This window comes from Barbus barbus (assembly GCF_936440315.1).
Source record: "Barbus barbus genome assembly, chromosome: 19".
Taxonomy (NCBI): domain Eukaryota; kingdom Metazoa; phylum Chordata; class Actinopteri; order Cypriniformes; family Cyprinidae; genus Barbus; species Barbus barbus.
This window is the reverse complement of record NC_136747.1, coordinates 16,478,255-16,614,067: the sequence shown is the minus strand read 5'-3', so window position 1 is coordinate 16,614,067 and position 135,813 is coordinate 16,478,255. Positions and strand designations below refer to the sequence as shown.

Sequence of the window (135,813 nt, the reverse complement as noted above, 5' to 3'; positions counted from 1 at the left end):
AGAGCGCGCGCGCGCGACGCTAGCGTTAGCACGCTCTGCTAACCGCACTCATGCGCGACCCCGTGCAGCTACTGGGGCTAGCATTTACCTGAATGAACAACTTTTAACAACTTCTTTACTAACACCGATGCGCTGCTTCCAGAGAGAAGAAGGGAGACTCTTACCTCGTGCACAGTTTGCATGTGTGCAAGATATTATGCAAATTTACAATGCGTTATTTCCTTTAATTCTTCGCGGGCTTTGCCATGAAAACAATGATCTCTTTTCTGCAGATGTTTTTCTCTCTAAGCTCGCGGTGGTAGGCGAAACATTTAAAAACGTCACTTCCAGGAGCGTTTCCCTGCACACTGATTGGTTGCGATATTTGTGAGAAAGGTCGTGATTATTCATGATTTAATAAAAAAAGCAAATAAAATAGTTAATGTTCATGTTAGCGAAGAGTCATTGTTACGTTGCAAGCATATAATGATATTAAAAGGTGCCTGGAGTATCACTTCCAATAATAAACAATAATGTTATAATGTCGTTTTATCGAAGCTAATTACAGTTTACAGTATGTATTATCATTACGCATTATGTTTTCACATTTGTCGTGCTATCTGCTGCAATGATTTGCTTGTTTTTATAACGGCAGCGTTTATCTGCACTAAACATGCACATCCACTAGCTTAGCCGGCTAAATAGTGTAGGCTAACAGACTGCAGAGTTAACGACACAAACTCATCGAAAGGAAAACGTTGACTTTTTAAAGTCAATGTTTGCTAGTCTGAGGAATGCATTATTGACATAAGATATTAAATGGTTCTATATAATTATTCCTCGAATGAAACACCGACTCTTTCATATTAAAACGAGTGTTTCTCCAACAACACCAACACCATTTTGTGATTGTTATAAAACGAATTGGTGTTTTGTTCAGTTATTGTTATAACGCTTATAAGCAGTAAACAAGCCCCTCGTGTTTTATAGAGTCGTTCAGTTTATACTCTTAAAACCAAGAACAGAATGTGGATTTCAGAGCAATGGCATCCCCTCGAGATTTTCCTGTTTTCTTCCCCATTTCTGCTGTGTTTTAAAAGCATGTGACAATTTGTTAGCGCTTTGTTTTAAAATAAAGCACCTTCAAAAGCCTATATTTTATGTTCACAAAGTTAATTATGGGCATCTATGGTTCCATGGATCTATGGTTCGTTTATCATCCATGGAACCTTTCTATTGCACAAAAGGTTCTTTAGTGGAAAAGGGTTCTTTAGAAATTAAAATGATCTACACATGAAGAAAAATGGTTTTAAGTTTGGTTCACTAAAGGTTTTTTTGGGGAACCCAAACTAGTTTTTGTGGCAACTTGGCAAAAAAAACAACAAAAAAAAAACATTTTGGAACTTTTATTTTTAAGACCAAGTGTAGAAAAAAATGACTCTTGCACTAATTTAAACCACAGGCCATTTTTTGCACATAAATCAACACTTAAAACCCATAGGAAAACTCAAAGGAAAAGAACAGCCTATTTTGCAATAGTCATTGGATAAACTGCAACCTTTTTTAGCCTGGGACTCGATAAAAAAAAAAAAAAAAAAAAAAGTAGGTCATATTCAAGCGCATGTGTCTTGTTTACAGACTTGTATGGTTATAACAATAGATTAAGATGTAATAAGAAAGTACATTTTAAAATGTACCCTGACTTATTCCTTTTTGTCTAATTTGTCATAGTCAAACATTCCCATGTTTCCGATCTTGCCAGCTATAATAAAATCATCAAAATAGTGCCAAAACAATGAATAAGGCCATAGGACCCATACATACATAGGACCCCAAAAACCTTTTATAGCTTAAAGGATCAGGAGCTGTTTTCAAATACCCTAGACTGCACAAATAAACTAAATCTTAAATCCAAAACACTTTTTTTTGGCATCTAACAAAAATCTGTTACAGTTTTCTGTTTTAAAAGCAGAAATTGTTTAGATCACTGTTTTTGTTATTCACATTTCTGTCTGAGCATAAGCCATGGAAAAACATGATCTTGACTTAATCTTCTTATAAAACCTTAACCCAGGCTTAAATGCAGGGTGCTTAGATGTGTTAGCCGGCACTGAGCTTGACGGTGGCCGTGCAGATTTTTGTAAGCGAAGAAAAGAGTTACTGTACGACAGAAAATAAAATGAAAGCAGAGCTGACAGCACATCACAGCAGATGACATGTATCTCTCTATTCATGTAACTCAACTGTGGGAGGAACTGAAGTCAAATCGTCTTACCAAATATGGCACAGTAACTGCTGCCACAGCTATTAGTAAGTTATGTAATGTCATTTCCTCTCATTCTAACTGTTGGTGGGCTAAACTAACATTTCAGTTGGTTATAAACTAATATAGTTTCCTCCATATATTGTAGAATATAATAATACAGAGCTATTGTGCTGAATGTACAATGTTGTGGCTCAGAAGGTATTTAACGTAGGGATTTGGTTCATTTTTTGAGGAATCTAATATAATTCAGAAGCTGTGTGATCTTTTTTTTTTCCACCACACAGTAATATCAAATCCACATTTATATATATAGTTGGATATTTGTTGGATTTGCAGGGTTGCAGCAAATTTACAGCAATACATTTAAAAATACATTTTTAAAAAATTAAAAACATTGTATTAAGGACCTTATGGATTTGATAAGGGCAGTAAGCTAACTCTTCAACAGTGCTTCCAAGCCAGATCTACAGTACTCAGCATTTGAAGTGGATCAAAAAAGTTCATCAAAGTTGTCCTAAGACAAGAACTCATTTTGGTTTTAGGACAACTTTGACGGAAGGTTTTGATCCACTTCAAATGTTGATTAGTGTAAACCAAAAGCACTTTTTCATATTTTCAGAATCTGTGTAGACCACATTTAACATGGAATTCCCTTTGACTTGAATGAAAAAATGTGGCTTATAATAGATCTTCAAAAACAGGTTTGGTTTTGCTGAGAAAAGTGATTGCAGGTGGAGTTTGCCGCTGTCGTGTGCGACTGGATGGGAAGACAGTCATCATTACTGGTGCCAACACTGGCATTGGAAAAGAGACAGCACGTGACTTGGCCATGAGAGGTAAAAACACTGTTGAAATGTTTTGTCATTTTATCCTGACACAACCACTGAAAAGTCTAGATTTTGAAGGATTTTAGGGACTTAAGGTGCACTTTGCATCATAGAGTAATGGACAATAGCATCTGTTTTTTTTTAGGGGCTCGGGTTGTGATGGCTTGTCGAGATTTTTCAAAAGCAGAAAAGGCTGCGGCAGATATTCGCAGATCTACAGGAAATGGCAACATAGTAGTTCGGCACTTAAACCTCTCATCTCTGCTCTTCGTGCGGGAGTTTGTGCATGAATACACTGTCAGTGAGGATCGACTGGATATACTTATCAACAATGCTGGTGGGACCTTTGACCTCATTACTAGTTAGGCAACAAATCACATTGTGCTTTAACCTGTATTCTTACTTTACTGCACATTTTGTGTGAACCTTTAGGAGTGATGATGTGCCCTAAAAGCCTTACAGAGGATGGCTATGAAACCCAGTTTGCTGTCAATCATTTGGGCCATTTCCTCCTGACTGTTCTGCTCCTGGACATGCTGAAGAAGTCTAGTCCTAGTCGAATTATTAACGTATCCAGTATTGCTCACAAAGGAGGTAAAACCCACCCATAAACATCTTAGCTTCACATTTTTTAGTTGCGAGGCTATACATAAAACTTTTGTTGTACATGTGATAAACAAAATATACCAGAAAATATCCATGTTTAATCTAGTGTATATCAGGAATGTTCGTAGAAATGATAAAATCACTGACGATACTGTTAAGACAGCAATTATTTTAACAGTCATGGCTGATCACCAATACATGTCTGATATTAAAATTCTATATTTGTCTAAATAAATAAAACAATACAACCCAGTAATTTTAAATACTAAATTTAGTGAATTTTAATACTTAAAAAGGGAATTTATGCATCACAAAATTTTAATGTACATGTGAAAATTGTATAATGTTGAGATCTGCTAAATGTTACAATATTATTAATTCATTTCATATCCATGCAACATATTTTAGTCCGATGACCTTTCTTGTAGTAAGATCCACTTTGATGACCTTACAGGCAGAGCAAACTTGCCAACCTGTTGTTTGCTCGAGAATTAGCACGGAGGATTAAAGGTTTGTGCACTCATCCCCATTACATCAGTCACATTCAAACATAGAACATTCTTTAAAAACTGTTTTACAACTGAATATTGCATTATTCCTGCTCTGTTTTAAATCAGGGTCTGGTGTAACAGTGTATTCTCTTCACCCTGGAGTAATCCACACTGAACTGGGACGTTACGTGCAGCACCCTCTGCTCAGTGCTCTGTTGTCTTTTCCTGCTCTCTTACTGATGAAAACCCCCAGTCAAGGCGCTCAGACTTCTATTTACTGTGCGGTTGCTGAGGGGCTGGAGTCTCACAGTGGCTGCTATTTCAGGTGAGCTGTTAATATTAATATTCATAAACTTTCACAATGATGGGTTTGTATTTAAATTTGTCTAAATATTGAAGCTTTTCTAATATGTTTATTCTTGACACTGAATGACAATAAGTTTACAGTGATTGTAATAAGTTTACAATCTGTTTACAGTGATTGTAAGCTGAAGGAACCAGCCCCTGAAGGTAAAGATGATCTTGCTGCCCTCCGATTGTGGGAATTAAGTGCAAAACTTGTTAGCTATGATAAAGAGAACTGATAACACTCCACTAAACTCAATTCCTAATACCACATGCCTATATAGGAATGCTTTGTATGCAGCTATCAACACTCAGATCATCTTTTCATTCTTTGTTGATTTTTTTTTAAATGTAAAACTTTATTAAATTGAATTTATGATTATTGATGATTAGTGGTTTAATCAACTAATCATCAATAATCATAAATTCAATAATAATAATAATAAATAAAAAATGCAGTGGATGCTTGTAAAATCTGTGAGTGTTGTGATGTCTGATTTGTGACCGATTTGATTTGTGACGGAATCATTCTCCTGTGTCGAATCTTTCAAATAAATTAGTTTACGAATCCGACTGAATTGATCCAACAATGAAGGACTCACTGAAGGAATATTTGAATGCTAGTAATGTAAAAAGTATTTCTTTTGATGATTAATAGTTTTTAAAAAATTTAATTGTGTTATTGTAACTTTAAAACTTAAAATTTTAAAAACTTCAGTAGCTGCTATGAAAATACTGTAAGAGAGTGTGATTACGATGTCCAATTCGTGACCGAATCGTTCTTCTAGAATATTTCAAAAGAATCGTTTCATGAATCCAACTGAATTGGTCCGAGCACTGACTCACTGAACCAGCATTAATAAAATATAATATTAATAATATTTGTTTGTTTTATTTGACAAAATTTAAAACATAATATAAAAAATTGCAAAAAGACTAATTCATACACATTTCAAAACTGTCGAGGATACAATACACAAAAAAGCCATTGGCTTATTTCCATTGTGGTCCTTGGTATATGAAAAAATGGACAAACAAATCATAAATGGAGTCCAATCAACATCAAATTCAGAAACTCATCACACAAACTTCAAAACATCAATGATAAAACATTGGTCTGTGTATATATTTTTCTCTCTCTCAAAGCCGTGAGTCCCATTGACTGCAATTATATGATTGACAGACTGCAACGGTTTGAGTTAAAAATCTTTGTTTGTGTTCTACTGAAGAAACCTACATCTTGGATGCCCTTGCGGTAAGCAGATAAACATCAAATTTTCATTTTTGGGTGAACTGTCCCTTTAAGACAAATGGTAACGAGCTGTTCAATTCATTTAGCTGATTCAATTATTTTAGTGTTATATATTTTCTGCTGCTCATTTCAAAGCATATTTTGACAAATCTACGTGCACGTTTAACATGTTGACCTCCAGTGTGAGGTAGTTGTTTATTTTTATTCAGTTCGCACATTTTGGAGTTGTGAAAAAAAAATCTAAAAATGTATTTCTGGTTCAAACATATACCTGAAAAGGTAGAATTTTGATATGTTGTAAATATTTGTTGTAAATCTTAATGGTCACAGTTATGTGATTTTGAAATATGTTGTGGCAAAGCAAATAAAATACAAAAACTGTATTTTTTCTGAAAAAGGTTTTTGTTTTATCTTCCCAGAAAAGTAATCATTTTGATATATGTTGTGGAAAAGCAAATAAACAGAACAAAATTTGCTATTTAGCAAAAAAAATATATATATAAAATGTATTTTTTTCAATTGAGAAATAAACACCCAATGTAACATGAAAAATTTATCATAAACGCCCAATGCGTCATATATATAACATTACAGATCTTTCACAAGGAGGGGTTGTATTTCAAAAACAACTGCAGAAACATGTTATAAGTGGTCCATTTGGTTTGTTGTATATGCCAACATAATTTTCCTATAAGGAGAAATTGGTCCGGGTTCTTATGGGTTAAATCTACTGTTTTACACCTATTTTCAAAGTAAGACTTGATCCATTTACAGACTTTTTAAAAGCAGAATACTATAACCGACTATATCAAAAGCTTTTTGCAAATCTAACAGCACCATCCCACTTAACTTCCCTTTATCCATTTCTTTCCTTAGCTCAATTCTTGCACCGCTCTTGTTTAACCTGTATATGCTCCCACTAAGTCAGATAATGAGGAAGAACCAAATTGCCTATCACAGCTATGCTGATGATACCCAGATTTACCTAGCCTTATCTCCAAATGACTACAGCCCCATTGACTCCCTCTGCCAATGCATTGATGAAATTAACAGTTGGATGTGCCAGAACTTTCTTCAGTTAAACAAGGAGAAAACTGAAATCATTGCATTTGGAAACAAAGATGAAGTTTTCAAGGTGAATGCATACCTTGACTCTAGGGGTCAAACAACTAAAAACCAAGTCAGAAATCTTGGGGTGATTCTAGAGACAGACCTTTGTTTCAGTGGTCATGTCAAAGCAGTAACTAAATCAGCATACTATCATCTCAAAAACATTGCAAGAATTAGATGTTTTGTTTCCAGTCAAGACTTGGAGAAACTTGTTCATGCCTTTATCACCAGCAGGGTGGATTACTGTAATGGTCTCCTCACCGGCCTTCCCAAGAAGACCATTAGACAACTGCAGCTCATCCAGAACGCTGCTGCCAGGATTCTGACTAGAACCAGAAAATCTGAGCATATCACACCAGTCCTCAGGTCCTTACACTGGCTTCCAGTTACATTTAGGATTGATTTTAAAGTACTTTTACTCGTTTATAAGTCACTCAATGGCCTAGGACCTAAATATATTGCTGATATGCTCACTGAATATAAACCGAACAGACCACTCAGATCATTAGGATCGAGTCAGTTAGAAATACCAAGGGTTCACACAAAACAAGGGGAGTCTGCTTTTAGCTATTATGCGGCCCGCAGTTGGAACCAGCTTCCAGAAGAGATCAGATGTGCTAAAACATTAGCCACATTTAAATCAAGACTCAAAACTCATCTGTTTAACTGTGCATTTGTTGAATGAGCACTGTGCTATATGTCCGAACTGACTGCAATAAATTTTAGGTATACTCATTTTCTTTAAATTTATTTTAAATCATTTTCTATATCATTTTAAAATTCCTTGTTTTTATTATTTTTATTTCCATGTTTTTATTGATTTTAATGTCTATTTCACTTTCTTTTATGTAAAAGCACTTTGAATTACCACTGTGTATGAAATGTGCTATATAAATAAACTTGCCTTGCCTTGCCTTGCCTAGGCTATAACCTGTTAAATATAAAATTGCTATAATAATAATAAAATTATTTAAAAAATGACCCGCATTAAGCTGGTAATGAACTTGTTTTAGAATTTCTTTTGATTATCAATAAAAGTTGATATTGTAACGTCAAGTAACCACGCTATAAAACACAGAAACGAATAATTAAACCGTAGAAACTGGTTAAATACGAGATTACGCTCCTCTGGATGAGAAACCCTCCCTCGCCCTCACCAATATGGCGTTTATTTACACCGTTTTACGCAGCAGCCTTGAATTATGGGATATTTTTATGCTCTACGAGCTGTTACCAGATCAGTTGAACTAGCTGCACTATAAAATAGTTTGCTAACCGCCAATAAGCTGAAGGAAGAAGAAGAAGTTGAACTAGTTAATTGAACCTGCAGGAGCGGCAGAATCAGACGTGGAGCGAACGCTTGCGTAAACCGGAAGTAGTAGGAAGCACAGTGAGTTGTCTCCCATTGTCAACAGTGTTTTGTAGGCTGGAGTTTACTGATGAAAAGAGCGCTTTATCGTTCGTTAAACAACTTTGAAACGAACTGATCATTTGACCCATTCTCACTGACAATTAGAACATAAATACAACGACAAAATGAACGTGACTCTTGCTGTCAAGCAGTACATTTCCAAAATGATAGAGAGCAGCGGTCCCGGGATGAAGGTGCTGCTGATGGACAAGGAGACGGTAAGTGAATTCAAACTAGAAGACAGTTATATGCTTTTAAAGTTAAGAAACCGTAGATGTGCTTAAGCCACTGATAGTCTAGTATTATGTGCAGTGTATGGATTTTGCCATGTCATGTGTCCAAATCATGCAGCTCAATTGAACTCATTTGTTTATGATGCTTCAAAACTTCTATTCAGCACTCTACTCTGTGATCTGCCACCAGTAACAGTTATCAAAATGTTACTTTCTTGTTCTCTTTTCCTTTGCTTGTTAATAGACCAGTATCGTAAGTGTGGTCTACACTCAGTCTGAGATCCTGCAGAAAGAAGTCTACCTTTTTGAACGCATTGACTCACAAAACCGAGACAACATGAAGCACCTTAAGGCAATCTGCTTTCTTCGGCCAACCAAGGTGAGCTGCTATCAGTTTTATCTTTTTTTATAGAATATATAGATTTAGACGGATTATTGAAATTCAGGATTATTGAAGTTATTTATTCATACATGAACGTCTCTGGTTTAAGGAGAATGTAGTGCACCTGATTCAAGAGCTTCGCCGGCCCAAGTATAGTGTTTACTTCATCTGTGAGTGCCAGCAATATTTCAGAAGACACACTGCATCAGTTTACCTTCATATGAGTTTGCATATGTGTTAATAAGGGTGGTCAAAAGATGCACATTTGACCAACTTATGGACTTATTTTGTGCAGATTTCAGTAACGTGATCAGTAAGAGTGAAATAAAGGCTTTGGCTGAGGCAGATGAACAGGAAGTAGTTGCAGAAGTGCAGGTGGGTGAAGTCTTTTTCATAATTAATATTAAAATATTTATTCAAAATAATTCATAATTTTTACCTACATGTCTGTCTGTCTATCTGTCTATCTGTCTGTCTGTCTGTCTGTCTGTCTAAAAAATTAAAATCAGTGTTCACATAATGTTGTCAAACTTTATAAAGTTAATTTATTGTCAACCAATTAGATTTTGTGTTTTTCTAGGAGTTCTATGGAGATTTCATTGCTGTGAACCCTCATCTCTTCTCCCTCAACCTTCAAGGAGTATCCAGGGTAAGAGAAAATGTAGGCTTTTGTCAGATTTGAGGATCCTTAACTATTTTTATAGAAAATTTAGAGCTTGCCTTTTGTTGCTTTGTGTGGTTTAACCTGCGTATGAAACATTAAGGCAACTTGAAATATCAGTTTCAAAGTCATATAAATTTGAATTCAAATTTTAAAAGTCTGGTGGCACACTGACTATAATAGCTTCTGGAATAGCTTCTGTTTCTTTCCCATGCTCCCCCCCCCCAAAAAAACCCTCTCTCCTCAGAGTGTGTGAGCTTGGTGTGCAGGTGCAAAATCCTGTGAAAATCGCTCATCAGTTGCTTTATGGCAGCAGCCAATGCAGGTGTACACCAAGCAGTGTCGGCCCAGATCTGGCCCACATGGATTTCACGCAGGCTGGATCTGGGCCAACACTATGTTGTAAAAAAATGCACAAAACCACGTAAAACTTTAGGTAGTTGCTTATATATGTATTTTGTTGTTATGAATTAAAGGTATGTTACGATACTGAACAGAAAACCGGTGGAGATCATTTACGTTAAATCACAAGATCTTATAAATTGATAGTGCTGCTTTGAATTATTTTTTCTTTATTTTACAGGTATCTGATACTAATTTTTTTCTGTTTTAGGCTCATTTTAATTTTTTCTGGGCATGTTTGTAGGGTCGCAGTTGGGAGCCCAGTGTACTGCCTCGTGTCACTCAGGGTTTGACATCAGTGTTGCTGGCCCTGAAGAAATGCCCCATGATCCGCTACCAGCTCTCTTCTGACATGTCCAAAAGGCTGGCAGAGAGTGTCAAAGTAAGGTTTTAATTTGTAATTATATCACAGACCTGTAATGTTCATTATTAGTAATTTGATTTAATCTAAAGGTGTCATTTATTGATTAAAATGTATGAACGTATGATCTGTTTGTGTTTTCCACAGCAAATCATTACTAAGGAGTATGAACTGTTTGACTTCCGAAAAACAGAAGTGTCTCCTCTTCTCCTGATTTTAGACAGAAGTGATGATGCGATTACTCCCCTTCTTAATCAGGCAAGAAGCAATGTCCCTTAGTAATGTGACATGCGAGTCTCATATTACAGAAAAAGATCTGCATGCAGAATTTTAGACTTGACCACCAGAGGGAGATGGAGGCCATGGTTTTATTCTGGATTATATTAGAAAACTGCAAAAACAGTGTGTTTTAGTGTTGGACATTAATAGCATGCTTTTTATTCTTATTCTCTACTGTGAGATATACAGGAGACAGTGTGTTCTGCTTGCTTTTGCTGAAACGGTTGTCTTACTGCAGCAATTTAAATGTTACATAATGATATTGCTGATATTGCAGCAAATTCTACATGTGCATGCGTTTGCTTCCTGTAGTGGACGTATCAGGCCATGGTTCATGAGCTACTAGGCCTCAATAACAACCGCATAGACCTGTCAAGAGTGCCTGGAATCAGTAAGGAACTACGGGAGGTGGTCTTGTCTGCAGAAAATGATGAGTTTTATGCAAATGTGAGTAGCTTATCATTGCTAGTTAGATTCCATTAAAGAGTAATACATCCTGCAATTATGTACTAATTAGATTTTATTTCTGAAGAAATGCCCTTAAGTAACTATAAGCTCATGTAATGTACTGTATAAATACATAATGAGGTCTAACATGAAAAAAAAAAGGTTTTGAAAAATTTAAAACAAAGAAACTCCACGTTGTTTTTTTTCTTTCTTTCTCTTAATAAGAACTTGTACCTGAATTTTGGTGAGATTGGAACGAACATCAAGAACCTGATGGAGGATTTCCAGAAGAAAAAGCCCAAGGACAAACAAAAATTAGAGTCCGTATCTGACATGAAGGTGAGTGGACCACTTCTTTAAAGCCAGTTCATATCGTTCATTGTAACACATCTTATATGAGGAGTGAACCATGAAGACACCTGATCCAGAACTTTTATTATTGCATTAACCAGTTCTGTATTTAATCACCATTTTCTGACCCTTTTGTAGGCATTTGTGGATAATTACCCACAGTTTAAGAAAATGTCAGGCACTGTCTCAAAACACGTAACTGTGGTTGGGGAGCTGTCTCGCCTGGTCAGTGAAAGACAGCTGATGGAGGTGTCCGAGGTGGAGCAGGACCTGGCCTGCCAGAATGACCACTCCAGTGCACAACAGGTCAGAGTGCAGACACTGATAATAATATGTAATGTTTCTTGAGCAGTAGATCAACCTATTAGAATGATTTCTGAAAGATCATGTGAAAATTCTGTTTTGCAGTCATTAAGTTTTTAAATTACATTTAATTCAATTTGGAAATATTTAAAACAGAAAAAAATTGTTTAATTGTAATAATATTTCATAATATTACTGATCAAATATTTTTGATCAAATAAATAAGTCTTACCAACCCCAAGCTTTTGAATGATAGTGAATGTCTATCCACAATGTTCCTTGTGATTGCCTAAAATATGTTAAGATGAGATCTTTCACCGTTGTTAAACATAAACTCGTTCCTCTTTCTGCAGAACGTGAGGCGGCTGTTGCAGAACCCTCGGCTTTCTGAAGTTGATGCTGTGCGACTGGTGATGCTGTACGCGCTTCGCTATGAGAAACACAGCAGCAGTATTCTGCCCAGCCTTATGGAGGAGCTCAACCGCAAAGGGGTGTCAGAAAGACACCGCAAGGTGAGAGCCATCAGATCTGTCTTGTAGCACAATGACAGATCCAGATGATTCTGAAGCAAAGTCATTTTATTAGTAAAAATGAAAGTGAGCTAAACGTTGCCTACATCTGTGCTGCAGATGGTACAAGCCGTGGTGGAATATGGTGGCAAACGAGTTAGAGGAAGTGACCTCATCACTCCTACAGATGCTGTGGCCATTACCAAACAATTTTTCAAAGGTCTTAAGGTAGATCATCTGTTTACCAATGTGTTTTCTTAACATGTCATATTGGCATAGTCACATACTCAGAACTTGTTTATGTGTTTGAATAGGGAGTTGAGAATATGTACACACAGCATCAGCCACTACTACATGACACGCTGGATCAGCTGATCAAGGGTCGTTTGAAGGACAGCCAGTTCCCCTACCTCGGGCCAAGTTCTCTTAGAGACAGGTGACATGGATAAATAAATAGACTGGCATGCACACTCATGCATTAATGATATATGGCCACACTTATAGACGTTTATTGTGAGCGTTTTGATGTTGCTTTAAAGGTGAAATGTATAATTTCTATAATATTGGAATGAATGTTTTCAGACATCCTACCAGTTAAATTAGTTTTGAATAGTCTGTTTAATGTACAATACAGAAACTTTTTGCTTGGATTGAAAAACATGGACTGCAGTTATATAAATGCACTTCTTCACACTCTTGTCTCGACCCTTCAGACCTCAAGACATTATTGTTTTTATAATTGGCGGGGCCACTTACGAGGAGGCATTGGCTGTTTACAACCTGAACCGCACAATGCCGGGGGTACGGATCGTACTCGGGGGCACAGCCATTCACAACACTAAGAGGTCAGTGTCTTAAAATGCTCTCGACGTGGTCGTCTCTTTTCACCATCTCACCTCTATCCATTTGCCCTCTGGCACACAAGCCTTTATGCCTTATTCAAGAAGGATCCCGGTTACAGAGTGACATCCACCCTAGAATGGCATATGTAAAGAACATACAATTGTGGTACTCGTATGACTGAATCATTCTTATTCTGAAGGAGGTTTCACTGATATTCTAGAATATTTGGATTCCTGTTTATTAGCGGTCTCATTTTATTGGATATTGGATTACTTATTTTATATATATATATATATATATATATATATATATATATATATATTTTACGTACACACTACTACTCAATTTTGGGGTCAGCAAGATTTACATTTTTTTTGTTGAAAGAAATGAATGCTTTTGTTAACGAGGATACAGTAAATTAATCAAAAGTGACAGTAAAGAGATTTATGCAATATATATTCTCAGTATTTTCAACCACATAAAATTTAGTTTAAGCTAGATTTATTCATAAAGCTTCAATTTATTTCCACCTAATTTAACCAGAACTGTGGCTATTGTAAGCTGTAGCCATTAGGTACAGTTAACCCGCTTAACTCTTTATAAACTTCCTGAAACAAAATATGTAATTTTAATGTATATGTGGATAAGCATTTTGTTTCCTTTTTTTTTTTTTACTTCTCCTGTAAAGGTAATATGTAACTATTCATGATGTTGTGTCGATGTATTCTGTTAACCACAGTAGGTTGTTTATACCTGACTCTGTCAAATACAGTGCTGACCATACTCAAGCATTCTGACCCAAATATGTTCCCTTTCTTACACAGCTTTCTGGAGGAAGTGATGCTTTCAGTAGGTTCAGGTGGTGACAGAACACTAGGCGGGGGCCGTCAGCTCAGCCGACGCTGAGCTTTTTATCATCACTCATATTAATGTGTGCTTACAGTCCCAGCGCTGTCTGTCCTCTGAACCCTGAGCTGAGCACATTCTTCTTCTTTTTCTCTCTCCTGACATTCCTTTAAAACGTTTCCGATAGTTTTAAGTAAGAAAATGGCAACACTGCACAATAAGCTTCAATTTGTTTACATTAATGGACAATGAATAACAATTTGACCAGCATTTATTAATCTAGGTTAATGTTAATTATAAATAATATAATATACCAACTTTGTTAAAAATCTATCAATATATGTGGAAATTTGCGCAAGTATTTAGAAAAAATTAACATAGATCGAGTACTGTATTATTATTGTTCATTGTTTGTTCACGAGACCTAATGTGTTAACTAATGTAAATGATTTGAAATGTATTGTAAAGTGTTATCAAAAAATATATGCTAGCATACCTGTTGATGATGATGTGTGAAACACTGTAAGTGTGCATAACTTTTATGATCATATGTAAATAATGTTTCAGATGCCCCGAAAGTGTTCACAATGACAGCGGTTTTATTTATTTGCTCTGTGTTGCTGCATTGGACAAATGACTACTGTATGTTTCAGTAAAAAAGAAAATGTATATATATCATATAAACATAAATGTGTGTGTATATATAAAATGTAAAATTATTGAATCAAAAATGCCCAACAAGGCTACAAAAATCATTAAATCAGTTTGTTTTCGCATCCTTATCCTGCTAAATTAAATAACATGCTGCAAATATGCAGACATTAATAAATTGTTGTCTGCTTATTAATTAGCTAGAGCTTATTAATTTAAACAGTGCACAATTACTGAAATATTAATGTCTATCAAAGTCTTTAAAGAACTAATATGGCTTTAGTTTATATATTTTTTTTTTTATGGCAGTTCTTGGAAGACAAATGGAGAAACATCATCTTTGAAGAGTGTAAATCAGCTAACATTAAAGCCTTGTATAAAACACCTTTGTTTTTACATCATAGTGTTTTTTTTCATACATTCTACTAATTTATTTTTGCCTTAGTACATAACTTGAAAAAATAGACAACATAATTTGACAATATTTTATCATGCTCTTCAATAAATTTTAAATTTATCCAGTATCTTCAGACCAACACATTTTTATAGGTTTCGTTATCACCAAAGCCTCAGTTCACAGGCTGTAACACCTCACAGATGATTTACTGACGGAATTGTATCAAGTAGACTGAGTTAAGCCCTGACCTCAAGGTCATTACTTTAACCTCCAGAGTCCCCCCCCCCCCCCCCCCCCCCCCCGTACATGTTTAGTTTGCTCCACTATAACTCCCCTTCCTCCCTCCTAAATCACATCCATTAATCCCCACCATCAGCTAGAGTACCAGCAGACCTGAACGACTTAATGGCTTTACAGCATCAAGCACACAATTCTCTGTGTATGGATAAAAAAGGTTAACAGTTGCTTATGAGTCAGTAAAAGGCCCGGTAGATTTCCAGCCAGATTATATCACGCATATTTGTACCAAAATACACATAAATACCGTGGAACAAAAAAATCAGTTTTGAGATTATTTACAGATTTGTGTAAACTATCCCAGGCTAATGTAGAACGCTTTGTCAACCCAAGGGAAACATTTCTTGTTCTGTTTTAGAATAATGTGGTCAATTTAAGAAGGCGAAGAAGCTTAGAGCAGTGTGATTAGTTTGTTCTTCTGAATGTGTGAAGGTTTCTCAGAGCTTGTAGAAGAGAATATACTAGGAAATCGCCCATATGTGCTTGAGTTACATAAGTTTATGTATCTGTGCTCTCATTTAGTGCTTATCAATTATTTTTAACTTTTGCCACAGCTGGTGCACATTTCTTTTTAGGTTTACTGAAACAAAAAGCTGTTGCACGAGTGTTTAATAAAGAACTTGTCACTTTTATTTGAGTGAATATCTCTCAAGGTAATATATTTCTTTATAGATGCTTTGACTTTGTGATAACATGCCCCAGTAGTATATTTCCACACTATGGGGTAGGTTGTCACAATAGAACCTGGCTTTATTGTACAAGCAAAATTTAAATAGGTAATCAGTTATGCAGGATGATGCCTGAAACATCAAAAATTAAGTAACTGTCATTTTTGTAAACTTGCCCTGCCTTATATATTTGCCTCAGTATGCCAGTGTTGTTCCATTGTGTTCAATTGTTATCCAACAGTTATTACAAAAATATGATTTTGACATTTCAGTTTGCAGGATAAAATATGGAGACATCTAAATATCCAAACGTGTAGCATATCATATCATATAAATATCATAAACGTATGGGCAACTTAAGTTATTCAGTTGTAGCTTTATATCTGCTAGATATCACATTATAAAACATATCAAACAAGGCCTATATTCATTTACACATATAAATAAACTATTATATTACTGAAAATTACCATATTCTTTGCTATACGCCGATTTGCATTGTGTTTAGACTAATGAGGGGCAAAAGAAAGCCATTGAGGCTCAATATGCAGCGTGGCATCACATCGACAGCTGTGCTCGTTCAATAGATGGAGCAGTCGAGCTCTATAAACGGGAAAATCCGTTCGGTGAGAAGCACAGCAGCAGCTCAGGGACTCACCCAAGCCAATGGAGAGCCTGTGCCCGCGGTTTGCAAATATCAGTGTAGAGACTGGCAGTCAATCAGCACTGAGAGCCAGCACCTCATCCCATCTTTAGCACCTGCACGCGGCAAATTCTCAGGAAAAGATAAACAAAAGCATCTCTGTTTCTTCTAGAAAGCGGGACAGATCGCGGGATATAATTCGGGAAAAATACATTTTGCGAACAGCATGAAGAAAAGCCATTTGGTAAAAAGGGTGAGAATTTCATACACCGAGTCTATGATGTGAAAATATTGATTTTGAATGCTCATAATTTAATAGTTTAATTGAACAGTGACTGAGTGTAATACAGCGCAAGTATCTGTACTATGTTTAAATTAATTTAACAATGACTCCTTTGTTATGAATCGCCGAATGAGACCGTATGTTATGCTGTAGTCACTCGTGTAATCTTTTATTTTATTTAACATAATATTAAATTAGCCACACCCTTAATTGACCAACTCATTGAAAATCATTTTGGGATTTTTTTCCACTAAATAACAGAAAATTTGACTTTTATTAGGGTGCAATATATCAGGTCATAATAACATTTATTTCTTTAATTCAGCTAGTATTATTTTTTTTGTTCCCAGTATTTTTCATTATTAGTAAGTAATCCAATACCGACTACTAACCTATATTTGTAAATTTACTTTCAGTATCCTGCTTATAGGCTACCAATAGTGAGTCCAATTTAATTAGATATGGGAACTAATAGCCTATTTCTTAGTTGTAGTAGCTCAGTAGTTAATAGTGGACTATCTATTCCATCTCATTAGATAATATTACCTATTCATATGACACTAATATGCATTCCAGTTGTTGCAAGTGACATTTTTCACTAGTCACAAGAGTTTTTTTTTACTTGCCATATGACAGCAATTTGTTCTGTTAAAATCTATTACTAGTGAAACATTTTATATGTACTAATATCTAATAAATTGCTACTGAAAAACTGGATCTAGTAACTAGTAAAAGTGCTTGGAATCTGACAGAGAGACATACTGGGACTTACTGGTTAAAATACTAGTGAAAAAGATGCCAGTCACTATTGGAACAATTACTAGTAGTTAAAAAAAAGTACTAATCACAGATACTCAATAAATGTTATGATGGCTTAGCGCACAGTGCAGTGCGACGGAGATCTGTTTGAACTTGAATGCTATTATGTAAGACTGGCGACACACTAACCCGGGCCATTGTTGACACACTCAGGGTCTTCAGGATGCCAACCAGTCATCATCCCAACCAGATAAAGTAGGCTGGATCCGCAGGTTCAGTGGTAAAGGAATATTTAGGGAAATATGGCGAAACCGCTTTGTGATGCTTAAAGGAGATCATCTGTACATCTTTGAAAAAGAGGTGAGTTATTAAGATTTTAATGATTTCATGCTCAAAATGATCAACCAAAACAATGCAGGACATGTCAAATTTGCCAAAGGATACCATGTCAACTACTATATAGTGATTGTGTAGTGAGTTATATATGTTAATAATTATCATTATAATTATAAACAATAATTATGTTTGCCAAAATCTCCTGCCATTGACATAAAAGACATACTTTTGCAACATCAAAGTAATCCCTTTGACAAGCTATAATTTTCTACAATGAACAGGAATATTAATGCAACTATAAAAATTATCTTTAGTTTTTATTGTTTTTATACATAGTATATTAGGTGATATTTGGTTAAGCTTAAAATCAAGATCATTACCATACTTACCATACCATTCTTTCTTTTTGTTAATCTGTTTTTAGAAATTAACTTAAAGTAAGAAATAATTAAAGGAAGAAGAGCAAAATCCATACTTTAAAAAGACATTGATTTACATGTGGAATCAAGTGAACACAAAAAATGCAGGTGGTGTCACAGTGAAGAAGAATGTTTTCTATTTATAGTGGTAAATTATTTAAACATGGACTTTACAGAGACAAACCACACAAACATAAACTGGTCCTGCTGACACTGATGCAGCTGGCACCTTGAGTGCAGTGTTATGGGTTTATAGATCTTAAATATAAAGCATTAAGGGAAAATTAAAGTTCAAATGTTTTAATGTATTTTAATATATGAGTATATCACTAATTAATTTGATAAATGATTAGAGGAATAGCCCCCCCCCCCCCCCCCCCCCCCCTCAAAGCATAAATAAATACGTAAATGTTAGATGTGGATGAGTTTGATTTTTCATTGGAACAGAGAAATTTAACATTAAATTGCTTGCTCACCAATGAATGGGTGCCGTCAGAATGAGAGTCCAAACATCTGATAAAAAAAATCACAATAATCCACACAATTCCAGTCCATAAATTAATGTCTTATCTGTGCACATTTCTCTACCAATTAAAATGAGAAAACTATTTTATGGATAGTTGGAAGCAACCATCTAAACCCAAAATGTTAAAAACTTGAATTTGTTTCTACCAAACAGAGGTTTTCACTTCACAAGATGTTAAGTGATGGACTGGAGTAATTGTGGATTATTATGATGTTTTTATCAGCTGTTTGGACTCTCATTTTGACGGCACCCATTCACGGCAGAGGATCCATAGGTGAGCAAGTGATGTAATGATACATTTCTCCAAATCTGTTCCAATGAACAAACTAATTCTTGGAGTATATTTCAAATGTTCATTTTTGGGTGAATTATGTCTTTAATTTTATTTTGATATACATTCTATGATCATAGCAATTGAGCCTTAAATCTCTCATTCTGTCATCATACTGTCAACATTTGAATTCCCAAAATATTTTGATTTGGCATCCATGACATCATAATTTCACAAGATACCTCAGTTATTAAGTGAAATTAAAGTTGTAAAAGGAGCCACAGATCAGATTATTAGCATTCTGTGTACCTACTTCCAGCCCTGTGAATTCTTCCACTGGTCAGGCAAGCAAGGTTATTTTTATAATATCAGAACACAATGTCGGCAGGTTGCATCAGTCTGAGTATGTGCGCTACAGGTCTGTCCTCTGGTGATCGCTGCCTTTAGGCTGTGTACTGTTTGCCATGGTTGTCTATAGTACTGATAACGCTATGCACCGCTGCACTTGACATTCCTTCAGTGCTCAAGGTAGACCTGTTCTTGCCAGAATGATGTCACTTGACATAACTCTTCAATTGATCTCACTCATATAGCATAGTGAAGCACATCTCATGCAACAGGAGTCGTAAAGGCTGCGATCTTTCCTGACTCCCAAGTGAATCATTTGAAGCTTATACATGTAGACAGCTGAGCATCTATAACTGTGTTCAAAGTGCTTCTTTTCAAGCTCTCTCTATATATCTGGTGTAAATAATTGATGCACAAGTCTAGTATTATTCACTGTATTCAGGCTGATCAGTCATGGCTGTGAGTGCATCGTGTGCAAATGGATCATATGTAAACATGTACTGAGGATTTACCCATAAACAGTGTAGAGTCACAGAAATCTGTAAATGTGTCAATATGGCACAAAACATCATATATTCAAGATACTGCAGTGCTCAACAATTAGGATTTGTTTGTACTGTGGGAGAGCCCTATGAAATCCATTTTAGTTGTTCCCAAATTCCATTTTTTTCATTTAAATTTTTCTGGATTCTAGACTCTATTCGTTAAATTAAATTTTATTAATCAAATCTCTAATTAATTGAAATAATGACTTATTTACTAATTAATTGAAACTTACACAATTTCACCGCAATTTATTACAATTTTAACAAAAATTACATTTTTAAAGCCCTATGAAATTCTCAATTTCTCAAATTCAGTTTTATTTTCACCAAATTCTGTGTTTTCCATTAATTTTCTGAATTCCATTTTAATAGTTTCATTAAATTATAATAATTAACAGCATATCTAATTAACTGATTTTATTAAAAAATATATATTTATTATTATTTTATCTATTTAGTTTTTTAAATACGGTGTTGTGTATTTACATTTTTCTGCTAAATAAATTCTGGTAAATATATTTTCTGGTAAATATTCCTTAAAAAATAAAGTTTTAATTATTTTATTAGTAGTAGTAATACTATCATTACATTAGTTCAGAAAATTTATAGCATTAACATGTTTTTTATCAACATATTTTTACATCAGAAAATTGAAAATCATTTACATGGTGAGGTATTTGTTCTTGTTATGTGTGTGTGTATGTTCACATGCTGCCTGAAACAACAAGCAGCATGTGAACCTGTGCTTGTGTCATGGATTTTGTGTCAGTGCCTGTACCAAAGATCCCTGAAGGTTCTGGAAGTTGCTTACAGATATTCAGTTGAATTCAATTTCCGGTTCATTATAGGAGCAACAAATCTTCACAATTGAATCATTTGCTCACTTGAAGCATGTGTAGAGGGATGGTTGTAATTTTCATGGAAGTGTAGTAGCTTGTTTCTGTCACTGCCTGTAGGCCTTCATCAGTTATCATGGAAACTATACAGCGGTGCCCTTGTTTTTCTCATTAAAGTGACATAAATGGTTTTAAGAGTTGAGAAGGCAGTTGCATATCCCTCATTCACACAGCTGCTGTTTTTTAAATGACGTTGTTATTTACATTAAAAGATTCCAGACCCAGCTGCACTGGGGATGCTCTGAATCCAGTGTCACATCATCATAAGAAACCCATGTAAACAAACCACATACAACATTTAAATTAAGGGTTGCTGCAATGTATGGCCTGTTAGTGGCACAAATAAGAAACAGGTAAGCTTTTTAAGTTTACCATGAACAGGAATATTAATAGTAGGGGTGTGCGATATGACGATTTTTGATCGTGGACGATAAAAATGTCTCCACGATCTGCTTTTTAAGAAATATCGTAGTATCGCGCTACCGCGCACATTGTCAAATACAGTTCTGGCGCCGCGGTCTCTATATACTGTACAACACGACATACAGCAGTAGAGTTACTCAGACAGGACACTGCACTTATTCGCGATCGCAAAAGTACATTATTTGCACACAAGCCTTGCTGGTTAAATGTTTAATTCGCGCGCTGGTCTGACGTGCGCTTGTTCTGAGCGCATACACCTGAAGCACGCGCACTAAAACGCCTGTCTAACAGCGCCTGATTACTCAACTAAGTTATATTTTGCGCTAATACTGTCAAAACACACAAGGTTTACATACAGACTGAGTTGGTTATCTCTAAAATGAAAGTAAATAGTTAAGAGAGAAACGGATGCGTGCCTGTATATTAGATGCGTGCAGCTCTTAAAGGGACAGGACACTAAACGTGCTGTCGACTGTCATTAAAGGGATAGTTCACCCTAAAATTTAATTTCTGTCATTATTTACTCAGTGGAAAACCAAACAGTTGCTGGTCTACATTGACTTTGATAGTAGGAAAGAAAAATCCTATGGAAGTCACTGAGGACCAGCAACTGTTTGGTTTTCCACCTTCTTCAAAATAGCATTTATAAATGTTCAGCACAAGAAAGAAACTCATTCCGGTTTAAAACAACTTTTGAGTAAATGATGATATAAAAATACAACATTATGACAGAATTGACAGACAGATGACAGAATATTAATTTGTGGGGGAACTATTCATTTAACGTTAACAAAACAACAAAACGCAAAAGAGAAAAATCACTCACTATTCTTGACTGAAAAACTTTAATACAGTTGCTTTAGGAATCAGTCTATCTAGTGTTTTATTTTTATATTTGTTCATTCAATTTCATTGAATGCTCTGCTAAATACACCTATTGTACCTGAAAATAAAGCACTGTTTGTTTTATTTGTATATTATGTGTATTTGTAATGTGTATCTTTGTTCTTATTTTTTAATAAGAAAAATAAAATAATGACAAAGATTTTTTATCTTCACCCACTTTGGCCTAAATATCTGCCATGCATCTTTGTCTTTCTAGTTTGGCTGTAATGCTCAGACAACTTGTAAAACTAAAATAGTAAAACTAACAAAGAATCGTGATAAAAATCGTGAATCGTGATATTTCTATAAAAAATCGTGATATGATATTTTTCCCATATCGCCCACCCCTAATTAATAGAACTCTAAAAATTGTCTTTAGTTTTTATTGTTTTTATACATAGTATATTAGGTGATATTTGGTTAAGATTTAAATCAAGATCATTACCATACCATTCTTTCTTTTTGTTAATCTGTTTTTGTTATGTGTGTGTGTATGTATTTGTATATTTCATGTATATTATCATTTACTCACTCTATACAGTATATAGGCCTTTATAAAATAGTATGTGCATATTATTATATATCTACAATTAAGTATGTTATTGTTAAATTAATAAGATTTTATATGTATATATATATATATACACACACACACACACATACATATACATTTATTAGATATAAGATTTTACCTTTCTTTTATATGAAATAAATAAGGTGTCACTCAGTCTAATCATCTGTGTTAATTCTGATATTTGAACACTCGCTCACATCCATTTGGCAGGACAAATACTTTCAGGTTTACTTATGGGGTTTATTTTAATTATGTCTATTTTAGGAAAATTGGTTGACCTCAAAATAATGCAGTCAACCAGATTACAGAACGCTCTAAACACGTGATTCGAGGGGATTCTGCAAATCTATTTCCACCTTTAATTCCTGCCTGGTCGTAGAAGTAAAACTAGGCAAGTAATTGCAGTGTTCACTTCATGTTTACTACACTGTAATCTCTTTACAACCTGAAACAGTCATATGGTTGCATGTCTTAGTAAAATACCAGTTCACAATGCCTCGAAAACCATACCTCTTCTGAAATCCTTGTGAATTTCAGGAAAAAAGCATCAAGAGAATGTAATATTCATGGGAGTACTCTTTGCGTTTTAGTCCTTATATCTAGTAGTTGATGGAGTTACCTCCGTCAAAATGAAGATGGTCGGTTAGTGGGTTATTTTTGGAGGTGGTTAATCCAGAGATCAGGATGGCCCCCTGCCGGGAACGTGCTGTGCCAACAGTGGGGGAGTGAAATATTGATGTGGTGAAGAGAGGCCAGGCTCTTTTCCTCCAGGGGTCTTTTGCCCCATATTAGCATCACTAGTACGCTCGTTCTCAGAGTGTGCGCTCACTCACATTTAAATGTGTGACCCCAGGAGGCCATCTGGAGGCATACAGTTACACAGATTACCTTTGGCCATATGTGCCAGGGAGGATGCTACCTACATTTCACTCTTTATTGTAAAACCGGTGGTTTTCTAAACACAACCACATTTAAAGCAGAATATGATATTGCAGTCATATTAACTAGAGATGTTATAATCAGGCCGGTTTGCTTGTGCCTGCTCTATGATCACAGATCACTTTGATCTTTGTACTTTAATCTCAAGCTCACTGACACCAGATTCCTTTGTTGCGTATTTCCGTTGGTATGGTGAATGCTTGGTAACCATGCAGAACTCTGACCCAAAATGTCTGTTTATCTTTTTTTGGTCCGTGTGACATCACATAGTGCATGTTAATACCTCTAGCATTGAGTTTTTGAGTTAGTCTCAGCAGAAACTCGTGACCCTCATTGTGTCTCTGTGGGATTTAAACTCCCACCGTGAGTGTTTCCTTCCTCGGGTTCAGTGAAATGTACCACTTTTTCACCACAGTCAGCTATAATGAGGACTGACCTTTCTTAAAATGAGGCATTTACACAGATGGGTCACTGGTTGAATAATTAGAGGAGGAGCTGGACTAACTTAAAACCGTTTGGAGCATCTGTCTTGATTTCTGGTGAAAAATATGTATATATCTGTCACGTGTCGGTTTCCTTTTAGTTCTGTTTTGCCCTTATTTGGTTTTTCCTGTCATTAGTTTAATCACTGTTCTTTCAGTTCACATGTGTGATATTAATTATCTTGGTTCCTCGTTTGGTTGGTCCCTTTAAAAGTCCTGAGTTCTCCCCTAGTCTTTGTCTGAGCTTAATGTTGTTTAATGGTGTTAGTGTGTTGAAGCTGATTAAAAAGATTTCTGTTTCATTATTCCTTCGTCCACAACCACACAGACCGTAACAATAGTCTATTTGTACTATTTGGCATGAAAAGAGAATATATTCTGAGTTATATGTGTCTGAGGTTTGTGCTGTTCTTGAGGTTTCATTGAGTAAGCATCATAAGAAAAATAATGTACTCACACCTAAATAATTTTCAAATAATAAATTCACATTGGATGATATAATGTGATACACATTCAGAAGTTGTGGTCAGTGAGATTTTTCCAAAAGAAACAAATAATATTGTTCTATGTATTATTCAGATAATCTTAAAGGGATAGTTCACCCAAAAATAAAGATTCTATCATTAATTACTCACCCTCATGCCGTTCCAAACCCATAAGACCTTCGTTCATCTTTGGAACACAAATTAAGATATTTTGATGAAATCCAACAGCTTTCTGACTCTGCAGACAGCAATGGAACTACCACGTTCAAGGCCTAGAAACGTAGTAAGGACATTATTAAAATAGTTCATGTAACATCAGTGATTCAACCTTAATGTTATGAAGCTATGAGACCTTTTTGTTTGCAAAGAAAACAAAAATAAAGAGATTATTCAACAATTTCTTCTCTTCCGTATCAGTCTTTAACACGTGTTCCCGGGAGTACCATGACTCAATTATCATTTTTGAGTGAACTATCCCTTTAAATGAGGGTGCAGATGTTTTGTTACTTTATGAAAAATAAATGTTTATTGGGATTTGTGATTTAGTGTTCTGTCAGCATGGATTGAGCCTTTAATGATCTCACAGCAGTGTTCTGTTGAACATTAATTATTGCTGTCCTTGGAGCTAAAATCAATATGTCCCACCATGATTCACTGTTGTCTGACAGTTGGCCTGGGAAAGCACTGCTGATCATTTCAATTAATGATAACAATTGTTTCTAGCTTCAGGCCTGGTGATGGCCTGTGTCTGTGTGCTGATGCTGCTGTTCTTGTGTCCAGATGAAGAATGATGGGAAGACTCATGAAGTGTTTGACCTGGCACAGTATGAGCGCTCGGAGGAACTGCGAAAGGCCAAGAGCCATAGCAAGAAGAACCACAGTAAATTTACTCTGCTTCGCCGCCAACACCCTGGAAACAAGGTAAGAACAAAACATGATGTTTTGGTTCAAAAATTAGGGTATAATTCAATTTGTGAGGTCTGGTTTTAACCAGTTTCTTAATTTATTGCACAGTAAAAAAAGAGAAGAAGAACTGTGTCAGTCAACATCAAAGTACTTTTTGATGAAATTTTAAAAGAGATCATATCCTGCATAACTTCAAAAACATGAAGATTTTGCAATGAGCAACTGATTCCTTAGTGAAAAGATCAAGGAAAATTAGTTTGTATTTGTTTTTTCCAAAGACCCTAAAAATGTATGTTTGGAAATTCAAAATAACATCATCATTTATTTTAAAATCTTTGGTAGTTCATATTTTAATATATTTTTTACTCCATTAGAGCCCCAATCTTGTATTTCTGGCCGTCAGTCCAGAGGAGAAGGAATCTTGGATCAATGTTTTAAATAATGCTATTACCAGAGCTAAGAATCGTGTGCTGGATGAGGTGAGTACAGACATGTCAAATATTCTTTATTTATTCCTTGCTGTTTAATGATCATCTTCTCACCTATGTTTTAGCTTTCCCACTCCTGCAGTCTCTTCCCACACTCTTTCCTCTCATTAGTCAGCCTTTTTCTGTATATATTTCTTTCTCTTTTATATTCTAGTGCTAACCCTCTTCCACTTCTTGTTCGATTTTTCTGTCTTCCTGCCATTATTTGTGTTTTGAACTTTTAGGATACTAGAAATGAAATTATTTTACAAAAGCAATAAATGTGGAAAAAAATTACCTACTTTTTTTGACATACCCATGAAAACATTTTGGCTAAGCACTGTTAAACCATCAATATTATTATATTTAATTATATATTATTATATTATATATTGTTATTACATGACTGTGTGAAATATTATTATATTAAAATATATGTAATTGATACAATACATTAGATATAATTTTTTTCTCTATTATATATATATATATATATATATATATATATATAGGGGTCAGTAATTTTTAAATGTTTTACTAAATGTAAAATTAATTTCCTCATTAAGAAATTAACTTTTTATTCAGAAAGGATGTATTAAACTGATCAAGACTTACAGTAAAGACTTTTACATTTTTTACAAAAAAAATATATATTTCAAATAAATGCTGTCCTTTTGAACTTTCTATTTATCAAAGAATAATTTTTAACATTGATAATAAGAAGAAATGTTTCTTGAGCACCAAATTAGCATATATAGAATGATTTCTCATGGATCGTCTGGCACTGAGAACTGGAGTAATGGCTGCTGAAAATTCAGCTTTGCATCACAGGAATAAATTACATTTTAAAATATATTAAAATAGAATTAAAAAAAGTAGAATAATATTTCACAGTATTACTTTTTATTTTTTTTATTTTTTGTCAAATGCAGCCTTGAGCATAAGAGACTTCTTTTCAAAGTCTTCTTTATTGCTCTAGCCACAATAATTAAAATGAGTTTTCTAATGATCTTCTCTAATGATGAAAATGATCTAATAGAAACTCATAACAACAACTTTATGTGTAGGAAAGGATTTTACACAGTCTTGTTTTCACTTGTAAAATTACTGCATTTCATATAGAAACCCACTTGTGTGAATTTAACATCATCTGCATATAGAACCTTCTATTTATAAATCTGCAAATTCATTTTCACACCTACAACTGCTGGATAAAACTGAGATGAAATTGAGACTAATTAAGACTTGATGTCATATAGGCCTTTTGTGTTGTGTAAATTAGAAACCATATAAAGCTGCTGAAAATGACTATGTTAATATAGTAAAAATGATCTCAGCTCCAGTTTTGTTTTGTTTTTCTTTGCAGGTCACAATTGAGGAGGAGAGTCTTCTGGTTCACCCTACACGCGATCGGGCCAAGATCCCACTTGGGCGCCGTTTGCCCACGCGGGGTCATCTCATGGCTGTGGTGGGTGGCATTCTTGTTTAGACTTTGATTCAGATGACTGTTGTTGTTTGTCTGTTAATACTGTTGTGTGCCGGTGGAAATGTAATGACTACATGGCACTAGGTGGTTGTTTGGAGCAGTAGTGATGAAACTTATATGCAGCTATTTATAACTAGACTGCATAACAGATAGTCCAGAAAACTTTACTGAAACCTAACTATTTAAATGTATTTTACACATAATATGAATGTTTACCTTTCAGTTGTATCTCTTTGACTAGGATTCTGTTATTTAATTTATCTGTCGTTTTGCATCTAAATTGTCAAAATGCTTTTAATGACCCCCAATAAAAGTTTTGGGGTTAGTAAGATTTATTTATTTATTTAAGAAATTAGTTTTCTTTATTAGTTGTCTATTTCTGCAAGGGTGCATTAATCTGATCAAAACATACAGTAAAGACTTCATTTCTATTTTAGAGATGTTTTATTTCAAATAAACAGCCCTGAACTTTTTATTAATCAAAGCATCCTTTTTTTAATGTACTCCACTGTTCAAAAGTTTGGGGTAAATAAGGTGTTTTAAAATAATTCATACTTTTATTCACCAGAGACCAAAGATGCATTAAACTGATTTAAAATGCCAGTAAAGACTTGTTTTTAATATTGCAAATAAATTCTGTTCTTCAGATTTTTCTATTCATCAAAGAATGCTGACAAAAATGCACCATGCGTTCCACAAAAATATTAAGAAGCACAACTGTTTTCAACATTGATAAAAATATTAATTGTTTCTTAAGCACCAAATCCTCAATGATTTTTGAAGGATCATGTAACACTGAAGACTGCTGAGAATTCAGCTTTGGCATCACAGGAATACATTTCATTTTAAAATATATTAAAGTAGAGAACAGTTCTTTTAAATTGTAATATTATTTAATAACATTGCCATTTACTGTATTTTTGATCAAATAAATCCAGCCTTGCTGACTTATAAAAAACATGTAAAACATCTTACTGACCCCAAACCTACATGTACATACATTTGGTTTAATATTTTTAAAATGAATCTTAAATCAGGCATATCTGCTAGAAAAACAAATAAAAGCGAGTGCCTCTTTAATAGAAAAAAATTGTGTTTCATGCTTTCTTGTTTTAGGCCTCGGCCTCCTCTGATGGAATGCTGACACTGGATTTGGTAAATGAGGAGGATGCTGGTTTGCTGGATGCTGATTGGGATGGGTGGTTGAAGGACCATCAGGTCAGCCTGGATAAACTGGCTCCTGGCCGTCGACGTGCTGGCACTGATGCTTCCAGGCCGCCGGCCTCCATTACAGATGGCAAGGTGAAAACCAGCAGCTTGCCACGCAGGAGCGAGTTCTCCTGGAGCCATGAAAACCAGCCTCACACACCTCAAAACGAGAAGAAGTTAGCTCAGGGCCGTAACCGATGTGCTTCCATGGATGACGCTCTGTCCCGAGGAGAGAGAAAACCAAACAGGAAGAATGGGGTCCAGGCAACACTGGCCCAGAGTCCCACGGGCCACCTGCAGGAACTAATCAGCCAGCGGCTGCAGAGGACTCAAGAGCTGCTAGCGGAAATTCAGGAACAGGAACCCCATTGGGGAAGGATGGGATCTTATCCCTACTTAAGAGGCATTGACTCCCCCCGTCTCCGCCACCTCAAGGGCTCTGATTCACCGCAATCCAAGGGCTCAAGCTCACATAGTTCACGCCACAGCAAAGGCACAGACTCACCCTCAGTGAGGTTGAAAGATTCACCTGGTTCCAAAGGGAAAGAATCGCCACATGTGAAGTCAAAGGACTCGCCCCATTTTAAGTCATCCAAATCCCCTCATTCTAAGAGCGCACTTCGTTCAAAGAGCATCGACTCACCCGATTCAAAAGCATCAAGTTCACCCCATACGAAATGCATCGATCTGACCCACATTAAAGGTTCAGACTCGCCTCTGTCCACTGGCTCAAACTCGCCCCATATGAAGTCTACAGACCCCACTTTTTTTCGGATCTCTTACTCGCCCCATTTCAGAAGCATGAAGGGTGCTGATTCTCCTCTCAGTGAAGCTTTGGACTGGGACAGCAGGAGGGCAGCTGCTGAGCGGCTCTTACAAGAGGCCATTTCCTCCTGGCGAGAAGCTAGAGAGGTTCTGGCTGAGGTAAAGGAGCTACAAGCCAGACAGCAGCGGGCAGAGCACAGTAAAACTGGAACACCCACAACACCCTCACAGAATCGCAAGCAAAAAAGCCCCTGACCAAATCTTTAGTCGGTAGTGCTTTCCAAGACTTGTGAGCCTTTACAATGAATGCAAGGAAGGAGAACAATAGATGGAACTTTCCGTCTTGCCCACATCACAAACCAGTGTTCTGTCTTTTGTTTATATATTAACTGTTGTTCCTCTAACACCTCAACCCTTTGTCTTTGCACTTTGAACAATTGTATTTTTACTTGTGACTCTTTCAAGGCTGTACTACTTCTTTTGGTGTTGGTAATGTGTAATGCTACTCATGAGTAAACTGGTATATGGTTCTCTCTTTGCAAAAACAGCTCAGGTGAAAAAAAACTGATGGGAAGGTTAAGCTTTGTGTGGAAACAAATGTTTCAGGTAAAAGTTAGCAATGGTCTTAGACACAAATGCATTTTAGCAAGTCTATACTCCCCAATATCAAGTGGATCGATTATAATAAGCATTTAAGAATATTTGTATATTTCCCCCCAAATTACTAAAGATGCACACATTTAAAAAATAAAATGTTTTTTCTTGTTACTGAAGTTTTTATTTAACAGAGTTTGAGTAACTCAAGCAGTCTTGTTGATAGGAGTGGAAGATCCTAGCTCTTGATTCGTGATTCAATAATGTTTTTGATTCGATTCCGATTCATTTGGTCAATTTTGCTTACGAATTCTTAGATATATATGTCTTCAACGTACTCATATTCACAGCTCAAGTACAATATGATTTCTTTTGTCATGGCGCTGAATATTATAAGCTATATTTTGTTGAATTAGTTATACACAGAATTGGGAGTTATACAAAACATCAGTACTATTGGAACACCGCATGTCCAATCAAATTAGGGTTAACAGGAACTATCTGTTCCATATACCATGCTTTTATTCAACAATACTAATGTGACAGAATTAGATTATTAATTAGACACAATTAGTCAAGACAGTTTTTTTTTTTTGTCACACAAATGTATCCATATGCCTTAGAAACAGGCTTTGCTAGGCGAATCTAGCCGGATACTACTCTTACACTTGAATTGCATCATTCTGAGATTCATTTTTCATAAGGCAGGTTGACCCCCTCATTTTAGAGGCTTGCTGTTGTTTTGAATAATTACTGTACTGAATTCCATCAAAGAATACCTATGAATGGGATACATTGTGATTTGAAGAAGCTGCTTATTAACATCTTTTGTTCGTCTGGATGAATAGTAATTATGAGGTCATAATTACAGGCCTGATCATCAGTTACTGATATGAGCTCAAATCAGGTGAGTGGGTGAACAGAGTCAACAAATGCCCTTGTGCTCAGTCAGCGCACTGTTTTGAGCCATCTAATAGAACTTACAGTCTATAATTGTAACAGAAATTAAAGTGTTTATTAGGAAACACAAGTACCCATTAGATTATGGCTGTTCTGAAAGCCCAGAGTTTTAGCCATATTAGATGACAAAATGAGCATAAATCATAGACCACTAAATTAATTATGACTGTAATCTAGGCCACAGCTATCCAAAGCAGGCTTGACTTCAGCATGCCAGGTTTAACATGAAAAGCTTATTCACATCACTAAATGTATGGCTAATTAAATTTGGTTTAATGCCAAGCGAGGTCGTGGCGTACAGCTTTTAACCTCATTGCTCTACCACCCACCTCTCATGTGCTCTTTAACATTAAAGACAACATGAGTACTATAACAGTGACAGATTCTGATAATATGACAAAACTAAAACACATTTAAACTAAAAAAAAAAAAAGTTCTCATCTTTATTCACTGCCCTGAAAAAAGCCCTCCTGTGAACTAAATGTAGATAGATAGATTTGTGTGCATACACTGTATATACTGTATATATATATATATATATAGAGAGAGAGAGAGAGAGAGATTAAATATATTTATTTTAAAACATTTTAAAATGTAATTTATTTAGCAACAAAGCATTAAATTGATCAAAAGTGAAACTAAAGACGTTTATAATGTTACAAAATATTTCAATTTAAAATGCATCAGTTTCCACAAAAATATAAAGCAGCAAAAACAGAGTTCAGCAGTGATACTAAGAACAATTATTGATAACAGCCCAAATAATACTTAATAACTGAGCACCAAATCAGCATATTAGAATGATTTCTGAATAATAATGTGATACTGAAGACTGGAGTAATGGCCGCTGAAAATTCAACTTTGCCATCACAGGAGTTAATTACATTTTAAAACACTTATTTTAAATTTTAATATTATATTACTGTTTTTACTTTATTTTGGATTGAATAAATATAACCTTGGTGAGAATTTTTTTTTTTTTAATACATTAAAATATTTTAATTATTTCAAACAATTGACAGATATTGTTTATTATATTATATTATATAGAAAATGTATGCAGCACATCCTTTAGCACATCTGTTCAGTGATGCACTTAATGCATTCAGATGCATTCAGTCTGAGTAACAGCCATGTGTACACTATACATGTTAGTATTCATAGTGTACTCATGTGAAACATCACTGACACACTTTAGGGTATGATACAAAACTGAGTCATCCTCTTGGCCCAGTTCCAGTCCACGAAGAATCCAGTTCATTGTGTGGAGCTTTAAAGTCTTATCATCAAAATCTGTGGTATGGCCGGATGCAAAATGTTGTTGTTATATATGGAAACTAATGGTTTAAATAACTCCCAGGCCTACTCACTTACTCATAATAGCCTGCAAACATTTCTATAATGCATTTAGTATTCTCAATTTCATATTGCAATATTATATATCCATGTTATCATGCACTATATGAATTTGCGTAATTTAAAACAATACAAATGTTTGCCTCATTACAATTAAATGGCAAATCTGATCGATGAGCACTACTTGAAACACATTATCTAATGTGTGTGAACTGATTCTGTTGCATGACTAGAATAAATGATTTATGTCCCACTCCCCTCTGTTTCTCACTTCTAACAATTCTTAATAACATCTGGGGCCTGTGAATATCAGCACTACAGTTCCTCACAAAAAAAGCTGTGTAGATTTGTAATCAAAAAGAGATTATGTAGCATCCAACATGGTATACATTTGAAGGGCTGCTTTGCTTTCACATGTATTTTTTATGGGGCTCATGTTAACATTCCTGGAGAAGGAAGCATTCTGAAGGGTTATTTTGTATGCAGGGCTTGAACTCGAGCGGATGAGCGACACCTGATTCACACAGAGGCAACCGATTCATCTGGGCCAATGAGAGCGTGTATGTAAGTGTGAGTGGAGGGGGGGGGGGGTTGCTTTGTGACTCATTAGCCTTGCAGCATCTGGTTTTGGTGAGCTTCTACTGATTCAATAGATTACTAGAGACATCCCAGAGACGTCATTATTTGGTTTGAAGCCTGAAGCTAAATTGTATAGCCTTACTCACCCTAAAATTGTATTTCTGCATAGGAGAAAGGCTTAGAAAGAATGGCTGTTGAATGTGACCTATATTCACAAATAGATCAGACAGTGCCAACACCGCGTGGGATTCATATGATTTGTGCCTTGTGCATTTGTTTATAAGTAAGATGTATGCTCAATTAATCAAATCAAACCAGTTTACTTCAGTAAGGTGACTCTCACTGAATTCTGGTTCATTTTCATATATTTAGGTATTAATAGTTTTTTCCAGATAACAATACATTAGAGCATTAGCATTAGAGGGTTTCAGTGCAGTGGGTTTGTGAGTTGATGAAAAGGTAATAATAATTTCTGTCAAATCAAATGAAAATAAATAAATCGGGCCGCACGTTAATTTCTATCTGATTCACTGTATTCCGTGTCCCAGAGTGGCTCAGTTCACAGAAAATGCAGTAAGCTCCATCTCGTCTTATACGCTAAGTTTGGGAATGCAACGTGTGTTAGATTTCTTTATTTACACATTTAATTTGCATTATTTCCAACATTTTGTGGACAAACGTTTCCTGTTTTACAAGTTTGAGGATTTGAAATATAAACAAAAAAATTTGGAAAACAAATATGGAAATTTTGGGAAATTTTGAAAAAGAATTCAAATATAATCAAATTTTATTTTATTCTAATCATAAAATATTCATGGTTTATTGTACAGTGCAACTGTAATTTATAAAAGTTTTTCTATTGGTTTGAGTCCAATGGAAAGTTTAACTGCAAAAACAAAACACTTATTAATAAAAGATGAAATACTTTATTTATTTACTGGTGTGTCATGTCACTATTAAACGACATCAGGAACCATGAACTTTGAATAGCTTTCCAAGCTACAAGATATATTTTAAAGTAATTAAAACAGCCATTAAAGATACTTAAAGGGATCATGAACTGCCTTTGTTTTTTATTTTGTACTGTTCTCTGAGGTCCAAATATATTATTAAGATTTTTACATCAAAAAACATAATTTAGAAGTAATAGGCTATTCTCTGCCCTGTTTTTAACCCCCCTCATCATAATGCTCTGTTTGAATGGTAAGATGGATTATAGACTCAAAAGTAAACATCCATTGCTCTGATTGGCTAACAGCTGTTTATGTTTGACAGCCTACATCCTTCATAGATGGATACTGCTGTGATTTTGGTTAAAAATGCATAAATACTCAATACATATCAAATGATCTGTAATAACAGACAAAGCAATAGTGACCACATAATAAAAACAGTTACTCACACTTGTGTGTTGCCACATTACTGTTGGATCTAATATATACGGCACAGCATCATCTTTTAGTTTCAATCTTTCTGAAAATGTCTGCTTCAAACTGTGCCTAGTTTGTAAACGAATCCACAGTAAAATGAAATGAAAAAAGGACCAAGACCTTACTGATGCATTTTATAGTTTGGTTTCTGCGTTGGTTTTTCATCATTTACCTACTACATGTGCGAACCGGTGGGCGGGGCTAAACAGTAATGTAGAAGCAGGCATTGATCTTCTGTGGAGGCGGTGTTTAGCCACGCTATGATGTCATAAAGTGGCACATTTTGGAAGACTGGCTTCAATATAAGCTGTTTTTTGACTAATGACAAAGTTTTAAGTTCTGAAACTTGAATGTTTTTATAGAACAATGAGTTCTCATACAGTGGTGGAGGCAGAAAGTTGTTGGTGGGTGGGCGGACCTGAATAATGTATGGTGTGAAAGTCTCGAAAGCCTGTAAAGAGGGATCCCTTTATAATAATTCACAAGAGACAAAATTGTTGCAGCAAATCCTTTAAATTTTAAGGAATTCAGAACAGAGCAACATAAAAATCAGAAAATATAAGCAGCTATACAATTATAGGGCAAAGTTTTACACATAGCCTATGCTATTATAATTTGTGTTTTATTTTTTAATTGTATAGAATTATAAAATAAAACGTAAATTATTGGGCCTGTTTTAGGCTTTTCTTTATTTTTATATTTTAGCGATCCATCAATTATGGTGAAGAAAAAACTTACTTGCCATCTCCTCATTGGACGTGCATCTTTACAGATTACACAATGAAAGAGTTTTGATTTTAGTTATTTTGTTTTAAAGTAGTAATTTAAAGCTTTCTATTAGATATATATTTTTTTATCATGTCAGTGAGGCAATTCGCTATTTTCAGTTCATTGTAAAGCACTCCTAGACCAAGACGGCAGAAAGTGCACCCTGTTTTCCTATTTATTTTATAAAATCACAACGTTTTGTTAATATTGTGAGCGCACACAAATAAAAGTAGACCCTTTACAGTTCCGAATGATGTATTACTCTTACCTTTATGAGCAAGAATGACGGCGTTGGCTATTTTGATGATTTTTATGTTTCCACTGTTAGAAAAACATGCAAGTGATAGCACTAGCGCCTCCATAACTTTATAAAAAAAACGAAACAAAATACAATCACTCAAACCCCCCCCCCAAAAAGACTCTGCGTACCCTTGGAAGAAATCCTGCAGGCGCCACTGATGAGAAGATTCGCGAGCGTGCATTCACCAATATGCTATTATTTTGCAGTTTGTACATTCCAGAAAATCCCTTGCTCGCAAATATTTTAATGCAAATACTGCATAACCATACTACGGCGGGCCAGACTAAAAACTACCCGTATAGGCCTAACCTTACCTTTAATGACTGATGTCTGTTCTAAACATGTCAAGTCGCCTGGGTTTTTAATCGAATATGATAATAATTTCGTCGTAATCCAGATGTTCTGTTAGTAGCCTATAGATTGCTGTTTTATTATAAACATTAAATGGAGCTGCTAGTTAGAATCCGGGCAGCACTACCGGCTAGTGATGGGTCGTTCTTGAACGATTCGTTCATTTTGAACGAATCTTTAATGTGACTCGGGAAGAGCGAGTCGTCTCGGGGAGTGATTCGTTCAGTCGCGCATGCGCATTGCACAGCATTCTCGGGTTTGAGTCGTTCGTTCATCACGTAACAGGCCGGCGCATAGAACGTAACATAGTTGTAGTGCAATGTTACAGAAGATTAACTGATTACCATTATTATTATTATTATTATATAGGCTAGTTTTAATGAAACACAACAAACATAAATCATATTTAAAGTAATTAAATTAAAAACTATAAACGTTAAAATTGTATTCTAAAAAATATGTAGCCTATTTCCATCGATCTGACTGGGTGGGCAAGCTGTCAGGCCCACCCACCCCTGCTCATATATCAAAAGATCAAAGGAATTTCTCAGTTCATGACACTTAAACGTGCAGTATGTTTTATAAACACAAAATACATAAAATGTCATTTTAATTGGACTTTTTCAACACTAAATATAATGGGTCTGATTCACTAGAATGAATCAGACTTTTCACCGCTATTACAAATGAGAGAAAGACAAAGAACAGGTGAGCACATTTCATTATTCCGTCAACTATTCGGTATTAAATGAAAATGCATGTTATAGGTCTTATTGTGAATGATTTTTTAAATATATATTTGACCTCATTGTTTTTGCTTTAAATGTCATAGTTGTATCAAATTGCCATAACTAAATCAAAAATCATAACCGGATCCTCCAGTCAAAATGACAGAGTTCTCTCTGGTGACGTATGCAGGACTTCAGTATTTAGTCCACTAAAACCCCACCCCTTTAGGTCAAGAGGTGTGTTTTCATCTCAAAATCCAATCAACAGCTGATGGATACCAAGGCAAGTCCCCGCCCTAAAACCATCTGTCGATACGTCCTTTTAAACCGTGTTGTTAGGAAGATAGCTTATTGCAACATTTGCACTTCTTTGAATACACCTGAATTTATGTTAAGCTACCAAAAGCGTTGCTGCTTTTAGTTCCTTACTGCCCAACACAAAGCGATTTAAAAACTATGACTAATGTCACAAGCACAGGCATGTGCTAGTAACTCCTTGCAGATTACCATTCTGCTAAAAATACACGTCTCGGTCACCGGTTTGATTTCCAGTTCCAAATTACATCTCTGTTTCCACCTTTCAACAATAACATTGCTTCCTCCTTTTGAGAGAAGATTTTCCCCCGTGTGAGTGTTGTGCGGATGCTAGCGACAGAGCTAAAAATACATGCAGTTTTACTAATATCACATGATAAAACACAAGCACGCTCTACAGCGCTCTGGGAGGGCAAAGGCCTAAACCTAATGTGTCATTTCTTTCGGACCAGCGCACAGTGCATATGGCCACTTATACAAATAACATGACAACAGAGAGCTTTTAGACAGATGCTGGGCTTTGCATATTTAAAGAATGAGCCACCAGGCCACATATAAACACTTGGACAATCAACTCTGAGGGGTTAACGCAAAACTACTACTACCACGATACTACTGGTTTATGTAGAACAGTCTTGATATAAAATAGTTTGTTTAACATGCATTTTAAATTTTCAGTTTCCAGTTTTTGCATTAATGAACAACCAGACCTATCTGTACTTTTGTGCTGTACATCCTCTTTAATAAATCATTTCCTCTTAAACACTTCCTTCAACCTTTTTTTTTTTTTACCAGATAAAACATAAAGGGGATTCAGCCATAATTGCAGGTTGTGCTTCCGTCCTGATCCTTTGAACCCTGGGCTAATAACAGCTGGTGCTGTGTGCCCTCTCATGTTTAATTCATGAAGCACACTGTAAGGATGATTATAGCTTTGTAAAATGAATAAAGACCCTAAATTACTGATTACTGGTAGTTCAGTATCTCCATATACGCTCTGTTTCTCTCAGTGCAGTGATGTCTATGACCTCCATTCAGTGTAGAGTGCTGGCAGTTTGCGAAATCAATGAAAATAACTTCAAACCCATGATTTTGATGAAATAATGATTGATCGCTCAAAGGTTAAACAAACTACATGGCGTTATGTGAAGTCTACAAATGCTCTGTGGGGTTTGATAGAGTAACAGCTGTTTATTGTCACCTGCATTCTTCTGGAAATTCTGGGCCAAAGCAGTATTTCATGACAAAATCAGTTTTAGTCACATTTAGGTATAAACACGCTCATCAAAAATATTCACCTGGCCAAACATCCAGATTTTAATTCCTGTTTATTGCTGGTGGCTGCTGCACAGACGAACAGCTGCATGAAGTAAAAAGATAAAAAAATATCAAATCATAATTGTTACAAAATCAATGTCTGCCTCAGATTTCAGATCATACAGTGCGTTTCATTCAAAATATGCAATAAATTTACTTATCAAAGTACATATCACCTCAGAGTGATTCAGACTTCTACATACAAAATGTATACAAACCAAAAATAACTATGCAGTGATAAAATTTAATCATTCACATTTGAAAATTGAAAAAAAAAGAGATTTTGAATGTGTGTCACTATCAATTATATTTATACTAAATACAACAAAACAGCTCAACTGACCGAGTCAAAAGCATTGTACAGGAACTTGAATGACAATTTTGTATGTTCATTTATAATTTTATATGTTCGAATGATAATAAATAGGACTTTCCAACACTAATTATTAAAGAGAGGACCTTTTAGGATGAACAGATTCACAAGAAAGAATCAGAATTTTCAATGCTACAAATGTGAAAAGGAGGAGAAAAATGTTTCCATTTTGGTTATTTTCTAAATGCATCTTTTATATCTTGTTATGAATGATTAATTCATGTATTTTTATGTATGTTCATTTTCCAAAAAAAAAAAAGATTTTGACCTTAATTTGATTTTTTACTCAAAATGTCATAATTAGATTTTTCTCTGAAAATAATGGACTTCTGTCTGTTATTCAAATCAAAGTCTGCCTCAGATTACAGATTATACAATGGTTTTACCATCAATGTACTTCTCAAAGTAAGATTAGAGTGCTTTGTTGTGTGTATAGTGTATCTGCGTGCCACTTGTGTTTTATTCATTTACCTCGGGCCTCTTGGGGATTTTGTGGTTTTATTAAATATCTGATGTAAGGCACATAAAAGCATTGTTAATATAAAATTTTCCCCTGGGAGCAATGGAGATGTTGTGTCATATAACAAAAGCTAAATCATAACTGCAACTCATCATAACTGCTCATCAGATCTTGGCCATTCACTGCATTGACTCCTTTTAAGGCTTACATAGACTCGGGCTTCCTGATTGGATGCTACAGCTCATCAGCTGCTGTGGGGGTTGAGGCAGCATGCACATGGATGAGCTGTAGGGTGTGTGTGTGTGTTTGTAGATTCATCTAAGCTGTAATGTACATGAACACTGCTGAAACATTCTGTGATAGAGTACTCTTTTGGTGTGGTGTCTGTAATACACTGTACATCACAAACAGACTCTGCATTCAGACAAAATATCACTGTCCTCTGTGCAAAAGAAGATTCAAAGATGCTGTGAACGGACTTGTTTATCGTCACGCATAGTCAAAAACTATGATGACAGGGATATATTAACATAATTAAAGTTTCTTAAAACCTCCTGAATTATTGGTATATGATCATAATGTGGGTATGATTATATGCCCAAGACAAAACATGCATTACTTGTAAATGAGCTCCCTCTACTGGTCTGAAGGCCATGTTACAGTGACAGAATTAGAAACAAGTTATTTATTTATTTTTTATTTTGGATGCCAGTTCAGGATAATAAAGATAATTCTGTGAACACATGTTGACACTTAGTGTGGTATGTTGTCATACTATATGGGGTAAGTTTCAACAAAAATTGAAACAAATAAGTTGTATTATGTATAACATTTAAAGTGTGTGGTTGCTTGGCCAAACCTGATATTTATTAAAAATACTCTTGTTCCAAAAACACATTTGTGAGAAAAACAAACAAACCGTTTAACAGTTTTTAGGTGTAAACTGAATGTTTGCATGGATCTTGAAAGTCTTAAAAGACTTTAAAAAGATCAGATGATAAAGTTATGGAATGCAACAATAAAAGAAGATGAGAAAATAATATGAAAAATAAACACCTCTGTGAATGGTATGAACTCTTAAATGATAAATAAAGGTACAAGGGTGTTTTAAACTAAACTATTTTTGATGGTAATAAAAAATGTTGTAAAAGTATGATGTGAGACAGGCTTGATTGTTGGCAGCTATAGAAGGGTGGGCTGGCATATATACTGTCTTTCTTTCTTTTTAAACTGGTCTATATAGTCTATTCTCTCCCTTTACATTTCGAGCACAGACCAGTCAATATACAAAGGCTGCAAACACTCTTTTTTCCAAAAAGAGAAAATGAAAGCAATAAAGGAGACAAATAAATATATTTCAAGTGTATTGTAAAGTAATGCATTTAGTCTATTTTTGTATTTTTATAGGCTAAATGACTGTCTTAACCACAATCTATAAACACATTTGTCAAAGCCAATCTTCAGCACTTTCTCAGACATTCTCAACATACAGCTTGTCTCAGATCTCTTAATGCACAAATAAATAAATAAAAAATTTATGTTGTCTCTGCCTAAGTTCTGATTGGGCAAGACAGATATTTATGCCTGTCTATAGCTGGCCCCCCACATACATAAAGGCCACAATCTTGATGTGGTGTCCATACTGACAGCTATAAAAGTTCATGTTACATTCTGATCTCAAATTAAACAGTATTTTATTTTCTATGGAGTCAGTGAAATAAAAGTTCTTTGCGTTTACTGATTATATGGATTTAAATTAACTTAGAAATTAATTATAAATGCTGTGATAATCCTGTCAAAGTAGTTAGTATTGTTCAAATTCAATAGCCTTTTTTTTTGTTTTAACATTTCCTACTAATTATCACCTAGTGAAACACTCTCACTTATCAAATCTTTGAATAATTAATGTGCATCACAGTGACTCCACCCTCCCACTGTTGCAGCTGTTTCTCTATTGGCTGGATGGTGATTGCTTTACTCCTGATTAATTAATGACACTTTTGGTAACTCTGTCTGTTGATCACATGCAAAACCCCTTTCCACTATGCTCTGTTGCTTAAAGTTTGTGTAACTCATTAATAAGAAATGATCCAAGTAGGAGGCTTTGCAGACGGCAGTGCAGTATAAAATTAAAGTTTGCAGGCCTGTAGAGCTCAAGCTAAAGAAAAACCCTACTTACACTAAGTCAGTTAAGTTCAAAATTCAAAGTCTTATACAAAATTAAACCACAAGAACATTATGGTGAAAGGTTTTTCCTTTATTTTCCACATCAAACTTACACCAGGTTGCATTCATGGTAAGGGTTTTTATAAATCTTTCCAATTTATCTAAAAAAAAAAAAATGATTTTTGTGAAAAAATGAAATTTTTATCAGAAGACATTTTTCTATCATCAAATCTGGAGACATTAAAAAACCGTGCTTCTTCACCCATGTTTGAGGCTTCCAGACAGTTCATGGTCTCAGTTTGAGAAAATCCCAAATTGTGTAATCAAATTACAGAACTCTTTAGCAGACAAAAGGTCCATCTTTGAACAACATCCCATGTCATTTTAATAATCTAAAGGACAATTCACTCATTCATTACAACTAACTCAAATTGAGCTCATAATTGGACAAAGGAGCTTGCAAACTTAAAAGAAACAGAAAAAACCCCTAAACAACCCATTAAAACAAAACATCAAAATCCAACGAAACTAAAATCCTTTTAGAGAGAGGTTTACAGCACATAAAACCCCAAATACAACACTCGCACAACAACCAAGTACTTGAAATTTAAACGGGTGACCTGTGTGTATGCAAGTCCTTTGACATGTGCTTTGTATTAAAACAACTGACCAAACAGATTAGTTAAAAAAAGGAAAATAAAACACAACCTGTTGAAACAGATACTATATACATATTGCCATACGAACATTAGATTAAAGGTATTACTCTGTAAAATACCTCAACAAAAGGTAGAAACTAACCTGTTTCCACAGCAAGACAAAAGGTAGAAAGGTACTCAAGGGTACTGTTTAATCCAACAAAGCTGTTAAACCTGAACATCTTGAGAAATTTCCAGCAATGGCATTTCTCTTAAAATTGAACCAATCTCGATTTTAACGTCTAAGATGACTTTTGCATAAAACGTGAAAAAGGGCGAACTGCTCATAAGTTACACAAGATTGCTCTCTTTATTAAAAAACTACTTTGAGATTAAAACTGAAATTTTATTTTGCCAACCTACAGCTTGACTCCCCATCTTTGCTCAATTTACATCACATTTACATACATCACGCTTTAAAATTCACGAGATCACATACCATCTGGTCTGTCTACGCGAGACTGATCTACAAGAAAAGATGAATCAAGTGGAGACCATCCCATATAAAGAGTGTGACAAGATCCTTGGCAGCGATTGGTTGATCCAGGAACAAAGGAGTTGACTGTTGGAGATGATTGGCTTGCTGCTCCGTGTTGGGCTGAGAACGAGACCTGGAGAGGTAGATGAGGAGCAGGCAACGCTCTGCCTCCTCAGAGGTCTTGGGGAGCAGGAGTTTGTGGATTTGGACAAACGTACGCTGCAGTCTTCTCTCAGTGGTGAAATCCTGGTGCTGTCTTGAATGGGCTGTTGAACAGCTTATTTACAATCAGGAAATCTCAAATCTCATGCCCTTGCCCACCCCCTGATGATACTGATTTACGCGTGGGGAATAAACTTGGAATGGCTATAAATGAATTATCAATAAACCCCTTTTATATAGTGTAATATATAATGTATTTATAAAAGAAAACACTTAGCCTCTACAGTGATTTATCTATGGTTTTACAAAGAAAAAAAACAATCTGCAAGATCACGGTCTTTTTCAGGGTTGATCTACACCTTGGACACTGTTTCCAAGAAGTCGAACAAAGGGTTAGTCGTCGTCCTCATCGTCATCTTCGCCCTCATCTTCTGCGTCCCTCTTTCGCTTCGCTCCTCGAACTTCAGCCTCCTCTTCTACACAAAGCACAGTCATTAAAAAAAAAAAAAAAGTTCAACATAAAAGTGACAAGTTCATAATGTTAGGTTGCATGACTAATTCTTACCCTCTCCTTCCTCCTCCTCTTCCTCTTCTACATAGTCGCCATCATCATCTTCATCCTGTTACAGAAGGAACCTGTCGTTATCCAGCTGTGACATTTTGGAAAACTGGTTGTGAATGTTAAAAACAGGTGGAAGATACATCACCTGAATGTCCTCTTTCATTAGATAGGACAGTCCAACTTCTCCACCCTCTGAGCCTTCCTCATCCTCCTCCTCCTCCTCTTCCTCGTATTCTCCCAGCTGCCCTGCTCCTTCCTCTCCATCTTCATCATCATCTGCATAAAAGTAGTAGAAATAATGAATTGATGTAACATACTTATGTCATTTACTTTGCACCATATGTATGTTTCTTTTTTTTTTTTTTTTTTACAATTATCCACGTATCCATTGGATGAGGATCATAACTATGTGCACCAAAAAGGACTTGCCCGCATAAACAATCTTAATTCATGGTTCTTACCATCATCATCAACCTCAGAGTCTGGAGCTTCATTGTCTTCTGCATCAAAGCCGTCCAGGTATGTGACCTGAGGCAGCAGTTCAAAGATGCTTTCCCTGTAGTCCTCCAATGTAGTGATCTCACAGTTGAACAGATCCAAACTTTTCAGGTTCTTTAGGTTTTGCTGAGGGAAGAGCATGAGGTCAATCAAGGTTGAAAAAATTACTCTTAGGATAATGACCATCTGACTTTGCATTAACTGTACCTTCACTTCTTAAAAAAATAAATATTCAGAAATATGTTGTGGTGTCAGTGTAAATGTATCAGTGTTTTTACCAGGGCTTCTAGTGCGCCGAGTTCTTTGATCTTGTTGCCACTCAAATTAAGGTAAGTCAGGTTGGCGCATTTCTCTGCAAGTGTCTCCAGTGACCCTAAGATGTTATTATCACTCAGCTCCAACTGTAATAAAGAGAGAATGGCTCTTAAAATAAACTTAACATATACTGGAAAGGCTGAAACATATACTAACAGGATAAACAAAACAAAAAAAAACCCAAACAATTAAAGCAATGAATGTTCTAAGAAACCAATTTGAGCTGTTACAGCATAATAACACAAGTACTGAGTAATACTAATCGACATTAATGTATATATATACCCATTTATATGCTTATAAGACAATTTACAACTACACTTATTCAACAAGGATATTTTTCAACGTCACACTTCTTAAGTTTTCTTTGGGCATTCTCCATCCATTTTTGTGCACTTTAATAATACAACGTGTTTACATTAATATGTAAACTGTGTTACGGTATCCGTTTTCTGCATGGTTAGAACATTAAACTTAAAACACAACAGATCTTCTTGTTAAGAGCACTTTGCCTGGTGTGTACCGAACTGAATGCTTGATCTCTTGACTGACCTTCCTCAATTTTGGCAGTGTGGGGAGTTTGGCCATGGAGGTGAGACCCACGTTGACCATGCTGAGGAACTCCAGTTCCTTAAACTCATCTGTCAGGCCTTCAATCTCACCGTCACTTGAGCGGCAATTATCTACCACCAGCTCTGCTACCTGCAAGAGAGAGATAAACATAGTTAGGACACTGGTAAACAAAGAATCGTACTATGGGCATGATTTACCACAAGGCTAAAATTGCAACATCTGACAACTGCTGATGTAAGTGATAGTAGTCAGTCCAGTAGCCCATTAAATGATAAGCTTTTTTACTTTTCTTTTCTTTTTCAATTTCTGAAATTTTGAGATTTGTTACACACTTGAGGTGAAGGGTTTCACTTTATGCTCTACTAGTGGCATCAAACGGTACTGCAACAATAATGGCTACGTTTACATGGACAACAATAATCCGATTTGAACACGATTAACCCTTGTGCGACCTTATGGACATTTTTGTCCATTTCAGTTTTGTTTTTTGTTATAAGTGTGCCTGTGTTAATGCCAACTGCATAAATTTTGGCTCAGGTGTTTATTTTTATTGGAATTAATATTTCACCCTCATTTCCTTCAAAAAATCAATTTTACCCTCCGTACAAAAAATACTCACACTCAGGACCTTTGAAAAAATGTCCCCATTGAAACCCATTAAAACTGCTATTTTTAATCGCAGTGCCGTTTAACTGTAAAATTATGCAATTTTTGTTAATAGGCTTTCATTCTGTTGGCAAGGCTTCAAAATGAATTTTTTTTACTATTTTTTACCAGATGGTTCCATTTTTTCAGGTTTGGTCTATAAAGCAAATACTTGCTTTATTCCTGTTTTCTGCTTCTGCGTATTATTGAGCCAATTGGATAAATAATGCAGCTATAATTGTGTGGGTGTGTTGGTATAGATGTCAGAGTGTGGTTTCTATGAGTGTCATAAAAAAAAAAATTGTGTGTGTGTTCTTGTAAAAATTGAGAGAGAAACTCTACTGCAAATCCCAAATCCAAGCACTGTGTGCACCAGCGGAGTTTTGCTGGCATCTAATGGGGAAAATTTGGTACTGCGCCCAAACAAAATTTTACTGAAAGCTCTTTTTTTGAGATATCAACCTCAAATTTGGATTTATGGCTTTGATTTTCTAGCAGGTTTAGAGTTCAACATATTTCATACATAAAATATTCATAAAATATTGTTCATAAATCATTTTCATAAACTTAAACCTGTATAACTTTTTTTTGTTTCACTTTTTAAACTTTTTTTACTTCAACAATAATCTGCCATGGGTCTTCTTTAAAATGAGACCACACTTAAGTCTCTGCTCCCAAGCTTCCAATTTTTATGACATGGACATTTTTGTCCACTATGGACCTAAGTGTAACTTTTTTTATTGATGCACAAGGGTTAAGACAATACTCTGATTAAGAATCTACCATGTAAACAGAGATTTCTGAATACCTTAATCCGGCTAAAGTCATATTTGAAGTAAACAAATCAAATTAAGAAGTGGAGTATTAATATTTTTCGCCGCATTTTGCAAAAGGTACACACACAGCAGTGGTCAACCGTTTGACAGCAAACAAAAGAGCATGGCTTCAACAACGCAGCCATCTGTTTGCATGTATAGCATGACAAATAATTAACTGCACTTGAAGCTTTCGTAAAATTAAAAAATGAAGCACCCACAATGGCACCATAACGAAGACGAACTGTGTGTTTATAGATGTAATTTGGAGGGGACGTGTGCCATTAATCGGTCTATGTACTATAACATGTAAAACGGGGACACGAACGGAATATCCCTTACCTTAATCGCAATATTGTCTTCTTTAGAATAAGGTAAATAATAGATTACTGATGTCCATGTAAACGTAGTCAATGAGTGTTTTCAAACAGGTTTCTTTGCTATTGGTCTGTAAAATATATAGCCCCGGCTCTTTGCTATGTTGGACTGCTGAAACCAACAATACTTTAGGAGCCCCACGGTATTTACACTTTTCGGGGAAAGCATAAAATGTCTTTAAAATAATTTTATGAAAAATATTATTTAGGGATAAGACAAAAAAATAGTAGAATTTATCTTTAAGGGTATTGTAAACAACATTGATGTATATCTGCCTAAAAGAATGAAACAATTAAGTTTAAACACTTAAAAAATATTTACAATAAAAGAAAACAGCGTTTATGGTCATTGAGTAACATGTTGGTCTTCTTATGACGCACGCGCGCACACAGTAGTGTACTGCAGCCCTAAAATTTAAATATTCAATAACTTGTTGCCCTTGTGTAAAGATACGACATTTTTCAGCACGTGATGTGTGTGTAATGTAGCCTGATGCTTCCACTTCGGATTTCTATCTATCTATATATCTATATATATATATATAGTTCTTGTACTGGTGACGCAAGTTACAGCCGAGTTAAAAGCCACGTCCGCTCCGTCGGAGTATTAACTCAAGCTCGTGTAAAAGATCCCATTCATTCAAAAGAAGCGTGCTTCTCTACTTCGGTTCAGCCAAGCCTACAATGATCTACTAAAATCTGAGGAAGGGGGGGGCTCGCCCCTTCACCATCTGCCACATTCCTTCAATTAATAAAACAGTGACGGATATGCTTCATAAAGCCGAAAGCATATTGTTTAACGTTGGTGATAACGTAAGCACGGAGGGAAATAGCAACTTGTTTTTTAAAACGGTTCCCGCATCCGTCCAGCAGCTATTTCTGGCTCTACGCGTCACAGCACGTAAACACAGTGAATCAGAAATCGCTCGACTCGATGAATAAAAACACGGTAAAAGCCACAAAACACCGTCATTTGCGCCTTAACTATTGATGCAACAAAAAATGCCTTCCACTCCCCGCCCGTCGAGGCGAGCATCCTCACCGCACACACCGCGAGGCGCTGCGGAAGCAGCTTAACTATAACGTTACTGTTTGACCCGACATTAGCTCCATATGTGCTTGTGCTCTTAAATGGCTTTGAGGGCCTGAGGAGGTCCCTGAATGTCTAATGTCGAAGAGTTGGAGAGTAAGATGTCCGCCTGTGGAAGAAACTGCTCGTTTTAATCTAATGTTAGAGAAGCCATCGTGAGGTAACGTTACGCATCGGTGAAGCTTGCCCACAATAAACTTTTTATACGAGATGATGTTTTCGCTCGGTGCTTTGCATATATGGACGGTCAGACTCTAAAATCGTATTACAATAGCCTACTGATGTTTTGTTTCAGTTTCTACTATTTCTCTTTGGAAGCGAGAATATTGTTGTTTCGGGGGACTATAATACCGGATTGGACGTCACTTGTTGAGTAATACAAATTATTTCTGAACCATCAAAACAAAAATCGGTCTTAAAAATTGAGGTGCATTATTTTGAGGTTCTAGTTGGGACGCCCACAACGACCAGTCTAATGCAATGGCGAAGGAGACCATGTAACGAGTTCACAAAAGACTCACTAAGAGTTTTGCGCGCACACATAACAATTATATTGACTACTTGTTTTAAAATATTGGTGTATAGATCTATATATGCATTGTGTGATGCATTCATTCATGACTAAAACGTGTATTCGCATCGTTTTAAGCGCCCATGTGGTGCTGTGGAGTGCACGGGCAGTTCCTGACCTGCAGGATAGACGGACTGCGATCATTTCGCGTTCCGTAAAAAAATAATAATTAATTAAAGCTCTCACCTCCGCTGGAGTTCTGTTCCTCAGCTCTAAACTGATCCTCTTCTTCATCTCCATTTTGTTGATGATCGCTGCTCTCTACCGTTTAAAGAAAAAAAAATTCAGAAACTCCGGAGCACGGACCAACGGCTCGGCTATCTTCAATGGCTGCCGTTCTCTAACTGATCCTCCATGATACCTCGCACCCAACCCCCTTCCTGAGGTTCCGCCCCACTGCGCTCTCATTGGATCGTTGTTATTTATGAAAGCGTGATTGGTGGATCGGCCTGTCAACGTAATCGGTCTTTGTAGACAGTCGTGATTGGTTGGAAATACGCGCGCAGTAGATTTTAGACGGGTCGGTCAGAACGTCAGTATGAAGCTTTCAAACTGTAACTCCGCCCACTCTTTGTTCTCATTGGCGCCTGGAAGCGATGTCCTTTAATACTCCAGTAAACCAAATCAATTTGGAGTCCAGGTTAAAATTATGTATTTTAAAGTCTAAAGTGAACACTAACATATTAGAGAAGAAAGTAAATAATTAAAAATATTTTTATCTTGGCATATGCACACATTTTCTTTACAAACAAATAAAACGCTGTGCATTGTTTTAAACAAGTGATCTCATAATACTCTTAAACACTGAGAATCTTCCATGCAATAATTACACAAAATGGCTGACCATAAACCCAGACAGTCATGGTGGCTTAAAAGCTGCGCCATCTGTCCCATGTAATGTGCTGCTGATCGCTTCTCCACAGACTCTACGAGGCCCAGCAGTGAGTACCAGCAGGCCATTGTTATTTTAAACCAATAAAAATTCATGATCCAAATTTTCTTCAAAAATGTCTACATTCTTTTTAAAAGATCTTACAAACGACTGTCCCCACCTTAGACGGAAATAAGCCTTGATGTAAAATGAATGCTTTCAGCAATGTGCATTAGTGCAATACACCAAGGTGACCACCAGGGCTTCATGGCACACTGACCCTGAAATGGAATGGACACCACAATAGATCTCCTAAGCTGATTTATCCAGGCTGCCAGAGAAGAAGTGAATAATCTTTTGCATAAAACAGTCATTAGGATAGACTACATGTTTGTTTGTGAATGTCACAAGTGATAAGTATATCTTAAACAATATCAGAAATTTACTTTTTTTAATTATTAGGGTTATTTTCTAAGCAAATTAGTTTTTTAGGGGCTTTTTTTTTAACTCTGTGAGGGCATATTTTTCTAAATATGTAAAACACTGCATTTTGATAATATATAAAGCATTCATTATTGCCTTTAAATACTTAATACCTGGGGGTATTGTTTCCCCTGAGCCCTGGTCAATATGTCATTCTGCCCCCAAATGCTAATTTACCAAGCAGATGAAACCCCTAATGTATCAGGTTGGTAGATAAGCTGTGATATAACATCCTGTGATTAAGATATTCCTTTGTTGTTGTTTCTGTATGCAAACAGTAGACAGCTCATAGGAAGCCCCAATATTGAGATGCTGGGTTGAAGCACATGTAGACAGACAGGAAACAGGAAATGCTCTAGCAAAGTGGAAACAGATTAAATGCAGCTCAGAATGACACAAATCAACACTTGATTTCTATTTCAATCATATTTGTTTATTAAAAGTATATTTTAGTTTATATTATATCAAACTAACGTTTATATTATTTTAGACAGAACTTGACAAGTAAACGTTTTATCATGCATGAGAACTCCGACAGGAGGCGAATGGGGTAAATGCTGAAAAAACAATGCCATCACTAGATGGCAGACAGTGCAAGGACACGGCAAAAAACCAGCTAAGACTGGTTAGGACTGCTTGTGTACCTTGTGGTCTTATTGAAAGCTGCCGCTAGATGGAGCACTAGAGCTTTGCACGGACGTGTGTTTAAATATACATATACATCACTTCAAATCATACTTTACATTTTAACATGTTAATAAATCGTTTTTACATAAGCACTTCAACCTCTTTAAGAAGTTGGACAGTTGTAAGATTTGACTTGTGTTGCACCAAGTTAACTAATGACGGGTAAAATTCATTGTGCTTGAACCCTGCAACTTCTCTTGCTTGACCTTGATTGAGGGCCATTGTCACATCTTCTCAATGTTTCCTGCAACCTTTTGTCCTCCGGCTGCATGGTGGCCTGCTGAGGGGGTAGACAGATGGGGGAGAGGGTTTCGGGTTCAGGCAAGAATAATGGGAGACACACTAGTGTATTCTCATGCAAAGAACACAATGGGCCAATGGCAATCAGGCAGCCCTGAGAATCCCTAACAAGTGTTTAATACTGGAGTGATTGAGAGAAATACACCACCAAGCACAAAAGAGACCCAAGAGGCTCAAGACAGACATTTTAGACTACAAGTGTGGGGAGTATTTAGAGCAATTAGTCAGTCGTTAAAATAGAGAACATTACATTCTGCACTTCCTGTCTCGTGAATGTCTTGAAGAATTCAAACATGCAGATTAGAGTAAATAGTGTAGTAGGCTAAACTGTATTATTAGAAGCAGTGTTACTTGAACAAGTCACAGAGTTGCCCTAACAAAGCTAGCAAAGCAATAATATGAAGTTCTGGACTTGGTTAAAAATAACAAAAAGGATGTGAGAGACATTTAATTGGATCCAGGTGTAGCTGCCAGCCCACATGAACAAGGTCAAGTGTGCGTGGGTTTGTGGGATTTGAAGCTGTTGGCTGTGGCGGTTTTGGATATGGATACTAAACCCTGGGAAAATGCTGCCTTATTTAGGACAACCTTGTGTAAATCACAAGCACAGATGAAAAAAGTGACAAAAAGTACAGTTATAATGAAAATAGAAACTGCAAAGTGCTGTTAGCACGACTAATAAAGTGCTTAGATGAACTGTAAAAATGCACTTTGAGAGCACTGGATAGCCGAGATTTTGTAAGAGGCAATAAAAGCTTGAGTAATGTCTTAGGCAATGGGTTGTATTGGTAAACAAGATGACATTATTACGTTATTTTCAGACATGAAAAGCAAGCCTGTAATATTTTTTGTAAGCTGCTGGATTCAATACTGTTCATTCATCATATACAGCCAAAGAGGAAGACTTATTTCATGTGGCTGTGCAAGTCTTTTATGCTTTGTGAATGAACATATTACATTAAGCGAGGGACTGTGATCACACATAAGCAGCATCTGTACTAAAGCCTGTTTCTAAAACACTGCATTAACAAAGGTTTTTTTTGTGCATAGGTCTCAGTACATCACACCCTGCTGTATAACATGTGAAGGCACATGAGGGTGTGTTTGTGAGTGTGTCAGGGAGCATGCTCCATGTGTCAAGGGAGGTTTCCAATATAATTTGAATTATGCCAAAAAGGGTGTATAGTGAAATGCCTGACACTTGGTCTGTTTTTTGTTCTCGAGAGCTAAATTTAAAGAACTTACTATTTGTGACATTTTGAAATAATGGAAAGTGTTGGGGACTAACTAGTCTCGTGTAGCCAGACCTTCAGACTGACAGCAGAAGTTTAGCCAACATTCTGTGGGCGTGACGTCTGAGGCTGAGACTAGGGACTAACTAATTAACTGATTAAACTGCATTTTCAGTATGTCAGATTATTTTGAAACAGAGTAGATTTTCTGCCATCAAGATGTTTTTTCCAATGATTAGCGGTGCAGAACAACCAAACAGCATTGCTTTTTATATACAAAATGGTGAGCAAGTATTCAAACACTCTCGCCTTGCTTGCTTTCATATGCTGTGTTTGAAAGTCTGATTCATTTTAATAAAGTAGCTCATCTTAAATGGCCCGCTCTCTCACATGAAGTGTTGGAAAGGCAGATTAATTTGTGAACTGGTTCATTCATATGTCAGAATATTTAATCCATCACTGTGCCTATATGATGCAAACAGTTATGAAGAAGTGTTTTTGTTTTTGTGTGTGTGTGTGTGTTCATTGTATAGTGAATAATTATCACTTAGCTTATCTGAGATGATTTGTTCATTCATTTATTCATTCAAAAAACCTACATTGATTTGTGTCATTACTACTTCTTTGATTAAATATTACGGTAATTAGTTATAAAAAAAAAAAAAAAACTTGGCCAATTTAGGTAGCTTCAATGTTAGCTACTTTTTGTTAGTAACATGTAGTGTGACAAACAATAGAGATCCTGACATTTGTTTAATCCATTTTTATTAGCTTGCATTACAAGTTTCAAAGTGGCTTCCTTCACACTGGTCTCCATGAAAATTCTGTCCACACTTGCATCTTTGTCTTATTCAAAGACGTTTGAATGCCCTATGGTCATATGGATGAGTCACATCAGACGATGCAATCATCTTCCAGAAAATTCCCAATGCTGTTTAATAAGTCATCTTTCATTTGCTATAATTGCCTTGAAGCCCCCAGCACAGAAACCATGAGACAGAGCAGCTGTGAACAGATACAGGCTTTTTATCATTGACCGTCCAGTTAAAAATGAAGAACTCGAGAGATGAACTGAGATATGTGTGAAGAAGATAAATTGACTTTAAAATGAATGAGGCCAGTTTACGCCCAGATTCATTCTCCCCTTCCCCCTTTCCTGTTTCTTTTCCGTAATTTACTGCTCTCCAAGTCCACAAACACCTCTTAAAAACTTCCCACCATGAGCAAAAGCAATAGGAAAAAATGAAGACATCATCAGTGGACACACAATAGACCTAATTTAGCTGGAGCTCCTTTACTCTGGGAGTGTGATGTTAAGGTCACTTACAAATCTATCCAAGAGAATACCAGGCTCTGTTTTTTTAGGCTTCTCGTGATGGCCATTCTGACCATAATCCATGGCTGATTTACAAAGGAAAAAGGACATGAACCTGAACACTGTACAAGGTCAAGGACAGAGGTCCTCAACTCCTCCTGTGGGGACAAGAAGAATTCTGACTTGGGACTAAGCTTTTAACCATTCCTGAAATACATGAGAACCTATAAATCATTCTCAATCAGTGCATTTTTAATCCCTAGTAAGAACAAAAGAAACTTTAGATTGGGAAAACAGTTGAAGAAACTACATATTATGTAATAATAATAAAAATAATAATTCTTATTTGTATTCTTATTAATGGTTTTTATTCATGTATTTGGAAATATTGATTTCTGTTCATTTCTGCTATTCTCATTCCACCCACTTGTTTTCAAATCATGGCTATTAACTACTCTGCTTGGAAATCATAATTTCTGCAAGTTTATCCTACATATGTGGATGTTGTGCAGCCATGTGGTTTTAACAGCTAACTGTCAATCATTTTTGCCTATGCTGTAATCACAGACCATTTTTCTAGTGAGCTAATTTCCTGCACATGCTTCCAGTTTGGGAACGATGAGAACCAGAGATTTAGCAGGCACCCCAAATTTTGGCCTCTATCCCAAATGTCTTTCTTCCTATACCTCTCCACGGACTGTGCTCTATGGGTGGGTTTAGAGGGGGAAAAAACCCTATAAACCCTAAATACTCAAAATGTATCCATTTGAACCAGCTTTACCTGTAAATGCGTCAACAAATGGTGACAATATATATTGTCCAGAAAGTTAAGCTATTCCACTTAATGCATTGTTGGTATCTTTCCTTTGGAGACTCTAACAAATACAAGCGTGTGTAGATTTTAGTGTCTAAAACTCCATGCAATGCAAGTATTATAAAACTGGTTTATGGTGCACAAGGCTATATACTTCATGGCAGAGGGGGTTCAGTTTCTCCCAGCTGTGTCAACTGCATCCTCTCAATTAAACGTATGTTGTCTTGTGGTTGTCCTGAGTCCCTGCTGCATAACAAAAAGACTACTCTTATCACTTGAGAACATCTCTCCGTGCCAGCATTAAATGAATGATCTGCAGATGGGGGGATAAGTGTAAACAGTCTGCTTTATTCTTGGCTTTCAGCAAGTAGCGCATTAAAAATATTAGATGTTGGACCAAATATCATGGCCATGTTTATCTGGTTTCATATGTTGGAGCTTGTGTTTAACATTATGGAAAGTGATTTTTTTTTTTAAAAGTGTTTCAGTCAATGTCTTTTTTTTTCTCTCCTGTGGTACGGTTGGTTTGTTTTTAATCTACTCCCATGGAATGTGTGTTACGGGATGTCATTTTAAATATATAACCACCCAGTAATGTAAATCAGGGATGGGCAACTTCGGTCCTGGAGGGCCGGTGTCCTGCAGAGTTTAGCTCCAACCCTAATCAAACACACCTGAAGAAGCTAATCAATGTCTTCAAGATCACTAGAAAATTACAGACAGGTGTGTTTGATTAGGGTTGGAGCTAAACTCTGCAGGACACCGGCCCTCCAGGACCGAAGTTGCCCATCCCTGATGTAAATACATTAAACCTGTCATGACTTAATGCATCGTTTCTTGGTTCAATAAAAGTGAAAGTCATAAAACACCAATTGTGGCATAATGTTAATTACCAAACAATAATTTCGACTTTAGTTTCTCTCTCTCTTGCTTTTTCTTTCTTCAAAAAAAATCTAGGTTGCAGAAGTAAATTAGGGCCAATTTCAGAGGATTTAAAAGCAGAAATGTGAATCTTATAATGTTATTAATGCACTTACAGAATTTTGGTCAATTAAATTGTAAATGTAAAATATTGTAAAAGTAGATATAACTTTACACTGAAAAAGTTTAGTAACTGATTTGAAGCTAACGAGAAAAATGTTCACATCTTGTACCTGTACTTTTGAAACGGTTATAGTTCATTCACAGACCGACCTCATTAAATTCCATTGTAAATTTCTCCTTGTTACCCAGATTTTTTTCCCTAGAGAAGTGTAAATTCATTTTTGCGGTAAACATTACACCACAAATGTTGTCGGTTGAGTTTAACTTGAACTGAACCCAGAATACTGCTTAAATCTCTAATCATCAAGAGAAATTGACATAGTAGAGAGTGAATGTGTGTGTAAGAGATGCATGATGGAGAATTCCTCACAGGTCTGTTCTTACAGTGTGCATGGAAAACAGCTTCTGGATCAGAGCCCAGATTCCATGCAAATGTTCTCTGCTAAACACTCACAAGTGTTTTCTCCCACTGGCTTGTCCATTGTGGGATCTCACAGCCAGAGCGGCAAATCCATCTCTGCTCCCGTGGGGGGTCCCCAGTGACCCCCGAGACTCATCTTCTCTCTGTTCTCACGTACACACATCCCATTTGGTGCACTGGTCAGCCGTGCCCATGCTGAGATATCAGTGGGAGTGTGGCTGACATCCCGCTCACATGTAAATCAAGGAAGAACCCAAGAAATTCACCCCCATTGGATAATGCTCACACAGCCTGTGCAACCAAGTCTTTCTACACACTCCTATTATGGCTCAATACATGTAAAAGCTCAATTCAGGATCCAAAAGTGGTATTTTATATTTCCCCCAAAACACTTAATCATGACTGCAATACAGTTCATAAAATTTACAAAAGAATGCAATGCATTAGATGAAGCTGGATCTCTCTATAGGGGTAGGGAGTGAAGATACGCATCTCTAATCCCTTATTTTCCCCCACTTATCCCTCACCAGAGAAATCCTATCCTATTTTTCCAGCATGCTTCACCATGGTGGCATTCTTATCAGCTTAGCCTCATTTCAAAACAGCAATTTCTTACAAAATTTACTACAAAAGTCAAAATGTTATATACAATTTTTGAGAGGGAAAAACTTAATACTTTGGTTGCTTTACAAGTGACTATTGTTTTTTTGTTTGTTTGCTAAATTCAGGATGTAAATGAACTAGTTAACGGCTTAAAACTGTTTTTTGGTTTTTACCACTCTGGCAGCATCAGATGTATGTCTGGTATTAGGATATCAGCCAAAATGTGTGACACATACGTCCAGTTCCAATTCTTCTGTGAAAGACAGAGCCAAGGGTGGCTTCTTTTTGACTCCATTTCAGAGGAGAATAGTAGTACTGAGAAAAACTAGCAATTGGGCAAAATGTTATTTATTTATGATTGACACAAGTTATTCAGCCTTCTAGCTGATCACTCCAACTGCAAATCCCTCTAAAATGCACTTGGTTTCAACCAAGATCTTGGTCTTCAACCTTTTTCAGGCCAAGGACCTCTTGATGAACAAATACTGTATAGCCTACTGTGTTTACATTGTATTTCAATTTATCTTAATGTTTATGCAACACAAAATGTTGGAAGTGATAAACCTTAGATTTGGGTTGAAGTTAAATCCATAATGTATTTTTGTTTATTGCATACATTTTCACAAAATACATTTTAATCTTCCATAAGAATTTTAAAGTATGCCTATTAAATCCAAAACTAAACTAAACTAAAATAAAATAAATAATAATAATGTTCAGGGGCCAATGAAACGATTAGCTTCATAAATATCATGTTTATTACATTTTTTTTTTTTTTTTTTGAATTCTCCTTGGGATTTTTAAAAATGTATTTATTGCAAAAATGAAATGCTTAGCTTCATAAATATAGTATTTTTTATTTAGTACCATGTATTTAAATTTTTTCTTCAAAAATATTTTGAGATCAAGCGATAACTGGCAGTAACTGGCACACCACCTGCAGTACTGCTCTGGCCCCCATATTTTCCTATCAAAAATAAATAATAATAAATAAATAAAAATTAAATGTAAAAGAATATAATAGAGTAATAGGCACCTAATATAGCATTAAAAACCATCTCAACTGAAGGGCAATAAAACAGTTTTTTTTTGGATTTGGAACTTTGCCTACTAACATTTCCCACTATATGACCCATGTGGGCACTGACAGTCTCCTTGCAGTCAATCTGAGGTTTTGCTCTCATTTCAATGGGAGGCTTCTCAGATTTCAGCAAAAGTCCAGGGTGTGTCTGCAGCCCACGGCCACAGACTAGGATTGAAATAAGAGGACTAAGTTTTTTAAAGCAGGAAAGTAGATCTTAAATAGATCTTGTTGGAAGGAAGCTCTTGTCTTGTCCCACGTATGCGCAGCTCACCCACACAGTCCCACGGTCCAATTCACACAGCTGGGGGTTGTGAAGAGGGTTTGAAGAGAGACAAGTCTGGCTGACTCTGGAGAACAGGCCACATCAGTGATGCAAGACAGGAAAGAAAGGCTGAAAGGCCAAGAATATTCGCTCATTTACGTACATCACTAACAAACACCCCCTGTGCTCTGCTCTTTCCTGCTATTGAAGTCCACTCTTATGTACCTTGAGCCTCTCCTCAAGCCCCTGCTGAGTAGAAAGGATGGGCAAATGAAAGCCCTCTGCCTCCTCAATGCAGAACTTAAAAACATCTGGCACTTGGCATACAGTGGGACTCGCATGCAAAGATATTCAGGCTTTTTTAAAAAGCTATTTGACACTAGAACGTCTTTAAGTAAAACGAAAACAACTGTGTGTGAGTTTAAATGTCTCTGTGTCCTTGAGTTTCAAGTTAGAGTTAAAATCCTCACATCGATGCAGCAACAGTATCAGATTGTAATACCATGTTACTTTGATTTAGAACTTGTTGCTGAATGATTACCATAATTGTATACCATACTATTTTAACTGTACTTTAGGGCAGAAGTTTTCAAGCTGTTGTCCAAGGACATCCAAGTGGCTGCAGGAGGAAAGTTTAAGAGAAAAGAAAAGTACAAAATTTATTTTTACAGCAAGAAATTAAGGAGAAGTAAAGTACTTAAAATACTACAGTGGTACTACCATGGTACACATCATCATATTATCATGAAATCATGTCTAGAAAACTATGATAATACTTAACATGCAATGCGTTATACGACTTTTCTGAAGTTTCTTGCTATGGTGACACATTAAATGCCTTTGTTAACTGATCTCGAAACATCCTTTCCGAACCATTAACTGCACAGCAGGCATCCAAGTTTATCACTATTCAAGATCAGTTGACAAACAGCAGATCCAACACCAGAGTCACACAGCTGCCTGGATGATATTTAGATCTGCTGACCTACGAACAACTTCCCTGACCTTTCCGTGGGATCTGTGACCCACATCCCAACCCTGGGTGAGTCTTTTCATCTCACTGCCTGTCAAAAAAAGTCATATTACTACAAATAATCTGCTTAAATGAATGAGAATTATGACAGCTATGGTGCAAATCTACTTTCAGGGTTGAGACAGTCACTGTAGTATTGTTTAAAGGCGGTGCTCTAGTTAACAGATGAATGAGGCATCTAAAACTTTGGAGTTCCCACCCCCTCCTACTCCTTCCTCCCGGTTTCCTCTCCTCACACTCACTCACATGCTGCAGTCATTCAGAGGCACAGCGTGGAGGCTGCACATACACACATCAACACGTTCAGAGCGACATGGCAAAACTACCTTACCGCTGTGTGATGATATCAGTGTGTTTGGCAGGAGCTCTCCTACTGCTGCCGCTCTGCTTGGGTGAGTGTGTGTGTGTGTGTGTGTGAGAGAGAGTGAGGCTGAGACTGATTATGACTTTAACGGGGGAACTTGCATGTATGAATGTTGGGAATGAGGCACAGATCTAGTGTGAGATAAAGTTCCAAAAATGCTCCTAGGGAACATTATAAAAAAATATTTGCATTCAAAAAGATGTTTGCATGTGTTATTGAATTTGAGGCTGAGAACACTGTACAAAGTGGGAGCTTGCAGTTATTTTTGGTATATTTCACCCAAAAATGATAATGTACTCACCTTCGTGTTGCTCCAAACCTGTATGATGTTATTTCCTCTGTGGAACACAAAAGAAGATATTTCAAAGAATGTCTGAACTGTTTGAATTGTTCATATAATGAAAGTCAATGGGGTCCAAAAGAACACCGGGCCCCACTGACTTTCACTGTGTTGACAAAAACCCACTGAGACATTTTTCAGAACTTATCCTTTATGTTCCAAAGAAAGAAAGAAAGAAAGAAGGGCATATTATTTTTGTTGGTGTAACCTAATGCATTTTGCTTGATAAAAGGCTTATTAGCTTACCCATTTTCTCCATTGTATTGACACAAAAAATGATTGAACATGCAGAGATCCACTGACAGGAAAAGTATGTTGAGAATGTGGTTTTGATTTGTCTTCTACATTTTCAATCTTGGTTAGTGATCTGCAGCAGGTACACTGAAAATGAGGCAAACGTGGTAACATCTAAATGTTAAATTCTGATTTAAAAGACAAAAGAGGAAAAAATGAATAATGATTTAAAAGACAGAAGAGGAAAATAGCTTGCCCACAAAACATGTTTCGCATTTTGTCTAAAAAAAGCATTGCCCAAAATGACTAGGAACAATGCAGAAATGGTATTAGTCAGGATGGAACTTGTTAAATCAATGTAATCCTGCTCTTCTCTAAAGTTAGCTCTTGAAGCTCAGTTGGAGATAACTTAGTTTTGAAAATTCAGTGCATCCTTATAAAGTTGTATGACAATGCAATTCAGTGCAAACTTTTCGGCATGACAGACGGCCCCAGGGGGTCATAACAATCACGAGGGCAAAGTAATCCCACCGTGTTCCCTGCACAGCTGTTTTCTGTCGACGCACACTCACAGCTCTGACTTCCTTCTCTTTTTTTGTTCATTAACTACCAACAGAAACAAGCAGGAATTGTTCTTTTGTGTTGAGGAAGTGAAAGAATATCCATGACTACAATAAGTGATAATTAGGAGTAGAAGACTGAATGATATTCTTAGCAAGAATAAAACCTTCACAGTAAAGATTTACCCCCAAACTATTATACACAATGTGTCAAACTTGATAAACATCCACATTATTCCTGGTAAACACCAGTGGAATTAATTAATGTGTTGTCGGCTTTCAGTGCACAGAAAATTTATGTTGAAATGTGTTGTTAACACAGAGCACTTGGCAGCCTGCGCTGGGGGATGTGCCCAAATATGCCAAGAGTCTTGTGGTTTTTTGAATGAATTACTGGAAAACAGAAGATAATCTGAGAATTAATAAAGCAGATAGACCGAACTCACCACCTCCTGGGGTTTGGGTAAAGCGATAAGGGTTGGCCAAAATCATTATGGGAGTGAAGTTTTACCTTAAGGATATTTTCGTAACTTTAGGTTCATGCTTGTTTTGACATTTCTTTAGGATAACATCTTGAAATCACAAGTTTGGGGGGCTCTGAATGACTGATGGTGGTTGGTAGGAGTTGAAGGGTTCCCAATGCATCACAAGAAACTATGTTTGTCAGTGACTGCTATGAAATGTCAATCTCAGCTTCAAAGCACTATATTCTTAGTTTAAATAATGTTTCTGAGGTTTGTTTCTAGCTTTCATTGCTGTCGTCTATGTTTTAGCGTTCGTGTTCCAGCTTGTTTGCTCTGTTTGACTGGTGTGACCAGGTTGGGTTTTATAGTCTATACTGGGAACATGAAGTTGGACAAAGGCCAGACAGTATGTTGAATGTCTAAACTCTGGAATTTTGCTCATATCTCAGTGGCAACGACACAAGGATAATAAGTATAAGGGATAAAGGCTATATAATGGGGTGAACAATGGGGTAAAACTTGCAAAAAGCACGTGTTTGAGCCATTAGGTTCACAGCTCAGCTTCAATAACTTTCCTCACTAAAGGAGAACTTGAAAGAAAAACTCATTTAGTGGGGCATGTGAATACCTTCACCCTAAAATCCACCATGTCAATCTGCAGACAAAACACAACACTGTTATTTTTGTTTCTTTATTTGGCAAAGCTATCTGATTAAGGGGCACGATAATGTTTGGATAAGAACCCATATTGTGAGTTGTGGAGTAGCATGGGACTCCATTCGCAGTATTCAGATGCAACTTAATAGACAGTGACTGCTTTACTCTAGGGATGATAATATTTAAATAAACAGCACATTGCATGCTCACCACAGACCTGGCCAGACATCCCGCTTGCTAATAGCTATAAGCGTTTAGCCTCATGCTGTTTATGGTACAACATGTTTATTGGTGTTGATCCAGGTATTAACTCGGCCTTGTTTCCCACGAATCTCAAGAGAAAGTGAAAAGATCATGCTTACAGATAATTACAATCCCATAGACGACAGTCTCCAAAGAAGTATGACTTCATTTTGCTATGGATGATGCAGCATAAGAAAGAAGTGCTCAAAGCTTTCTTCTTATTGCTTGTTCCTTCAGGGATGATTGTAATGATAAAGCAAGGCAAGTCTGGGAAAAGGTTTAGAGTCCTAACGGTACTGGCAAACATCCATAACCAAAAAGCCAACTGCCATTTCTTGGTCACGTGTGGCAAAACAGTTAGGTTTATACTATGCTCCATGATGCTGTCAATCTAACACACTCCTCCACACTAAGAAATAATGTAATGTGTTTTGTATCTAAAATAACCTCCATGAGATTGATCATTTAAAATAAATGTTAGTCATACATTATAATGCATTAAATTCTTTGTGGCAAATTAACAAAAAAGAAAACACCTAGCAGATTTTTCCACTTTAAATAAATAAATACATAAATAAATTCTAAGATACAAGTCATGCATGAGATAAGATGTCATAAATTATGACACAAAAATCTGAAATTTTAATGCCATAATTGACTTTTTATCTCATAATTTTAACATTTAATGTCAATTATAATTGACCAAATCATGATTTTTTTCTTATGTGGTGGAAATGGACCATCATAGATTACTGATATGGTGCTTTGTATGAAATTAGCGAAAGTAGTTCCGTCTTCAGTTATCCTTTTGAGTGAACAGATATCTAGTGTTGTGTAACGATGAGTCAACAGAGTATTCAACTCACTGAATACAACATTTAAGGATTAGATCGGACAGAAATAGTTCCTTAGGGAAAACATTGAAGGTTACCACTTTATACAGTGTGTCTAGGTGAAAATGACAATGCAAAAGAGTTTTCACAACTGGAAATGTGTTATGTTTTTCTGCTCTGACATCTGATATTTAACTTTCTCCCTAAAAAGTTCAAAGTAAATGGAGTCAGACAAATCTAGATAAGCCTAAGGCATATGAGGTGGGCTTCTTGGGCTCAACTCTCAGGTGTAGTCTGGATATCATTCCCATTCCCTGAAGAAAGAATACTGACATTGATCACCTTGGTCTTTTCTAAACAGCTGTATAAATGAATAACATGTAAAAGGCAAAACCTACCAGATCATTTTTTCAGCCTAAGGAAGTAGATTCTCGGGTCAGTTCCCATCCTCTGTACTTTAAGTTCTGTGGAGGGTCAGCACTTAAGGGACTCCTGTGTGTCCAGGGGCCTTAAGTCCCATAAATACACGGAGACCCAAAGTTTTAGAAGATTTCCATATGATCCTGAAGAATAATCATCAAGAGACTAATGTTTTTTATAGTTCCAGCCATGATCCTGAAACAGATGCTCAATGTCTGTCTGTTACTGAATTAAGAAAAAACTGTTTCCTTTTTCAATCATTGCCACATAAGAATAAATCACATTTTGGATCTTACTAATTTCACTTTGAAAAGATCTGGTATATGACATACACTTCTGTTCAAAGATGTTGGGTCAGTATGTTTTTTTGTTTTTTTTTGTTTTTTGAAAATTATAAAAATGTATACTTGTATTCAGCAGTAAAGTGACAGTAAAGATATTTATAATTTACAAAAAATACTAAAATAAAAATTTACAACATGCTGATCTTTTGAACTTTCTATTTAGCAAAAAATCCTGAGAAAATGCAGGCCTATTAGTCTCCACAAAAATATTATGCAGCACAACTGATTTCAACATTAATAAGAAGAAATGTTTTTTGAGGACCAGATCAGCACATTACTGATTTCTGAAGGATCATGTGACACTGGAGTAATAACTGCTGAAAATTCTGCTTTGCCATCAAAGGAATAAATTACATTTTAAAATAAATATATTTTTTAGTTGAATAATATTTCACAATATTATTGTTTTACTGTATTTTTCATAAAAGAAATACAGCTTGCATGAGAGACATCTTTCAAAAACTTCTTGTAAAAACTCTTACAGACTCCAAACTGTAAATGGTGAGTCACACTAGTAGTGTTATCAAATCTAAGTTAATTCTGAGAAAATGTTGTAGAAAAATATCTGTTAACCAAATGACTTCCTGACGTCTTGAGCCTGACAGAACCAGCTTCACAGATGTCACTGCCGACTTTTCATTCATTAACATCTCAGGCTCTAGTAATCTCACAGTATCACATATGTCAGGAAAAGACAGGATGCTTAGGAAGAAAGAAATGTCATGGTGAATAGTCTCACATAACTGACAAATGGCAATAGTATGTGAGAAGCAATACAAAGATCTCAAGTTACTGACACTGGTTCTTTTCAGTGGGAAACAATGTCCTCTATGGTTCAGTGAGGTGACTGAGCTGTGATGCAGTAAAGATGGCCAGATAATATTCAAAGCATTAATTGTATTTGTGAAATGAAGACAAGTCATAATTGATGGCTAACAAGCTGTGACAGTCACTGTCTGACTGGTGTGAATGTAAGATCATCAGAAGGAAAGACATGTTGAGTGATCTGTCCAGAAACTGACCTCCGCGTTGCTTTCCATGTAAAATTTTTGATACAAGTTTTTTTAATAACATTTTACACTTTCCATGTAAAATGTAAAAGGGGAAGTCGTGGCCTAATGGTTAGAGAGTCAGACTCGTAATCCAAAGGTTGCGGGTTCGAGTCTCGGGCCGGCAGGGATTGTAGGTGGGGGGAGTGAATGTCCAGCGCTCTCTCCACCCTCAATACCACGACTGAGGTGCCCTTGAGCAAGGCACCGAACCCCCAACTGCTCCCCGGGCACCGCAGCATAAATGGCTGCCCACTGCTCCGGGTGTGTGTTCACAGTGTGTGTGTGTTCACTGCTGTGTGTGTGCACGATGGATGGGTTAAATGCAGAGCACGAATTCCGAGTATGGGTCACCATACTTGGCTGTATGTCACTTTCACTTCACTTTAAAAATTTGACGTTTTTCATAAATAATAGCTAAATCCAATCTGTTTTGTCTTCGAAGGTGTCGAGGATGACCAATATAATTTTGACTATGATTCTACTCAAACCCCGGAGTACGACTACAATTCAACATTCGAGTACTCGTTCTACAGTAGGTTTTAAATCATTTAACATTTTATTACCTAAAAAGTTTCACATTTACATTAGGTTTGTATAAATTGACCATTACGTTCCTCAGACTTGATCAGATTAGTAAGTATATGAGCTAATGTGAAGTGGGCCAGAGATCCCCCTTGTTCTACTCATAGACTGAGGGCTGAGGGGTCACCTATAACTGCACCCCAGAATGTCATTTATTATTACAGCAAGATGTCGACACTTCCATGACACTGAACAGGAATTAATGATTTAAAATAAATCTTAGTCATTCACTAATTGTGCAAACATTTCTGTGGAAAAGTATGAGAAATGTCCAAGATTTTGTGGCGGGCGATGAATCCTTAAAGCAAGGATACAATAAATTACATTTTAAAATATATTAAAACAGATAAGAGTTAATAATATTTTACAATATTACTTTTTTACTGTATTGATCAAATAAATGCAGAGACAGACTTGTTTCAAATACATAAAAAAAATAAATCAAACTAACCTCAAACCTTTGGACAGTACAGTAGCGTATGTGTATATTTATTTGCATGAAGCTTAACCATTGCTCTTTTTTTTATGACTCACTGTATCTATGTCACTAGGCAATACCAGCGGAGAAGAACTCGAGAAGTTTTTAATGGGAAGAGAAACAGAGACAGAAACAGAAACAGAAGCAGAAAAAGAAACAGTTGGAGGTGTGCACGAAGAGAAGCCTACTGAGCCCACAATCTTTTATACTGATCAGGTATTTCTTGAAGCACTTATGTTATACTTCTTGATGCATTACAATATGCTGAATACACAAAACACTCACGTGTGTCAGCCAATACAGTCCTGAGTAATGTGGTTTGTCTTTCCTGAGAAACAAAGGCCTTGTGTCTTTGAGATGAGATTATGAAAGGGGGCTGGCTTACTTTACCATTTTTGTTGGTGGACAGAACTCCTCCACACAGGACTTCGAAGCGTTGAGGTCAGATGTTCAGCATCTTAAACCCTGTATTCACAAAATGATATAAATCTGCTCAGTAATAGAGAAGAGTTATCTTCTGTGAAAATGAGAGAAATATGTCACTGACCTGTTCTTACACCCCAGGAAAAGAAACAAAGGTTGTAAACTTTTAAAATATCTGGACAATTTCAAGAGCACATCTTTCCATAAAACACATTTATGCTATGTGGCAATTAGAAATTAAATACCCATCTCTATATTTAATGCCAGCACTGTATGCTGTGAAAATATCAGTGGAGGAGATAATATTCATGTTTAATGAGTCCAATAAAACTCTGCTAGATGAAATGTCATTTTTTATTAGATTAGCCATGGTGTGTGTCTGATGAGACACTACAGACCTGCTGACGTGGCAAACTGGGAGTGAACATGAATGTAAACAGGTGTCCCAATTATTTTAAAAACGTGAATCCTTTTGAAAGCTCCATCTGCTTCTTATCCTCATGTGTTGGGAAGTTAAACAATGGCTCTGTTCTGCATTAAAGGAAGGCAAATAGAGGAAATGCTGAGGGAAAGACAGTCCCAGCGGTGCACACTTAACCTATTTAAGCATGCACATTTAATTAAACAAGATACTAATTACACAGAGTCATTTGAATTCCTGTGAGAATGCAAATGCATTTCATTTGGAACATCTGCTTTATACACACAATGGAAAAAACAATACACTTTGTCACACTGCTCCACATAGTGGAGAGAACTTTAAAACACAAAAGCACACGATCCACTTGAACTAATGAATGTGTCAACAAGTATCAAATGTATAAACTAGACTGTTGGAAGAAGCAAAAATCAAAATGCTGTTAAAGTCATATAAGAAGATAAGAAGTACTCTACCAAACAGGAAGCATTACAAAGGTGTTATCCAGCTCACAACTCTCACTCAAATATTGTACATTAAAAGGATAGTCCACTCAAAAACGAAAATTCATTTACTCACCCTCATGTTGTTCCAACCGTGAACATTTGTTTTTCTGTGAAAAAGAAGACATTTTAAAGAATGTTGGTATACCAACGGTTTCGGTTCCTACTGATTTTCACCAACATTCTTCAAAATATTCTCTTATTTTTGTGTAGATTCCCTTTATTATTGTATTCCCTTTAATACATTAAACATAATCTTTTTTTAATACTTGAATCTTTCACAAGCTTCAACCACAAGCATCTACAAAATCTCAAGCTTGTTCAGCAGCAGTATATTGATGCAATACCTTTTTATTATCATTATTATTTTAGGCATCTCAGTCAACGCCTATATGTTCCCTTCTTACTTTGGGTCTGATGGTTCATCCGCTGCTCAGACTACTATAGCAGACACACTGCACATTACAGGACCCTGTTACACAATCTGAGCAGGTAAGTAAAATCAAAGCTGAATCTAATAAAAGTCACCATGCAGTGTTCATTTCCATGTGGGGAATTCAGTAAATTCATTTATGGAATCAATTAATCAGGGATGCACTCACTGAAATTCTGGCCCATATTGATAAATGACTGATATATATGTCAACAATAAAAGAATCAGGCTAACTCTACAAGCTAAAAAGCTTTGTATGCTAAAATGTATCACAACCTGATGAAGGCTACAATACATTCCTATTTAAAATTCTGCTATTTGTTGTGTTTGAGTTAAAAAAAAAAAAATCTTCACAACAAAAGAGGAAGCAATTATGTTTAGGAAGTCATCCTAAACTTTATAATATCTATAGCGTTTTTGAACCATACTATTGTAACGTGTTTTATAGTGTAGATATTATAGTAGCCTAGCCTATTTACAACACTTTGTTCATGAATGCTACAGCATTCATTTTGATTTATTGTATTTATTTTAATGGACTGCTGAAACAGTGGTGAACATTTGTGTGATTCTCTTTGCAGCCTGCAGAGGACACTCAAACATTGGTGGTGTAACAGGAGCAATGTACTGTGATTTTAAATGATTAAAATGTTTAGACTTCTTGACACTCATTAAGTTGCAGTACATTGTTTTATGTGCTCTCTGCTCTCCACCCAATACAACTGCACTCATCATGAGATATACATCTAACCAATAAACAAGCGATAACATCTTTTAATATTTTAGACTCGCTAGCTTTCTGTTTCTCCAATTATTCTAGAAGTCCAGGAAGAAGAAGAGCAGATGGACAGATAACCTGAACGAAAGACATGTGGACATCCAGTACAGACAGACACACACATGCTCACGCACTCACAGAGCTCAAGAAAAACAACGTTGGATCCATGACAAACCATGACAACACACGGCTTGCAAGCTGTAAATGAAAAGACATATTGTCACAGCAAAACAGGCGCACAGAGGTCAGAGGTCTCATAGGCTGGATCAATGGAACGGAGTATGAATGTGAAGTAGGGCTAAACTAAATGACAGGTTCTTTTGTGGGTATTTGTTCAGGTCGTGACTCAGAGGAGGTGATTTGAGGAGAATGAATAACAAAAAAACTTTTATAATGCACAGATGTGCAGGTTGTCCACTGTAAAGGGTGTAAAACAATGCAATTTTTGGCAATAATCAGAAGAATTTTAATACATTTGTCAAAGATGTAACTGAGAAACAAGAAAATCAGACATCAGTGTTACATAATGTACAATTTTAGTATGCCAATTTTATCTTAAAGCAAAGCTTTACACAAACTGACCTGGATTCATGTTATGTTTGGGAAACTGTAGAAACAAATTGAAGTTTTACAATTAGACTGAGCTTTTCTAGTCATTTTAAGTATCATGACCTCTTGCAGATATTACATGTAGGCACTTTCCTTCGCCACTGCACTTCTAAGCCTCACTATTTCTTCAGTAATCCTCGATACAAGCACATTTTTTAATTTTGTAATGGATTTAATATGATAAAAAAAATTTTTTAAATAAGAATGGTGATTTACACCAAAATTTGTGAGCCAGTTGAGCTTTGTGTTGTTACCAATACTGAATAAATATTTTTTCAAGTAATGCACTGCTGTCTTAATTTCTCTAATGACTGAGATCATAAAGATGGTACAAAACATGCTGAAAAAATGTGTTACTTATTATTCAGAATAATATGTCTGTTAAAACTGGTCAATTTTCAAACGCAGTCACATTATTCTGTATTCAAAGCCATACATACACTGCATCAATAAGGAGGCGAACACTATTCTGGGTCACGTTCTAAGAGATAGTCAGTGGTTAGTCAGCATTAACCAATTAAAAGCACTTAAAAACATGTCACGAATGTGTCAGGAATAGCCTTTCTGTATCAACAGCACACATTAAATTCCGGCCTCTTCTCTGCACTTATTCATTTAACTGCTGACAGTGGGTGTCAATCAGATCATTAAAACAGGAGAATAAATATCATGCAGCCTGTACATGCGTCAGCCAGTTTCAGTAACAATCTGTAAGATATTTGTGATTTTTAGCTGTTACTCTGTTATAATAGAGAAGCCCGAGTCAATAGGTCAGTGGGAGAAAACACAGACAGAGGCATCTGGGGGTGTTTATAAACAGAGTAAGGTCAGAAACGTTGTAACGTGGCTCAGCGCTGATGACGACAGGCGATATCTAAACTGGATTCTTATCAGAACTCTTCAGACAGTTTATGTTCTGTACCGCTCATTTTAAAGCAGCTCTCTGAGATGTTCTTCCGATAAAGGGAACCAGTTCTGCTCCGGAAAATCTCACCAGCTGAATCTGACGTTTTACTCAGCCGATATGTTCCCTGTTTAAAGACTGGCTCTGAAAGGATAAGGAATGAGGAAAAGATCAGACTGACTTCCAGACAGGGTACCAGACTACAGTTGTTCAGATAAATTGCAGTCTTTTCTATGCTGAAAACAGCAGAAACCATCACAGAAGTTCTAATGTTTTTCACCACAAATACCATTCCAAACATTACAAACCATCAACTGTTAACCATTAAAACCATTACCTGTAGTGTTCTGGGCCATATTCCATTTTATTTTGTGGTTTTAACGTCACCAATAGAAGGCAACACATTAACAGTAAAGACCCATGGGCCATACAGCTTCCATTAAAAACCAATGCAATTCCCATTTTAACCATTAAAACCATTACAAACTGAAGGGTTATCTGACTTGCTCACCAAACATAACTTTTCACTACATGTGCACAGAATTATAATAGCAAAAAAGTTGCATTATATTGAAATATGCTTAAAATAATCAAATGAGATGAAAAAACTTCAGATATGTCAATCTAGAGACAGAAATCATGTTGAGATCACATGATCAGTGGCATCATACAATTGACTAACTTTAAATAATAATAGCAAAAACAAAAACTTCATATAGCATTTTCAGTCAGTGGCTTTAGTGCATCAACAGCATAAATGTAAAGGTGCATCTAAAAAAAAAAAAAAAAAACCTTAGCAACAAACACAATCTACATACCACAGACACAACAGCATTATCTAGAGTGATGTACATGTGTGCTATTCATCAGTATAAAAAGATTGAGTGAGAAATAAAATACCTAAACAACTTATGAATCAGTTACTAAACCAATTTCATGAATCCAGTCCAATCAGTGTCAGTAAAACTAAAACGTGATGCTGACTTAACTTAAAAAAATTGAGGAAACCTGTTGCCTTAAAATTATTAAGTAAAAAATAATTGAAAAAAATTTAAGTGATAATTGACAATTCCCTTAACTTATACTGTTTTATTATTAATTACTTTAGAATTTTAAGGCAATGGGTTTCCTCAGTTTTTTTTAAGTTAAGTCAGCATCACTTTTTACAGTGATAAGAATGAAATATTGCATGTCATCAAGCAGCACGCAGACTCAAACAGAGTAAAAAGTTTCATAAAAGTAAAATATTTAATTGTGTTTGGGGCAAATATCTGCACTCATTGAATGCCGAATTTGGGGGCTGTAGCTAACTGCTATAATCACTGTAAAAACTAAATAATTGTTGTTTCATCTTAAAATAATATGTTACCCCGCAGACTTAAAATTTTTAGTTTAGTCAACTAAAATATTCCAGTTAACCCTTAAATTAACATTGAGTATCTTAAAATTTCAAGCTGATTAAACCCAAAATTTTAAATCAGCGGGGTAACAAATTATTTTAAGTTGAAACAACTTTTTTTTTTACAGTGTAGAGTTAAAAACCACTGGTGCTACTGGGATGAATAAGAACCAGATAAACAAAAGCTACTTTTAAGGAGCTATTTATGCCTGACTTGCCTGTGAAAATGACTTTTGTTGGTGTAACAATGTAGAAAGGTCGATTCTTTTGTACTAAATCATTGAATCATTAAATCACAGTGCAGCGAGGTTCGTTGTGAGTCTTTAACTTCGCTATCATTTAATAGAAACCTGTATTTAAACAAAGTTATCTAGAAAGATCTAATAAAGTCTTTTTTCTTTTTCTTTTTTTTTTCGGTCATGTTACTTTAATGTAAATTTAATTTGTGAATCAGTGTGTTTATACAGCCAGTCTGATGTTTCATCCAGTATAACTGATCATTCGCACTCATGGTCATGCTCCAGTAATGATTCATTTCAGTCATGTTCTGTTTTCCTGCCCCATTGTGTTTCCATATCAACACTTTCATATCAGTTTTGACAATCATAAGGTAAAGACCAGCTGAGTAAGGCGAGGAAAAGGAGAGATGAGGCGAGTTTTTCTTCATCTCTCACCGTGCACAGTCAGACCACTTTCAGTTCTGTTCTAAACAGACCAGAGCCATCATGAGCCAGCAGAATCAGAAACGTGATTTGCCACTGTATTTGATCGATGCAAGCAAACATCTGGTTAGACTTGGCCACAGTTACAAAGTATCTCTGCAGCTGATGATGTCACAATGCATCCTTCACATCCTGCCTTTAAAAACTGTTTAGTTCTGTCTGTTGAATCTATTTAATGTATTCTGTGATGCGTGTACATTGTGATTAATATATTTGATGGCAAATTAATTATATCTCTGGACATTTTCTTGGCATGCCATATTTGATTATATCAGATCATCAGAGTCAGAAATGTTTGCTCCACATTAGTTAAATGTGTCGCCTTGACAGGTTTACGCTAAGCTAATTTGAAGCCCTGGTCTGAAGGTTCATTTTTTAGTATGAAACAACGAAAAAAAGTGCTTATCTGTAAACTTAAACAGAAAGTTTACCCAAAAACAAAAAGTCTATCAACATTTACCCACCCTTGTACCCATATGGCTTTCTTTTTTCTGTGGAAAATAAAAGAAGATACTTTAAAGAACATTGGTAACCAAAGAGTTTTGGTTCCTAATTGACGAAAAATACACTGGATGTCAATGGGAACTGAAATGGGTTGGTATATGTTTCACAGAAGGAAGTCATATAGGTTTTGAATAACTTGTGGATGAGGAAATGAAGACAGAATTTTCATTTTTGGGCAGACTCTCACTTTAAACGGATGTCTTAATACCTTGTTTACCACCACAAGGTACATAACGGCTACATATTACTTCTATGCAACTTTTAGCAGAAGATAAGGAACAAGTTGTTCCTTTAAGGACACTTTCCCAGTGATAAGGCTATCAGTTCATGTATAGACAAGTGTCTATATAGCTTTGCCAGTGACGGGATTTCACCTTTTTGTTTGATTACCACAATACATAGGTGTTTAAATAGCTTTGAGAGAGAAGGTAGATTTACTGATTTTGTTTCCAGGAAAATAGCTCTTGCTAACACAAAATCCACACACAACCCCAAGAAGGAGCATTTAGGACCCTTGACACTATCTATGGTTGTATCTGAATGGCAAATATGGGACGCACATAGATGCACATGTGTGTGTGCAACAGTGGCATTCACATTCATGGACTGATTTGTGACGTAGGAGCACATGCGTCTTCTTGGAATCATTTCATTCCAGATGCATCAGGTCATACATTTTGTATAAACCTGGCTCCTCCGTGTGCTCCACAAGGTTACTGTGCTAACCAGGTGAAGGGTTGAGTAATGGTCTGACAATCCAGAGATGTGGATCTGTGGCAGATCCAGTGCTGCTGAATAATGCAAGGAGCAAACAATCAGCGCACACACATTAACACACACGCACTCATACACACGCACACACACACACACACACACACCTCAGTGAAGGACCTCCCTGTATCAGATATGTAAATTATCACATGTAATTTGTGTTAATTACAGTAAATATCAGTTTGCAGTCTTAGCTCTGTTAAAAGACTAAGTCACCCAAAATTGACCATTGAAAATTGACTCACCCTAAGGACATCCAAGATGTAGATGAGTTTGCTTCTTCAAAGCACATTTGGAGAAGTTTATCATTACAGCATTTGCTCAATGGATCCTCTGCAGTCCAAACCACTGATAAAATAATCACAAAAATCCACGAGTAATCAATTAAGCAATCCCAATTCTGACAAGATGACTTTTTTTCACTGGAGAAAGCAATATTATGTTAAAAACACCTTAATAAGGGATTTGTTTCTTACAAACAGCTTTTTGCTTCACAAGATGATATGTGAAGTGATGTGGATAACTACTGGATAATTGTAATGTTTTTATCAACAGTTTGGACTCTTATTCTGACGGCACCCATTTACTGCAGAGGATCCATTGGAGAGTAAATGATGTAATGCTATTTGTCTCCAAATTTGTTCTGATGAAGAAACAAACTCAAACTCATCTGATCTGAGGGTAAATACATTTTCTGCAAATTTTCACTATTTCTTTAAGGTGACAGAACTGAACTCTTGATTAAGTGAAGATGAATTCCCTATAGCTCATCCTCCTCCTCCTGCGAGAGCACTTCGACCGCTACCACAACGCCAGGACCCAAACCCTCCTCCATCGGCTGTAGGTGAACCAAAAACAACTGATAGCTACTCTCAGTGATGTGTGTCGGGTCCCCGCTATGATAGCAGCAACTTTCACAATTGTTTACAGAACAAGCGGGAAACCAGTGTGCCTGTAGCTTTCTCCATCTGTTTTATCACGTGATAGAAAGTCTAAGGCCTTCTCAAGCCGTACGACTGACCCATCTAATCTGCGCCCTATAATGCTTCAAATTAAGATTGCTGAGACACAAAATAATGCCATCAAGTTAGCATTTTTAAACATTCGCTCACTAAAAAAATAAATCATTTCTGATCAATGACTTAACCACAAACAACTTTGGATTTTATGTTTTTAACCGATATATGGCTAGAAGACAGCTGCAGTGCAACAGTCCTAAATGAAACAGCTGGAAGAATTACAGAACCTCAGACACTTTGAACTCCTGAGATGGACAACACACACACACAGTGCATTAACATACAGACATCTGTCTCCACATCCCACTGAGAGAAAATGCGAGAAAATGCCTCTCTCACATATGCATCAGTTCCTTCCCCTCACCCATCCTTCACTCAGCTCACTCAGAATGGTCAATAGTAGAACGTAATGTTCTACATTAATGCAAGTGATATTTACAGTCATGTTTGGTATCATTTGAATTGTCTCAGGGTGACTGGTACAATGGTCTCATTCTTATAAGAAGTAAACTACAAGGTAATACAGATCCTAAGAGTTTAGAGATGTATTGCACACTTTAGAGGGTGTGTCAGTTCTCAGTGGTTTTCATGCAAATTACCTTCTGTTCCAAAAAGGTGCTAACTCGACTTGATTAAATTGCAAATTACAATTGTTAGTTCCTGTCTCCAGTTTGGGGGATGTTTATCCTGGTCTGAAGTACTTAAAGAAATGTGGCAAAAGGATCAGGGCGATTCTGTAGCCAGAAGCCCGTAGTGTGTGGTGTCTCTCAATACTTCACACTATGTATTTCTATAAAGTCAGGTATGCATCCTTTACTTGTAGATTCATCTCTGAGAATTCGATGTTTTGTATTGATATGATTTGATCTCTTTGAATTGCTGTGTAATTGACATAATACATACAGTATTTACCTGACTGATAATAAATTGATACATTTGACCTTATTCTGTTTTACTCTGTAATTATTGACTCTAGTAGATTACGTTGCATCCTTGTTAAAGACATGAGCAACCGAATGAACGAGTAAATATAAAGTCAAGAGTTAACTAGAATAATCAAATATCAGAAGAATACTAATTAGAAATAGACAAGCAATCAATTTGTATTTCAAGCTAAATACGAGGTCATAATAAAACGGAGTCAGATTAAATAATAAAATGGAGTCAGATTAGAGTTTAATTTAAATTGAAGAACTTTGCACATTGAAAAGACTGAACACGCAGGAACCCTTCATTCACTATTTGGATACCTTCTTTGGGCCAAATGGGTGGACCTTACACAGCCCCTCCTAACTTTAATTTTATAAGTGTATGCACGACTGTTATGAGAGGTGGAGGTGTAGCTGCTCTTTTTAAAGATGTCTATCAATGCAAGCAAGTGTCATTTGGTCAGTACTTGTCTTTTGAATATCTAGGTATTGTGCTGAAAGGTGCTCCGCATATTCCGTTTATCATTATTTACAGGCCTCCAATATACTCTCCAGCCTTTGTTGATGATTTCACAGAACTGTTATCAATGATTTCCTCAGAGTTTGACTGTTTTGCTATAGCAGGGGATTTCAATATTCACATAGATAATGCAGAAATCAAAACTACTACAGAAATGATAACTGCTTTAAACACTTTTGACCTGATTCAGCATGTGCACACACAATCGTGGACACACTCCAGATTTATTCATCAGTAGAGGTCTAAACATTTCATCCATTGTTATTAATGATGTAGCACTATCTGATCAGTTCTGTATTTTCTTTGATATATTGATCTCTGTTACCTTAACTGTTTTAAATTAATTTTAAATCAATTTTATATCATTTTAAAAGTCTCACTCAGATATGAGTGAGGGACACCAGCAGAAGAAAACTGGTGTCATAATTTAGGTACACCTGTAAGTGTAAAGGTGTACGAGTGCACATCTATAGATTGAGAGATGTGCACAATCCGGGAGGGACAAAATGCATTCTCTATGGCACTAAGAGCCCTAGAGGCAATTAGTGCATTTGAAGGTATACATACCGAGAGAATGTGAGACGCTAGAAGGGAGGTTCTAGTCGTGAATTGCTCTACCAACTCTAAATTCCTACCATTACAGACAGGGGCATGCCCCGAGTTTTAGCGAATAGGTCAGATATGATGGTCAAAGTAAGTAGGGGGTGAAGTAGTGGAATAGTTAGGTATATATGCCTATAGACTAGTGCTTTTTCTCTCGAAGATCTGGTATGGATGAGCCACTTTTGTGTTCACACTTAAATAAATACATTTGTACCTTCACTTTAATGGCTCCCACTCTTCCGTTTTCACAAGAATGTGAGCTTTGGAATGAGAAGAGCAGAGCTTTAATTACAAGCTGCTGAGAAGATGAGTGATTCCCCCAGAGGAGAGAAATGAGACACACTGAGGTGGTGAAAATGTCAGACATCTGACCGCACCTAATCAGAATGTACGACATTATCGAGAAGCTGTCTTCATCCTGTCATGGTTATGGCAAAAAACCAAGAGTGAAATAATGATTAAGAATGAAGAGAATTCTTAGAATACTTAAAAATGACCTATACTTTTTGCACTATTTCTGTTTCAATGTAATTATTAACTAAGATTGATCCATCAGTTCATATTTGTCAGGTAATCATTTTAAAATATTTAAATTTAAAAGAACAAGGCAGTGTTGGATGAAAATTGATCCATTTTTATTCTGAAGAGCATAAACAGATGCTATTTATAGGCCATAGACGTACAGCAGAATAAAATATAATGAAACCTTCCTTCACCTGCATTGTGAAATATAGGTCACAAACCAGTGTGACACCTGGACATAGATAATATTCTATGTATGAATATATATGGGCAAGGACTAATAATTATATGGTGAACTGTCAATTAGAGGTGTGTAACCTTCCAGACATCAGTGGAATTGACTGCCCACTCACAGAGGTGATTAATAAAACCTTTCATTAAAAAAAACTATCGTTGATGCTTGTTTTTACAGCCAGCATTTACTGTTATCGACTCTTTACTATTGTTCACTGCTGCTAAAGGCTCACAGAACTTTTGATACAACAATGAACAGAGAAAATGCCAAGACTGACTTTTAAATACATGAATGACACACTTACGGAGTTATGCAGTTTCAAAGAGAGAGAGAGATAAAAGACATACTGTACTTTATGATCTTACAGGTAATTTGGGACCCTTTTGGACATCTTAATGTCACAAGGTTGCTCAATATACCCAAATTCACTTTGCACTCTTGAAAATTATCTTAAAAAGGGTCTAAACTGGCATTTAGATTCATGAAGAATCTTACATGAAACATTCCATCCCTTAAATAAAGACCCTTGGAAGCTTTATTTTTAAGATTGTGTACTTAATGAAAGGAATTTCATTAAGTAAAGAGGACAAAATGCAAAAAAAATGCAACCACAGTCATTTCAAACAATTGCATGCCAATAAATAAATTAAACAAATTCTCTTAGCGGACAAACCACGGATTTAAATTGCACGGATGTCAAAGCGATATCATCTCTGATTCAAACCAACTCCCAGCTGCTTCTTTAAAAAAAACAGCCTGCTGAATACGGATGCAGTGACGTTACGTGAATACATCAGGTAGCAGGAACTTCGTATAAATAGAGAAAGTTTCCCAGCAACCCAGTGAAGCAATAGAAAGCGCTAACAAGAGCCGAGAAAACTTTCAACGCTGTTATCGCTAAAACAGAAAATAGCAAACGATTTTGTATTTTAAATTCTCAGTTTTACCTTACTGACGCCAAAGCACTCAGCACCATGGACAGCGTCCGCGCGGCGGTTTACCTGAGCGTTTTCCTCTCGCTGCTCTGCGTCTGCAGGGGTCAGATGCCACTGGACAACCGACTGAGCGCGCAAGAGGAGCAGTTCATCAAGAGAGACCTGGTAAGAGAATAATCGAGAGTGTCATATGGCATAACTCAAGTACATTTTCAACCTGTTGACGCAAAAAAAAAAGAGTTTCCGCTACATCTGAAACACAGTAAGCAGCGTAAAAAATCAGGATTGAGTTCTCTACTTATAATGGTTTCAGAAATTTCAAGTGAAACTATGTTCATCACTTTGAAAGCATGAAATTCGCTGTAACTTAGAAATAGCTGTTAGAAATAGGTTCAACTTTCACTTGCTTGGATAAATATAGCTAAGAAGTGAATCTTTAAATTCTCGTTTCAAATCTATCTGTTTTAGAAATTCATGCTTTCTCGCCGTTTATTGTGTTTAGGCTGAGGCGCTCGATGAACTTTTGGATGGAGATCAGGACAATCGGATATCTGTGGAGAAAAAAGCTAGCGTCATTCCAAGGGTAAACCCATTCATTTTTAATGTTTTCTTCAAGTAAAAGAGGTTGACTGTACAAGTATCTAATGCGATGCACCGTGTTTCTCAGTGTGATGTGGGGGAGCGCTGCGCCATGAAGCACGGACCGCGCATCGGGCGACTGTGTGATTGCATGCGAGGAACAGCCTGCAATACTTTCTTCCTGCGCTGCTACTGATAGAGCTCGCGCAGCTCTCTTCTCTCTCAGGCACTGTGCTGAGAAACTCGTGACAGCAATGCTTGGGACACCTCATCTGTTTAACGCGTAAAATTACATGGGTGATGTATTTAGTGTTGTTTTGTTCGTAACTTTGTCTATATGCGTTTGTGTTTAATTTAAGTTAATAACACGTCTTTAAGGCTCATTCGTTCTGAACATTGTCTACTCGAAATGAAAGTATGTATACATTATCTGTGAGTTTATAATGTAACTGTTTAATAAAAACCGTAAAATCTCTCAGAACAAGGTCTGGAGCGGAGTGAGTCATTACAGGTAAAGGGTGCGATCAATCAAGAAGTGTCATGACCGACTAAAACCTCGATTTGAATAATCATTAATCACTAGTTTCTAGTGAATTATATAATAACAAAAGACTGAGATTTAACTATTTGATGGAAATGATGTCAGCGATTTTCGGTGCGCAATCTGAGGTTCTTCTTGAGCTACCAAAATGGTCTTCTGAGCGGTCATCTTTAGCGTCAGCGGTTTGTAATTATATTTGTGATAGCCTATAGGCCATCTAATGTAATGTAGAGACAGTCCGATACTAATCGGAAATCGTTGAGATCGTGCACTTGCTATGGTTAACTTAATCTTCTCAGGCAAACAAGAATTAATGAGCGTCTGTTTAGCGCAAAACTTGTATAACTTGTGTTTCTGAAACGTTGCTTGAAAACGCTGCTGAAACATACGCATAAAAATAATTCATAGCCTACTTTATATCTTTTTAAACAAAGCTATAGGCTACATTTTCTCAGAAACACTTTACAGTAACAATAATTAAGAATAACTAGCCTACATTACATAATGCAAGCAGATGCCTGGTTGAAAAGCCTGGTCCAAGATCTAGACTCATTCGGTTTCTTAAATCCTCTTTGAAACAAATAGGTTTAGGCTGCTGTGAGATCCGTCCACAGGAAATGATGTGGTCACCAATCATAACTATATGAACTGAAGAAAATGTCTCAGAGGGAAGGGAAATCTACATATAATGGCCGTGAAAAAACCTCGAAAATCTCATCATCCGATGAGGTGATCAATATGTGACGTAGAAGCAGGTAAGACCTTTTAAGTCCCACAAGACTTTGCGTGAAAACTCGTGCCGGACCCCTCGCGACCAGAAGCACTCCTACGTGACTATAATAAAAATATAATGTCAAATGTATCTATACTTCTCGTGGCGCTTCACTGTGCTGTGTACATTTATTGTAAAATCAGCGGCGTGGTTTCAAGACCGCCAGACCACGAACCGACCGGAGCGACGGAAGCGGTGAGTGAAACACTGCGCGCTGGCGATTTGGACCGCAGGTCGATGGATAATCGGAAAACTTACTGTTTATTTCAGACAAGAGCTGTGGCAGAATATAAAGAATATCTTCAAAGACAGGTCGTGCCCATTTTGAAGAGAAAGTTCAACCGTCTTCCAGGCGTATGCAGACGTCTGAAAAGGAGGAGGATAACCATTCTGGTACTTCACTTTTGCTTATTATAAGTCTGCATACTGTGACAAACACAACTGTCGAGTAGGTTCTGCATGAACGTAACATAACTCATGCACAATTCTGGATTTAAAGGGATAGTTCAATTAAACAACCTGTTATTTATCCTATTCACCCTCAAGTTGTTTCATGCATGTATGCGTTTCTTTGTTCTGCTCAACAGAAAAAAAAGATTATCTGAAATATGTTGTATACACAAACATTGCTGGTAGCCACCGACTTCCATAGTATGGAAAATAAATATGTCAATGGCAACCTGTTGAGTTAGAAACATTATTAAAAATATCATCTTTTGTATTCAACAGAAGAAATTAATTTATACACGTTTGGAACAACTTGAGGGTGAATAAATTACTTGACACATTTTAATGGTCATTATTTTAATGGGAATTATACATTTCCAAGTCCCTCAGGTTTTTAAAACCCACTGTAGAAAACTCTGGGTTCAAGTCAGTGTGTACACTTGAGCAAAAACGTGTGCACTTGAGAAATCTTTCTTACCATTTGTCTTTTTGTTCCTCTCCACAGTGTAACACAGCTAAGTTTTGTTCTGCTGTGACACGTTCTCAGCATGGCCACATCTGCTCCTGTCCAAAAATATCAAAGTGCACTCATTTCTTTTTATGGAGTTTGACCTCTTTTTTTTAATTTATTTTTTTACTTTCATCACACAAAACAATTTTCCATCATGACAGAATCACAAACTAGGGCAGACCATTTCTTTTTCCCATTTATTCCTCAGTTCATCATCAACAGAGAACAGGAAATGTCACTCATCTTTCATAAAAATACACCTTTTACATTTTAAGTAGATCATTAAAATCATTTATGGGACAAGCTCAAATTCACATGGCTTTCTTTTAAACTTGTGGAGTTAAAAAAAACACACCAATCAGCCTTAATAAAAAGGCATTATACTGTCAAACCAATCAATGTAAATAAACTTGTGGAAAAGTTAGAAATGCACCTCTTTACCAAAAACCAGGAGAGTAAACTCTTTCTGAAGTCGATGACACAAAAAATCACATCTTCAGTAAACAAGACGCAGATCCAATATTGAATTTTGCTGTGAAGTGCTTGAAAAATAAAGAAACAACAACAAAAAAAAAATTATATAAAAAGGTGGGTTGGTTTCAATAAATCTCATCCTCTTCATTTCAAGTCAAGCAGCTTTAACATACACTACAATGCAGTCTTGCATATATCAGTCTGATATGAGTACAGAGCTGGTATTTTTCAGACTGACATTATGAACCAAGACGTTTGTTCACAATTTTATATAAAATATTTCTTTTTACTCAGGAGGACAAAGACTGAAAGTAAACGCCATGAAAAAAAAAAAAAAAAAAAAAACTTGAATAAGGAGCACCTACAAGTCTCTTAAGAACGTGTCAAAAACACTATAAAAGTATATACTGAAAATAAGGATTTAACAAACAACAACTGCACGTATGAGATTAATTAAATTACTGTTAATGTTCCAGGAAGAAACATGTCAATGTTAATGGATGGACAAGTGTGTCAGTTTGGAGAAACTCAGGAAAAAGACATCTGTGATTTCATGAATGATAGCGTGTTCCGAAATGAATGAAGCCAAATGAACAAACCCCAAAACTCTGATATTCACTGAAACTCACCCTGACTAACATAAACCCATTGTGATGAAACAAAACCGTATCTTCTTTCAAGACTTTGACCATACAGTTCATTTACGGCTTGAGAAAATACTTGATGTGCTTTTGGATTATTGAAAACATGCAACACACACCCATATTTTGTTCAACACACACCACCTTCACAGCATTTTAAAGAACAGGTGTACGGAGATCTGTACATCTTTTACTAAATAGGGACTAGACTCCTGTCTTGCATAATGTTTGCTGATTTGATGGGATGATCTTGAGATTCACATCTAGTTAGTTAAGTCCTGCAAAGAAGCAGCATCCACAAGTAATGTCAGTCTGGGTAACAAGAGCACATTGTGCCCGTTCAGAGGTTTGTCTTCGAGTGTCCAGTAAGATGAAACCAGTGATAAAGTCTGGAAGCCTCCATGAACTGTGGGGTTATGCCCTTTGCTGAGAGTGTATAACACCAGGCCACAGGCCCATTAACTTTTAGTACAGTCCAGTCTACTAAATAGACTCTATCTGTCGCCGAACCTTGTCTGAGGCTTGGCGGTCAAGTGAGCGTTGTCTAGCAACCACCAGTATTGCAAAGACAACAGTGAGAGCCAGCATTGCACCCTCAAATTTCCAAAAGAGATGCTCCTCCATTTTGGTAGAGCGACAGCTGAATGGAAAACAAAGAGAAAGAGTGAAGTAAATTAGTATAACTTTTTAACTGGCTGGATTAATATTGTAAGCCAGATAAACATTTGCTATTTGGCCTTCCAAACTGTGAACTTAATTTGTGTGGAAAGAAGTGGAATGTTGCGGAAAATGAAGCAGTGTCTCCACCACAGAGAACAAAACCACTTTTGGTCAAAGTAGCAAAAACAGACATTTAAGTTGTAGCTATTGGGATGTAGTACTACCTGTGGTTTTAGAACATGCAGACAAAAAAAAAAAAAAGACTCAATATGCAAAATTTCCATAAATATGTGGTTGGAGAACCAGCTACTGTTATCCAAACAAAATAGGATATATATATATATATATATATATATTTGGTGGAGAGCCACTCACCTCTTGTATTCATCTCTGTTAGATTTAGTGCAGTTGATCTTTTCTACAAAACCTGTTTGGCTGCAGGCTGGTACAGTTTTCTGTGAAAATGACAGCAGGTTTACAAGGAAAGCAGAGGACACTTTTTCATTAATTCGCAAAAATGAAATGCTCTACAGCTGGAACAATCACAATTCATAAGCTATCGAGCACTATATTTGTATACCTTGTCTGTACATACATACATACATGCACACATACAGTAGTCAACATTTGAAATGGATCAAAAAAGTTCAAAGTTGTCCCAAGACAAGATTGCATTTTGGTTTTAGGACAATTTTGTGTGTGTGCGTGTGTGTATGTATATGTATGTATGTGTATATATATGATATTATATTATATCACTATATATTTGAAAATATTTACATTTAATATATAAACAATTTTTTTCTGAAATATATACACATGCATGTGTGTGTATTTATATATACACATAATAAATATACAGTACACACACATACAACATGTAAACAAGAACTTATTTTGGATGCGATTAATCGTTTGACAGCACTAAACGTATATACGTGTATATGTGTGTATGTGTACACAATTTATACATTGAAGAGTTCTAGAATGTTACAAAAAAATTCTATTTTAAATAAGTGCTGTTCTTAAGCAGCACAACTGTTCCCAACACTAATAACAGAAAGAAATATTTCTTGAGCTCCAGATCAGAAGTCATTAGAATGATTTCTGAAGGATTATGTGACACTGAAGACTGGAGTAATGGCTGCTGAAAATTCAGCTTTGCCATCACTAATAAATCAATGTGGCCTTGGTTAGCATACAATACCTTTTTTTTTATTACAAACAAAAAAAACTTTTGATCAAATGTGTGTGTGTGTGTGTGTACCCTGGCCTCACCGATTGCAAACCTTCGCATGCACTGCACTCTTTAGCCACCACAAACTCCTCCAGCTGCCAACAAGGTGCTGTCACTGCCTTTGTCACCACAACTACAAATAAAAAACATAAGGACAATTACAAGTATATGAACCTAGTACACTTTAGAGAACAGTCTTTAATGAAATCCTGATTTTTCTAAGTACCTGCTGCCTTCTCGTCGCTAAGAAGAGCTGCTCCAAACACTCTAGAAAAAAAGTTTAAACATGGAATGAATGAGTATGATCAAAGCTTAGTTTCGCATTACTCTGCATTAGAAGAAAATCACTTATGGCAATGGTAATTTTCTCACCTAAGAGACACTAAGCCCCAGAATAAAGCATGCAGGGCCAGGATCCGGGGTCTCAGACATGCCATAGGGATCCTACAGTCACTCTCCATCACTCTGGTGCACATGCGTTTATATAGTAACACAACTGACGTTTACTGCCGGTTCACAGTACAGTTTCATTCCTCAGAGCAGTAAAACATCCAAAGTACCTACAAAGACACATGTGAAAAATAAAATGAATACACCGAACCTCATATAAACAAAACTCGCACACTGTGAGGCTGATGATACACGGGACAACGTTTTGAGCAATGCTACTGGGCAACTTTGGGCAATGTTGCTTTCAACGGGCAACCAGACACAGACAGGGCCCACTACAGACCTAAATTATCCAGGTAAAAAAATGTTACCCGTTCTCAAGGGGAAACTGCCCAAGCAACATTGCTCAAAAAGCTGTCCTGTGTATCATTTGAAGGCAACTTCTGATCTAGATGGACATAATCTCTTTATCTAGGGCTCGGCTATTTGCGTAATGAATCAAAACAAATAAAATGGTAAAATATATACATTTTTTATCATCACTTTTCTACTATAGTAGAAAAACTACTTTAGCAGTTAGCAGAGAAGCTAAAAACCCCCGAGGAAGAAACTCCGTAGTTTAACACTCGACACATAATGCAAAGCGATTAAACTAACGTTACAATGAAGTTACTGACAAAAAGTAGCAAACTACGTTAAAGCTACTTCAAATGTAATGCCATTTAAGTATACCTATTTGATTAAATGATTAAGTCAAAACAGTGTTTACATCTCACGGGGCTTTGAGTAACTTACTGAAAACACCTAACTTACCGTTAAATTAACAAACTTAGTGTTTGATATAAAAAGGAAGAAACAACAACTTCCGCCGCATAACAAATGACCGTCGATTATGGATAACTTACACACATAAATACAGAAGTTATTCGAGTACACGAGCTTCGTAAACAGAGAAAGAGTAACTAAACACGGTCCACATCAGCAGGGAACACGCAGTACTCACCCCAAATCATATCACCCGAGAGGATCTCTCAAACACTTAACGGCCAGCGATCATCGATTACTACATGTAAACACGACTGTTACTTCTGAATACACCGTATAAATGTCTTTATTTACAGAGACCTCTAGATAAGGGCCTGCCTGCCATACTGAAACGGAGAGGATTACGTCAGAGGAGAACATGGCTTTCAAATCAGATTTAAAGTGTATCGCCCTCCAGTGGACCGGCTCTCCTGTCCGTATGGCCCATCGAAATGTATTTGGATATGTATGGCTTTATTTACATTATATACAAAGTACTGAATCAAATCTCGTCTGCAAACAAATGGTGTTTCAACATTGGCATTTCCTCGTAACTTCACTTTTCTTTAAGTCTGGTCCCACTGAACCTGATTGTTGGATGTATGAAGGCAAGTGCAGTTTAATTTGTCTGATTCTTGAACATTTGAGCCTACATATCGTTTAACAAACTACTTGGTTCTAGATTTAGTTTTCTAATGCAATGGCAGTCACACTTTCTTTTTAAAAAGTGTGGCTTAGAGAGTTTAAATACTCTCTAAATTAGATTTTGTTGCCAATTTGATTTCGTTACATGAAAAACATTAGGTTTGATTGCATTAAATTGTATAATTATTATAATTTATCTTACACCATACACTGAAGAGCATTCTATAAATTTGAATTACGCACAAATGTTATAATTTGGTCTACATTTTGTGCTTGTAAATTAAAAAGTTAGTTAAAAAAAAAAAAGAAATCACTTATTCAGCAATGATGCATTAAACTGATTAAAAATTGACAGTAAAGACTACATTACAACAATTCTATTTCTAATAAATGCTGTTCTTTTTAAATTTCTATGAGTCTACACTATTCTTACCATTTAGTTATATTAATATATGGTTACAGTTCAGCTGATAACTGCCACAGCTTTATTTCTTACAAATACAGTTTAACTCAACTGATCATGAGATGTGCTTGTTGACAGTACATTTTTAACGGTATTATTTTTACTCTCACTAGCTAAAAATGTATACAGAAGAGCATTAAATTGCAAATTACTTACATATCTGTTACACCTGTTTTCATAAACAAAATCTGGATTTATTAATTTTTTACAATCATGTCAGAGTTAAACATACATATTATAGATCAAGTTACCTCTCACATTAGCAGTTACCAATCATGTCACTGAGGAAAAAAGTATTACGTAATGCCTGAAGGTTCAGAGTTCTGTTTAAAGGGACAGAAAAGTTAGAGCGTGTGTGTTCAGGAATCAAGAACTTCTGAAAACAAGTGTTTGTTTTCAAATACAGTCCAGTAGAAACAAAAGAGGTGAAAGAAGAATGAGATTTTCAAAATGCATGTATTGGAATCTGTGAAGGTGCAAGAGAAAAGTAAATATGAAAAATTCTGCTTGAGTTGTGTACTCCAGTTATGTCCATTAGAATGATGAATGAATGCCATGACAAGTGGCCTAAATGATCTCGTAGGTCCACCGTTGTACCGTAAACACATGGTCAGTGTGCTCTCGCTATGTCAGTAAGGCAGAGGAGTGCTGTATTCCCTACAATCCCCTCCATGCTGTCTGTTACCTGAACTGCATGTCATATAAAGCTGGAACCAGTCCCATAATTGCATGCATAGATATTAATGTTGAGATCATGCATCAATGCTCATCTCAATGACTCGGATTAGTCTCAGTGCTCCCAGTTTACTCAATTCTTCAAATATAGTGGCGAGTCTGTACATGGCTTAGGTTAAGGTCACGTGTGAGACACTATGAGAATCTTTTTTGTTCTTGAATAATTGGACAAGAAAAATAATGTATGATAAGTATTTCTTCATGCCGGATTGATCTCTGACCTATTGATCTTTAAGGGATGATGAATGTAGCAAAACAAGGCATTCACTGTGAGGTCATAACCTGGTGAAACATAACTTGGTGAAACCTAGTAGAATTAAAGGGATAGTTCACCCAAAAATGACAATTCTGTCATCATTTACTCATACTTTCAAATGTGTATGGCTTTAATAGATCTTAGTGAGGGTAGCACTGTATTTCATTTTTGAGGGATAGAAGTACAGTGTGTTCAATGGATTGTACTGTTGTTTAACAACATACCGATTGTTCAGCTGACGAAACGTCTTTATGAAAAAAAAAACTTTTAGTAGACAAAAACACCATAGAACAAAGTTTTGAAAGTTGCAAATTGTGAAAATGTCATGATCTAGGAACATTGTAAAGACTGCAAGTCTGTTCCTCACAATCTTGTATTCAAAATGTAAAGAGATAGCTCACCCAAAAAACGAAAATTTTCTCACCCTCATATCATCGTAGGTGTTGACTTTCTGATGGATATGACTTTCTTCTTTAAGACAAACGTAATCAGAGTTATATTAAAAAAATGTCCTGGCTCTTCCAAGCTTTATAATGGCAATGGAAAAAGTGCATCCATCCATCATAACAAGTGCTCCTCACAGCTCCGTAGGGGTTAATAAAGGCATTCTGAAGCAAAGTAATGCATTTGTGTAACAAAAATATCCATATTTAAAACTTTATAAAGCGTAATATAGGTGTAGAGTAAGCTCCGGTGAGAATATACTAGTCTTGTGAGAAATTTAGTTTACAGCAAATGAAAACCAGTCTTCTCTTGGCTTAAATCAAAATCCTCCAACATTTTTTCTATATAAATCCTCATTTTGTACTTCTAATTTGTGACCTGTGTTTTGTTTTGCATTCTCCTCTGTGCTTCTGTATTCATCACTTCTCACCGAAGCTTATGCTTCACCTATATCCTATGTCATCCGCTGAAACTCTCTCCTGAACGCATGTACGAGAGTTAGCAGAAGCTAGAGACTTTTTTTATGAAGGATGGATGCACTTTTGTGGCCTTCAAAATCTCGACCACCATTCACTGCCATTATGAAGCTTGGAAGAGACAGGACATTTTTTAATATAACTCTGATTGCATTCGTCTGAAAGAACAAAGCCATATATAGGATAGCTTGAGGGTGAGTAAATCATGGGGTAATTTTAATTTTTGGATGAACTATCCCTTTAATATGGTGTCTAACCTGATTAAGGTCTACAGAGTCAGATATGCTGTTTTGGACCCCATCAACATTTTCTAAAATATCTTTTGTGTTCCACAGATGGAAGAAAATGGACCATTTTCACAGACTGTGATGACACATTTCCACAGCTATTATTATAATTCTAGCAATCTTCTTCTGACCAATGTAATCAATCTATTAATATTTTTTTTCTGCTTTGGAAAGACAGAAAAACTACCATTCCTAAACTAAAACAACCATTGTTTCTATTGTTTCCATTCACCATTAAATAGAAGCCTCTCTCCAACTATGAAAACTTCTGCTTTTGGAGAACCCTACGCTGTATAAAGAAAAGAAAAGAAAAGAAAAGAAAAGAAAAGAAAAGAAAAGAAAAGAAAAGAAAAGAAAAGAAAAAAAAAAAAGAAAAGAAAAATGTATTGGTAATTGGCCAGTAATTTTACAGTAATTTCCGTTAACTCTAAAACACAATGCAATGTAGTGCAAAATTCAAACTACGGGTAAAACACTTGTATAAAATAAAAATATAGTACAGTACAGTATTTTGTGCCATATTTTTACTGATTCCTTTAACAGAGTAGATATGTGAAAAAAAGTCCATCATACAGGGTTGGAAGGATATAAATTACCATTTTTAAGTGAAATATCCCTTTAAATCTCAACTAATTGAGAGCCTCATTTGTGGAGAAGATGTAGACTACATTTGACCCTCTTGTTTGTTTGCAGTTAGACTGATGCACATGCTGAATGAAGAGATGGGCTGCAAGGCAAAGAGGCTGAGGATCAGAGAGAAGGGCATATGAACAGCCTCTATAACTAACCCCACTATTAAATTAAAATTAAAACAAATTTGCCTGAACCATTTGAACTATTAACATGCACTTTAATGTTGGCTATTTCATCAAAGAATATTTTTATTTATTTATTTGATTTTCTTATTTTTTGCATGGTGGGCTTCTGAGAGATGATGCAGTGGCAGGGTGCGATCGCAGGAGAGGGACCCATTAAGCCAAAGAGATGTGAGAAGGAAACCTGAGGGTCACGCATTTTGAAGTTCCTTCCTTCCTGAAGTGGCAAGAGGAACCATGCAAGATCAAAATGACAGGAGATGATGCTTTGGTGGAAATACTGTCCATCAGTCTATCATGCTGTTCTTTATAGCAAACTGTGATGCCGTTTTCTCAAAGGACATGTCAGTGATAAATAAAGGAAAAGTACTGGATGCAGTACATTCATTAGAAGCTCAGCGACTTCTAGTGGCACAAGGAGTCTATTGCATCAAGCTAAAGTGTAAGGCCATGGCCGAGAAGGAGAGTCCAAAATTCAAATTCAGTTCACAATGCCCTGATTTCTTAGAAAAAAAGACAGAGAGAAAAATAGAATTGCTCTGGGGGCCTACTGGTTATCAAAAACTCAACAAAACCAAGAAACGATATTGGCACAGAGACTTCTAGAAAGAAATGCCATCAATGAAATGTAAAGGGGACAGTTTTGTTGCAGTCAAGAGATTCATCCCCACATATTTTGGAAGACTGATAAAAAGTGACGGTTGAAGACCACTTCACTGGAAGAAGTCCAAATGTTCAACAAAACCTCAATAATATCTTCATCCATGTAAGAATATTTCTCTAAAACTTTCCTGAATCAGTTGAAATAAAGTAAAAAGAAGAAAGACTGTTACTACAGGCATGTTAAAATAAAAACCGGACATCGCGAAATATCAGGGCATAGTTTGCAAGGCAAAGTCTAGAAAGGTTGTCCAGAAGCCACCAACCACTGTGCAAAGGGTGAACCCATGCAACGATACAGCAGTTGTTTAGAGGAACTGTGCTAGGTTAATTTAGGGAGGTATTTAGCCTTTGGATGAGTTGCCCTGATGCTACAGTCAGAGCGGGACTGCTGCCAGGTGTCTCTGGGGTCATTCCATGTTGCCACTGTCTGAGTTGGAGATATAAAGGGTGTTTGCGGAGGGGAATAGGTCACGTTGATCGGTGGGACTGTGGTAGTCCGAGGTCAAGTCAGGTTCCAGCAGGGACGACAGGGTCAAGTGGGACGAGCCCTTTTTCAGGCACTGCGAGTAGAAGTTTAGGAGCAGGTCCAGCTTGTTTTCGATTGACTGCACCTGAGAAGGGGAAAAAAACGGATTGTAGTCAAGCTACATCAAGATCTAGTGTTATTTTATGATGAACCGATAATGTTCAGGAAATTAGTTTGGAATATTATTGAATATCAGCAGTTTTCAAAGCCACAACTCTATTATGTGAAACACAATGAGCTGCACTATAAACACTACAGGTGATGAATTACTGCCATAACAAGTGACAACTAAGCACACTTACACTAAAATATAACACCAAAGATATCTTATAGATAGATAGATAGATAGATAGATAGATAATAATATTCATAGCTTACCTGCTTCTCCACTTTCATCACACGTCCCATCATGCTTAATTCGTCCATCTGTTCCAGTTCAGGAGGAGTTTTCTCCCCTTTTTCAGGCCTAACTTTTTTATCTGATGGAATGGTACCTCGCCCTATGATCTGATCCACCCTTAAAAACAAACAAACGAAAAAATTAAATGAGACTTAAGAAATGCTTTTGTGTTAGGAGTATAAGCTGATTGTAGGAATGATGGCTAGTCTGAATTTTATTTATTCTGATCAAACCTTGTCTGCAGGCTTTTGATTCTACCCAGCATGTCAAGGTGTCCAGCTGAATATTGCTCAATCACATCTTTCACATCATATGGCCGCAGGGTTTCTTTAAACTTCCTCTTGGCCACCAGGAATTTAAGAATCCTACATTCACGTGAGACAGAGAAGCACATTAGAATGACCCGGAATCTAGGCAGAATGATGCAGAAGCCTCCATGGCATTACAGGAGAAGATAAAACAGGAATACTGCAAACAAAAGGAAACAGCTGTGAAACGAGTCACAAGATTAATAAGTGTAACAAGATTAATTACAGAAAGAGGCCTTATCAATTACATGAGTGACTCATAAACAGTCAGCACAGAGAGAGAGAGAATGCATCCCCCACCTCACGGCTGGTAATTATTCTGACGATGATACCCTCTTTACACAGAGGGAAAGCGTGTACATGTGTATTGTTTAATGTAACCTCCTAGGAACCCGGGGGAAAAAAATCCACGTCACTGTACTGTAGTGTTTGAAGCATACATTTTTGAAGCATACAGTGTTACCTACATTTCACTGCTGGTTATATAATTGTGTATAATTGTGTATGTGACGAATACAAATCTTGAATCTTGAATCATAAGATAAACAACAATCTTAAAATACAGATTTATGCCTTATTGTGTGTACTCTCTAGAGGACAATCAAGACAATTATTTAGAAAATGAAGGAAAAAAGACAATTGTACAGTTATTTATTATTATTATTTTCAAATGATGCTTTTTCACAAATCAATTTAAGCTAATTTTCTTATATACTGTCTCCCCTAAAATTTTGGCATCCTAAAATGTCAGGTTTAAAATAAAACAAACTTCTTTTTGTACGAACACTAATTTTCCTATTTCATAATTTATTTCCTGTTTTATTATACAATTTTAAAATGGGTGTTGCCTATCTGTCTGATACATACTGTCCAATTTGTAGGCAACATGTAAAACAAAAATGAATGTTTTTTAACAGTCTCATATTTCACAGTAATTTTCCAGTGTCTCACTTAAAGGTCAAAAGCCAAAATAGTTGCGATATCCCCCTGCAGTCGACATGTATACATTTTATAATTTTTTTTGGTAAAAGACACACTCTTTGAAAAGTCACCTAAATATTCCTAAAATGCTTATTTACAATAAATAGCTTGACACACCAATCAAACACAAATTCCAAATATTTCCAATATAATAGACCGATGGTTAATATTCTATTTATTTAGGGTTTTTGTGATGTGAGGAGAGGAAATTGTCATGACCCAAGATTTCTCTATACGATTCATCAGGAAAGTGGCATCTGTGGTGTAAGAGATTCAAGAACACCACATTTTTTCTCCAGGACAAAAAAAAAAGAAAAAAAGAAGCACTCTTTTGATCATTCAGTAAATCTTTGAGACTGTTTGTAGGCAGTTGAGAATGTACTATGCACCCGAGTATGAGCAGAGATGCCCTTGACCACCACAGTGCTTCATTTTTCTCCTAAAGTGTTTTTCCCAGTTGTTAGTCAGAGACAGGTTAGCCCTATCTAAATCAGCACTGATCCCTCTTATTGTTGTCACAGTGCACTATCAAGCCCTGCTGGCTCAACAGAAAACAGAACATGGGCAAATAGATCCACTCTAACTGTCATACTCCGGCGATTTTCTAATCTCATTCACTGTGGTTATCCATCAAAGCAAAGAGGATAGCCTGTCTTTAGTAAAGAGGCATTTTATGTTGGGATAAGCTTCAGTTACAGAGAGTATCTGTTCTCAGAACACATGCAGGAGAACAGTTCTTCCTCATCCTCCAGATTCATTAGCAACCAGCAGGGGGGGAAACCGAGCTTGGACAGAAGTCTTCTAGTGCGGTTTAATTCTACATACTGAGGAGGACTATGTTTTTTAAAGAGCCATTGTTTCGCAGGAACAGCTTGCGTGTGCAACAGCAAATGTTGAGCTGTGCATCTCTGTCTGGGTGATGGTGCAGTTTCAGTCGGATCTCAGAAGAATCCACAGCTGGTCCACAGCACACGTCAACCTCCCCCACAGAACAAACTAGTTTCTTGATGACTCTAGAGTTTAGGCTTTTTGCTGTCTGTATATGTATTTTTTTCGTCTTTTAATTTTGCAGGTAGCTGCATATTTTGCAGGGAGGGTCTCAGGTGTGGATAAAAGAGAGGGTAAGGAAAAAGAGAAGGAGAGAGGGAATGGAAAAAAGAAATCCCATTTATTTCCATCCTCCAAGGGTTTCCTTAAAATGCTGACTTGCTCACTTGATGGCAATGCACTGTATGGGTGTATATCATTATATGGGCAGCTTTAGAATACCCCAGTCCACAGAAGCATTTGAGATTGAGTCTCTAAGAATAGCTGCATGAACAAATATCAGCCTTCATAATTTTTTCAGAGGTAGGGATAAATGCAAAATAACATTCAAACACACAGTAATCTTTAAATGAACTATTTGAGAATAGAAAATCTTTTTTGTGTGATCAAGCAGACCTAATTTATGGCAATCCAAGCACACCCAAAACCAGGAAAATAAATGGCATAAAATAAAATATTCAATTTTAAATAATTATTACATTATAAACTGTGCAGAAAGTAACTCAAAGTTTATTTGAGGGAAATCTGGTTTTAGAGCATTCTACATTCTTCTGTCCTAAGCCTGAATAGTATGCTGTACACATTTGTGCAGCAGAACACTGATAAACTGTGGGCCTTCCACAAAAGTGAAACCTCAGCACTGTGGTGAAGCTAAAATTTCTTAAGGACATCAATCTTATCGAGGGAATCTTCTTGCCCAGATAACAGGAAATGATGCACCTGTGAGTATGTACACACCTGGAGCTCTGCTTTGAGAATCTGTTTGGGCAATGCGACCTAATCACCCATGGTATACTGGTCAGGACGAAAGGCTAGAAGATGAGATTGTTCTCAGAAAGTGTGACATTCACAGGTGCAGTATGGTGAAAATATGAGATTTATGCATTTCTACATATGGGTGATCCTTCAAATATATGCATGTTTTTGACTCCTCGAAATCCTGAAAAATGAAACTTTAAACTGTTTCTTTTTTTGTTAAAACATTTATCACATGTCCTGTTATAAAGATCTGATAACGGCCTGAACCTTCTTTTTGATGTGATCGACCAGGGTTCAAAACTAATCAAACTTTTAAATCAAACTAAGCCAAACTTTTTGTCCCTCCCTTTCAAATCTCATTTCACACCGGAGAGGCATTTATTTTCAATAAAAATGAAGGAAGTAATCAAAAAGTTGAAAATAAAGTAATGGGTAGAGTTAGGGTAGGTGTAGGGAGGGATTTATTGTTCCAATAAGGTGGCATCCATTTAATAATTTGAATTAAAATGATAATTTATACTTAACACTATTACTGTGTACTGTTTTATAATGTACTACAATACTGAGGTGCAGGTAATTGCCAATATTTGCAAGAACTATAAATAGCAGAAAATCCTGCTATTTTAACAGTGTAAATAGAATCTATAGTTACTTGCACTTGAGTAAATAGCATATCGTGTAAATAGAATCCATTACTATTTGCACTGCCTAAATATAATATTTCAATACCCTTAAAAATTAGACAAAATTGCTCTAAGCTATTTAAATTTTTAAAACAGAATGACAGTTCTTTAAAAGCTGTTTTTCTTTAAATTCATCCATGTGGACAACAATGTCCCCCTAACTGAAGAATCACCCATAACATCCTGTACTCAATGAACTAAGAGCTTGCTGCACTGACAATCATAGAGGGGCCACTCGCTTCTCAGTAAGAACTTGACAAATTTTTTAGAACATCTTCTATTACTTTCTGCTCGTTTAAGCAAGAAGTAGGAACTACAACTGAAGGTTGCCATGCCCTCTATGAGTCTAACCCCGCTTTGTCTCCATAATGGTCAACTGATGTAATTGCACCATGAAAAGGTCATGGCTGACGAAGCAGATTCTATACTGAGGTCCCTTTTGCAAAAGACCAACTGTTCATTCAAAGTGAACGGCATGCATGGTGACATTATCTGAGAATACTTGGTCATGAAGTGAACTATAGGACTCTGTAGAGCTCTGTGGTGGTGTTTTCAACCCCTGACTCACCTAACAGCACGAATTAGGGTCTTCACTGCTGGTATCACATCCTCCATGGCAACATCAGAGTAAGATTTGTCCTCTGTGTGCTCCTCTCCGATTCCCTCCACTATGAGAGATAAGTCCGTAATGAGAAGAGCATAACGCACACTACCGTTTAAAAGTTTGGGGTCAGTATGATTTAAAAAAAAATTATAATAATTAACCTTTCTGTTTAGCAAATATTCATTAAATTGTTCAGAAGTTTTCAAAATAATTTGCCAAATAAATTATTAATTCTATTAATTAAAGAATGTTGAAAAAATGTATCATGTTTTCCACAAAAATACAACTGTTTTAAACATTGATAATATTAAGAAATGTTTTTTGAGAACCAACTCAATAGGATCTCGTGACACTAAAGACTAGAATAATGGCTGCTAAAAATTCACTTTCCCATTAAAGGAATAAATTGCATTTTCAAATATATTAAAATTGAATGGTTATTTTAAATTGCAATAAGATTTCTACAATGTTGCAGTTTTTACTGTATTTTTGATCAATTAAATGCAGTCTTGGTGAGCATAAAAGACTCTGAAACAACACTGAAAATCTTTCCGACCTTGAACTTTTGAACAGTAGTTTATGTATATAAATATGTATTTGTATAAAGTTAAACATATGGCCAGAGATAGCTACCATCTGCAGCGGGACGTGGTTTTAGGCGGAGAGAGGTACGGAGTCGAGTCCGATCATTGAAGCTCCAGCTCTTCTGGACCTTGCCGGGGCTGGTGGCTTCAGGAATGTTCTCAGTGCTGGGGGAGCGCCGAACATTACCTGGGGGTAAAGGAGAAGCCTTGCTCCGGATAGCCTGAGAGGAGCGTGAATTGTTCATCCTAATGCGGTCACGGAAGCCCATCTTCCCACTGGCAAGAAAATTAGAGGAATGATCTGATTTGGTTACAAACAAGGAAATTAATCTTTTTCCAACATGTTCCATAATGTAAAACATTTTATTCAGAGACTATGTTTGCTTATGTAAGAATACATTTCAACGAAGACAAACAGACAAAAGGGTTAGAAAACAGACAGATCTATCAACAGGTGATTAGTTTAATTTACATGGTAACGGTGACACCACATAGAAGGAAAATGGCTAATCGAAGCTATGTTGCCCTGTGTGAGCGTCACATAATTTCATGGTTTGCAAGAAAAAGAAGTCCAGATTTATCTACATTTTAGACAATATCCTAACATTTAAATATTGTCAGGACAGCTTGTGCTGACTGGAAAACACTGCAAAATCAATTTTCTAATATTGCCTTTTTCTTACTCCATTTACAATTTTTTTTTGTTTGTTTCAAACATATATTTAAGACAAAATTAATGATTTTTGCAGTGCATCACTTTCAGTAAAAGGATCTAGTATCACACTAGCTTATTACTTCCTCCACTGAACAAAATTTTAGAACGCATGAAAATGTTTATTTGTATTATTATTTAAAAAGTTAAAAAAGCATAGCAGATATTAAGCTTAATGTCTTGAGTTGAATGAGGGGTGATAGTGTATTAACCTGTAGCATGCCATCAGAAGGAGCAAAGGTAAAGAAATCTTTGAATCCATGGAACCAAGCACAAGCATGCTGAAGTAGGTATTTATAGCTGAAACCATTTATTGAAAATAATGACATTTAAAAAAAAAAAATGAATTGATGAAAACATGCTAGAAAGTAGGGTTTTCTCCAGTCCTTGTCATAATTTCAGCTCTTCACACAGCGCTTAACCCCTGCATTCTAAACTCGCTTTTAACGTTTCACATTTGAAATTTAGAAGCGTGTCAGCACCGCTTTTACCCATATGAACCCCTGCTCTGGAGCAGGTTTAGCAGACATGCACAGTGACTAGATGCAACCGACTAGATGCTTAAATTACGTGCCTCATTTTCATATGCTTTGGACCGTAACGAACATATTGTATAAAGAGCCGTCTCCAAGTTTGAAAGGAAAATATTAGGCTAAATGGTAAAGGAAAACGTATGAACTGGAGTAAACAAGAGACTGTTTTATTCCTACCTTTATAGTCCAAAAGGTGCATTCAGAAAATAAAAAAAATATAGCAATCTGCCTGTTGAGGATATGCAATGCTAGCATTTATGTAAACAGGTCACGTGCTGCGTTTGTTTAATAAATGACACTGACACAGCAAATAAGAACATTATCCTAGGGTTTACGTACAGTGTGAAGCCTCATTTTATGAATACCTATGATTAATTGTTAACCCCGGGTAAATTATGAGCAGTGTGAAACGTGAAGCAACATAACCTCGGGTTTAGAATAACGCAGGGTTAATTATTTCAAGTGTGAAAGCCTTGAATTCAAATATTGTTTCAATCTCATGCACATAGAGGTCACAAACCTCATGCACACTGCACTTACTTTGACAAGAGCAGAATTTAGCAACCCACAAACAAGATTAGGCTTCTTTGAGCATACAAACACATGCTTAAACACATTAAAATATAGAAAGATCTCAGTCTAAGCATGACTCGTACATGCAGACCTCTCCTACAAGATCTTTAACAGCTCTGACAGCTCTGAAGAATTTTTTATATTCCTGCATCCAAATGCTACAACATGCCATTAGTGATTTAGCCTCATTAAGTAAAAGTGGCATGCATATTGAAATAAACCATGAAGAAAAGTTATTCAGGTTTTTAATTACACCCGACGGCATAGTTTATCTTTGCCCTGTGAGCACATGCAGGCCTCATCTGTGTGCATTGAGCAGAGATATAGAGTACTCTGTTCTCTGGTCAGCCTCTCACAGAGCAGATTACTGAGATTATTGAGCTAGTGCAGCCTTTGTCTTTCACAGTTTACGAGGAATGTAATCCAGTCACGATTAATTTCTCTTCACATTACGAACAAGGCATTACGAATCTCCCAGAATGGGTCGAGCTGCAATGGATCAGTAAGTCTCAGATAGTTTCAGGTATCAGGGGTGGGACGGATCGTGCCCAGTGTGCACAGGCACATCACACATGGATACCTCTGCTTACTGCCAGTATGAATCCAGAAGAAACCCCTCTTTTTAGATACGAGCTGACTGAAGAGACACACAAGGCAGAGGGAGGGATTTGTGAGGGGTCGTGAGGGTTAGTTGGCTATGCCAGGACACACGTGTTACAATTGTTTTTAGTGTGCACTGCATTTGCAAGAGATTGCAGGCAAACATTTAAATTTCATATGCAAGTACTATGCAAGTACAACTTGTAAGCGCAAATGGATTTATCTCTCTCTGTTAGCGTAGCTTAACAAAAACTTAAATTCAGATTTTAAATTGAAATGAATAGTTCACCTAAAAATGCTAATTCCTCTTAAATTCATAACTAGTATGACTTTCTTTCTTCTGTGGAACACAAAAGGAGATGTTTTGATAAATGTCCTTGCGGACAATGTGGACTCCCTGTTGAAAAAAAAAAAAGCATATGCTGCTTAGGTATCTTTTGAAATATGCCTGCTGGTTTGGGTTGGTTTAAGTTGGTCCTTAGCTGGTCATGTGCTTGTCCTAAGCTGGTCCTAAGTAACTAGCTCCTGTTCAGGACCAGCTTATGACCAGCTAAAGACCAGCTTAAACCAGTTCAAATCGGCAGCAATGGTTCAAAACATACCTAACCAGCATATGCTGTCTTTTTCGACAGGGCTGTGTGGTCAAGCTCTAAAAATGACAAAACACATCATTAAAAAAATAGCATAAAGTAGCCTTTGTGTGAGGAAGAGGCCAAAATTTAAGATGCTACCTTCTTAAAAATTTCATTTCATCGATGTATTCGAATCTCATAATGACTTACATTTTAGTCTATTTCTAAAATATATTGTACAGCTTCAGAAGACTTGGAATATAGCACATAAGTTGTATGAACCAGTGTTATAGTGCTTTGACTTTGTTTTATTGACAGCTCCAGCCCCCATTTACTCTTATTGTAAATATTGCTTAATATCTTTTTCCGTGTTCCACAGATGAATGAAAATAACACCGGTTTGGAGAAACATCAAGCTCACTACTAGTTGTGGGCAATAACGTGCACTTCAAAACAAAGTGTAACTCAGTAATAAGTGTTTCTTGAGAAAGGGTCACATTCACACACATTCAGGATTCAGGATCAGCACTTGCAGCCTTTCAGCATATCTCTGCTTTTTTTTTTGCACTGAAATGAAAAACTGCCCCAGGATCAGTTGAAAGAGCTACAACATGTGCAACTTATAGGGGTGAAAGGTAATTCAGGAAAAGTAGAGTGAGAAAGTAGGGGCAGGCAGGGATGAGGTGGCATGCAGATACTGGCATGTGAGGTTATTCAATTAGATTCCAATGCATCTGAATGTAGCCGAACCATGGTTGCATCTAAGACCCGGTTAATTTGTATCATCGTCACTCTAAACAAAAAGCACCTCAAACTGTAAACACAGCACGGCCAACACTTCCCATTGGGTGAAATACAGTCCTCTCAAAAGCCTACCACAAACCTGCATGGAATGTCTGTCCTCCTGAAATCGTGAATGGATGGAGTGATGGCAGAGAGATGAGGAGGAGAGGAGGAGAATGGAGAAGTTGAACGAAGGGGTATGAAGATGGGTTGTGAGACACACTGAAAGGTCAAAGGGTAAAGAGATAATGCTCGCACAAAAATGTGTGCAGGCATTAACACACACACACACACACACACATGCACACAAAGGCCATTGTACCAAAGACCAGCATCAAATATGTGATCAACCATGAAGATTTTCAGTTATATTTAACTACTATTTAACTTTTTTTACCCTCAAAATTCAAAACAATCTACCATAAATCAAAGAGTACAACTTAATCACATATCTGATCAATCTTTCAATGTGCCAGTATAGATGTGTATTAGTATCAGCACAAAAAAACAAGACAAGCAAACACAGAAAAGCACACAGAAAACACAACAAGTATAACTACTGCAGCAGCATTAACTGCAGCTTATTGGAGTGTCAGGTGTTGAACTTCCTGTAAACAACTTACATACTGACAAATGCTTTAAGTAATGACCTGAGACTACACTATGGTATGCTAGTATGTGAATTTAACTGTATTACTGTAAATTGCAGGGAAGAGTTAGTGTCCTCTAAGAAGAGAGTTAAACTGGACAGTGTCGTACCTGTCCCCAGACAGGTAGGGAGAGCTATACGGCCGGAGCCCCGACAGCAAGGTGTGGTAGGAGTTGTGAAGAACCTTCTTGGTGCTACGCTGCCGTTGGAGGTGACTGAACAGTAATGTCAGTTCTCTGACCCACAAGCAAAAAATAAAAATAATAAAACATGATAAAGAAACAAAACAAAACAAAGAAAAAGAAAAAAGAAAAGAAAAGAAAACAGAAGCCAAACAAACAAAAGACTAAAATCAAAATGGCAAATTAACCATTAAAACACTTTAAAAAGACAGGGACAATTCAGTTTAAAAAATATTTAGATTTTACGTCTAAGCAATATTAAACAGAAATACAAACTTCCCTGTCATTTTAAACGAATGGCAATTAGTCAGATTAATTCATACAAAGAAGAATGCATGTGGGATACATATCATTAAGGGAAAAATAGAAATATATTATGAACAATCCAAAAAATGTGGAACGCTGAGATGCTTTATTAAATGAATTAAATCATATGTTGAATACCAATTATTAAACCAAAAAATTGAGTTTCAAAAATATTTTACATAGGATCTTTATGCACTGTAAAATTACTTCTTATTGTTTAATTGGTGTTATGTCTACAAATACGTATACACCTCTAAAACAAATTAAGATATAAGGACTGTTTTCAGGTTCTGGTTACAATTTCTATTTCTCCACATTTTTCCTCCCACATTAACTGGGACCAAAATGAAATCTCACGTAACTCATGAAGACTCATGTCATAATCTTTGCTTTCAGTGCATGCAAAAATTAATGTGGCTGATGAATAAAGCAAAACGATAAAAGGAACTGCAAAACTATCAATTAAATCATGATTTCTGGGTCAAAGTACCACTTTTAATTAAAGTGAAAGGGATTTCATAATAACACTGTGTGCGTGTGCAGGGAGGATTCATTGACTGTGTGTTTATCATGAATAAAATATTGTTTTCTCAGAAACTCGATTATAAATCAGTTGACTAATGCTTTTTGGGATATTTTGAACCCCTTCATTTTGAAATCATGACCTCGAAACGGCAAAGCCATCTGTCAGTCATATCAGTTACACACAAGGCCAGTTCAACTTGCTCGGCACAGATAAGCATCTCCGCAGAGGGCTCCGTTACAGGCCATACTTACCTGAAGGACGGCAGCATACTGTCATAGAAATACCAGGTGGCTGTGAGATATGAGTGCTGAGCATCTGTAGAGTAGAGACGCCATGCAGCCTGGGGAGACAACACGATACAGCACGGCACAAGATGACACACACAGAGGTACAAGTACACAAGACACACAACATACACGTATTTGGACGTGGAAATAGAAATCACGATTGTATTCACGCCAGGTGTCGTGCTGACTGAGCAGTTACCTGTATGAGGTTGGCAGCGGGAGTCCTCCTCTTCTCAAAGTGTTTCTGCCGGTGCTGCTCCTGCACTTTCAGAGCAAAACCTGAACCCAGGATGCCCTTAAAGAAAGGACAGGGGACTATTAGACCATTTGGGATCGGTGGGAAAAGAAATGTCACTGGCCAAAAAAATCGATGGCAGTACTTACAGCCGGCAGGGCAAAGAAGGACACTCCCAGCAGGGCAAAGCAAGCCGCTAAAAGCCGACCTTGCCAGGTGTGTGGCGTCTTGTCACCGTAGCCGATCGTAGTGAGGGTGATCTGGGTAAAAACAGTGGAGGTATAAATAACATAAAATACAAATAATGCTTTTTCCACCTAATTTCAAAATTTCTAAATGACAAATCATGTCAATGGTTAATCAGTTTGAAGTGCATTGCAAGGTCAGGAAAATGAACAAAATGCAAAATCTATGTAAAAATGAACTTATTTACTGAAAAGAAAAGCTTAAGGCAGTGGCAATAACAAAAAAACTAAAATGCTAAATATTTTATCAACTAAAATAAAACTAATATGAATAAAAATGAATAAAACTTAAATAATAAAAATACATTTCAAACGAATGACTCCAAAACTAACTAAAATATAATAGAAAGACAGCTTTTGTACAGCTTTTTATTAGATTATAAAACCTTTAAGACCTAACTGCATTGAACATGAAAATTCTACTTCACAGCAATAACATTCGAACTTTGACCATGAACCATTAAAAACATTTAACGCATTAACTTTAATGCAAAAAAACACAAAAAATATGAAGTTTACATTCCTGAAAGATATGAAAATTTAAATATGAATACAAAAATTGAAAACTATAATACCCCTGACTTGAGGCCCACTGTGTGTATGTAGGCATGATGCTTCTAAAAATCGTTTCTAACTCAGCAGACTCAGGGCATTATTCAGCAATCAGTCTATTAGAGGCAGAATTATAATCCCAGTAGAAATCGTACAAAATAGCTGCAACATCAATTCCCATAAAGCTATTCTGAGCCAGGGAACTGACTGAAAGTACAAGTCTGACAGCAGCGACACGGGTCATTAGTTCAGTCGAGGGCAGTACTTACTGTTCCCCACCAGAGGGAGTCAGCATAAGTGGAAAACTCTGGGTTATCCTCTTTCTCAGCCAAATAGACCAAGAAAGAGGCAAAGATCAATACCAGGAAGCCAATGTACCAGGCTGTGATCAGCTCCTGAACCAGAGAGGAAAAAAACAAAAAGTGGACAATGGAGGACTATGAAAAGATTATTTCAGAAGATTTTATAACACTTAATTTGAGAACTTTGTATCGTATTGGATTATGTATACGTTTCAGAAATTCAGATGTCACAGTAACATTATATTGAATCATCCTGTGATGGATTAGCATGTGTGGCGTCACCTTGCTGTGAGCGTACACCACAGAGCCAAGCAGCTTCCAGGTTCCTCCCCGGCGGTCCATGCGCACCATGCGCAAGATCTGCAGAAAACGCATGCTGCGCAGAGCAGATGTGGCGAAGATGTTTCCCTGTGTGCCTGCTGCTATCACTGCCAGCGACGCCACAAAGACAATGAAGTCTACAGAATGAGAAAACCATAGATGATAAGAGCAAAAAAAGGAGAGAATACACAGAAAATAAAAAAATACTTAAATGCACCTTATTCCACTAATATGGGGCAGCAAAAACAATCATTCTTTTAAAGGGGCACCACTTTTTTTAAAACTGCCATTTCTTTTTGTAAGACATCTATTGATGTAATTTATGTTTATTGTGCAATTGGTTGAAATCTTAGCCTGCTGTACACTGATATCTATACACATTACTGTTCAAAAGTGTGCAGTCAGCAATATTTTTCATCCTTAAAAGAAATTAATACTTTTATTCAGCAAGGACAAATTAAACTGATCAAAAGTGATAGTTAATACATTCACAATGTTACAAAAGAGACATTAAATAAATTAAGTAATGATAAACACATTCAAAAAGTTACTAAAGATTTCAGAACACTTAAGGACCAAATCTCACTATTAACTAGTTGCCTATTAGCATGCATATTACTAGCAAATTTGCACCTAACATACCTGTACATACTAAATTGTTTAGTTTGTATATTGTGTTTGTGCCCTTTTGCACATTGTCTATTTTGTATATTTGTATATTATTATTTTTATTATCTGTGTCTTGTCTGGTCACTGTCATTCTGTCGCACAGTGGAGCTTCTGTCACCAAAACAAATTCCTCGTATGTGCAAACATACCTGGCAATAAAGCTAATTCTGATTCTGTACTTATAAAGCACATATTCTGCATGACCATATTCTACATCCCTAATCCTGCCCAATACCTAAACTTAAACCACCTTACTAATTATTAATAAGCAGCAGTCACAGGAATAAATTACATTATTAAATTATTTAATTAATGTTAAACTTACAATTACAAAATTATTTTATTCCTGCCATCACAAGAATAAATTAATAATTTTACAGTTTTACTGTATTTTTGATCAAATAAATTTAGCTCTGGTGAGCATAAGAGACTTTTTAAACATATATGAAAAAATCTTACCAATCCCAATCTTTTGAACGGTAGTGTACATTTGTTGTATATAAAAAGCTTTGACCTTTAAATAATAATTCCTTTTGTGCTCCAGAGTAAAAAAATCATATATGTCTTGATAAAGATGATTGTAGGTAGGCTATGACAGAATATTTAGAAGAAACCTGACTGGACTGACTATATTTAGACATGTGAATGGTATTTTCTGCCATAGATCTTTATACAAACACCTTTTGTTCCCCTTCACTTTAAATAGACATGGTGTTTTGATCTCAGACTCCAGGTCTTTACCTATGACGCAGAAGGGCTTTCTGGCGAACCGTAGCCGACCCTGCCATCCTCTGTACCGGCAGCAGCATCCGGCTGCCCAGATCCTCACAAAGTACTCCAGTCCAAAAACCACGATCATCACAAACTCCTGCAAGTCAAACAACATGAAATCAAAGTCATTCCTTTTAATAATGTCCGTCTTGTACTTTAAATATGGTAACAAATATATCAAAATAACAATAAAAACACTGATGACAGATGTTCTGCCAGTAATCTATAAATATAAAAATAAACTACCTGGCAGTAAAGACTAAAATATACTAGACTGGTCAAATACCTCAAATTTATGCTAACTCAAATGACCGCTTCTCTTCCTGTTGAAGATGCCACAGACGGCTTGGATTCACAGAGGCCCGTGCTAAATGCTTGTATTGATTACAGATCCTGTAGTGGCACCCGCGCTCTCAATGTGAACAAACACATTACAGACTGAGTGTACAGTCAATACCACAACTTGCATGATAGACAACATAGTCCTTTCCTGAAGGAGACCATTAAATGGAAAAAAAATGGGAGAGAAAGTCGGTGTGAGAGGGAAAGCACTTCATACTGAATGAGTGATTATAGAATTGCAGCTAAGATTATTTGATGGAGTTGGCTATTTCTTGCATACTCGACAACGCCTGAATCCTGCCGTGTGCTTACACTGCCATTTCCCAGAGCAAAGATCCCAGAGGAAAACAAAATGCACACTTAACGCCGCCACAGGGAGACATGAGACAGTACAAGAATGCTTACCCTATGCCAATCAGTTGAGAAATGAATCCGGCCTGAGATGCCGGAAACTAAAACGGTAATGCAAATAAGGCCTAATAATTTTCAAAATGTGTTTCCTTGCAGTTATAAAGTGAGCAAACGTTCCCCTCATGTGTTATAACGGAGCCGTATACAGAACACTGATAATAGTGTATCATACTAAATAAAGTTTGCAATCCCTCAAGATGGACGGCACGCAGAACATGCTTTAGCAAAAAGCCTTATAATGAATTAATAATAATTTGTAGTTACTGCATATGTACGTGTTTATGCTTATGAAGGATTTCAGAACCATACCGGCTGGACTAATAAAATAAACTTCTTAGTAACACAATAGACAGCAAAACAGGCTTGCATACATAGCACATTTGATCCATAATGCTGGCAAACAGAAAAAAAGACCCAATTCACCTTTTTTGAAGACACACCTCAAAAAAGATAAACAGACTGTGATTGGATGGGCTAACAGCCACAGAGAAAGCCCTGTGTGATTAATTATTCAGATGATGTGCTATTATGAATGTTTAGAGACGTGCAGACAATGTGGATGCTGTTTAGTGAAGCTACTTTGACAGATCACACAGTCCACGGCTGCCAACTTTGAATTTTCTTTAAACTACATTTTTGGATATAAAAGGAAGTCAAACCATTTGCTCTACAGGTAAGAGAGAGTCAGTGGATTCATTTGAATGCAATTCAATAGATATGAAACAATGCATACTGTGGCAGGCTTATACCTGTCTGGAGATGAGGAATGAGGTAGATTCATTCAATAATTAAGAAAAACGAAACGACTTTTGTGATTATTCCATTTTATTAAAATAAATGTAAAAAATTGTTACACTTGCATAGCTAAAGGATTAGTTCACCTAAAAATGAAAATTCTGTCATCATTTACTCACCCTCATGTCATTCCAAACCAGTGAATTTTTTTTCTTCATACAATAGAAATGTATTACTAGTCAACTGTTTGGTTACCCACATTCTTCTAAATATCTTCTTAAGATATAAAAGAAATTCATCATACAAGAGATCGATTTGGAAGAACTATGCACTTTTCAGTGCATTTCAGTATTTAAATATGGTAAAATGGGAGTACTTTACTCTGAGAGTACTTACGCTTTCATTCGTAGCTGATAGCTATACCTGTATAAAATTAGCCAAAATATTTAATAAATAAACATGCAAAGTGTCTGCTTCTGGCCCTGATGGTAGATGTTGGAATTATACCATCTAGGTATGAAAAGAGCCTGGCCATTTAAAAGTAGCTGTGCATTCTGAAAAACTAATCAACATATAAATTGCTAATATTTGTTTGTAGTAACTTTTTCCCCATCTGCTACCTTTGATGCTCATGCTAAGGAAAGCTGCTAGTGAAGGGTTTAGGACTGTGCATGTTCTTGTGGTGTCATGAACCAATCAGCATTCTTCTGATATAGTTACGCTCTAAAATGATTAATATTGTTACTGTTTAAGGTATAGTTTGTGTCATTTTAACCCCTTACCAGGATGAAGAGCGCCTCGTTGGCAAATGTTTGATGGTCTGGGATGGTGGAGAAAACAGAAAGCACCAGACAGCTGAACACTAGGAGAAAACTGAAACACAAACAAGCACACACAAACTAACAGGTCAAAATACAATACAAAACTAGGGTGAGTGTTGTATTTTTTATTTTTTTTTAAGTAATACTTTATCATGTAAAACAATTAAAGCAATGCAGGTTTATTACTTTATTATTTTTTAATCTAGACCTCAACATCTCAGGAAACAACAGCAAAACTAAAAATAAACAAATGAACAAACAAAACCACAAATATCACAGCAACACAGCAAAGACTCAAAAACAAACATGTGTTCTACACGTATTGATGACTATTGGCTTCTGGTGGACAGAGAAACTCGCCATGACACCCCATAATCCAAGCTGGCATTCAGCTCATACACACAGATGCTCTTAATCACTGCTGTCACAGACCCCGCTTGGAAAGCCCAGCATGCCCACTCAAAATGGAGTGAATAAAAGCAGCGATTACAGCCCTACTTCCTGCCATTTCTTGGGACCACTCAGACTCTTTGGAAAAAGGGGCCCTTTCGCAAGAGCTGGGGCTCCCAGATGGCTCCAGGTGCTCCCAGCTGAAACTTTGTAAAATAAAAGCTGGATTCGCCCCGCGGTTCTCAGAGAAGCTCTTGGAGTCTGACTGGCTCTGCACAAGCAGCTGCTGCTGGGGATAATGCCAAACCGGACACATCTGGCCCGCTCACTCATGCCCACTGCCTTACTTCTCAGCTCTGCGATCTAACTGTACGAGGACAGAATGACATTTTTCAGCTGTGTTCTTGGGTATAATGTGACGGTTAAGAGCAACAGCGTTTTGATGATTCAAATAGTCACAACAAAGGAACCTTGTTGATTAAAGGGGCAGTTCACCCAAAAATGAAAAATCATGTCATTAATTACTCAACCTCATGGTGTTTCAAACCTGTAAGACCTTTGTTCATCTTCGGAACACAAATTAAGATATTTTTGATGAAATCCGAAAGCTTTCTCACCCTCCAATAGGCAGCAACGCAACTATGTTCAAGGTCCAGAAACGCAGTAAGGACATCGGTAAAACAGTCCATGTGACATCAGTGGTTCAACCTTAATTTTGGAAACTATGTCCTTTCTACTTTTCTGGGCCTTGAATGTGATAGTTGCGTTGCTGTCTATGCAGGGTCAGAAAGCTCTTGGATTTCATCAAAAATATTTGTGTTCTGAATTTGAACGAAGGTCTTACGGGTTTGGAACGATATGAGGGTGAGTAATTAATGACAGAAATGTTAATTTTTGGGTGAACTAACCCTTTAATGAGGCCCATAAGGACATTTGAAATTCAACTCCTGGAGCGTTACGAGACTAACAGATCTTAATGAGCGGCTGTACACTGATTCACTCACAAAAGAGGAAGGAGACAAAGACTGGCAAACAGCCACGTCATCCTCCAAATACAGCACTGATCTCGCTGATATCGGAAGAGCCTATAAACACTTAAAAAAGGCCGAGGATAATAATACACTTTCCAAAGTTTACAGTGTTTCCCATCCCAAAGAATGAGTCAAAAAAAAACTACAGCAAGGATTCCACGGATAAATCTTTAATCCATGCCTTCGTGTGTTGGATGGAAAAGCAGCAGAAAACAAATCTATTCTGCAAATCACGGGTGAGTGGAAACACCTGTTGTTTAAAGTAAACAAACAAGATTAATAATACATGGATTTTAGTGCTAATTTAACATGCACAAACACTTTTCAAACGTATTTAATGGACTGGGTTTCTGGAGGCATTTTCCAAAGTTTTACGTTTAAAAGGTTTCTGAAAGGTTGAAATTTCCCCCATTTGCAGTTTCGGTTTGCAGTTTGGAGTACAAGAAAAGAATTATGACTTTAAGATCAACAATTAAAAAAAATATATATTTTTTAGACAGTCTCTTTCTAAGTATATATGTAGATTGAGAGAATGATGGGTCTAATAAAGATATATCAAAGATTATGGCAACTATTAGGGCACTGATCTGAAGTCAATTAGTTTTAAACATGCTCCTCAAACATTCTTTATGCATAAATAATATTTTGGAAAACCTCAGAAGACTAAAAGGTCACTTCATCCCTGAACCGTTTCTGCTGAGTGTGACTCATTACTGCCAAAGTAATGTACTGTAGGTACAACGATCCCTCATAAAACAACAGACTGAAAAAAGGGCCAAAACACTGAAAGCCAAGGCCCAGTTTCCCAGTCCTGAATCATCAACAATCTGACTGGATGGACAGAGGAAGAAAATTCCCAGAAACTGCTTAGCTGCCCCCAATAGGTTTCCATCAAAAAATGATGAATGCAGTAAAAAATAGATACATTAGAGCATGCAAAGACCATGTGCGGCTAGCATTTCAGCTGAGAAGCAAGTTTTGAACCCAACCTCCAAGCCCAAAGTCAATTTTGCCAAAAGCAGAAATCAAATCCTCAAATCAGCAGAAATGATAGTCTCATGAGGTGAAAACAATGCAGTGCCGTGTGTGTTTGTATTTCCTGGTGAGCACATGATTTGGCTGTAAATCATGTCGATACCATTCTCTGATGGTGTGCCTGTACTGACAGCTGGTCCTAAAACTCTAGAGACTAAAAGACTAAAACTCTGTTTTCTTTCAAAATCTTTAATCTTTGTTTTATTTACAACTTTGAAAAATAATAATACAAAATTTACAATGTAAAAAAAAATGTAATCAAGAAAGATTTTACAGTGTAGGAAAAACAGTTTTCAGAAGCAATGTCGCAATAACGCAGCATGACCCATTTCTCTCTTCTCATTCTCTGCGATACATTAAGATGAAGTATGCTGTAATGGACCCTGCTGTGGCCCTCATTAGACTAAATCTTAAGCTAAATTCATCACTTGGACTGTTAATATGCCATAAAAGCCACAGCGAGATGAAAGCATGAGGACATAGATATGGGCCATGTGGGTAAACAGAGGGGATGATGAATAGTGAGGGTTTTACACATTGCTGAGCTGGACTCTGTAGACTGTACGCCACAAAACATCTGCGCATAACGGCAGAGTCTCTGACCCTAATTCAATCAGGGCAGGCTGATGGACCAGGTATCAATTACACAATGAGAGAGATAAACATTAAGCTACGCTGAGAGTGGAAGAAGGATAAATGTTTGGAAATGGAAAAAGTGGAAGGTGTTATGTGATTTACCTATCATGTCTTTATGACAACACCCACACAGAATAATATGTAGATGGGTTAAAAAGTTAGAAAACAAATAGTACAGCAAATCAGAGAAAGAAGAGAAACAGATTGTACCTCTAAGCAGAGGACAAAGGTGGCAGCAGTGGAAAGCTCTATAAATATCCACGTGCCTTGAATTGTGACAGCCTGCAAATTTGTCCAGTACACACAACCACATTGTTAATGCTGCGGGGTGTCCATAGGGAATATAAGAAAAGGAAAGAAAGACTGAAGACGCAAAAAAAGATGAATGCCTTGACTACTGGATATTGTACAAGGCTTTATATCGTGCAATTACGTGTGTATGGTAACCTGAACAAAAGAAAGAACATCTAAACATCTGTCTGAGTCACTGTTAAAAATGATTACCTCAAGCAAATATTGATACAATACCATCAATTTTTTTTGGCTTATACCTGGTAATGTGGAGTCCTAACAATATACAGCTTTCAGGAATCCTAACATCTTAATCTTTCTATAACAATAAACTGTGATTTTGCATGGATTTTTCAAATAGGACTACTAGGAAAAACAGATTTTGCGTTTCGATCCAATTCAACTCTTCCCAGCATACACTGGGGCATGAACAAGTTGCTTTGTTTGACCATTTTCCATGACCCTATGTAGGAAAAGTGTTTTGGAGAATGGATGATAAATGGATGTTTCACCATTTTCCATTATATTTACATTGTTATTGGTGATTTTGTCATTTGTCTGCATATAACACTTTGGACGGCATATCAACATTAATTTACTTAAAATTAGCAAAGTTAACGCAATAGTGTGAAAGTTTTAAAGTTTTATAAGTTTTATAATTAAACTTAAAGCCATGCAAACTGTTGGCTTTATTTTTTAAAACGAACAAATACAGCAAAATAATGGTAATACTGCAAAAGTATGGGGGGTTATCCGGCTGTCTTCACATTCCAAGAATTGAAAAAAACTGTTCTAATGGTGGGAAACATATTGCTGAAGCATAAATAAAACAAGACACAGGTTTGGCAACACAAGCTCTGCTGGGAAACACTGTGTAAAACCAAACAATCCATCCATAACACAAATCTGTTCTAGTCTAGAGAGCTGCCTGCTAAGTTCATAATAATTCATTTAATTGTAAAGTGGAATTGGAAGTCAGTGTTTAATACACTGTACACAGTTGTGAAAGATGTCAAAAAGAAGAAGCAGGAGCAGACAACACAAGAACAGGAAGTAAAGCTGCAACCAGTCTGGAAAGCATAATTCCTTAATGTCGGTGAAACAGGGTTAACACTGATACCTCTCATACAAACAGAAATCAGAAAACAGCGGAAGATCATAAATTACTTTATTTTAATCAGATCACTGATATACTGTTGTGCCGACTGCAAATGGCATCTATCAATGTGTCTCCACTATTCATTCATGCCACACATCCGTTCACCAACACACACACACACACACACACACACACACCCTGGCCTTCTGAACACACTCAGCTATCTGGAAACTCTCATTCACGCTATAGTTGGAAAGGGCACAATCACAAGCCACTGAGTCGCTGTATTGTGAGTGGGATATATGCTGAGCTTGCTGAGAGGAAAAGCAGAAGAGCAGTGAGAGATGTTAATTGGACGGCAGAAGGATGATGAGAGGCTTGACATTTACAGACAATACTGTTACCATGAGCAGAAAATTTGAGAATCCTCTCCGTATCCTGAACAAACAGGATGTCACATGCAAAAACTTCTAACCTTCTATGCTACCACATTTGCAATTTTATATTGAAACACAAGCTACTGCATGTTAATGGTAAATATCATATGCGGAACAAAGTAATAGATTTTATTTTCTTTAACTACGCACACATTTATGTCAAGGGGGTTGATTTAAAACATTTAATTTTTGTAAAAACATATTTATAGTGGAAACTTTTTTAAATCAACCCCTCTGACATAACTGTATATATATAGTTGTGGAAACTGCGATACATTTTTTTCAGGATTCCTGGATGAATTAGGCTATTTTTAAAAAGTTTCTTTGTTTTGTAACAATGTAAAAGTCTTCACTGTCACTTTAAATGAATTTATTGCATCCTTGCTGAATAAAAGTATTAATTTCTTTTAAAAAACTCTTATGACCCTAAACTTTTGAACGTATTACAGATAGACAAACAATCTAACAGCAAAGATTTTTTAATTAAAATATTATAATAATCATAAAATATCAATAAAATATTAATTACATATTTAAGAAATATTTTAAATAGAAAGTTTAATAAAAAAACAAACCAAGCTGAATTGTGAAAATATCACATTTTTACTGAAATGTGCCCAACACCACATTTGATATCACACAAACTTGCACAGTTGCAAAGGATTTGAAGCAGTGCTTTCAAAACACACACCTTGCACACTTTCACGCGCTCAGTTCATTGCCCAGATTTCCAGTATTTATGTGCTGACATTTCACCGCTCAATGCACTGCTAACGTCACTCCTAAAAGCCCAAACCCATGCAAAATATAATGCCTTTATTTACACATGAGGTAAGGAGAAGCTGGTGCATGTGGCCCACAGCTCTGTCAAAGAAGCTTTGATTTAAGGCAGACTTGTTTTTAAATGTATCCTTTTTTTCTCCCTGTCATTATACTGCAGCGCTGGGACAGCCAGCAGCATCCACTTACCTGCACACTTTTATGTTCTGATTATTGATCAGATTGTAAGAATGTAGTGCATAAAGCCATACCGAAGACATACCGAAGCCCCATTGATCAAAATAAATAGCTCTCACACAGCATATTTCCTTCATATATTGATTACACTCCAAACTGGATACTTTCTGATTCAAACAAGGATTGATGAGTTTAAAATCTACTCTTTTAAGTTACTATTATTTGATCGCATTGGATATGAGCACTGAAGAAAGCATGGACTGAAACGTCCGCTCGCTGGTCTGTTTTTAATACATATTGCACTTTTGTCACTTTTTCACTTTTGCATATGAAAAATAAATAATTTGATTTTTGGTCTTTTTTTTTGCAGTGTGCGGACAAATTAAGCTACCTATCGCATTGGATATACCATGCATGCTCACTCAGAAACATTGCATTATGTATTATGTATAGTGCTGTCAAATTATTAATAGCGATTTATTGCATCCAAAATAAAAGTTTTTGTTTACATAGTATATGAGTGTGTACCGTGTATATTTATTATGTATATATAAATACAAACACATGCATGTATATATTTTAAAAAATATATTTTTATATATTAAATATTTATACAGTTTATAATATAAAAATTTAAATGTATATGCATGTATTTTCAAAATATATACTGTGTGTGTGTGCGTGTATTTATATATACATAATCAATAAACACAGTACACATACATATGTAAACAAAAACTTTAATTTTGGATGCGATTAATCATTTGACAGCACTAATTATTTATAAATGTAAAAATATTACATTTATGGGACAACCAAATATTTCTACTTATTTCTGATCATTTTTCATTACTCTAATCCACTTTGTATGGATAAGAACCACTAAAGTTTCTCTTGATTAAGAGTAACACGTTCGGCATGAAGCACGGATAATTGTTTTATAGGTGCACGGTCAAGCCGAGGTCTTTGTTCGGGTAGAGAAGTGAAACTGCAATTAAATTGTCAGAAATAGACAGAACTTCTGTTCATTTAGAGGGAATTTCCTTTAGTGGATTATGAGATTAACAGGAACTGGCCAGTGGATTGAACAACAACAAAAGAAAGAAGTGGCTTTAACATTTGACCTGAGACTGACTGGATTAAGATGTTTAGGAATTCAAGGGTGTGAGAAAAAGGAAAAGGTTACACATCTTCGGTGGTCAGTGGCAAAGCCTTTATGTGGGATGTTAATAGCTTTAACCCTATGATGTGTTATTGGGCGATATGCTGTATTGTCATATCGTCCTATCGTCAGCATGTGAGATCGCCGATATACAATATTATCGTGCTAATTTAGTTTCAGTGCCGGAATGAGAACCAACTCCACCAAAATAGCGCAACAAGTTCAAAGGTTTGGGGTCAGTAAGATTGAATTTTCTGAAAGAAATTAATACTTTTAGTCAGCAAAGATGCATTAAACTGATCAAAGGTGACTATAAAGACATTTATAATGTTACAAATGATTTCTATTTCAAATAAATGCTGTTCTTCTGAACTTGGTCACATGGTTTACCCAAAAATATTAGGCAGCCCAACTATTTTCAACTTTCATAATAATACAAAATGTTGAGCACCAAATCAGCAGATTAGAATGTTATAAATATATTATAAATATATAACAAAATATATCCAAATAAAAAACTAATGCATTTACATTATTATTATTATTATTATTATTTTACAATATGATTGTTTTTACTGAATTTTTTGATCAAATAAATGCAGCCTTTGTGAATATAGGTGACTTTTGAAGGGTAGGGTGTGTCTTAAAAAGACACAACAACATAGAGAGACATTTGGAATTATAGGTAAGGGTCAAAGGACACCAACAAGTGTTTTGGCTGTAACATCACAACCCTGAATATTTAAAATAGCTTTTAAGGATCAGTTTTAGAGGCTTAAACGTTCAGTATAATATACAGTATAGGTTAGAACAATACTTTTTGGATGCACATATATCAATTTATTTGGTAAATGTGTTTCCATAGTAGTTTATGTACATGTCTTCTTGTCAAAAAAAAAAAAAATAGCATCAAAATCAATTTGAGTGTATACATTTTTGTGTGTATTAGAAATATGCACACACACACACACACACACTTATAGAGTATCCTAAAATGTGCATAACACTGTGCGTGGAAAAAAACCCTAAAACAATTCCTTGAAATAAGTGCCCCCTGAATTATGTAAAAAGATTTAGCCAATCAAAGTTACACAAGCCTGATCACGGAGTGTCAGTGTCTCTGTTTGGCTGAGATGCCACAGAATCGTCCCTCTGACCCTAGGGTGGGAACGTTCTTTTGAAGACAGCCTTATTAACAGACAATCTGGCTGCAAAGAAGAGACGTTTATAGAGCACGCCAAATGCTATCTCACCATTACGCTTATCATTCAAAGTACTATTTACAAGATCAGCAGGCTACCATCTTTAACCAAGACTTCAAACACGGTCCTTCTGGTTCATCTAAACGACTGCAGTGGCACGCAAGAGTGTAATCAAGCGTGCAGTACCTTGTCAACACTGCTGAAACTGACACAAAACACAGTACAGAGACTCCACCACTGCTGTCTCATCACTACTTGGAGTTACTGATACAGTTACAGTTGATGCAGCAAACACATGTTAGATATATAATATTCTTCCATCATACCTAACAGAGAGATCTCAACAAAATAGGCAAGTAAGATTTTTCAACAAGGATGCATTCATTTAAAAAAAAAAAAGTGACATTTACATTGTTACAAAAGATTTCCATTTTGAATAAAATACATTTTTATGGCATATGACATTTTAGAAGCATATAAGCATCCTAAAAGAAATTATCATGGTTTCCACAAAAATATCAAGCAGCATAACTGATTTCAATGTTGATATTAAGAAAGAAATAAGAAATTAGCATGACTGGAGTAGAAAGACTGACATAATGGCTGCTGAAAATTCAGCTTTACTAAATAAATAAATAATGAAATAAACTAAAAAAAAATCTAAAATTTACAAATTAAAGTTGCTAATTGATAATTTGTTAGAAAAAACATCTGTAATTGCCAAGACAAGAATTTATTTAGTTTAATAGCTAAATAAGCAAAATAAATAAATTTGTTTTAATATCCCAAAAGAAATGCAAAAATCAATTGATTAAAATACCATTTCTATATTGTTTATATAAAAAGATATATAAAGAGGAAGCAAGGTTGTGGAGAAAAAATGAGGCTGAAGAGATAATGCTGATCTGAATCTGTTTTTTTTTCTGGCTGGCTTGTTATCTTAATAGAATTACTGAGCAATATAAGAGAGACACAACAAGAAACACCGAGATCATCTGTGAATTCTTCTCATTCATCATATGACATCTTGTAGGAAACAGAGCCAAGATAAGAGCATCCAGGCCAGCAGATGCTAGGAAGGTTTTGTAGCTTCACAAAGAAAAACATGCACAGTATCACACATACACAGATAAACACACACACACACGCACACACACACACACACCTACTTGGATCTGTCAGGCCCAATAAATAACTTGTAAAAATGTTACCTCATTGTTACATATCCAAGTACATACTCAGTGCACCTGTATCCATAACTAACAACACAAAAATATTCCAAACATCAAAAATATTCAAAAATCAAAACTATTATTTCATGGAAATAAAAACTAAAATCTATGATCACAGAAAAAAAACACTATTAATTATTAAGATTTGCAATGAATAAATTGATTTATAGTAGATAATGATATGACAGACCTTAAATGCAACTGATAGAAAAAGTGCAAAGATAGTCAATATGACCAAAAATTAGGAGCTTAATGGGGCAAACTGACTCTGTATTCAAAAATTCAATAAAAACATCACAGATTTTCACTAATAGCATTTTTAATTAGCATTTAAATGGATGTTGGTACTAGCAACAAAGTTTGTAATTATTAGTTCACTAAAATTTTCATTCACATCAGATACACAAACACCAAACCACTTTGTGAGAGTAGTCAGGATGCTAGCCCTTATAAATACCTCTCTATATTATGAATTTGTTTTAGTCCTGTTGCTATGGTGAGGTTTCCCGACATGTTTATAGAACCTGCCATTATAAATTAAAGGGCCTTAACAACACTTAAGGGGACTTATACAAGACATCAGCTGCCGACCAGCAACCAGCAGGGAGGTGGGAGTGGGAGGTTAGCGCTGTCCATTTTCCAGTAAAGACTTTCACATGGGTTCCTTATTGACTATGAGAATTAAATACACAGAATTACATTAAGAATCAGAATTTTAAGAATCATAAGTCATAATTTCAAATGCCAAATTTTCTCCACCAACAATTGGGCACGTTTCAAGATTCAAGATTCAAGATTCAAGAGATTCAAGATTTTTTTATTCGTCACATACACAATTATACAGAGTATAACCAGCAGTGAAATGTAAGTCAGGTCCGCTCCAAGGAGAGTGCAATTGTATAGACAAATATTAAGAAAAAGAATAAAAGAAAAGAAAAAAAAATATAAATATAAATGTGCAGGTCAGTATGTTGTTGACATAAATAGTAATATAACAGGAATGTGCAAAAGAATGTGCAAAAAAGTTGTACAGGGTATTTAAATAGCAGCATATGAGGTAGAAAAAATTATGAATAGCTTATTGATATAGTGATGTTAACATGGAGTCAAGTGATGTTATGACACGGAGTTAGAGTTTAGGAGCCTGAAGAAGCTCCTCCTAAGTCTCTCAGTTTTTGCCATCAGGCTACGGAAGCGCTTACCAGATGGAAGCAAAGTGAATAGTCGGTTACCAGGGTGATTTGAGTCCTTGATAATTTTGACAGCTCTACTTTTGCAGCGTTTGAGGTAGATGTCCTGCAGAGAGGGGAGAGCAGACCCTGAGATGCGCTCAGCTAAGCGCACAACTCTCTGTAGTGCTTTGCAGTCCTGATTGGAGCTGTTTCCATACCACACTGAGATGCACTGAGTCAATACACTTTCTATGGTCCCTGAATAGAAAGTTTTCAGGATTGCTGGTGAGACCCTGAATTTACAGTCTTTGCCTGGCTTTCTTAACCTGTGTTTGGATGTGTGTAGTCCAAGTCAGGTTCTCGGAGATGTTTACACCGAGGTACTTGAAGCTACTCACCCTCTCCACAGGGGTCCTACTGATCATAAGAGGAGTGTAGGGCTGCTGCTATCTCTTCCTAAAGTCCACGATCAGCTCTTTAGTTTTGCTCACATTCAGAGAGAGACAGTTGTCCTGGCACCATGATGTGAGTCTCTCTACCTCATCCAAGTATGCGATCTCATCGTTGTTGGAGATGAGGCCCAGAACCACAGTATCATCAGCGAATTTGATAATAGATGTGGAGCTGTGAGAGGACACACAGTCATGCGTGAAGAGAGAGTATAGCAGGGGACTCAGGACACAGCCCTGTGGGGCTCCTATGTTCAGAGTGATGAAGTTTGAGGTGAACTGGCCAAGGTGAACTTGAATCCAGTCACAGAGTGAGGAGTTTAGGCCGAGGTCTGTGAGTTTAGAAGCCAGCTTGATGGGGAATATAGTGTTGAAAGCTGAGCTATAGTCAATGAATAGCAGCCTTGCATAATTCCCATTGTTGCTGTCCAAGTGTGTGAGGGAAGAGTGGAGGACGTGAGAGATGGCATCGTCCGTAGATCTGTTTGGGCGATAGGCAAACTGAAGAGGGTCCAAAGTATCAGGGATGGAGGAGCAGATGTGGCTCTTAACAAGTCTCTCAAAAACCTTCATGACTATAGATGTGAGGGCAACTGGGCGATAGTCATTCAGGCAAGAGGGTTTATTGTTCTTAGGCACAGGGATTATTACAGATTTTTTATGAGGTGGGAACCACGGAGGTAGCAAGGGACTCATTAAGAATAGACGTGAACAAACCAGCGAGCTGATCAGCGCAGGACCTCAAAACACGGCCGTTTATCCCATCAGGTCCGGCTGCTTTCCTGACGTTCACTTTCTTTAGTGCCCTCCGAACCTCATCCTCTGGCACGGTGATTACAAGATCATCGCTGCTCTGCCTGCTGCTTCCTGATGCGCTGCCGCCGTTGCATTCGAAGCGGCCGAAGAAGGTGTTTAACTCGTCGGCCAGCAACGGATCTTCTCTCACCTCCATGGTGGATTCGTTTCCGAAGGCACAGATGGTCCTCAGTCCCTGCCACATCCGTCGAGAGTCATTGAGCTGGAAATGAGAATCAATTCTCTCTCTGTATCTGTGTTTAGCGGCTCTTACTGCGCGTCGGAGAGCATAGCACAATGCTTTGTACTCGCTCATATTCCCGGTCAGAAGAGCCTCATTGTAAGCGGCAGTGCGTGTGTTAACCGCAGCACGGATTGTACTGTCCACCCACGGTTTCTGGTTGGAGAATGTCCTTATCGTTATTGTTTCTGTAGCTTGCTCGGTTAGCGTGTTTACAAAGCTTAATGCTACATTCGTGAACTCGCTGACGTCAGAAGAACTCTCCCGGAACATGTCCCAGTCGACGTCATCAAGAGCCGCCTGCAGCATAGCTTCTGAGTGGGAGGACCAGCGCGTCACTACTCTCTGCACCGGGGGATCCTGAACGAGCCTTTGTTTGTATTTCGGACCGGTGTGAGAAAAATGGCGGCATGGTCCGATTTACCAAAAGCCGGAAGTGAGTGGGCTTTGTAGGCATTCTTGAACTGAGTGTAGCAATGATCCAGTGTGTTTGGTACTCTAGTTGGACAGGATACATGTTGGTGAAAGTTCGGCATGACCCGTCTGAGGTTAGCTTTGTTAAAGTCCCCCGCGATGATAAAGGCAGCGTCAGGATGTTTGTTAATGTAGCCGCTGCTGAGCACATCGTGAAGTTTAGACAAGCCAAGCTCCGCCTGTGGTGGAATGTTGATCGATGATCAATGATAGATGAAAACTCCCGGGGCAGATAAAATGGGTGGCAGATAATGGAAAGATGTTCCAGATGAGGCGAGCAGGAGCGCGACAGAATGGAGATATTCCTGGGATCACACCATTTCTTGTTAATCATGAAACACACTCCTCCACCCCTGGATTTACCGGCCTCTGCTGTTCTGTCCATCCGAAAAACAGAGAAGTTATCACTTGGCATTACAGCAGTGTCCGGGATCATGGACGAAAGCCACGTTTCTGACAAAGAAAGGATATTACAGTCCCTTATGTCCCGTTGGAAACTAATCCTGGCTCTAAGATCGTCCATCTTATTCTCCAAGGATTGGACATTTGCGAGCAGAATGCTCGGAAGGGGAGGACTGTGAGCCCTTTTCCTGAGTCCATCTCGAATCCCAGCACATTTCCCGCGGTGTTTCTTGATCCTTAGCCTCGGGGGGTTATTGTTCATCTCCGCGTTCCGAAGAATCTCCAGAGGCCATGCTGGATTCCTGGATAAAGTGTCCTGAAACAGGTTGGTGTAGCGGTTTCCAATGTCCAAAAGTGTGTCTTTGTTATAGGTGATCATTGCCGACGTGAGATGTGTAAAAAGAGAAAGTAAAACTATGTAAAAAAGTAGATAAAAACACAATCTTAGCGGAGCGACCTGGACGGCGTCCGAACAAAGCGGCGCCATCTTGGAAAATTGACTTTTGTTTTCACAAAAGTCAATGCATAGTATCTTTTTCATGCACAATAGCGTTTTTGTAGTCAAAACTTTAAGGTATGAGTCTATTGTGAAAATGAGTGTAAAAAATAAAGTACTGAAAAATAATCAATAGGTTAGTGTGACAAGTTTTGAGCCATTTTAACATTTTAAACCATTTTAGTCTGCAAAAGTAGGAGATTAATGTTTTCAATCGCAACATTTCATTGTTCCTGTAAACTATAAAAGACTTTTATTTACATCTAAACAATTATTGTGGAATAAACCACTCGATTTATATGAATTTATTATACAATGCCTTAATGACCTTTTTGGATCTTCTAAATTTTAGTTGTAATGTGGGGTCGTGACAACGGAGTTGAAGTTCCAAATGCAAGGCTTTATTAAGAGCATAGTCAGACAGGTATGGTCAAACAACTGCAAACAACAATATCCGAGGCAAGGCAAAAGAGTAATCCAATAAAAGACAATGGTCAGGGCAGGTAGCAAACAATCAGAAATAAGGAAACAGTCCAGGGTCAAAACACAGGCAGGGCAAAACTAGGAATCTAGGAAAGCACAGGAAGAAACACGGAAACTAGGAATACAAACAAACAATACTCATCCCTGTGTGTGTCTGTGAGTGCATCTTTCATAGTCCTCCTGATCTGAAACAGGTGACAACCAGTGTTGGGGGTAACGCATTACAAGTAACGCGAGTTACGTAATAATATTACTTTTTTCAAGTAACTAGTAAAGTAACGCATTACTTTTTAATTTACAAGAAAATATCTGAGTTACTTTTTCAAAAAAGTAACGCCAGTTACTTTTTCCCCATTTATTGACTGACAGTGCGCTGTGAACATGCTGTTACTGTAGTTCTAGACTAAATGTGAATGTGAATTAATTCATCCCACTCGCAAAAAACAGATTTAGCATTCATCAAAATGAATTAAAACAGTGAAATGCAAACTCAGAATATGACGCAAACCCATTTTATTAATCAATGTCTTTGCTGCTGACCTTTGATCCAGTTCAACCATACTAATAAGCAAAATTGTAACAATTGTACTTCATTGTTTTTTTATTGCCGAAGAGTGTTAAACCTTCTTATCCTGAGTTTTACTTTACAGACGTGAATTTACTTTTCCTTCACAAGATACAGGGCTTTTACATTTGTATTAATGTAATTTCTTGTATTAAAAACAATCAAGCCCTGCTCATATTTAAAAAGTAACGCAAAAGTAACGCAAAAGTAACGTAATGCATTACTTTCCATAAAAAGTAGCTAAGTAACGTAATTAGTTACTTTTTTAGGGAGTAACGCAATATTGTAATGCATTACTTTTAAAAGTAACTTTCCCCAACACTGGTGACAACAGATAATTGGTTCTTAGGCAGAGGGTATCTGGGAAATGGAGTCTGGGGTGGAGTGGCAAGGGAATTCGGTAGTGTGCCCTCAGAGCTCATGGGCACTCCAGCTGGTAATTGTAACATTGGGTACCTAGGTCTAACATTGGTTACTAGACTTTAGATGGAGGGAACCTCTCAGGTTTCAAGATATCTTAATTTGTAATCCCAAAGATTAACCAAAGTTTTATGGGTTTGGAACAACATGATAGCGGTGTAATTGATGACAGAATTTTCATTTTTTGTCTGAACTATTATCTATTATAAGTCAAACAAACAGGTAATTTTCAGAGCACTTTGCTCTGTTTGCTCACTTTGCTCTATTGTCTGTACACATACACATACACATGCACACAAGTACACAAACATGCACCTATATACAGATATAAGGTTAAAACAGTGTGTAGGTCACATGCACTTGATAAAAACAGCATTTTATACTGCTGAGTGTTACTTTCAGACCTTTTAAGTTTTAAGTTTAAGTTTAAATAATACACATATAAAACCCCTGTGACGAACCCTCTTAGTTTGTAGAGTGTTATTAACTTTTAGTTTGGATGGCAAACAATAAAATGAATAATTCATGATGCCACTGCAAACGAGGAGTGGCTAACCTTATTTTAACCCCAAAATAAATTCAGGACCAGAACATAAACCCCTCAACAATGAAAACATCAAACGACTGACATTCACTGTTAAGGTGTTTATGAAAGCAGGATCAAATGCTAGAAATGTCCCTCAGCTATACTTATACAAGACAATGTTCTAAAGGCAGAAGTATTTGAAGCATCCCTATCATGCTTAAATCTCTGGTGATGAACTTTGATGTATGGGGTTGTAAAAACCACCTGAGTGCAGTAAGATGGTTACATCCACTTAAAATAAGCCTCGGTCAAAGGCTTACACCAGAATCTGAGTGTAGCTTGGCAAAAATAACATTACATAAACAGAGATTACAGCAGATTAAAGGGGTATCAACACTGGTCTGGATCACGTTACACGCTATGACGGTTATGCACTTTTGGGCCTTTGGTCTTTCCGTCTCTCTCTGTGCTTTCAAACGCAGGTTGCAGTCTGATCTCCACAGGAGCGGGTGTTGTGACTCACAGATTCAGATGGATACCGAATTACGTCAATAAATCCAATAAAGTGTTCCTGCATTCCTTGCATGATAAACATGATGAAAGTTGCACAAATACAGATTTGTGATCACACATGATTGCTTTACTATTTACCCGCTCTAGGAAATCTGTTAAGCATGGTCGACTTTGCAAAAGCAGTGATTTGACTGGCAGTTGTGTGCACGTTGGATGGGTTAAATGCAGAGCACAAATTCCGAGTATGGGTCACCATACTTGGCAGTATGTCACTTCACTTCAGTTATGCACTTGCTAGATTAACATGGCAATTAATCATTGTGATTCATTGGGGAAAAAAAATAACACTAACAAAGCGCAGAATACACACAATCTTAACCCTGAGTCATTGTTTGTAAATTACAGTGTGAACTCTAGACTATAAGGTGGAGAACAATCTAAGCTCCTGTTCGTCATTATCCTGGAAACTTAAAACCCGCTGCGCCTCATCCTGGGAGAGACAGGTCATCCCACGGGAAACATTTCTGCCCCGAAAGGAGAAATGAATACACCGCATCAGGACTTCTTCTCCAGCACTCTGTCACAAGGACGAACCACCACACCATGCTACCTTTTACTGCAATGGCTCTCGCAGTAATTTAACTTTATTTTCATCTTTTACATAATTTGAAAATGCACATATTAACATTTGTTGTATCATAATTGACTACAAGGCACATGAGAAGCAATGATGGTTGTCAGCATGACGTCATATATTTGGATATGCGTACACATGAATTTGACAGCTGCATTAGAGAGTGAATAATAACTTGCATAGCTTTGTGTGAAGAACAAAATGAAAGTGAAGTTGTATGGACTATTTTTTTTACATTTTAATGGTGTTTTTCCCCGACTTTGATTGTATGGACAAGAGAAGAATTAACTCTTGTGTTTGATGGAAGAAAAAAAAATTTCAAAGATCATGTGACGCTGAAGACTGGAGTAATGGCTGCTGAAATTTCAGCTCTGCCATCACAGGATCAAAATACATTTTAAAATATACTTAAATAGATAACATTTATTTCAAATTCTACTATTTAACAAGATTATTATTTTGTTTTTCTTTTTACATTTGTTTTATCAAATGAATGCAGCCCTGGTCAGCATAAAAGACTAATTTAAAAAACATTAAAAAAGACCCAAACTTTTGAACAGTGATATATGTATAAATTAACTAAATGTTGTTATTAAAATTATTAAACAAAATTATGAAAAATAAAAATAGCTTATCATTTCCTGTTAACTACTGTGTTAATATTACTTATTTAACAATCTTACCATAAGTGTTGGCAAAAAAAACAACAAAAAAAAAATCTTTTTTTGGTCTGTTTGTCAATCACCTTTAGAAAAGGATGGCATGTTGGCAGCAGCCATAGCATGGATAAATAAAATAAAAAAACACCCCTCTCTCTCGCTCCACACACGTACTTAACATTAGCACTGAATAACCTTCCAATGGTATAAATTTATCAGGGACCCGAGTAAAGCTGGTAGTGCCAGCTGGACGCTTTGCCATGTACAGAATGTAACAGGGTATTGAATGAGACATCAGTTTAGTGTCAGCAGGCACTGCCACAGATGTGGGGACTGACTGTGTGAAATCTAGGGATGCAACATTCATTGACAAAGGCTGGAGAAGAAAACTCCCCATGCATGTTTGGTCTTGACTGGAAATGGCAAACTTTCTCTCACATTTCCTGAATGTATATTGGACCACAGTGACCCACCACCCAAACATCTAAAGGCTTTGAGAGTGATTGCTGCATAATCACCTCCTCCATTCTAATAAAATCTAATTAGCTTAGAAACCTTCAGCCTACTCTGTAAGTATTTCCTCTGAGAATGAGACATAATGAAATCACTCAAAGCCTTAATAAACAATGTGAACTAATGCAGATAAAGAGAGCATTCCCTACACACACCTCATTTAACTCAATCTGCTGAGCAACAGCCTTCAGCCCTTGACTGAGAAAATAACAGCACCACAGTAAAACAGGGCACCACCTTGTGAGAGTGAGAGTTAAATGTTTTGTAAAAACAGAACAAAACAAAAACAAAACCTAAGAAAAAATGTAAAAAAAAAAAAATCCAACGTATTAAAACAAACAAATAAATAAACAAACAGAAAACTAGATGAAACAAGTAAAAAAATAAATAAAATATCAAAACAAAAAAGAAAACAAAACAAACAATTAAAAAATAAACAAACAAAATGACTGCAAAAACAAACAAACAAACAAAGAAGTCATTATGAAACACCTCAAAAAAAGCAAATTGTACAAAACATAAAACTTGTGAATTTAATTCAAAACGAAACAGATGTACGTCTATGTTTCATCCTGGATTGACTGGACTATCATATTGAAACTTAAGTGAAGCCAAAGACCTGAAGCCATTGTCCACTCGCAAGTACTTAACAATCGATTCTAAATGTGTCCTTAACTAGCACTTAGCAGAAAGACTCAAAAGGCATTTCCTCTTCTTCCACCTAATTCACCTTATTACCACTAGTCAAATGAGTGGATAGCCATTGCAATGGAGTAGTATGGGCATGAGAGGGAGAGCCGTAGCTTGAGTGGAAATTAAAGGTGGTGTGAGAAAAAGAGATAATATTCTGCTGAAGCATATCATGGAATGGAGAGTGATAGCTAAATAAATATTGGGTGTTTTTAATGGGGCAGAATTTACACACTCCACTGACGCTAACCAATAAAAACAGGCTAATGGGAAACAAGCAACACTGAGCAGGATAAATGAAAACGCTGAGCAGAAAGTAATATTCAATAAACAATTTTGGTACTGTGATGGATCACCACATGATTTTCAATATAAAATACGGGTCCTGAAGCAAGCATTCAAATTCATTCAAATAGCATAACTAGCTTCCATTCTGAGCAAGAACAGTCTTGGGCAAATTTTCATTAATCTCCTGATTTGTGTAAAGGAACTGTATTATGAAAGTTGCATCCATCCCAATCCTTCATCTATAAATAATGAGGATTTAAACATATTGTCTTAGCCCATGCTGTAAAAATCTTAAATATGATCGATATTTATTCACTTGAATATATAGTATATATATATATATTGTGGCGAGCCATCAGGGAGTGGACCATCGTCGCCCTGGAAACGCCGCTCTCCCAATCACCGCCAAGCACCGACACCTGAGCTTAATGAGCGGCACACCTGCTGCTCATCACAGCCACCCTTTAAAACACGGAGAGAAATCACACTGAGGAGGTTGGATGGAGGCTCCATGAGGGACCGAACTAATGTGTGGTTTCTCTCCCCTTACAGAGACTGACTGAGACCCCGTTGAGCTTCACTTCTCACAGACACCTTGCTGCTCAAACCACGCTGCACCATCACCACACGTCGTTACTGCACTTGAACGTTTGTGTGAATAAATTACCCTCCGGGGTTAATTCAGCGACAACTGTGTCTGTGCTCTCATTCACCCCACTACAATATATATATATATATATATATATATACACACATACTTACACATACATACATACATAGACCTATATATTAAAAAGGTATGGTGAGGAAAATGAAAAACTAGGTTGAAAACTGTTTAAAAAATATAAACGCTCAAAGTTGGGTATAGCAGGTCAATATTGAATTTCTATAGACACAAAGGGAGTATTTAAAAAACAAACATATGAACAAACAAACAACTAAATGAAAATAAAAACAAACCAAACTAAATAGAAACAAATCTAAACAAAACCAAAAAACTAAATAAATAAATACAGCCAAAATAAAATAAATCAAACCAAAATTAAAAACAAAATAAAATACACAAATAATTAAAAAGCAAAAACAAAATAAAAGGAAATGCTAAACATATCAAACCAAATCAAAAACAAAAATTAAATAAAATCCAACTGAAACATCTCACTAAACACTAAAAAAGGCAACTCGAAGCTGGAAATGCAATTCAAGGTATCACTCAACACACTTTATCATAACTGCCCTCCTTACTGGAAAAGTGTCTGCCATCATCATGTTTAAAAGCCTACTAAAGCATGTGTATTAAATCATTGCCTTGTCATCCGGAGGTGGACAGAACCAACTATCTGTGGTTTGTCTGGCGCTTAAAAATCTTTATGCTACAAATCTGCTGTGTAAATCTGGGATCCTTAATGCTGCATATCCTAAAACTCCTGGTGGCCCCTCTGGCCAGCAGCTAGACATGACAAGGTCACGGCCACCACAGAAGAAAAATCAATGACCTTCCCGGGAGAGGAGGGTCCTATCCCCGTTGGATTTATGATCGCTGCGTAATTTCTTTAAAAGCCCAAAACTATGCATTATTGAACAGCGTAACAGCATTGTGAGCACAAAAGCATTTCTTACACACGCAATTCCACTGCGCAAGGCTACATGTTTGTGCCGCGGGAGTGCAATTTTTTTATATATTTATTTACTCAAACTCAAGTGTACAGCACTTTGAGGGACCGAGCACCAATTCTGGACAAGCTGTTATTTCTGGCTGACTACTTAAAGTTAAAGAATGGGTAAAACTGCAAAACATACTGAATCCTAAAGAAGATAAAAATGCAGGCCTGTTCACTTTTCCTGTCTCTCACCTCCATATTTTCGTTCTTGTTTGGCTACGTCCATGTCTTTTGTGCTAAAGCAGCCAGTACCAATGCATTTTTATTATATTAAGCTGCTAAGCGGTTTCCATTAATCCAAAAGAAAAAAAAATAATAAAAGACAGAAAGTCATTCATAAATAGGGAAGTCATTTAACAAAATGAGAGCTCATTTATTGCTTAATTTGTAGGGTGAGGTTGAAGTGTGACTCGGGGGCTGCTCGAGGGATGAAGATGTTTTCAACTGTAATCACTGCTGTTCACCTCTTCAGTTTGAAACTGTTTTAACAACTCCTTGCATCGTTGCCCTCATTTACAGTCCAAGAACCTTTGTGAAGCTCTGAAAGCCCTTGTGTTTGCTCAGGGCCTGTTGAAAATAGCATGCGATTTTCTATATGTGGTGCTGTGGAAAACAGATAAAGGTCAGCTTCGGCCTACTAAAACTCCAGCTGCATCCTAGGCATCTTCTCATGTACATTACATATGTTCACCTTTCACCCCCATCTCTTACAAACGTCACGTCAACACTCTGATAGCTTGTAAGTTTAGCCTCTGACAAGACATCTTAATCTGGGGTAAGTGCAGGGGTGATAGAAAAAAGAATCCTGTCCCATGCATAAACATTTTCCAGGCTTCCAGCCATTTGTGTAGAATTTCTAACAGTGTCAAAGGTTCCTCTCATGTCCTAGCAATGACTCAGTGTCACAACCGAAGGAATTTGTGTCAGTATCAGCAGCAGGTGTCCTTTCAGTCTGATTTGCATGTAATGCTCCATTTTCACCCAACTGAGTGGAGAAAATGCATTTTCACAGATGTAATTTGTGATTTAAATCCTGTCCAAATCAAAAGATTTATGTTTGTTTTTCACACAGCCTCAGTAAAAGTCACAGAGCAGATTACCTACATTTTTCCAACCTAATATAGATTTAAATATCAAAAAATTTTCGTCTTATTGTGCTGCCTTGTGAACCTTCATCCTTTTGGGTAAAATAAGTTGATGGTTCAAGTAATAATGCCAATACTATCAATTGTATTTTAAAAAAATATATATATTTTTTTATTAAATAAATAAATAAATAAAATAAATAAATAAATGAATAAATACAATTTATTGTAGTGTCAGTGCAAGGCATAATATTCACATTAATGGAAAGAGAGTCGAACTTGTAACCCAAAGGCCGCGGGTTCGAGTCTCAGGTCCAGCAGGATTGTAGGTGGGGGGAGTGAATGTCCAGCGCTCTCTCCACCCTCAATACCACAACTGAGGTGAGACCCTTGAGCAAGGCACCGAACCCCCAACTGGTGTGTGTTCACGGTGTGTGCGTGTATGTGTGTGCGTGTGTTTGTTCACTACTCACTGCTGTGTGTGTGCACTTGGATGGGTTAATTGCAGAGCACAAATTTCCATAAAAAAAAAAGCGTGTTTGAGAAGCTCTTCACAACAGTTGTGCCAAAAACAAGGTACCATGAGAGAAACACATTGCCTCCAGCAGCCTCACAGGGTAGAATTAAGTGATCAAGACATTACACCCCTTGCTTCATCAAAGTCTCAATTTAATGATTATTGTGCTACTTAGGGCATGCAGTATGGTTCTAATCTACAGTTAAAGTTCCCATTATCACAGGGATATATTCGCAGGCTGATTCAGACATTTAAGAGACTCTGGCTAAAGTACACTATAGCAATTAACTGGAATTTGTCAAAGAAGTGTATAGACACTAAATAATTAATTGGACATCGACTTGATGGCCATGTCATGATAGTTGTTCTCGGATGGCATATTCAGAAACCAGTGCCATACATTGACAGAATTTACATCACCCAAATGCCACATGGCTAGGCGTTAATAGAAACAGAGAATTAGACACTGGGTGTCTGAAACTTGAGAGCCATAACCTTGACGCGTCAGGTACTGTTAATAACTCTTCACTGTATTTCATTCATTGGACAGAGAGCCAATGTATTATTATAAGAATGCTCATCTACATTTTTACCGTGTTGATCCAAAGTGTTCAGTTCAAGAGCGCTTATGCAGATGCGTGAGTGCCAAAATATTTTCCTAAACCTTGAAATTTGTCAACTAATCTGTTGTAAATGCAGCAAATGAAGTAACTACGCCAATACCAAAAGTAAGAAAAAAAAGTTTTGGTATGTATTTCTCAATTTTCTCTGTATCAAAGCATAGCTGCGCCAAACCTGTGTCAGAAGACAGATAAAAGTGTATGGAGCCCCAAATATGATCCTCCTAAAATATAAAGACTAATATATATTTTCATGTATGAAGACCCATTTATACAGTGAAAAATATAAATATTAATTCTGGAAAATATTTACTTTCTATTAGGTATATAAAGCAAATATCCTCTGTCTTGAGTACTGTTGGATGTATAAACTCAGTTTAATAAAATTGTTATTAATCCCATGATTTCAGACAAAGATCATGAACTGCAAAAAATGTACCTTATATATTAATATATATATTTAATAAGTATGAGTGTGCGGGTGAGGCAGTGAAAGAGTGAGAGAGGAAGAGGGAGAGAGTGCTCAACATAGATGGTGTAAACAAATAGTGGCAGTGGCTTAGAGACCGCTATACTTGTTTAAACTACACTGGGGTGAAACACGCCAGACCAGACATCATCCCTTCATGGACAAAGGGAAGGCTCTTTTAGCAGGTTGACCAAAAGTGATTTACCATTTAATAAAGGTACTTCATGTAACACTTACAGAAACAGTTGCTGAGCCTAGATTTAGTATTGGAACTTTAGTGACCTTCTGACACACACTTCACTTACTTTACATTTAAAAATGGCCGTCAAGTGTGTCCTACTTCAAAAAAGGGATCACAGTAATAAAAATAAATTTTCGTTTTTACTGTATTGAAGTCAACCTCATAAGTATAATATACAAAGTGACAAGACCAAATCTATAATTTTATGGAAAAAACAAAACAAACAAACAGATGTTCTCTGAAACCACACTTTACAAACATCTCACAATTTACCTTATAAACTTTTTTTTTGTGAACCCGGTCCCTGGTCTTGTTTTAGGAAAATCACATTATGTCTGGCTCCATTTTGATATCCAATGCCCACTTTCCGCATGCTAATCATGGTGGATAAAATCAAGTCCCACCCTACATTTTTTCTCATTGAATATCCTGTTTCACTTGGAAGTACGTCATGTTACAGTAGTAAAACTGAAAAAAAAGACCAGCAAATCATGTTGACTTTAAAGTGCAAAAAGATGAATAATGTTATTTGCACCCCATACTTGTTCAAATAATCAAAATATACATTTTTAAATCAAACTTGAATTGTTTACCCTGAAGCTGTGCAATTACAAATTATTTTGGAATTTGCAATTAGATTGGGCCTGAAAATAAAAAGTACTCAATAGGAGATCGGTGAATTAATTCTGTGTTGTGGTTTTGAGTGAGGGAGATGAATGACAAGCAGAAGTATGAGAGACTTTGATAAGCTCCCTCCTGCTTTCAAACTGTAAGAAAATGGAAACGATGTCTATCTCTCCGCTTTAATGGCTCATTATGGGTTTAATACTCATTCAGAGGTTAAAAACTGTCAAAAAGGGCCTTCTTATGAAAAATCAGATTACAAGAAAGAAATACATTGGAATGTTCAACACTTAAAGACATCAAACACCTGCCTACTTTGCACAGGGCTAAAACTACAGTCACAATCATAGACAATCATAAATGACCTCTGACATGCCTGCCTGCAGGGAACAACTTCTGACCAGTCAAATACAATGATATAGTAGATTATTTTAGAATAGGGACCATTCAGGACTCTCAACCAAAGAGAAGTGGGCTAATAAATAACTTTGAATAAACAAATGTCAAAGTTAGCATGGTGGAGCACTTGCTCTACATCTCTTACTAAATACTCAGCCATTTAAGTTGGCAACACAATGAGCAACAATGAATAAAACATTTAATGTGCTGTATTAGAGCATCCAGAGGCATTTTACGATTTCAACCATATACAACGCATCTGTAAATGTCAAACGGGTTCTCTCTCATTCAAGCAAACTTGATTTGTTGAAAGAATGCAGCATGGGAATTTAATCCAATTGTGAGAGATGAAAATCAATCTTGATCTCTGATGCTGAAATGATATGGTCTATTGAAAGGGTCACCTAATAGGAAAATATCTCGACTCAGCTTGTTCAGAATTAGACTGCCACTGACTCCAGGTGAGCGCATGGCAGATGGGCCATTTGTGTGAGCAAATTACGTTGCACTCATTAACTGTTTCTCTGAGGTCCTTTATCAACATGCTTCTTGCTTAGCTTAAGACTTTGAAAAACAAAAACTGAATGTGAAACAAAAAAGGGCATGCCAAAATTGTGGGTGACTTACATGAAGGCATGGTAGATGAACGCCCATCCTCTGGGTCTCTCCAGCACGTTGTACAGGCAGTTCTGTAACTTTCTGTAGCGTTTGCTGGAGGCAGAAGGGGTCGCCCTCGGGCCCGGTGGCACCGGCAGTGGTGTGCCCAGTAAGCCGGTGCGGTGAGACGGGTGTCCACGCTCTGGGGTCGACGGCTCGCTTCTTTCAGTGTGAACAGCCGTGAGAGCCACAAACTCAACCCGCCTGTCATCATTGGGTGCAGGGGGGGCCAGCATCCTAATGCCTCCGTTATTTGAAGGGCTACCCAACATTATTGTGTCGACACAAGCAAACTAGTGCACCATTTACAGCTGAGATTAACCAATACTATTTTTCCCCAATGACCGAAAATTATTATTTGTATTTGTTTAAGCGTTCTACAGCTGATTCGCAGAACTTTTTTTTTTTTTTTTTTTTAAATTTCTAACACAATGATAGCTGAATAATTATCATACTACAATAAAAATACATTGTTTTTAATAATAATATAAATAATAATAATTCATACTGTGATTTTGTATTATTATTAACAATAATACGTTTCCTTAAGTTTAGTTGCAAAGATCACCATTTAAATTAAAATTCAAACCTAATCTTGGAAAACAAAATATATGGACACTTCAGTTAAGAATGAATATCTGGTACATACAAAGTTGAATAATTTATGCAAATAACAATAAAAATGAACACTATCTTTAGAGGCCTACTGGAATTTATCGGTGGCCTCGATGTTAAACAACCGATAACTGGTTAAGTAGAAAGGTGTGTATATCGGTAAAAAAGATCTCTACCAGCCTATACAGTAAAACTTACTCTATCAATCACTTCCAAACTAAAAATAATTGTAATCAGCAAAATAAGAAAATAAGGTATTAGGACATTTAAGTCAATTACTAATTAAACTAAAAGACATTTAATCCCTTTAAAAAGACTAAATGTACATTCTAACAATCTGCAAGTGAATAAGCTAAATGTGGCGTAGGGTGAAATAGTTAAAAAGCCTCATAGAGCGCGTCTACATGTTATTGCTGTTCATTTAAGGTCACTATCACGATCACAAAGACACGTTCATTAAAGTCCTGACTCCACATTGATATGAATATTTCAGCTCAATTTTCATCTTAAATCGTAACTGGACAATGAGCACTTCATGGTGAGATGCTAACGTGCGAATTAATTACTCAAAAGTTTTGGAATACATCCAGCGGCACAAAAGAGCACAAAGCATCCTATAACTCAAGTTTTCCTGTCTAAGCAAACACAAGAAATGTTTAGAATTAAACGACGTTGCCCGGTTTTCCCGACGCTCATTCCGGTTGGTTGTTTGGGGAGGAGCGGAGCAGGTCCGTGAGAGATGAATTCAAAGTCGTGCCCGTAGTTCGGTCTTTTCAAGACTGTCCCAAAAGTCCGTGACATATTATAGAGTCCAAGACGCTCAGCGGTGTAGAAGGAGAGAGTGCGTAACCGGCACGTGCTGCGCGCAGCGCGATGTTGATGAAAGTGAGAGCAGGATAGACGCGAGGAGAGGGAGGGATGCCTGGCACCGCCACCAAATTTAGATCAACGGATTATGTTTTCTGTTTTCCCTCAGGACCAAGTCACATCTTTTCCGAGATTTCCATTGAGGTGAGGTGTTCGGCACGACGAATGTAGATGCTACGCCGGGGTTTGGTTCAGAGACATGCTTTAACAACAATAAAGCGCCCTTGTATAAACGTTACCTCAGTGAGTCAGCTGTCAAAACAGAGTTGCTTTCGCAACACAGCGTGCGTATTGTGGGGGTTTGGGGAGGTCTGGCTCCTCTAATAAAGACTCAAACCTTCTAAAAGAAATTAACAAACATTTTAAATAAAACTTGCCGTGCCAAAAAGTCAGTCATGGCAGGTATAGCTGAGGACGTTGATATATCGACCAAACATGACAATTAACATAGGCTAGCCTACTTAATAAATAAATTGATAAACTAGTTTTCCTTCGATATTATAGATTTATGAAATTAATTTCTAACAAAAAATAAAGTGCGTTTGTTTAAAAGGTCAAATGATTTATGTTAACTTGCTGTGACGCCAAATGACAGATTTCTGCATGCGACTAACCTCAACAATTTTGCACCCTTAAAACTACAAGTATAATAGAAAATAAAAATATAAATCCCCCTTAAAGTTGCAATGGCTGCAATTCACACTGTGCAAACATCAAACATTTATCCAACTATATGCTGGATCAATGTACTTCTATGTAAACATGCACTCAGTCATATCGAGAGAATCAATCAAAAGGCCATCTTGTTGATGTCAAGGCCAAGATTAACCCTCTGAAACAGGTGCTGGGGATGTGCTGTACAGTATTCTAAGCTCTGGACATGTGCTTCAGTAAATGCCAATATTGTCTGCATGTGTCACCTAACCATAAGGACAATAGTAAAATAAGAATAGTAATAGTCTCTCATCACTCTGTTATATTGCAGTAAACTATGGTTATAAAAGTTAGAGAGTTAATGCCCAAGTTATATGGTGTTGATGGCCGATGATGGAGCGAAGAAGAGGGACATCAACAATCAATACCTTGCATTTAGTTTATGTGATTTTATGCAGACCGTCCTAATGGCTTCGGCTGCTGCTACTTTAGAGCAATTGTGGAATGCATTAGTCCTTTGCCTCTTAAGCCCTATGCTTTATTCCCTGCATGCACTCTTGTACAAGTTTGCAACATTCTTTCATAGTGAACTCCTTGTTTTTGTTTTTAAATTTAATGACATTTCAGTGCACATTCATTAACCGCTTATTTTTTAAAGCTTTGGAATGAAATGTTGTGTGCAAATGAGCGAGGGTGTAAAAACCAAGCGCTAGTAATTTGTTTAACTTTTAAATGCATCCATCCATTAAGTCAGGAAAGAAGTGTAAAAGTTTAAAAGTAAACGTTTACAATGATACTTGTGGCTCAGACATTTCTAAAAATGTTAAGGGTTACTTTCCACATCAGGTGAAAAGCTAGTCTGGGCACACTCAAAGAGTGGAACGTGGGTCTAGCAACGCCAAAGTCATGGATTCGATTCCAACAGAATGCATGAATTGATAACATGTACACCTTAAATGCAACGTAATTTGTCAAATGTATAAATGTAAAAGTAATTATATCCTGAAAACTTAAAAAAATAACTAAATAAACAATAATAGCAATTAAAATGTAATCAATATCAGTGTTGATATGATTGGTTAATTATTTTGATGACATATGGGTTAACATTGAACATGGCGTTTCTATGCTTCTCTTGAACATAAGACAGGTTCTTAAAGAAAGCAATAAGGACAACTGCATGTGACATGACAAGACCGAGCTCGGTTTTACTTAATCACATATCATTTCTTAAATTCTAATCTGTTTAGTGCTTATGTAAGAATAGGTGCTTACTTCCAAACCCAACACACACACACACACACACACACACTCATACTCACACAAACCATGTTGGCTGTCATGTATATTTTGTTGACCCTGGTTACTCTGTATCTGCTTTGTCACCTGTAAATAGCATGTTTGTTTGCATAATAATAATAAAAAAAGAATAGGTGACCCATAGCAACCTCATAGGATTAACTTCAAACGTTTCACATGAGAGAATCAATCATTCACGGTCCACCTACTCATAAACGAACAGAGTCCCATCCTAACACCAGCAATTAACACGAAAACCGACTGATACAAGTCCCAAACCTCAAGCCCAGAATTCTGATGACACACAGCAGCTGTGCAAGGTCAGTGGACACAGGAGAAATGTACCCGTTTCTTTAAGGGCCAAATACTGCTGAGACAAATCTACAGAAAGACATAAACACCTTCTCGCCTTCCTTTGGCACATGGGTGCAAATAGACAACAAATGTGATGAGGCAATATGGGAAAACTATAAGAGCACTTTACACATAAATACTCACACTCATAGGACACATTCACTCACGTCCCAGAAAGCACTGTGTTATCCAAAACTGAACGCCCACAGAGGGACATTAGGAGAATTTAAAAATACTCAGGGCCTCACTTCCGCTGTGCTCTGTAGAACACGACTGCTCAGCAATGTTTCCCACACCAAAAATATTGTTTGGCTTATTAAAGTGTTTCTTTTTCATTGACTTCATCAATACATCCTTTTTTACAGTCAACAAAAAACAACAGATGTTCTATAACTGGTCTTGTAGATGTCAGGTAAGGTCAATTGCAGTCAAATGAGTTTGTACAGTTGCATTTGTGTGATCGGTTTACACCCCACTGATGCTTAGGGGCTTAGACACCTTTTCATACTCTTTACTATTACTATTTTTCAAAATCACCCATTCCCATATGAATTAAATCACAAGAATTAATGTGAAATATGCACCTTGTAAAATAGCCAAGTTGTTTTCTCATGAGATCGGTTAGTCAAAACCTTTTTTTCCTCTCTCCAAATTTTAACTCAATTCCATTTAGCAGATGTGCTCATTTTGCGGCATTTCGACAACTTTGAAATCATTTCGCAAAGCAATAGCTTATATTCATTAGACGTTATTTAAAAGCCTCCTTTCTCCTACCACTAGTGAACCCCAATGTACTTTATTAACTGCTTTGCAATGAAACAGGAACCCAAAAATAATCACAAGAAGTTCAAGAACAGTTCAGAACCATTAATAATTCAATGAAAAAAACATGACATGAAGCAAAAACTGCCCAAAATATTTTCAACTCACAAAAGAACCAAGCTATTCTAAAACAACACTAGACCAAAGACAAGACATGGGAAACAAGCTCAAAAGACACATCTACTACACAAAGACTAAACAGGACTGATGAACAGCAACCAATAACAAGACAGGACTAAAGAATAAAACAATAGAAGAGGAAGAGGAAACGCCAACTATGGCTGA

General features: G+C 36.6%; 8 protein-coding genes across 10 annotated transcripts; 5 read left to right on the top strand and 3 right to left on the bottom strand.

Annotated features, from left to right (window-relative positions):
- Nucleotides 1–2,426: 2,426 nt before the first annotated feature.
- Nucleotides 2,427–4,984, top strand: LOC306885787 (retinol dehydrogenase 12-like; the record flags this gene model as incomplete). Its single annotated transcript, XM_079442580.1, has 8 exons — nt 2,427–2,443; nt 2,933–3,081; nt 3,218–3,409; nt 3,505–3,666; nt 3,785–3,878; nt 4,133–4,188; nt 4,296–4,494; nt 4,648–4,984. The coding sequence occupies 8 exons, from the start codon at nt 2,427–2,429 to the stop codon at nt 4,751–4,753; spliced, it is 975 nt and encodes a 324-aa protein (XP_079298706.1). The 3' UTR covers nt 4,754–4,984.
- Nucleotides 4,985–8,073: 3,089 nt separating this feature from the next.
- On the top strand, nt 8,074–15,078 carry LOC306885019 (vacuolar protein sorting-associated protein 45-like). Of its 2 annotated transcripts, XM_079441329.1 has the most exons (16): nt 8,081–8,266; nt 8,393–8,505; nt 8,765–8,899; nt 9,012–9,072; nt 9,198–9,277; nt 9,483–9,551; nt 10,210–10,347; nt 10,474–10,584; nt 10,918–11,052; nt 11,278–11,391; nt 11,542–11,709; nt 12,060–12,218; nt 12,336–12,443; nt 12,530–12,651; nt 12,929–13,060; nt 13,883–15,078. In XM_079441329.1, the coding sequence occupies exons 2-16, from the start codon at nt 8,413–8,415 to the stop codon at nt 13,962–13,964; spliced, it is 1,707 nt and encodes a 568-aa protein (XP_079297455.1). In that variant the 5' UTR covers nt 8,081–8,266; nt 8,393–8,412; the 3' UTR covers nt 13,965–15,078. The 2 variants fall into 2 exon arrangements, with proteins under 2 accessions (XP_079297454.1, XP_079297455.1); XM_079441328.1 differs by having other exon boundaries at nt 8,074–8,505.
- Nucleotides 15,079–16,573: 1,495 nt separating this feature from the next.
- Nucleotides 16,574–30,331, top strand: LOC306884899 (pleckstrin homology domain-containing family O member 1-A-like). The gene is made up of 6 exons (XM_079441138.1): nt 16,574–16,813; nt 17,816–17,962; nt 25,512–25,652; nt 26,012–26,116; nt 27,471–27,572; nt 28,707–30,331. The coding sequence occupies exons 1-6, from the start codon at nt 16,787–16,789 to the stop codon at nt 29,817–29,819; spliced, it is 1,635 nt and encodes a 544-aa protein (XP_079297264.1). The 5' UTR covers nt 16,574–16,786; the 3' UTR covers nt 29,820–30,331.
- Nucleotides 30,332–41,334: 11,003 nt separating this feature from the next.
- LOC306885475 (acidic leucine-rich nuclear phosphoprotein 32 family member E-like) lies at nt 41,335–48,567 on the bottom strand. Of its 2 annotated transcripts, XM_079442021.1 has the most exons (8): nt 48,233–48,426; nt 44,528–44,677; nt 43,939–44,061; nt 43,624–43,786; nt 43,308–43,438; nt 43,166–43,220; nt 42,960–43,076; nt 41,335–42,704 (listed from the first exon to the last, which is right to left on the bottom strand). In XM_079442021.1, exons 1-7 carry the CDS (start codon nt 48,284–48,286, stop codon nt 42,994–42,996), a joined length of 759 nt encoding a protein of 252 aa, XP_079298147.1. In that variant the 5' UTR covers nt 48,287–48,426; the 3' UTR covers nt 41,335–42,704; nt 42,960–42,993. The 2 variants fall into 2 exon arrangements, with proteins under 2 accessions (XP_079298147.1, XP_079298146.1); XM_079442020.1 differs by having other exon boundaries at nt 41,335–43,076; nt 48,233–48,567.
- A 9,874-nt stretch (nt 48,568–58,441) lies between these two features.
- On the top strand, nt 58,442–69,607 carry LOC306884974 (uncharacterized protein). Its single transcript, XM_079441255.1, has 5 exons — nt 58,442–58,587; nt 64,149–64,238; nt 64,840–64,982; nt 66,483–66,602; nt 67,364–69,607. The coding sequence occupies exons 1-4, from the start codon at nt 58,509–58,511 to the stop codon at nt 66,555–66,557; spliced, it is 387 nt and encodes a 128-aa protein (XP_079297381.1). The 5' UTR covers nt 58,442–58,508; the 3' UTR covers nt 66,558–66,602; nt 67,364–69,607.
- Nucleotides 69,608–76,823: 7,216 nt separating this feature from the next.
- Nucleotides 76,824–78,049, top strand: LOC306885237 (cocaine- and amphetamine-regulated transcript protein-like). Its single transcript, XM_079441638.1, has 3 exons — nt 76,824–77,158; nt 77,496–77,576; nt 77,661–78,049. Exons 1-3 carry the CDS (start codon nt 77,033–77,035, stop codon nt 77,766–77,768), a joined length of 315 nt encoding a protein of 104 aa, XP_079297764.1. The 5' UTR covers nt 76,824–77,032; the 3' UTR covers nt 77,769–78,049.
- Nucleotides 78,050–79,934: 1,885 nt separating this feature from the next.
- LOC306885865 (protein JTB-like) lies at nt 79,935–84,426 on the bottom strand. The gene is made up of 6 exons (XM_079442658.1): nt 84,249–84,426; nt 83,228–83,415; nt 83,082–83,122; nt 82,897–82,988; nt 81,994–82,073; nt 79,935–81,598 (listed from the first exon to the last, which is right to left on the bottom strand). Exons 2-6 carry the CDS (start codon nt 83,329–83,331, stop codon nt 81,442–81,444), a joined length of 474 nt encoding a protein of 157 aa, XP_079298784.1. The 5' UTR covers nt 83,332–83,415; nt 84,249–84,426; the 3' UTR covers nt 79,935–81,441.
- Nucleotides 84,427–89,240: 4,814 nt separating this feature from the next.
- LOC306885593 (potassium voltage-gated channel subfamily KQT member 4-like) lies at nt 89,241–131,189 on the bottom strand (the record flags this gene model as incomplete). Its single annotated transcript, XM_079442238.1, has 15 exons — nt 89,241–89,444; nt 89,738–89,876; nt 89,993–90,124; nt 94,106–94,205; nt 94,775–95,001; nt 97,124–97,180; nt 99,258–99,383; nt 100,413–100,501; nt 100,648–100,743; nt 100,833–100,943; nt 101,750–101,875; nt 102,065–102,240; nt 103,514–103,640; nt 105,814–105,904; nt 130,888–131,189. The coding sequence occupies 15 exons, from the start codon at nt 131,187–131,189 to the stop codon at nt 89,241–89,243; spliced, it is 2,103 nt and encodes a 700-aa protein (XP_079298364.1).
- Between the last annotated feature and the right edge of the window lie 4,624 nt (nt 131,190–135,813).

Excerpts from the sequence above, each read along its gene's own strand:
- LOC306885019 (XM_079441328.1), top strand. The coding sequence starts at position 8,413 with ATGAACGTGACTCTTGCTGTCAAGCAGTACATTTCCAAAATGATAGAG. Across the intron at positions 9,073-9,197 it reads GTATAGTGTTTACTTCATCT|ATTTCAGTAACGTGATCAGT; the intron begins GTGAGTGCCAGC and ends TATTTTGTGCAG. Across the intron at positions 11,710-12,059 it reads ACCACTCCAGTGCACAACAG|AACGTGAGGCGGCTGTTGCA; the intron begins GTCAGAGTGCAG and ends CTCTTTCTGCAG.
- LOC306884899 (XM_079441138.1), top strand. The coding sequence starts at position 16,787 with ATGAAGAAAAGCCATTTGGTAAAAAGG. Across the intron at positions 16,814-17,815 it reads AAAGCCATTTGGTAAAAAGG|GGTCTTCAGGATGCCAACCA; the intron begins GTGAGAATTTCA and ends TGACACACTCAG. Across the intron at positions 25,653-26,011 it reads GCCAACACCCTGGAAACAAG|AGCCCCAATCTTGTATTTCT; the intron begins GTAAGAACAAAA and ends TTACTCCATTAG.
- LOC306885475 (XM_079442020.1), bottom strand. The coding sequence starts at position 48,286 with ATGGAGATGAAGAAGAGGATCAGTTTAGAGCTGAGGAACAGAACTCCA. Across the intron at positions 44,062-44,527 it reads CACTGCCAAAATTGAGGAAG|TTGGAGCTGAGTGATAATAA; the intron begins GTCAGTCAAGAG and ends TCTTTATTACAG. Across the intron at positions 43,077-43,165 it reads AGAGGAGGAGGAAGGAGAGG|AAGAGGAGGCTGAAGTTCGA; the intron begins GTAAGAATTAGT and ends TGCTTTGTGTAG.
- LOC306884974 (XM_079441255.1), top strand. The coding sequence starts at position 58,509 with ATGGCAAAACTACCTTACCGCTGTGTGATGATATCAGTGTGTTTGGCA. Across the intron at positions 64,239-64,839 it reads ATTCGAGTACTCGTTCTACA|GCAATACCAGCGGAGAAGAA; the intron begins GTAGGTTTTAAA and ends CTATGTCACTAG. Across the intron at positions 64,983-66,482 it reads CAATCTTTTATACTGATCAG|GCATCTCAGTCAACGCCTAT; the intron begins GTATTTCTTGAA and ends TTATTATTTTAG.
- LOC306885237 (XM_079441638.1), top strand. The coding sequence starts at position 77,033 with ATGGACAGCGTCCGCGCGGCGGTTTACCTGAGCGTTTTCCTCTCGCTG. Across the intron at positions 77,159-77,495 it reads AGTTCATCAAGAGAGACCTG|GCTGAGGCGCTCGATGAACT; the intron begins GTAAGAGAATAA and ends TATTGTGTTTAG. Across the intron at positions 77,577-77,660 it reads AAGCTAGCGTCATTCCAAGG|TGTGATGTGGGGGAGCGCTG; the intron begins GTAAACCCATTC and ends CGTGTTTCTCAG.
- LOC306885865 (XM_079442658.1), bottom strand. The coding sequence starts at position 83,331 with ATGTGCACCAGAGTGATGGAGAGTGACTGTAGGATCCCTATGGCATGT. Across the intron at positions 83,123-83,227 it reads TGGGGCTTAGTGTCTCTTAG|AGTGTTTGGAGCAGCTCTTC; the intron begins GTGAGAAAATTA and ends CTTTTTTTCTAG. Across the intron at positions 81,599-81,993 it reads AACAGAGATGAATACAAGAG|CTGTCGCTCTACCAAAATGG; the intron begins GTGAGTGGCTCT and ends TTTTCCATTCAG.